Genomic DNA, 141,950 nt, shown 5'->3' on the forward strand with positions numbered 1-141,950 from the left:
GAGTCAATGATTTGGAACATGCCTTACAACAAAGAAAATTTGACTCAAGCAGTGGGGAAATCGCGCCTGGCCCGGCGAAGAGCTGTGTCCGCGGGACTCTCGAAGCCTTGGAGTTTTTGCAGATCTTACTGATGGGGAGGAAGGAGCCGCTGGAGATTTCCCGCTGTCATGCTTGGTGGCCCGGCTTCCCAGCATTCTTTGGGCGTGTGGCTGGGCCGGTTTGCGCGTGGCATCAATATGGCATGCGTGCAGGCTGGCTAAGTGTCTGGCCAGGCTGTTGCTGACGCTGCCCTGGCTGAAATGGTCCTTCAGCATTCAGCACCGCTTCTCTTTATTCAACGACAAGAAAGAAGAAACTTAGTGGCAGGGAAAAGGCCCTGGGGGCTGGAATCTCCTGACTGTGGACTGGACAGCAGCAGCCTGATGAGTTTCCTTGCACATGCCTCTTCATGGAATTCACAGCCTCATCTGGGCTGGAGCCTTCTCCCTGCCCCAAGCAATCCCTCAGCCTCTGGGCCCATCGGTGCTATCCTGAGAGAGGCCCAAGCTGCAAAACTCAGGTCTAGATCCCTGTGCTGACTCCAAACCCTCTAATGGTCATGGGGGGCAGTCTGGGGAGTTTCAAATTCAGTCTCTTCTGGCAACATTTAAAAAAACAAAATAAAAAGTCCTCAAATCAAGCTTGCTTTTCTCCCTGCTTCTTTTCTGGGGAGGGGTGGGACATGTCTCGTTTGTCTGAAGATTTTATTGGTCATTGATCGGATACCTCCCATTCCCTTCCTATTGTAAAAGGCCTGGATCCCTAGGGAAGGGAAAATGAAAATCAATTGAAGTCTCTCGTATTTGTGGCCATGGTTATGCAGGTGTTCGTGGCACAGCAGGTGGAATAGGGCCCTAGTAGACTTCCTTGTGGTGGCCCAAGGCACAGTGTGCTGTTTGCTGGGCTGCTTTTAGCACAGCCAAGTTTCAGCATGACAATTCCAGGGGATGGCGCACCCTGATGAACTCAGGGAGGTAGAAGCATTTGTGGGCTGGGACACACGAGAGGCACCTGTAGATTTGAGGCAAGGAGACTCTCTTTCTCTGTGAGAAGAGACGATGGATGGAGCGTGACTGGCTCAGCAGAGACTTCCTTGATCAAACCTGGATGGTTCAGCTGCAGGCCCCTTTCTCAGCTGTGCTCTGGCTTCTTCACCAGTTCAGATGTGTGTGTTAGTACTAGGAGAAGTGTATACTCCACGGTGCTTTGACGACTCAGTTGTATATTCATCTGTTCCAGGCGCATGGTTTGATGATCCTGTGAGTTTATAGCTGTTTTGCAACCCAACCATCAATGTGTGCAGAGCTCCATTAATAAACTACGAGGACTTCATTTTAGTGGCTGAAATTGTATGCAGCGTATTAAGCTTCATTGCCTGAACTGTGTGCTTCATGGCAGTTGCTGAGTTTTAATATACTCTGTTGGTCCAGCTGTTTGTCTCTCTTTTTTTTTTTTTAAACCCCAAACATTGTCCACACCAGAATGACCAACAAGGATTGGATAATCGACTACTTAATGGGCAAATGGTATAATCCTTACTCAGCCTAAACACCCATTGTAGTTTGCCTGAGGAAGGACCTCAGGATTTTGCCCTCAGTGAGTAATATGTGCACCCCAAATAGTGGAAACTGCAGCTTAACTTGCAACATACGCAGCTTCACACAGATGAGTGTGTAACTCCACTAAGCAGGAGTTAATGGGCTTCCAGCCCTTGTTTCCCTTGTTCTATGGCAATGGTAAAACCAAGAGAGTGAAGAAGCCAAATTAAAATTCATGTTGCAATGCCTGTCAATATAAAACCAACTCCCTTTGTGCAGAAAGGAAAAAATATGCATCAAATCCCAAGAGAGAGGCAGAGAGCCGTGCTTTTCAGGTGCAGTATGCTTCGGAAACCTTGTCCGCTCCAAATTCCAGGCAAGGATGTGGGTTGCTTGATTATGAAAGCACCTTTGTCAAAGTGGGGACTAGCAAAGAGTGCAGGTCAGTAAGTGAAATATGTCGCTTAATCAGCGAGTTATGGAAACAAGCACAAATCAGGTGCATGATGCAGCCCCCGCGCGTGGCGAAGAATGCAGCTTAGGGATAGCATATGAAAATTCAGCTACTGAAATACATTGCTCAGACTGATAACCATGCAAATACTCCACTGCTATGTTGTTCAGACAGCAAAACACGCCGCTTGGATGATAAAGCATGGAACTCGGCTAATGGGACTTGCTCCTTGCTGCAGAAATATCTTGCTTTCTCCAGGGTGAGTCCAAGCAAAGGCGAGGCTAACAGCCTCCAGTGACCAGCCTGTGATTTTAAATGGTTTATTTCTAAGCGGCTAGAAACAGACTTGGTTGGAATCAGGATGGACGGACTTGCCTGGAGAAAGGGTAATGGCTCAGCAGACCAGAATTGGGAGGGTACGTGTTACAAATATTTAGTGCTTCTCTAGCGCCTTTCACAGGATCTCAAGCACTTTAGATCTATGAATTAAGTCTTGCAATGCTCCTGTGAAAGAGGTAGTTATTTTTGTCCGGATTTTATAGGTGAGGAAACTGAGGCAGAGAGCGGTGACATGGCTCCCCCCCAAGGTATCATGGTAGATTCATGGCAGAACTAGGACTTGAAGCAAGATGTCTTGACTGTCAGTCCACGCCTTCGCCACAGGACCATCCTTCCCTCTTTTCCCACTAGGGAACGTAACATTCACCAAACTGAAACTGGCATTCCTGTTCAGATGGGCTGTGATGGGAGGTGCTGTTCCCTGGTGTTGTGGTGTCACTCCACTGTGTTTCAGGGTGGGTTGCTATAGCACCCAGTTCCGCTCCATGCATTTAGACCCTCATGCCAAAGGCAAGGGAGAGGGACCACCTTCAGAGATGGCCCTTTTCCAGGCTAGTTAAATGCTGGTTTCCTGTTTCTGAGTTCTGTGTGTGTGTGTGTGTTTTTTTTTTTTTTTTTTTTTTTTTAAAGAACCTGACAACTCAGCCTCACCCAAAGCATCTCTGCCATCTGGAAAACCTTGCAGTACGGACTGACCGAAACCACAGAACCTGTTCTCATGTTGGGACTGGTCACTACGGGTTAATGATGGACCTGAATGATAACATCTCTCCAAGCGGTGCGTCGGGCGCAGGGAGGAATTAGTGGCTGTCCCCGGGGTTGCTGTCTGGGGGCGCTGTCACAGAGGCACCCAGACAGCTTGGCCTGGAAATTGAGGACACGCAGAAAGTCTCCCAACAGTGCCAGGTATCCCTGGAGCTCTAGCGAAGCTCCACCATACTGACTACTCCAGAAAAGCCAAGTTGACACATTTTCCCCATTCAATCCCAGATTCCTAACAATACATTTCTGGAAGCAGGGTCTTGAAACCTTTGAAGTGCTGCCAAATTAGTTCAGAGAAACAGAAGACTCTCTACAGCTCTCTTCCTTCCCTCCCCATCTTTCTTTTTTCTTCTCTGCTTTTCTGGAAGGTTTGGGCCCAGTTATTTGACGCACAGAAGAGCATTCCCAGCAGCTGGGGTGTATTATGCTGCTGGACGCAATAATTGGACAACGCATAAGACTGACTAATTATTTCTGAAAGAAATGAATTTGATTCAGTTTGGCAACATGGGTGAAATCTGAAACCCAACGGCTTTCCTTTGAATTGCCCTGGGACCCAAGTATAGTACTGTAAAAATTCCAGCAGGGAGGGTCAAGGATTACAGGGCTCATATTTCCATCCTAGCAGTGCAATAAATGTCCTGGGTGCAATCTTCTCACAACCTAGATCCCCTCCAGGAGGCATGTTCGCTCCATTCCTTTGGGAAAAGAAAAGGGGAAATGAAATGAAGAAAGTGTGTTTATCACAAGCTTTTGAGGGGGTTATTTAAAAAATGCTGGGAAAAAGCTCAGAAATAAATACCAAGTCGATGAACTCATCGAAGGACAGTTAACATGTGTCCCAAACAATTTCGCTCATTGCATGGGACAACGAAAAAGTATGTCGTTCATTGTAATGTTATGGTCTTGTTTGGGAAAAAGTGTAGCGTTCTTAGGAACCTGCAATCACCCATTGTTAAAGCCCAAAGCAACCCGGGCAACGTCTTAGCCTTGCGCTATCATTGTCTCTTCTATTAGAGCTGAAACTTTGCTCAGGTTGTGCCTAGTATGTAAACACCCCAGGGTTTATTACTATTCTGGCTTTTCTATTCAGGGCTCTGTGACCTGAGCCTGAAGGCCTCTATGTGCCTCCATGACACAGCAGCCTGTTCAAAGCTAATAGGCGATCTGCCCAGATAAACTCCAGAACAGGAGTGAGGACACGCCAATTTCTAACAAATCCAGGGCTGCTTTCGTTGAGTCTGCAAAACGTGCAAGCACGTCAGTTTCACGTGCATGCGTGTGGGGCAGAACCACGTGGATTTTTAGCCCACTGATCCCAGCAATGAATACGGGAAACACCCAGCTTGGATGAGCTTAGCTGAGAAGGATGCCACAGATGGGCTGTGGGGAAAATACCCTTGGTCCGTATAAAAAGAGAGCATCACATGGGCCCTAATCTAGGCCAGTTTTGCCAGTGGGGAGAGAAATGCATCCTCCTTAGTGCAGGGCGCTTTCTGGCTCAAGCTTTTGGGAAATGGCCTCTTGGAGACAAGGAGTTCAGTGCCTGTTAAACTGTGTCCTACAAGAGTGACTTTTCCGGCAATGCTTCCATAAGAAATCCAGACACCCCTCCCCTTCATGAGTTTAACGGCGCACCCCTGGCCCTGCCTTGGGTTAAGACCAGGTAGGTCACTTTTTAACTCTTTATTTCTCCTTTGTGCCCCTTGCAAATCACTGGTTCTGAATGCAAGGCTGGCTCTGGAGAGCGATTCCCCTTCCCCCATGTTCTGTTCGGCTCTGTCTCCATTGGGAGCAGCCAGACCAGCGCTGGGTGGCCCGCAGGACATCATCGAGCTAACTGGGGATGCACTTTGCTGAACTCTGTCAGTGGCTCGATGCTAAACTTTTCTGCAAGTGATTGGCCAGTCCAACAGCCATGGGGAAACCAAAAGCAAGGGAAACGGACTGATGGAAGCAGCCCCAGGGTTAGCAGGTCAAAGGCTGACCTTTTGTTTCTGCAATTTTGGATCAAATCCAGCCTCAGTTCTCAAGCCAGATGTCTGACCTCCGTTCGGTCTCTGTTAAGCTGTGGTTTAATTAGCAAGGGACCAGCTCCTGAGAGGGGCTTCGCGGGGGCCGAATCCTGAAGGGCCTCCTGTTGGCAAACTTCTGTTGATTTCAGCAAGAGCTTGAGGGTGCACTTGGGCCTTTCCGGAGGCCTTGCAGAGGGCCCCAGAGGAGGCCAGAGCCACCCCTAGGGAGTGGGGAGCAGAGCAGCTGCTCGCAGAGCCAATGGCTGGTGCGGGAGGATGGTGGGAAGCATCTGGGAGAGGAGTGGGGTGTGTGTGGAAGGAGTCCCCTGGAGGGAGGAAGAGTGGAGGGGATGTAAAGAATCTGCTGCTCCCAGGTAACGCTATAGAAGTATGGATGCCTGGAGGTGGCTGAGGCTCTGAGCAGGCTGGCCAGGCCCAGATTTTGCCCAGTTGAGGGCTGCACTGGCAGCTTGCTGGGCAGCCCCAGGGATGGAGTGAACGTGCATCACAAGGAGCAGGTGGCAGCCGTCCTGCCCTGGATTGCAGAGTGTTGGCCTGCAGAGGTGACCGGTCCCAGAGGCGCTTCTACTGTGCGGAGCCACGTGTGCTTCGGGGGCTGGGGAGATAGACAGTAATGCTGCACCTGGTTTTTAAATCCATTGCTTCGCATGCAGGGGAACCAAGAGGGTGGATAAGAGGGCAGAGGGGGGGCATGTCCCCAGCATGCTGCCCTCCTTTCTCCGACCCCAGGTGCCCTGGCAGACATGGGCTCCGCTCCTCTAGGCCAGGCCTGGGAGGAGCGGAGGTAGGATGGGGGCTAGAGCATGTGTGGGTTACAATAGCTCTCCTGCATGCTGGAGGTGACCTGCCCTCAGCACTATCTTGGGGGAGGGGGTTCCCCTCTGTATGGGGAGCCCTGTCCTGATAGTGAGGGCTCAGAAATGTCCAGCTGCAAGGGACCACATGGTGGGCACGTTCCTGGCCGCCGAGCTGTCCTGGCAGCTAGGGGACCCATGGGCAGCTCTCCTGATGCACTTGGCTTTCTTAGGAGTAGGTCAGAAAATCCATAGCCTTCCGCTGCTTGTATCCTGGCCAATTAGCCCACGTGGACAAGGTGAAGAGCAGCTGTGAGGGATGGCCAGGAGTGCCAAGCCAAGGTTTTATTCCCCCCCCCCCCCCCCCCCCCTGCTTTCCATCCTAGGAAGTAATAAAGCCTTTGTTAGACCCCCCTAGCCCCCATCGTCACCCCTGGAGGCTCCTAGAGCAGTTCAATAGTGGGGCTGTGAAAGGGCGTTTGATTCCTGTTCTATCGTGGTGGTTAATGAAGGGGCACTACGGGCGAGAGAGATTTGCTGGAAGGAATGAAAGACAAAACTCTCCCCAGATTGCTTTTGTCTGGGGCTGCAGCTTTGATGGGGCTCGGGCTTCGCCTTTGCCAGATCTCCAGTAAAGAACAAGCTCCCTGCCTCTGCCTGCCCCCCACCCACCCCCCCTTTGCAGATGTGGGAGTGAAAGCTCAGGGCTTCCCAAGCTTGGAGGGAGCTGCCAGCAGGCGGGGGAGACACTGAGGGTCTCCCTGCCCCCTCTTCTCTCCCTCCCTTGCCTTGTCCCCACATGAAACCAGCCTTAATGAAAACAAGCTGCTCCGCAGCGATCCTAGCCAGTGAGCTCAAGGCTGCAGAGGAGGAGGGCTCCAGGCTGGGCTCAGATAGACACCGTCCCAAGGAGCCAGAAGAAACTGGGCAAGGAGTGCAGGACAAGCAAACTTTCCCCCTTTGCTTTTACATTCTTTCAAGCCCTGCAGACAGACCCCCCCGGCAGGAGGGTGCTGGGAGACGTTAGCCTCTGTCTAACCTGCAGCTGGTGAGTACATGCAACTCCCCCATCTTTCAGACCCTTCCCTTTGCTTTACAATATTTAATCTACAAACACAATTGCATCGGATCCCCCCTCCCCAGCAACCGTCTCCTTTCCTTTTTCAAACTCCTCACTGCAGCTTTCGCTGCAGCACGGTCCTGGACTGGTTTGAGTGTTTGTTTCTTTGCCATAGAGATGTGTGTATATTTTCCCCAGTGTGTTGATGTTAGGAGTTCATGCTCATTTGTGAACCAAGCTGACTGTGCTCAGCTAGACAGGCCGGCTGGCGGAGGTCTGTTTGGAATACGTGGTGCAAAGATTTCACCTTGGAGTTGCCTGCAGAAGACCAGTGAGAGACAAAGGGAGCCAGATGCTTAGCTCTGGACCCTTGCAAGAAGTTCTCAAGCGCCACTGAAGCGAGCAGACTGAGCTTGCCTGGGCAAAGCAGGGTGCGCGTGGGAGAGGCCTGATATGCATTTGCATCAAGGGAGCAGAACTCAGTGGGCTGGGGGTTGCCAAGCAGAGGAAAACTGCGTTCGATTTGCTTCCTTTGCTTTACAATTAAAAATCCCTGCTGTGGATCGAAGCAGGCGTTTGGGGGGAGAGGAATGTGCTGGGGGCTTCGGGGGAAATTTTGGGGGGGGGCACATTACAGTACTGGGGAGGAGTTTGGAAGTGGAGATGATGGGACTCGGGGCTATATAGGGTGTGACTGGACAGGAGTTTGGGGGCAGCGTGCTGGGGATTTGCACAGGAGGGCTAGGGGAGGGAATGCACTCTGGCGCTTGGCTGGGCAATGTGGTTGAGAAATGGGCTGCCCAGGCAGTGGGCGCTCAGCGGGCCATGTCTCCGTTCTTTCTTGTGGTCAAAGGAACATGGCCCAAGCAGCATGTGCTGAGGGGTGCGACGGCTGGGAAGGACGACCCCCTAACAGGGAGCAGTTTGGGTGCAGGCAGGTTTTTGGGGGGCAGGGGAAGAGAGTAAAAATTTGCAGCTTCCCCCTGTTCTCTTTTTGCCCAAGCTGCACGTTGCGAACCATTGAAGAGAGTCGGATGCCATTTTAAAGGCGGGAGAAGAGACGTGGGGCTCGGCCTTCTCTTTGCATTAAGCGTCAGTGGCTGAAACCTGCCGCTGCTCCCTTCATAGCTCAGGGCTACTAGATGGCTTCTTAATTTTGTTGCAGCCAGGATGTCCAGTAAACTCACGGTCTGCCGCTGCGCAGCCTTCTCGCTGCTATACCAATGCCCCTTTGGAGGGGAGGCCAGCACTGAACTAAATAACACTGGGGGAGGAAAACTTCACTCCAAACGGAGCTGACAATGGAATCGAAGTGGTATTGAAGCCATTCAGGGCTACTGGTCGGCTGCAGCAAAACTGGCTGTGAGACGAATGTGGCGCCCATGCTGCGCAGACTCCTGGTGAAGTCAGAGGGGTTTTGCCTGAATACCGACTGCAGGATGTTGGCCTGTGGGTCGTGGAGTATAATATCCCTTATCTTTGCGGAAGTGGGGCAAGCCATAAAGTTTAGCTCCGGGTGTGAAGCTCCCTCTGAATTTATGGTTTCATCATGTTGATCTGGGCCCACGTCGAGTTCCTTAATTCCGCTTTGCTCAGTGCTTTATAAAGCTGTGTGAACGAAGGCTAAGTGGGAATAATTATTAGAAACTCCTTGTTTTTCCTGTTGGTCCAGGCTTGTGGTTTTTTTGCTATGTAGTTGAGGGGCGCAGTGCAGCGCCTGGGACCAGGAGAAGGGGCTGGGGGATGAGGCGACCACATGGGAGTCACAAAACCAACAAGTGTTCACAAAATAAACAAATTTGATTTAAAAAAAAAAAATAAAAAGGCCAGTAATAGCAGGTAAGAAGGACCCTAGCGCCCCTTAGAGCAGCTGGTTGCCATGACTCTGCTTTCAAAACAAAACCCCGGCTCCCTGGCTGGCTTTGGAGAAGTTGGGATCTGGATTTCGGGTGACCAGATGTCCCAATTTTTGGGTCTTTTACTTATCTAGGCTCCTATTACCCCCCACCCCATCCTGATTTTTCACATTTGCTCTCTGGTCACCCGATCTGGATTCGAAGTTTGCAGCTTGAGCTGGTCTCCAGCACGCACCTGGGTGACCACAGCAGCACGTGCTCCTTTCCTCCTTGCTAGCTGCAAAGCCTCTTTGCAAAGATGGGAGAGGAGAGACGCTGGTCCTTTTTTCTGTGTTTGAAGGGGAACCGGATTTCGGGGAGAGGGGAGAGTTACTGTGGGTTTTTTTTTTAAAGAGAAGCGTCTGTTGTTTTCTTTTGTTTAAAATCAGCTTTTAAAAAAAAAAAAACGAAGGCTGTAGGGTGGGGTGGGGGGTATTGAAACTGGGGACGGGCACCCTGGGAATGGAGTGCAGCTGGGTCCTGGGGGCTCCCTGCAGGCTGACTGCTGGGGCAAGGAAGGCAGGAAATCTGCTGCTGCCCATCTACGGAACGTGGACATGCTCCAGGGTGGCCAGGCGACTGCTCTTTGTAGCCCATCGCACGCAGAGAAGAAAAAACAGAACCGCTAATGGCAAAACTAACCCAGAGCAAGGCTGTGGGTTCTTTAGCTACTTCTCTGGCACCTCAAGATCTTTATTCTCATAACACCCCTGTGAGAGAGGACACTAGCTTCATTTTACAGATGGGGAAACTGAGGCAGGGAGTGCCCTAAGATGGCACAAGAGAGCTGGGAAATGAACCCTCATCTCCTGAGCTCAGGCCAGCAGCCTAACCCCAGGGCCATCCCTCCTCTGAGCTCTTTTACTGAGCCGGCTAGTGATCAATGCAGGTGAGTTCAGCCATGTGATCGCTTCTCCTTTAGGAGCGGGTCAGTGGCGAGACCTGGGTGAGGTGTTGGCTGAGGGCTGACTCAGCCGTGAGGATGCTAGTTTGCACCCTGCCTGTCCACATGAGAGCTCTGCAGATCTGGGTGGTGGGGGGAGTGACAACACAGCAGAGCGGAGGTGTGGGTTGGAGTGTCTGCTTGCATAGCTCTGTCTAGATTACACTGATCCCAGGTTAAATCCATCCCCGCAAAGAGAATGGGGGAGGATAACACAGGAGCAGTAACAATGGAGGGGAAACCCCAGCTGAGTTGGTCTAGATACTCCTAGGGTGTGAGGAACTGTATGTGTCCGTCCTTGGGCCAATACAGGTGAGCATTTAGCTATCTGGGATCTGGATGGTCTCAGAATTCCCTCCTGACTAGGAGAGAGGTGAGATCGGGGCAGAGTGTGCTCCCCGTCTGGGAGAAATACCCCTTCCCTGTGTGGTTTGCCTGAGGGAAGCTGCAGGTGTCCATTCTGGTCTATCCGTGTCACTGATCATCCCTCGGTGGCTTGCGGCCCATGCTGGTTGGAGAGCAAGAAGCTGCTCACCGCAGCCGGGGTGTCTTTCCTGTCGAGGGTTAAAGCTGGTTGCCTGAGGGGCGTGGGGGCATTACACTGGTCCTGCCATCCCAGATCCTCCCATATGAACTGGCAGGGTGCAGTGACCCCCATGCAATTCGGGAGTGGGCAAAAGGGGAAATGCTGTTGGTTGCGATGACCTGCAGCAGAGTCAGGCCTTGGCAGAACAACATGGAGATCTGAGGTCACACCCCACACACCTCGAGAGCTGTTCCTGCCTCCTGCAGGGTAATGCACATGTAACCCCGCTCACTAAGCACCACTGCACATCACCTAGCGAGCCCAAATATCTGTCTCAGTGATTGCAGGGAAATCCGGGTTTGCTGGCAGGGCAGGAAACCCCCCAGGCTAACCTCGCCTCTAGCATGAAGGGGCTAAGCTCTCAACAGCGGCAGGTGACTGGGAGAACGGAATGGTGCTCCCAGAACAGCTCCCGCACTATTAGCCAGGGATCGGTGTGGTGCAGACAAGGTTCCAGCAGCTTGTGGTGGTGGTTTTTGCCTCCTGCACTGATTTACCAACGAAAAGGCCGTTTGTACTCGTCACTCTGGTCATGGAACCGAGACTCACAACTCACTTCACACAGGCTGGTCCAAGGGCCGGCAGATGCGGCGGCATTTGGTTACTATCTGTGCCCTGTTACCAATACCCTACGCCATCCCGTCCCTGTTGCACCACTTCTACTGATGTAATGCAGAGATCCTACAGGGCAGCAAGTCAGCAACGAAGCTGGGAAACGGTCTTTGTTATCGCTCTAATATACCCCCCGTGTAGGCTGACCAGATAGCAAGTGTGAAAAATCGGGACAGGAGGTGGGGGTAATAGGTGCCTATGTGAGAAAAAGACCCCAAAATCGGGACTGTCCCTATAAAATCGGGACATCCGGTCACCCTACCCCCGTGCCCACAGGGAAACATAACTTGAGCTCAGTGGTTTGAGCATTGGCCTGCTAAACTCAGGGTTGTGAGTTCAATCCTTGAGGGGGCCACTTAGGGATCTGGGGCAAAAATCTGTCTGGGGCTTGGTCCTGCTTTGAGCAGGGGGTTGGACTAGATGACCTCCTGAGGTCCCTTCCAACCCTGATATTCTATGATTAAAGAACTGCCCAAGGTCGTGTGTAATGTCCTTCTCTGCTGGGCACAGCCTCATTTCCTCTAGACAAATGGAAAAACGTAAGTGCATCTTGCATCTTATTTTACATCATTCCTGATGAAGAGTGTGGGGCACTGGCAGCCTTTGTTTGCTGAACATGCCAGATCTTCCTGTAATGCCTCTGGTCAAGGCACACAGGGTCAAGACAGCAAAAATCACTGTTCTGAGGCACCTGGCAAACATTACCCTCTTGTCCTCCACTGGATCAATAGATGTAATATATGTAAGTGGTCCTGCTGGCGGTTTGTTTCTCCGGGGCTGTCTGAAATGCTGTTTGTAGCGAGGACCGAGGCATTATAGGGGTGTCTGGGGCCATTCTCCCTGCCCAGTAGGTGCTAATCTGGAGTGTTGGTCATTGGGAAGATCTTGCTCATGGAGCTGGTAGCTGGGAGCCTGCAAACATCTCTCTGTCCCTCTTAGGTACCAATCTGGGTTGTGCTGACCACAGTGCTCTGGAGGTCTGGGTAATCCTAAATACATGAGAATCTCTCCTTCTAGCCCTGCAACGCCTGCTAACTTAGGAGAGGGATTGCGTGTGGGGAGGGGAAACCTTTGTGTAAATTGTCCCTGTCCTTTAATGTGGATCAACTCAAAGAATGGGTGACGCTTCCACTGGGTTTTTATTAAAGCAAACCAGCTCTCCCAGGAGCTGTGTGAGTGACCTTGCAAGGAGCTGCAGGCAGAATTGCTTCCACTAATTCCATCCCAGGTTTGAAGCCTGGCATGCTAAATCACCCCCCAGATTTCAGTAACCATCTAATAGGAAATCACAAGATTTGCAGTGCAGAAAACTTCGCCTTGGCTGGGGCAGCAGCGCTACCCCAAAGCAACCCATTTGAAAAGGGCCATCTGGACAGATTTTAGACTGGGAGGAGATGCCTGAAGTCCCATTTCTGCCCCTGATAGAACTGAGAGTTTCTTCTCCTCTCTTCTCGGGGCCTGGAGTTTTGGCAGAGGAGGGAGCTGTCTGTGATCTCTCTTCCAACAGTGAATTATCTGGAGCTGACCGTGCTCATATGTGCAGCTCACATCTTCCAGCACCCACGTTACACTCCACTTAAAATTACTGCTGTGGTTTTGTCCTCCGTTTCTTTTGTTGCTCCTCTCACGCTTTCCAAACTCACAGAAAGCCACACTTCAAACCCAGCACTATTCCGGACTGGGCTCTGCTCTCCATTGGCATGAAAGAGGTCGCTCAGACAGCAATTCAGCAAACGCTTCCAGAAATGTGAGCTTAGCCCCAAAAGCTCCTGACTCAGTTTCTCCCATACAGCTGAAATGTGTTTTTCACACCCATTTGTGTCAAGTGTAATAAATGATAGAATATGTGAAGTGAGCTGGTTAGCGCCTAGTGGCCCCATTCAGGAAAACATCCCTAGTCAGTGCAGCACAACTGAATTCAATGGGACTTAAGTGCATGTTAAAGTTAAGCAGGTGTTTAAGTGCTCTCCTGAATAGGATGAACCTTAGCACGTGGGTAAGTGCTGTCCTGACTCGTGGCCTTGCAAACTTGAATGAGCTCCAGCTGGCGCGGTCTCTCTAGCCAAGGGATGAGGGGCAGGGTAGCAGAAACTTGCAGTGGATGTTCCCCGAGTGGTACCGTCTTGGGACTAGTCACAGCAGTCATGTCCGAGGGGAGTTCAATCATTGTCTGAATCTGTTTCTAACCAGGCCTGAGGCTGCTGATCGTTGCACCATTGTTCCAGCTACACACGTGGCTCTAACAATTAGTAAACAAAGCGTGGGCTGGATCACGTTTGCTCTTCTGTAGTTCAGTCTGTTCAAAGTTTCCATTGTCAACCTCAGGTTTCAGGAATTTATTAATCAGCCAAACTAATGTTGCTTGCGCCAGGATCTTGGCGCGCAGCACGCCCACCCCAGCAGTGCATTTATAAATAACACGAAGGGGAAAAAATCATTTCATCTGTTTTTCATCTGTTTTTCAAGTACGTCAGCGTAAAACAGATGGAATGTTGCACTTTACGATGCTTCTTTGCAATCACAAAAATGAAATCAAAGTTCGGGCTGGTTTTTCTTTAGGAAATCAAACTTGGCAAGTAACTCGGGACCTAAAATAATCAACGTGCTTTCCTTATTTTGGAAAGAAATGGCAAAAGCAATACCATTAAACTTTTAAAAGGGGCTGCCCGGTAGCTACTGTGTCTGCTTTGAATATGATAATGTATGCCGCCTCCTTTTAATAGTCTTGCCAGCAAATTTGTTTCAGTAAATGCAATTTTGTCTCAGACATTAATTTAAAAAAAACACACCCTAATTTTCACTCCATTTGGGTTTATTGAATAAATAACATTTTTTTAAAAGTGTCTTTAATGGCTAGATCAGACACGTTTCTATGGAGATGGATCTGATCTTATTGGTTCAGTATCCCTATAACCCAGTGGGTCTCAAACTTTTGTACTGGTGACCCCTTTCACATAGCTAGCCTCTGAGTGCGACTCCCCCTTATAAATTAAAAACATGTTTTTATATATTTAACACCATTATAAATGCTGGAGGCAAAACGGGATTTGGGGTGCAGGCTGACAGCTCGTGATCCCCCATGTAATAGCTCGTGATCCCTTGAGGGATCCCGACCCCCAGTTTGAGAACCCCTGCTATAACTAATGCGATAGGTGAACAGATTGCAAAATTCTTGTATTGGTGATATGCAAATATTCAGGAATTCCTTTGTGAAATTCCCTCCCTATTTTTGCTACCTGTTGACTGTCTGATTTCAGGTGAGCTTCTCACAGAGTAAGGTGCTAGTCAGTGACAAGCAGGAGCAGCAGAATCTGATGCTGTCAGTGAAACACGCTTGAGCACAATGCCCCCTTTGCAGATTTTAAATGAGCTCTGGGCTCTGTGCCAGGCCAAAGCGAACAGCTCTCCAGCAGTGCACTGCAAATATTCAAAATGTGCAGCTTACTCCATGTTGGGTAACTGCGGACGTCACATGGTGGTCGTGTTCCCTGATTGAAAGGTTTCTGAGCCAGCCAGCCAGGGCTGTGTGAACGCTGGAGTTTATTATTAATACATTATTAGTCATTGGCATTTGCTTGTGGCCCCTGATTCGATGATTGATGTGACCAGCCAACGCTGTGCAAGCTGCATGGTGGGACTCTTGGATGTTGTTATTGAAAATTGTCCCAAGAAAGAGTGTCCTATGGCAGGGTGGGGTGTGTGTGTGTGTGTGTGTGTGTGTGTGTGTTGTGGGAGAGGAGAGGGGAATCCCTAAGGGGTTGCAGACGTGGCAATAAAAAGGGTGTTTTATATTGAGCTGGGTCGCTGTAGGGGGCACTGCTGCTCCCAGATTAAGATACTCCTCCACTTTTTCCGGACCACTTTAAGACCTCGAGGGTGGATGATAAATCCAGTCCTTCAGCGCCATCCACTGGTGTTATGACCAGCCACGTGTTCTGCCCAATTATATGGCAAGAGCAACCAGTCAAGCATACTTTTGCCTAGCAGCCTGGAGGTCAAGACACCGCTTTTCAAGGCCTGCCAGCAAGGGAAGGCATGGTCTGCTGCCCTGGGATTAGTTAAAGGGGTCCCTGACTAAACCCACGGATGGGCAGGTGTGCATTGGGGCCCCTCCCACCCAGACACACATGGCGCAGTGTGGCAGGCTCCCAACCTAGCCAGTGCCTGGCCACAGACAGCTCTCCCAGGGTTCCATCCTTTCAGAGCCCAGGGACCCCCCAGAGTCCCTCGAGCTGCAAACGCACCACACATGCTACTATTTAAAGAGCCTGGCCTCCTGGCTTCCCCCTCTGGCTTCTGCTTGGTAAAGGAGTTTACAGCGCATGGCTGGGAAGAGCTATAATCGACGGGGGAGCGCAGCATATGCTTCTTCCCCATAAAAATAAGCAAGCGGGAATTATTTGTCAGTTTCCTGGGCTGTGCTTGTGTGTTATCTTTTGCAAATGCACTTTCTGTTGTGAGACACGCCCAGGCCCCAGGGCGCTTAAAGTAATTTATTGCCAGGTCTGGTTTCCACCAGAAATATCTTTATAGCTGCTAGAATGCACCGAGCTTCCCAGGGTCTAGTGAGAGCTGCATAGCATCAGCCTCCCAGCCATTCCCCTCGTTAACGGTGGGTTTGAGAAATAGCCCGGCAGGTCACTGCAAGTTCCAGGGGGTCGTAACCTCCAGAACAGGGGCCTCGTCAAGGAAGCAGGATACAACATGCTTGGAGGTCTTGCGTCAAACCACTGCTTAAACTGTGCAACCTGTTTACTGGTGGGCTGGGAGGCTTCCTCCTAGCAGAAGGCCACATGGTTGGAAAACGCCAGGCACACGGGTCTGAGTTAACGATGCTGTGGTGGTCTCCATTGCGAGATTCCTTGGGCTTGGTGGTGGTGTTGCATCTTCTGACGGTCACGCATTTCCGCTGGCTGAATGTCGTTGCTAGTCAATGGGTGGCAGTAACATGGGCTGGGGAAGTTCCAGACAGCTTGGTCAATGGGCTGAAGGGTTGAAGCCCAGCCCCGCTTTCTTGGAGGCGCAAATCGGAGCGGCGCTCCTGAAAATTGGCCCCAGTCGTCGTCCATATGAAAAAAGGAGGCAAAACGGAGTAGAGGATTTGGAGCTTGTTGGGTAAGAGATTTTGGATGGATCTGAACTCGGCTCTGGCAAGGGGCAGGAGTCCCATTGCCACGACTCTGCTGTGGCGTCTGTCGTACGCAGTATTTGCTCTTTATCGTTGGCGGTTTCCTATGGGCAGTACATCTATGCAACATGAACAATAAAAAGCTTGTGATGTAGCTAGCGGTGTGGAGGTCATGGGCAGGGGGTGCACTGAAATATCAACAGCAGCCATGTGCGTTCTGCAAGATCATGAAAATGACACTCAGGATCAGCAGGTGCTGAGGGCTGGGGGCTGATCGCAAAGTCCAGCTAAGAAAGACAGCTCAGGAAAGTGCAGCTTCTTCCTCTGGCTTCTCTCTCTGCACCGTATCCTGAAGTTCTGGCTGATGTTTAAAGCAATCATGTCCTGAGAGCTCCGTTTCCCACCCTTTCTCTGTCGTTTATTCTAGAGGGACCTGATCGCCAGTTGACAGTGGAGCATAAATTCCTGTTTCTCTCCAAAAGCCTGAGGCTAATCCATGTGAAATTTCACTCTGGGTTTGAGTTTTTTGGGCAGGGTTTCGTTGGGTTTCTCTTCATACATTTTTAATAGAAAGTCTCTGAAATTGGGCTATGGCTGAAATTTCTCCTTGGAAGCCCTCTTATTTTACCGGTGACCACTATCTCTTAAAGACCCATGTCCCAAAATAAAACCCCACCATACTCTAGCTACATCAAACGTAGCGGAGAGATGGACCTACTGCGCCCCTCCCGCAAACTACCCACCCCCAATTAAAGCATTAAAATAAACCTAGGAAATGAATACACCTGAATGGTTGGTTGTTAAGCAGTCAGGGTTGCTACACAAGCAACGTACCTGACACAAACCACAAAATCAAGGGCATGAAAAGTGAAGCCACCTGCCAGGTCACACCCTTTGTTCGTTCCTTTACCCAGAAGCACACACCATATCACAACTCATTGTCATTGTCTATTGACCATTGTCACAACTCCCAGGCACCTCAGGCCAGATACTAACTTGTCCCTGTTTTCTTTCTGTTCGTGGCAGATTCCGGTCTGGGAAATGGCTGCTCCAGCTACGGTCTGTGTGCTCCTTATGCTCATGGCACCTCTGTGCATCACGCGATCGACACGCATCCATGCGACTGTCCTGGATGATAATAGTGGGAGTGGAGACAATCCGGGTGCCTCCATCCCCTCCTCTGCAAGTGTGAATTTGGGGGTGAATCCTACAGCCGGGACTACTGCTGTGAACTTTGTCAATGGCACCTTGACTTCGATCAACATCTTCGAGAGGATTGTGAACTTCTTTAAAGAGTACATGCTGCTAATCATTGTGGTAGGGTCCTTAGTTTTTGTGCTGCTCTTCATTGTATGTGCTGCCGTCATCGTGCGGCAGAAACACAAGGCCTCTGCCTATTACCCGTCGTCGTTTCCGAAGAAGAAGTACGTGGACCAGAGTGACCGGTCGGGAGGTGCCAAAGCTTTCAGTGAAGTTCCTGAAAAGGCTCCTGAGACACACCCGGAGGAGCCCGTGGACTCCTCCAAGCAGCTGCAAGCTGATATATTGGCTGCTGCCCAGAACTTGAAATCCCCAGCCAAGGTCTGCATGGCGAATGGCGATGGGACCAAAATAGAGGATAAGCCCCCAAAAGAAGAGGAGGAAGGGACCAAAGTGGAGGACGACAAACTAACAGCGGAGTGTGTTTCCAAAGAACAGGCCGCTCCCCAGGAGAAAGCTGAACCAGCCAAAGAGACGCCCGCTCCAAATTGCACAGCAGAAATGGAGGCCAAAGGAGAAGAACCTCCCTCCATTGAGGAAGTTCAGCCCATGGAGCAGGCCAATGAGTCCTCACCAGAAGAGCTCAAAGAATGCCCCGGGGCTGCCGATCCCGTCATGCAAACCCCTGAAGGTGAGAAGCAAGATGTGTCTGTTCCAGCGGCTCCGGGTGTCTAACGCAGGAGAGCGAGACAAACGGACCTTCGCTCCTGAACAACGCTAAAGCAATGGACAATCACCATTCATCAGCTGACCACGTTATTGATTTGGAAATTGATTCAACATGCCACGGGCTATTTTTCTATTAAGTGGGCACGATAGATACCCCTGTCGTTAAACCAGCCATGGTGCCCAGCTCTAATATCAAAACATATTCGATTTAGTACACTGTGTTTTACATTAACAGACCGTTCAGTTACTGTGTAATTGCTTAGTAGCTCTCACTTACAGTAAGTACATATGTAGTGGTTAGAGGTGGGCTTGATCAGAATCCATGACCTAGCTTTCAGGGTGAGTGACAGATCTGGAATGAAATGTTGGGGCTTAAGCCTGTCTCGAATAGTGGCCTTTAATTATATATGGTAGGACCAGTCATTTATATGGCGCAAATCTTGTGGGTCCTTACCCAGGTATCTAGGGGAAATCAATGGGAGTTTTTGCCTGAATAAAAACTGTGTGAGCATCTATGGATTTGAACTCTACTTGGTGGGAAATCTAGGGCTTTATCCATTAGGGTCAACATACAGTTCCAGAAGAATTTCCAGGCAATTCTTTGTTCTCTGTAAAATAAGCTGTTGCTGGCTTTCTTGCAAATGTTATTTTTCTAATTCATTTTTATACTATTTGATGGAGGACTTTGGCTGGAAAAGAAATTGTGTGTGTGGCGTGAGTGACTCTAGATGGGATTTTCGGACCTCGCCCTCTCGACTAGTCTGAAAAGAGGAGTGTGCTTCATGTAATGGGCAGCTGGACCATGTAACTCCATCTAGTGTGAAGAATCTTGTTTTCAAACATAACCTCAGACTTTTCGTCTGGCATCGGAAAAGCTTTACCGATATTTATGACCTTCTGTGATATTTTTTTCAAACATCCTAATCTTCAAAGGACCGTAAGAGGGAACCTGCAGCTCTTCGTAGACTTCCACAACTGATAGAGTTTTACAGTTGTTTTCTTTGGCCTCCATATTTTGTTGCAGTGTATAATAATTATTCTAGATTAAAAAGAGTAAGCTTCTTATATCCACTGATTAACTGTTCCATAAAGATGTTACTATGACTCACAGAAATATATTTTACTCAGGGTTTCCATTAAAAAAACACAACCATGACAACTTGACTAAAGATACTAGGTAATGGAGGAGGGAGAAAGAGAAATTTAATGCTCAGAAGTTAGTTTTTAAGTTTTATGCCAACATTCCACTCATTTCTTAAACAAGAAAATTCCTGTTTGCAATTTTATGTTTTTTTTTTCTTGCCTCCCTTTTCCACCATTATTAATAAAGAAATTTTCTATGCAGATTTGTTTTGTTTTGTTTCTGTGGCCTCGAAAATGAGGAGGGTGACTTGTTAGTTTGGTTATTGGATATTTGTTTTATGGGGTTGCTTAGAAGCCCCTGTCGCCCTCTCTGGAGTAGTTCACAACCATGAGTGCCTACCTCAGGGCAGAATGTCAAAAACAGGGCTGGCACCCCAAACTGGTGGCACGTTCTGTAATTAGATTTCACCAAGCCAGTAAAGTGCTCCAGGAGTTCACATAAGTCTTACCAGGGAGTCACAGACAGTCCCCTTAGACTCTCCAGTACAGCGTGCCACCCAGGTACGCTGGACTTAGCGACAAATGGTCACTTACAGCAAAAATCACTAAACATTCAGATTGCTTCCAGTCCCAGGTGCCCAGTCACTTACCCAGATCAACTGGTACCCTAGATCTTACACCAAAGACAACGCCTGTAGCCAATCCTGTAATAAAGGTTTACTAACTAGGAAAAAGAAATACGAGTTTTTTACAGGTTAAAGCTAGCAGACATATACACACAAATGAGTTATCATCTAAGGTTCCTAAAGATGACAGAGACATGGTAACCTGTCAATTCAAAATGTCTTTCAAGGCAGACCCACAGGTAACCCCTGGGGATCTCTGCCTTAGTTCAATATCTCTGGCCCTGTGAGAGTTCAAACAGCATAGAGAGGAAAAATCTTCATGTCAACTATTTTTATGTCCCTCTTCCGGCATTCAAATTAATAAGACAAGGCCTTCTGCACGTACTTCTCCGTGGATGGATGGGGGGCGGGAATTAACAAAGCTTTTGTTTTCTGATGGGGGAAAGGGAGCAATTCCCAAGCCTGGGTTCACAAGTGCAGAGCAAACGTTTTCAAAGTTATACATCAAAACTAACATATTTCCTTATAGCGTGGAATACAGACATTACAAGTGAGATTAATGCACGCAGCAATTTCACTCCTTTCATAAAGTCTAAATACTTTCTCAGAAGACTAACACCTCTTTTGAACAAAACTAACCTAAAGGTGACCAGGTTTGGTTTCCAGCTATGAGTGAGCCAGTTCTTAGCTAATGCCGATGGCCTTGGCCAGTGCAGGCACTTGATTTACTAGTGTCACAGTCCCAGCCAAGAGCAAGGCTCAAGATTTAGTGCATACATTGCATACACGCATATGCATGGCTACACCACATCAGGCAATCTGCTTACCAACTGCCACCCCACCCATCCCTTGTGATTCATTATCTGTCCAGCTCTCCTAGACGTCCTAAATAGTAGCAAACAATTTTAGTGGCGACTTCTGCTTAAACCTCAGAATGTCTCAGTGCCACGTCTGGAAAAAGCTGCCTGAAATGTATTTCTCCCTTGGGATTAAAACAGGAAATAGCCGGCATAGCTTTGCCCATAGGAAAGAGCTGAGTGGGAACAGCTGAGAGGCCTTAGTACTGATTTCCTTTGCTTTTAGCCTGGTTCTCTGCAGGCTAGTAACGCTGGAGGGCAAGGGGAGCGCGAATGGTTATTAGTCACTGCAGTAAGACAGGACTCTTTCCTGGAAGAGCGTTTCAAATGGATTTCTCTCGATTTCAGCCCTGGGGTTGCTGCAGCAGTTGTCAAATTAAAAAGTGAGCCAGCAAAGCTGAGAGAAATGGTACAAGCAAATCAGCACTTTTTCTGCTCTCCAGATTTTGGGCAATGTTCTGCTCTCCGTTTCACCTGTGTGAATCCCCCATCAGCCCACTGGCTTCACTGGTATGGGGGATTCACTGCAGTATAACAGCAGAGATTGGCCCTCGGCATGTGCACTGTGGTCAGGGCCCCCTCTCAGTCCCCATCTACAGCCTCCTCCACCTGCAGTTCTGCTGCAGCCACACCTGGAATGATGAACCAGTTCCCTGATCCTACAGTGAGATGTGAATGGGGAGAGGATTGCAGGACTGGACCTTAAGGGCTCAGTCCCAGATCCTCAGAGGTATTTAGGAGCCTCGCTTCCATAGCTCAGGGGATCCGGGTCTCAGCCTCCATCCCAGGGCCAAGCATTCCACCAGCAGATGACAAAACCCTGCAACTGTTGAGAGCTGGATCCAAACACCCCCCTTGTGGCTTGCAGGAGTCTCTGGAGCTGGGGCTTTCTTTGGCCTCACTGCAGAGATGGAAATCAACAAGGATGTCTGGAGCTGGATTCAAAACATACAGAGTTTGGAGTGTCTTGGACTACCCTGTCATCTGGAGTATGGGGTAAATCTCGGAGGAAGGGTAAGGAAAGGGGAAATGTATTGAGGGTTGTACCACTAGGAGTAGTGGGATGAAATTAATAAAACCTTGGATGGAAAGATCAGGATAAACTCCATGGACTGTGGGATCATCTCTCAAGTGAAGAAGATGAGGAGCCCCAATGCTTAGAATGTCTAAACTAGACTGCACTGAACCCTGGCACCTCAGGGACATCCCGAGTTCCCACCCTCTCTCCAGGAGGTGGGCTAGATGGGATGTAATAAGCCTCTTCCACCTCTAATTACGATAGTCTTCAAATGTGGACAATAATGAATGCAAATAAGACATCAACAGAGCTGGTCAAGGCCTTTGCCCTATGATGAAGACTAATGGGGGCAGGAACAAGAACATAAACCACACCTGAGCCCAGCAGTTTTTGGCTTCTGCTCTATCCAAAGTGTGTGTGTGTGTGTGTGTGTGTGTGTGTATATATGTATGTGTATATATATATATATATTAGAGAGAGAGAGAGCGAGAGAGCTGGAGGGCAATTGCAGTCTTTGTCACATGAAAAAGCACAAGAGAGGTAGGGGATATTCATGAGTCAACTAAGGTGTTATAAATATGGGGGAGATTTTTAAAGTCCTTTTATCTCTGCAAAGAAGAAGCTCCTTACTAGACCCTGGAGTCTTAACCAACCTGTTGCAAAACTCAAAAGCTCTCCTCTTTGGCCCCTTGTTAGGAGAGAGTGGGGTGGGGACAGTGTGTATGGGGGAACATATCTGTGAATGGGTGTATCTATGGGGGAAGTGCATACTGGCACGTGGGCCACATGTGTGTGCATGTAGAGGCACATGCAGGTGGCTAGGTATGTCTGCGGGGGCATGCACACACCTTTTCAATTGTTCCTCCTTGCTGGATTGAAATACCAAATCAGAACCTCTCTCCAAGCTGGGACGACAGGGCTTTTTGAAGCTTTCCCTTGGTTTTAAACACTCCCTCTCACACCTGTGTTTTAAATAGAGCCGATCTGAAGCAAACTGTGGTCACTTTAATAAATAGCTGCAACACAATTAAATGAATAGTCAAAATGCTCTTAATACACCTCCTTTGTGCCATGCCAATGGAAACGGAACAAGGCCACTTCCACACGCACCCTCCGCCAACCTACTTTCCCTGCCTCTTTACGTTCTCTCTCTTTTATTCCAAGGCTTTTGCTACAACTCAGAGTTCTCCCCAACCGTTCAACACTCAGTTCTGCCATAGGCCTTGCTCCTCACAGGACACTGCTGTTAGTAACTTACAGTAACTTCTCCTCTAATAGGGGAGCTCTCAGACTCTCCTCTTCAGTGACTCTAAACCTGGTCTCTGTTTAGTGACCTGATTATCCCCCTCCCACAACTCTTTGTGGTCAGATCCCACAACAATTTGCACCCATAACCTACAATCCTTTGCAGCTGTTTGGTTCTGAATGGGTGATGAGTGTGTGGGAGATGGATTTTGGGCGAGGCTGGGAGTTAGGATTGAGGGAGAGTTTGGTGTGGGTCTTGGGTGTTATTAGCTAAAAGCTGATCGTTTTGTTTTGTTTTTGTCCGGGGGGATTTGGGCAGTGACCCCCGCCCCCGCCCCCGACGCATGGTGACCTAGACAAGAGAGGGAAAAGGTAGCTTTAAGTAATTTGAACCCTTCACAATATAAAACGCACCCCAGCATCAAATGCTATGAGGCAGTACTTGAGAGCGAGGGAAGGAAAGGATTGGAACCTGTGCCTAGCAGAAATGATCAAAGGCTGATGACACATCAAGGGGGACCAGATAAACTGCAAAGAAACCCAGCAGCCTCGTTATTTTTTCTTTTTTTCTTTTTCTTCAATTAACCAGTTACCATGAGGCAATCTGGCAGTACAGAATGCAGTTCAGTTCCATATGTCAGCTCACGGCTTTGAGGACACAGAACGGAAGTGAAAGATGAAACGTTTGCTAATGGACACAGCAAATAAACAAGGTCTGGCAAAAGGCAACGGAGCTGCACTTAGCTTTTCGGTAAGTTTTATGTGCTCTGGGATACGGATTAACGGTCTTTGCTCGATATTTGTGTGCGTTTCCCCTGCCTTGGAACTGGAGCGCTTTGATAAATGCACGGCCTAGTTTCACTGTAACTCTGGCTAGTGCCTTTGCATCTTGCACCTCCCTGCAATTCATACAGCACCGGTCTTCGGTAAGGGCTGCTCCTTCTCCCACTGAAGTAAATGGCAAAACTCTAACCCAGTGGTTGGGGCACTGGGAGTGAGGGCATAATGGGTGTGTTAGCGGGTAAGACCACTTGTATCCTAGCTGTTTACACACCCAAAGCACAGCTGACTCTTCTGACCGGAGGCATCAAGGGGACTAATATAAAAAGCCATGCAAATTCCAGTGTCAGTGCAGGCACACAACATGTCAAACTAGCATCCGAACCCCTTCTTCAGAACCAGATTCCATATAACTCCCGTAGTGGAAGAATCCCAGGAGATTCAGAGCTTGGGTGATTATTCAAACCTACAGAGGCTCCACCAGGTCTCTCCCAGGGCTCTGTCCCCATAAAATACTTCTCCATTCCCACCTGGTGGTTTCCCTCTCCATCGACTTTGCTGGATGGAACTACTGTCCCTTTCAGTGGCTAGAGGGGGCCATAAGATGGGTTGGTGACCCCCAAATTCCTGGCCCTTGTAGGGTAAAGCGAGATAAACAGCCCTCTTCATGATGCACAGGGAGGTAGAAATGAACACAGAGCCCCCATCAATCACATACCCAGCCCCAGACCGTCATTCAGGCTTGATGCATCCAGCACCAGTCACTGGAGTTTATGCAGACCTGAATTCTGAGGAAGGGAAGTGTAGGGAGTGGTGAGTGACTGCCTCGGGCCAACGCTTAGAGGAGGGTTGGCCTGTCCCAGGACTTTGCAGGGCATTGGCAGGGGAGTGAACGGGAGAAGAAGGCACAGATGCAGGATCTCCAGACACGTATCATGCTTCCTTCACTAGGCCCATGTTCTTGAGGCTACAGAGACTTTTAGTTCAGAATCTCTTTGCTTTTGTGGGTTTATTTCTCAGAAGGGATTTATTATTATTATTGTCAGGAGGGTTTTATAGTACTGCAAACCCCAACCATTTAAATAGCGTGAGTCAGGCCCCCCAAAAGCACCCAATATTAACTGGGTTTTTAAAATTGCCTTCTGGTTTTCAAACCTTTATGGTGCACTTGCTTCATGATTATAAAGCTCTTCTCGGCAACCAAGCGGGCTAGAATCTTTATTTTGAAAAAAATGAAACTGAGACTCTCATGAGTCCAGCAACTGGGGATTTAAGCAAAACACCAATTATTACGTAGCCAGAGCTAAAACCGTGCGAGGTGGCAGTGCCGGATCCGCTTGCAATGGGAACTACGTTTTGACTTGCTGGTGATCCTGTGAAGCTGTCACTAGACCAGGGGTGGGCAAACTTTTTGGCCCGAGGGCCACATCAGGGAATAGAAATTGTATGGCGGGGTTGGGGTGCAGGAGGGGGTGCGGGCTCTGGGGTAGGGCTGGGGATGAGGAGTTTGGGGTGTAGGACGGTGCTCTGGGCTGGGACCGAGGGGTTTGGAGGGCGGGAGGGGGATCAGGGCTGGGGCAGGGGTGCAGGAAGCGATGCAGGTTCCGTCTGGCGGTGCAGGCTCTGGGGTGGGACTGGGGATGAGGATGAGAGGTTTGGGGTGCAGGAGGGGGCTCCGGGCTGGGATCAAGGGATTTGGAAGGCAGAAAGGGGATCAGGGCAGGGGGTTGGGGCATGGGGAGAGGCTCAGGGGTGTAAGCTCCGGGTGGCGCTTACCTCAAGTGGCTCCCAGAAGCAGTGGCATGTCCCTTCTCTGGCTCCTGTGCGGAGGCGCGGCCAGGCGGCTCTGCGCGCTGCCCCATCCACAGGCACTGCCCCTGCAGCTCCCATTGGAGCGCATAGGAGCCGGAGCGGGGCCATGCCATGGCTTCTGGAAGCCGTGTAGGGTGGCCAATTCCCTGCCTCCCCGGGAAGAGCAGCCAATCATAGCTGCTGCCAGTGGAGCTCTGCCCCGCCTGTGAGCAATGGAGACAGGATATTTCCTCTGGTCCTTCCCCTGCCTCCCTGCAACACCCAGCCTGGGAAGATGGGGAGGGGGGTAAAGAGCCCCCAGAGCTGGAAGAGGAGCAGAGGTGGAGGGAAAGGGGCAGACTTGATGGGAAATTGGGAGCAGAATGGGGCCTGGGCAGATGGGGCTGAGAGCGCCTGCAACAGGGGCCAGAATCCCCATGATACGTTTGGGAATGTTGTCACATACAAAGGGGAAGGGGCCAGAGACGGGGCCAGCTGGGCCTAGGGAGGGGACCTGTATCTACGATACTGGGCCTGAGCATGCTCCATCATCCCCATGCCCGCCCCCTTCCCCAAACCTGCACCGAACTGACCTGCTAAGGTCACAGGGACGGGGGGTAGGGCAAACACCTTTGGGCTGTCTGTACCGTGAATGCAGCATAGGGACGGGGGAGTTGCTGAACCTGCTTCAGAGTTTGGGACCCCACCAGGCAGCCTCGGTCGATAGCATGAAGGTGCCTGAAAATGGCCGTATGCCGGCTTCCAGCTGCCCTTGCACGGGTTCGAGGGTGCAGCCGGCATGTTGCTATTCCAGTCCCCTGCAGTGCGATCCCTGCAGGTGCTGCCCCGCTAAGCGAGTGACTCATGACCCACCTGCCAGAGCATCATGGCCAGCCAGTATAAATGAGATGGGCCCAGTTGTGCAGCCAATGGAGGGTGCCCCACAGAATTAATGGGAGTCAATTTGGGGATTATCCTCATGGGTCTGGCCTACCCCTGGGGGTGGGGTGAAGAAAGCTCTTCCCTCCCAGAGCATGGGTTGGGATCCTTGGGGTTCAAGCCTTGGCTATCAGCCCCATTCAGCTTTAAGGTGTTCCTCAACTGAGCTGAGGAAAGTGTTGCCCCCTGGGCCGCCTTAGGGCACTCACCAGGGTCGGTTGCACTTTGGAGACTGGGAGGAGAGGGCAGGACTAAGGTTGGGGGTTGGAGGGACAGGGAGATGGCAGATCTGGGGGAGAGGAGAATTGATGTGGGGCAGAATTAATCCTGGGGTATGGAAGACAGGCAGATGTGGGGGCAGAACTGATGTGAAGTCTGGGGGCAAATGTAAATGGTGGCTGGGGGGATGGTATTGATGTATGGGAGAAGACTTGATCTGTTGGGCTCTGTGCAGGGCAGGCAGAATTGATGTAGTGGGCTGTGTGTGTTGGAGGCAGGCTTGCCAACTCCGACTGAAGCTATTCCGGGAGATTTCCCCCCCGCCCCAACATGACATCATGTCATTTTCTTAAAATAGCCTATTAAAATCTCCTGGATTGCTTTCACTAGTTTGTTACCGGGAGATCGATGCTGATTCTGGGAGACTCCAGGCCAATCCTAGTGGGAGAACTGATGTGGGGGGCTGGGGACCAGAATTGATGTTGGGGTGAGAACTCATGTGGGCGAAGGAGGAGTTAGGGGGCAGAATTGATGTTGGGGGGGAGAAGTGATGAGTGGGGGCAGAATGATGTGGAGAACCGAGGCAGGGGAAGAACCGATATTAGGGGTGTGAGGGCAGCAGAATTATTTGCTGGGCTGGGGGGGTGTGTAGATGTGAGGGTAGGAGGCATATAATTAATTGGAATTTTGGGGATAAGCTGAATGCTCTGTGCCGTCAGATAGCAGCAGGAGCTCCTGAAGCAGGGGTCAAAATCCCCTTTCCCGTACATTTGGGAGAGGTGGCGAGGCAGCTTGTCAGTTACACACAAGGTGGGGGTGGGCAGGGGGAGTTAAATAATCAAAAGGGAGGCTGAAAAACTCAATAGAACATTTAAAAAATGGATTTTTTGGAGTCAATGTCATGAATTTGGGGATGACGCATGATTTTTGAACAGTTGGGGCTGCTAATACTGCACCCTCCCCCAAAACCTGCCAACTAATTCCCATGTGCTTATTTCATAGGGCGGTCAGGAAACGTGAATCAACAGAAGGGCTCAGGGAAGCCATGTGGCAGCGTTTGCTATGATACTCCATTGGTTACAGCTTTCTTCAGCCACGCGCTGCAAACCACTGCACCAAGCGGAAGCCAGGCTGTTTAAATAGTGTGTGCAGTGCATTTGCAGCCTGAGAGACTCTGGAGGTCCCTGCCCCCTGAAAGGAACAGGCCCTGGGAGAGCTGTCACAGACTGGGTGAGGGCAGGAGGGACCCCAATGCCCACCCTGCCAGCGCTAACCCAGCCCAGCCAGGGGCATAGCCAGTATAGGTGCTGAGGGTGGTACTGCACCCCCTGGCTTGAAACAGTAATAACCCAAATACATGGTTTCCACCCTTCAGCACCCGCACTATAAAAACGGTTCTAGCATCACTGATAGCCAGGTGAACAGAGGCAGGCCACACCCCTCCCACACATGCTTCCCTCGTGTGGGCAGGCAGGAGCAGTGGTGCAGGCTCTCACCTAGTCAACGCCAGCCTACCAGAGTAGGGGTGGGTTGGGTGGCTCTTGCCTCCCAGGGTCCTCCCCACCACCCTCCCTCGGAGCGGCTTTCTCTCCCGTTTTCCCCCATGAACAGCCTCAGCCCCTGCAGGACTAATGGGCTAGTACCCTCTTTTGCATTAGACTGGAGAAGGAACGGCCCAGTGCCTGCTCCCTTCATACGGAAAGGAGGGGGATGTTATTTGATACTAAAGCACACTTTTTTTCTTGATATAACACTGCCTATAGACAAACATATTGTTCCCACCCCCCAACACAGGCTTACAAAGCATCTGGAGTAATGCCAGCTTCCAGTACTCAAAACCCATTAGACAAGGCCCCACCAAACAAGGATTTATTAATAAAATGTGTTTTTAATTTGCCTTCTTAAGATAGGAGGGAACCAGAACTTCCTTGCTGGGAAAAATTTTGCATTTCTAAATCTAAATGAAAAGTTAGAAACTCAACATTTTCTGAGGGAAGGAAACTAAAAAAAAAAGCCAAACAAACCCAAAGGGCATTTCTGGAAAAATTCCAGGTGCCATGTGGCCAGCCTGCCTGGTGACTTAGTGTTCAAAGGTCCACCTCTCACATTTGGTACCCCTTGTTTAAACTACTGCATAGACTGATGGCGAAAGTGGTACTTGAACTAGAAAAATCAGTATACTGTGCCTGCCTATTCTTAACAGCTCATGAATGTACTGCCTTCTAGTGGTCATTACCTGCTCTTTCAATTCAGTTTTTGGTTGTTAAATGCCATAGGATGAAACAGGGGTGTTTTTTAAAGTAGCCTCTAAACAGATATTTCCTACGTTTTGAAATGCTAGGAACCGAACTGTAGGGTGGATGGATATGAATGCCCCAAAGAGTCCCAGTGAAATGGACTTTCAACACAACTGTACCCAACAGGAATTGCCATAGATTGTTTAATATATTATATACAGCATATGCAATAAAACTGATCTGCAATTTCCTGCCTAAACATTCAGATCAAGGCAAAACGCTTTCCAATATAACCCTTCTCTATACAAAACTTTAGGCAAAACTATACATTTAGTCTATGAATTTTAGCCCTTGCAACATTTGAAACCCCAGGATTTTCATTGCTGAAAACTCAACTGTCACACTCAGAGCTCTGTCTCCTTCACCCGTACACTTAATAGGAAGTCAAGACAGGACAGTAGCGTGTGCTGAAATAAGCTCAAAAAAAATTCCAGTCATTTGAGCACCACAAGGGTGGTTTAATACATGTGGACCAGTGAAACATTGTGCGTCTCTTACAGCTTCATTTAGTACTGCACCGGTTCTCCTCGCTAACATCTAAAGTAATTGCACTGCACATTTCAGTGGAATGAGAAAGCAAGCTTTAGTCTCACGCAGGTTTAGGCTTTGGCTGCTTTCTTCTCTGGCTCTTCTTTCTTAGGATCCTGTTTCAACTTGTAGTCTGCCAGAGCAGCCCTGATTGCATCTTCAGCTAGCACTGAAAAGCGAAAGAGAGAACGAGCACTTTGAAACTGGTTTGTAAGTAAAGGGGGAAAATGATCCACTTTCTAAAAATGGGTCAAAGACACTGAGACTATACAGCAGGGCCACCAGCAGAAACAGAGAAGGCTAGATTTTCTTGCAGGTCCCAACTGGGATACAGGAGAAGTGTTTCTACAGCAAAGCTTGCCCTGGCTCCAGCCTGCACTGTTCCTTAGTTGAGGAAATGCTTTTAATTGTCCGAGGAATTAACTGACGTTTTAGACAGACACCCCCGCCTTCCCCTTCTTCCATTTGCCAACCGACTGCACATCTCTCATTCAACATCCTTAATCTGGGTTATGTTCCTTTTCCTTTCAAGGGAGCTAACAAAGGAGTTTTTTTTAAAAAAACGGGGCCTATGCCATCTTTTCTGCTTTGCCATATCAGCATCAGAAACGTCAACTCTGGTCATCATTTGCTTCTGAACTTACACTTACGTTGAGGGGGAAGGGGTCCTGAATCTTTAAAGTTCATGACTAATATTTTGGAGAAAGGAAAATTGGTCAGACAAGACTCCTTCTGATTAAAAGCTCAGGTTTCCATTTTTGGCTCTTGGATGTCACTTTACTAGTTCTCTAGTCACCACAGACTCTTCCAGATGAAAGACCTGGTTTCTAATGTAAACATAAAAGCAGAATGTCTTCTAGGCTCTCATTGTACCTCCCAAAACAGTCAACCCCCGATTTGTTTCTTTTGCAGGTCACCTTTAGAAAGAGATCAGTAGAACTGGGCACTTGACTTGGAAGAACTTATGGCAGACTCAAAAGACAGGTAACACCAGGTACATCCTGATGCACCCATGTAAGTCCTCTGCAAATACCTAGAGACCTCAATAATAAGAGCTAGAGTCAAATTGCAGTAAGTTGTACCATGTTTCTGGGCTTCGTCTGACAACATAGATTTTAATTTTTAAAATAGTTCAGTGTTTAAACAATCGGTATTTAACTTGACTTACTAGAACAGTGTAGTTTAACTGGAGGAAGGCACAGCTCTTTAGCAATATCAGTATTTCTGATCTTCAAGGCTTCGTCAACCTGAAATTTATAAACCTGTTAATATACGATTGACTGCTTAGGTGGTGTACATGTGCCACAGATTTGTGAAAGGGGTGTTTGGAGGACTAGCCTTCAGGATGGGGGTTCAGAGAGAAACATAGGAAGAATTATTTTGTTATACTCAACGATCGTGCACAAGTAAAGGACTGTGTATAAACAAATTGACATAACCACCCCATCAACATCTTTCCCATTCTCCTTCCATCCCAAAATACCAGATTTAAGGAAAAGGTTTTCAAATGAACAGTTGCAGATGACCGAAGTCAAGGCACACACTAGTGTTCTAGGTTGTGACCTTACAAGGAACCTATATTGGCAGTTTGTGCATTTACAGCTGTATGGCACTATGTGCATAAGACTGACAACTTGATGTTTTAGACTGATGGGAAAAGGATAGGTAGAAACCTAAATAATCTCAGAAGAGCTTCTTATTTGTTGGAAGAAGTCATGGTGCTTGTGTGGAAGAGAATATACATACATTATTTCTGGCTATGTAAGCTATGGCCATTCTGAAAATCATCAAGCTACCCAAGTAAGAGCTGCCTTTCCAGAAATGGAAATTAAAACTACTGAACTAGAAGAGTCAAATTCCCATGATAGAGATGGAAGAGATTCTTAATCTCCCTCATTCTAGAAAAAAAATTCACGCTAGGTAAAATGTAAACGCCATACTATGCTTTTCAGACCACTATTCCACATCTGGTCTCTGATAATGGATGGTGTAGCATTAATAGCAATCGCTGGAGACTGCTGCCAGCTCCTGTGTAATATGCTCTTTCATAGGTGTGAAGTCAGTTTTACCGTTTTTCCTTTAATCCATTCTGTGGCCAATGAGCTTGAGGCAATTGCCGATCCACAGCCAAATGTTTTGAATCTTGCATCAATAATTTTTCCATTTTTATCCACTTCAACCTGCAAGAGTTTCAATGACATCAGTTCCGTTTATATCACATTCTTGTACTAATAACACTGAAGAGGACTCAACTGGATAATGGTTTAATTTGAGCCTAGTCATATAGAAGTCAGGGGCAAGATTCCCTTTTCACTGGTGTCCAGTGAAGCAGGATACGTAGGGCCTATGACTGAGGCAAGGAATGTTGTAAAACATTTACATTTTAGTTCTAGAAATAGTAAATAATTTTACTAATGGTTTAAGCCTGCAGTTACTGGTCAGAGGACATAATCCACTTACAATCTACTTAGTTGCAAAAGGTGAGTCAAAAGCAGTCTGCAGGTCTGACACCTGCCCCTGAATCCTCCTTTTATTTTTTGTGGTTTTACCAGAACATTTTCCTTTTTTAATTCCCCCACCCCCTTTATGTTGTGTGAAGAACCCACAAAAACAACAATGGGAAAAATGACAATACATAGGAAACAGTGAACGTTCACAAAGTGCTATCAGATGTATAAACAAGACAGAAACCTCACTCTAGCATAAGGTACCACTTGTAATACCATTAGATGAAAATTCTCTGACAGAAGTGTCATGATTAGGTGGCTCTCATTTAAGAGTAACAAACTCATATTCCATAGCTTCCATTTTGTAATGTTACTTTGTCTCATCATCAGCTGTTCTTTCTTGCAAACAACTTATGATTGTCAACATAATCAGTGTGGTCAATTCATAATATTAATTATACTAGAATTCTCTCTCAGTGACTAGAGCTTAACTTCAAGTCACTAGATAACAAAATTCAGCATTTTTTTAGCCACACAGAAATAAGCGGGGCATTGTTGTTATGTATTTGTAAGCTCACCTGTAGTTTCATAACATCGCCACAGGCAGGAGCACCCACTAATCCAGTGCCAACGTTCTTTGCACTCTTATCAAGGGAGCCCACATTTCTAGGATTCTCATAGTGATCCACTACCTACAAGAAGAAAGAAGAACAGGAGTACTTGTGGCACCTTAGAGACTAACAAATTCCTATAAGGGAATCTGATCTGCAATGACTATGGTGTCTACAGTCCCCAGCCAGGAAAGTGCTCATAAAGCCTGCACCGTTTAATACATGCATCAGACAACGCCCAGCGCATGGCAAGGCACACAGCTAATAACCCCCACAGCTGACCCATCCTCAAAGATAGGGGCTCTCAGCCAGTGCATGGGGGTTCATAAGCTCCCTTATCCCCCAACAGCCAGACCCCCTTCTCATCTCCCACTCTCAAGGTCCCCATACAACTTTCAGGATCCTGCCCCCAGCCTCTTCCTCACCCCCCCGATGCTGCTCACACTCCCCCAGACCCTTCCCCCTTCCACATCCTCCCAGCCCCCAATGCTGCTCCCTCTCCCCCAGTCCCGCCCCCAGCCCCAATGCTGCGCCCCCCCAGTCCCGCACCCGCCTCCCCCCCCCCACTCCTCCCCCCCCCCAGTCCCGCACCGACCTTCTTGTGATACCCCGCGGCGGGATCCGCCAGCCCCATGAGCCCGGGTCTCAGCAGCGCAGCAACAGCCCGACCCCCCGTTATCCGCAGCGCCGCCATCTTCCCCACATCCCCCCACCCCGCTGCGCACTGTTAGGAGAGCGTTACGTCACGCCCCGCCGCGCCCCACGTGACCCACACGTGCGCCGGCCCCGCCCCCTGGCGAGGCGGGCGCGAGGCCGTGATGCCGGGGTCGGAGGGCAGCCCGCAGGGCGCGTCCCCGCCCCGCCCCGCCCCCGCCCGTTCCATCCCTGCCGCTGCGGCGCCGCATTGTTGTGCTGCCCGGGGCCGGGGCCGCCCTTTGCTCGGAGCCTGGGAAACGGCCCCTCCCTCTGCGCACGTTGCAGGTTCACGGCGCTGCCCCCCCCCCCCGCCGCCGTCTTCAACCTCCCCCCTTCCACATGCGAGTGACAGGCCAGCCCCCGCCACCCCGGCGCCGGCAGACCTGGCCCGTTGCGCCGCGCACGTGTGCCCTCCGGGTTTGATTGTTGCGATTCACTCTAGCCTCGGTCCGGCGAAGAGTGAGGCATGTCGATTAAGGACGTGTTTGAGGGGGAGAGCGAGCACTCTGTTTAGGACTGAAGCCACAAACCCTGCAGAAGCTCCAGTTGGTACAAATGCTGACAGACCCTGTGCCTGTTTCTGGCACTGGCTCCCCAGTGACTTCAGATCTCAATTGCAAGTCTCTGTCCTGATGTTCAGAGCCCTCTACAGGACTCACCCTGACAGATGATTGCCTCGCATGCTGTTTATCCCAAGCCTGAATTTGTGTCGTCCCCCCGCCCCCAATTTGCTGTACTGTGCTGTAGTTTGACAGCTAGCTAGCGAGGATTCACTATCAGAAAGCTAAATGCAATAGCTCTCCTGTTGGTCTGTTTTGTTCCTTACTGGCTGTTTTATTTGGCTTCGGGGGAGTGAGTGCAAACCGCGGGATCAAGCTTTTTGATGAATTAATGTTCCCATTCCCAACATCTTTAAGACCTTGCTATCATATGATGCATTGCTTTTGTATCAGTTTTTAGACAGCATCCTGAACCCCGTGGTTGGACAGGATGGGGAGAGCTTTGCAAATAGTTATTATTTTAATTTCTTTGCAGTGGCCCCAGTAAGGGGCCAAGTGGGATGGGGGAGCTTTGCAAACACAGGACACATTACTATATTTAATTCCCATGCCGTATCTCCAGTGTTGCAGCCGAGGGAACTTCATAAATACAGTAATGAGTATTTAATTTCCTGTGCAGTGGACCCCGCCCCCGTGTTTACTGAATTTTCAGTTATTATGACGAATCCTGCAGTGGTGGGGGGAGGATGAGCGGGGACACGGCAGCAGGACCTGAGCTCATCAGAAAGCCCAACCAAGCTCTTAAGCCTGTTGCCACACACAATATGGCGGCCAAGCCTGGGTCCTCCCCCTATCGTCAAGCCATGGCTAGGGCGACCTTCCCTAAGGCCCCTACGTGCCCAGGGCCCGAGGAGACTATACAGGTGCCTGTAGGAATCCGTGCACGAGAAGGCCGTGAATCCCTACTCGGAAACGGCCGTTGCCGCGGAACTGTGTAGCGCGAGCTCCAGGCGGGCGTTCGCCCTTCTCTACGGGGCTGCGGCCAGCATCTGTGTGGGGGCGGTTCGCTCAGGCGCGCCAGGGGCAGCCCCACAGCTTGGCCGAGCTCGGCAGGCTGCGCAACCGAGGTAGCTGCACAAGATGGCGGCGGCCGGGGCCGAGGAAGAGGCAGCGGCGACGACGGTGGAGGAAGAGGGGCGGCGGGAGGGAACCCGCGAGTCGGAGGGGGAGTGCGGGGACGAGGGCGACTCGGACTCCTCGGCGGACGGCGAGGATGAGGAGAAGGAGAACGAGGCCGAGATCCAGCGGCTGGAGGAGCAGGTAGGGGGCGGGGCGGGGAGCAGCGTGAGTCCCTGGAGCCCCGCGTGGGGCCTGCCTCGGCGTGTCCCGTCCCGCGGCCCCGCGCACAGAGGCTTGCGCGGGCCGTCGGGATCGCGGGGGGTTCCGCGCGCGCGCGCTCTGTTCCGCGGCTGAGGCGCTAACGCGGCGGCGGGACCAGGCTCGGGGGGCGCGGGAGGGAGCCCCTCGTCCCCGGCCCGCCGCCCTGGGGGCCTCGCGCGTGCAGAGCATCGTGCCCGGGTTCGGGCCGGGGCACTGTGGCTCGGGGGGCTTTCGGGTTTCCACAGTGGATCCTCCCCCCCCCCCCCCCCCCCGCCGCGGGAGGGAGCTGCGGCCGCCATTCTGGCATCTGCTCCTGGCTCCCCCGGGAGAACATCTCCCCCCAATCCTGTCTCAGTGCCACGTGCTTCCTGAGCAGGAGATCCGGGGCTGCGCCTTTTCTGCCGGGCTTCCAATTCCTGTAGGACTCGTGAATGGGACCTGGCTCCTGAGGGCTGGGTTCCATCCGGCCGGGGCCCTGCGCCCCCATCACTGTGCTAGCGAGGCGGAGGGCTAGCCAGTGTTGTTAAGGAGAAAAACCACTTTCTATAATGTCCATACACTTATAGTATCATTCGCCACCCGTTCTGTGTTGCTCGTTGCCTTCATCTGTAAGGATCTTTAGGGCAGGGACTGTTCGTGTGTGTGTATAGCAGTGTCCTTGCATGTTGTGGGTGCTACTGGGCTACAAATGATGAATAAAGTATTGATATCTCTATGGAGCAAATGAATAAATACGTGAGGGAGTCTGTATTATAGTCCCCTCATTAAATATGGGAGCATAGTTAGCATGTGGGGAGAGGGAGAGATTTTTGTGAACCAATCGACTAGGAATGTGGTATTATTGATGGGTGAATTTGTGGAAGAAAGTGAGTATACTGGGTTAAACTTTTAGGCATGGGTAATTCTCCTTTCACGTATATCCATTTTGTAGTGTTAATCCAGGATTGTATAACTCTGCTGTCTCTTGCAAAGGATTAAGAACTCCTTTCAGTTTATGTATAGTCTCAATTTCTTCGATCACATCCTGGAACTGCTTTCAAGAAATCAAGTATCAAATTCCAAGTGTTATAATCATGTGAAATGTATGTAAATTACACTGTTCCTAAACTTGGTGTGTGTTGTCTATTAGTTTGAGAATTGAAAAGTGTACCTTCTCTGGCCATCTTGCTACAGAGCCCTTTCAGTTGGAGACACTCTCAGTATTTCTACAAAAGTGTGCTAAGTGCTCTCAGTTTCAGAGTGGTAATTATGAAAATGTTATATCTGTGTAAAGAAGAACTCCTATTGTGTAATCCTTCAGCAATTTAATTGCTATGGCAAACTATGGAGTAGCTGCTAACTTCAGAGGGGTTTCTTTGTGCACTGATGACTGAAATAATTGATGGTTGTGGCCAGAAGCAGCAATTTTTGAGGACTAATATAGTTTGAGAGCATGCAGTCCATTTCAGCACCAGACATTTAAGGTGGACCCTACAGTAACAAGTCTAGGGATTTTTCTGAGCTTGACAGACACTGAGAAAACAGCTCAGAACTACTGTATCTTGTAGATGAGAACTGCTTTTGTTGGCTATTTCCAGTTACGGTAGGGGAAGCTGAAACTCATTGGGGTTTTTATACTAGTTTACTAGAGCACATTCTCAGTTTTGTTAAACGATGTTATTGAAAAGTGGAGATTAACGCAGTTTGGATACATACCCTCATTTCTACCATTGAAATGATGACTTGGTCAATACGCACAACTGCTCAGTGAGGCTTGCAGGCACTCGCTTGTTATGCTTATCACCTGAGGATTCACATATTAAACAGTGGTTTCTTGCTCTGAGAGCCTAATTCAACCCTCTATGTCTTCTTTATAAACCTGACTTCTTTCATTTTGTGCCCTCATTGGGTTTTACAAACAATAACGAAACCTTGCACTACCCATGAGGGACGGTGGAAGGTGTATGTATTGTATTCATCTGACATGAACAGACTGAGGCTATGTCTACACTACCACTTAGGTCGGTATAACTTATGTTGCTCAGGGATGTGAATAAATCACCCCCTGAGCGACGACCAAAGCACCAGCTGCCACTGCTCGTTGAAGGTGGATTAATTAAATCGATGGAGAGCTCTCTCCCATTGACTGAATGTGGCTGCGCTGCTATAAGATCTCTAGTGTAGCCATAACCTGAGATGCTGAAGTTCATAGAGTCGATGGCACAGTCCAAAATAGAACTCCGGAGTTCTGTATCCTAGTTTCCTGCTCCAACTGCTAGATGTACTCTGTCTTACATTTCTTTAAATCTCATTTTTAAAGCTTTCCATCAATGCATTTGACTATAACTGTCACTTGGACCTGATAAAACTGCTCCGCCAGGAAGGAGAGCTGGTAAAGCTTAGAAGAGCCCGCCAGAAGATGAGTGAACTCTTTCCACTTACTGAAGGTACAGGATGATTTCAGCTCACCCTTGAGCGTTATCCTTGTGAACCCCCCACTCCCATCCCGTTTTTAGCAGCTGAACTGAACAGTTAGTAAAATATTTGTGTTGAATTTTAACATGAAGTCCATGAGACCAAATCAGACATCTTTGGGGATTACAGTCATGTGGATGATTCTGGCTATAATGTCCAGTGTTGAGCATACAAACTCCAGCCAAAAGGTTAATATTTTGTAATCTTCTGAATATGATGCTGTTGAAAGTTGCAGATAGCCCTGGAGCCAGAAATGTATTTGTTTATTGATGGTACAGACAGCAGCTGAGTAAGCTTCCCTACACTGCCTGGCTGATGTGTCTTGGCCCTGACATGGAAGGACCTGCCCCAGAAGAGAGGGGGAGAACAGCCTCTGTGGCTATTCAATGATTGGCATCTGCAGTGTATCCAGAAGGGTATCATTGGTGCTGGTGATCCCTTGTGCTGTGGACCATTGTTCACTGGGAATTGAACTGACACCAATGATGCTCTTTTCACATAGGAATCATGGTAACATTCTGCCTTTACAAATAGAAATTTACCTATATATTTGGTGTCATGGTGGTAAAATTGGCCAAAGCTTTAGTAAAATTAACCGTAGCTAACTGTAAAGGTTAAAAGAAGTGTTACCAAAAAAATCACATTTTCAAACAATTCTATTTAGTGATGCCAAGTTAAACTAATTTCTTGTCTTTTGGACTCTCTTGAATATTCTTGGTAATGTACCTCTAAAGTTCCTGTTGTCTTACAGAAATTTGGCTGGACTGGTTGAAGGATGAGATAAGAATGGCTTCTGAAAGCACCGATCGCGAGAAGGTTTATGAGCTGTTTGAGAGAGCTGTGAAAGACTATATCTGTAAGTTGCAAATACATCCTACAAAATAAACAGTTGTAGCTTTGCATTGAAATCATCACTTTCTTTTTTTCCGAAGAAGGTGTTTTCTTATGGTTAATACTGACACTGGATCAGAAGTATTAGTATGAAAGATACTCCCCCAAAGTTGTATTTATTTATTTATTTATTTGGATCTGTGAGGAAAAGCTGTTTAAAAGTAATAAATCACAATCTGTTGGTGACATAGTTTGAGATTTCAAGTTTGTGCAAATTGGAGAGAAGTCATTGAATGATTCAGATCTGTTGTATCCTTTCATTTATTTCAGCGGGCAGCAGATGGTTAACACTACATTTTCTGGTTTTGTATCATGCTGTTACCTGATGAGGAGTGCTTCCCTAAAGCTATTGAATTGTGTATCCCATAATGAATTCTTCCATTCTCGTGTTTAGAAAGTGTTTTTAAAAGGCTTATTTTCAGTGCCTTGCATTTTTTCTGTAGACCTTATTTGATTAGTTCCTGCTGTCTTTAATGTATTTCATTGTGCCCACTGTCCATGAAAGCTTTTTCAGAGTAGGTTGCCATTAATCCCACAAAGACACCGTCCTTTATTAACCAAGTACCTCAGCTAGCCTACGCTTTACAGTGCTGGACCACGGGGACTCTCATTAAAAGAGAGACAAATATCTGGTACTTGTCTGCACCTCTTCACCAGGCGATGGCTGCTGCTAAGTACCTCATTTATTGCGCTGAACAACCAGGTTTGCTTCATGTATTGTGGTGGAGCTAGCTGTGAATTGAATCGGCAGATATTATGGAGGTGTCAGTAGTGGCTTCATAGTTAATTCTTCAGATCTGCAGGCAAAGCCGCTCTTGAACATCTAAAAACCATGTGAAAAGGAATTATTCTCTGACCTGCCATAATTGAATTGATCTCCAAGAAAAGTGACAGAATTGCTCACCCAGCACTTCTTCTCTATTTCCAACAGACCATTACTTTTTTTTCTTGATTTTTTTTTTACACTATGTTTTATGATAGTTTGATTAGAGCAATAAAAATAAACACTCAAAACTAAAGGGAAAGATAGGGTGCTAGTTTTCTAATTTGGAATGACATGTGAGGGAGCGGGACCTATAGAACTTGGGAGATGAATGGCCCTTTGGGTTTTGTTGTGGAGCTGGGAACATAGTGGAGGGCTATGGAGTCACATGGGAGCTCGAGTGCTCCGCCCTGCTCTCTGGCTCTGCTTTGCAGCTCTTCTGCCAACTTCTTTGTCCTTTCTTGCTTGTCCGTGCTGTCCCTATCTATGTCCAGCTCATCTCCCCTCCCACTCTTCCCTGCAGGCATTAAGAGTTTGGAGTTTTCATAAACATTACAGAATAGAGCAAGTTGGAAAATGGATTTTCCATCCCATGAAAAATTTTTGAGATGTCTAAAGTGTTTTTGTCTTTATTAGGGACAAAAAGTCAAATTGTTGATATTGTCTATTGCTGCTCTGCTATCCACTAGGACAGTAACCCTGTCAAATTGTATTGGGGTAAGAGTGCAGCATGAAAGAATATTTTAGTTTCTCTTTTCCTTTGTGGAAGTGTAGGGTGCAAGGAAAGTATATTGTTAGTATGAAAGATTCTGTGTATATGCTATAAACACTTGATTTGGGAAGTAGAAGGGAGACTTTTTTCCTAGAAGAAGATTTTACTTCATTGTTTCTGATGACTTTTGTTTAGGTCCTGAAATCTGGCTCGAGTATGCTCAGTATTCGATCGGTGGCATCGGTGAGGAAGGCGGGATTGAGAAAGTTCGCTCAATTTTCGAAAGAGCGCTGACTGCAGTTGGCTTACATGTGACAAAAGGAACAGCAATCTGGGAAGCTTACCGTGAGTTTGAAAACGCCATCTTGGAAACAGTACAGGTAAAATCCAGATTTTTCTGTTATCTAAGGAGTGAGCAAATGGTGGTGTTAGTTCCAATAGGCCTCTCAACAATCAATGCATCTGTTCCATCGCTGTGGGCTGGTGTCATTTGTAATGCACGTAATGAGGAACCTCAGTCCAGATATTAGTTTCCTTCCTGCTTTTGCGTTGGCTTGACACTCAGAAAAATAGCTTTAAATTAAACCAAATAGGGCGTTATTAAACACTTGTTTTTTCTCAATAAATATTTATCAACAAAACTCACCCATGTTTGTTTTCTATCTTTGGAGATTTTCTACTTTTTCCTCAGATTTCATTCATTTTCTTCTTCTGTGTGCGTGCATATTGGATTCCAGATAAAATTTCCAGAGCATATTTTCTCTCTGAAATATGCAAGCACAAAGCCTAAAAAAATAGTCCCACAGTCTGGCTGATAACATTACCACTCCTGTTTCTTGGTAGTTTACAAAATAAGACATTGAAAGAGCCACTCTCCGAATGCTAATCACTATTTAAATAGGGGTAATTGGAGATCATAGTCTTAAGGAATCCAGTCTTTAGTCAGGGTTGTTAGGGTACCTGGAAGTCTTAGAGGATACATTTTGTGTATGAACTTCAGGGATTTATTAAATCAGGTTAGAAACTGTCTTGCAGTTACTGACATTGGGCTTGTGAATTGCCATTATCACATGTCACTGTCTACATCAAGTACTGTAATTGGCTTGTTGTGATTGTAAACATAATTTACAAATGTGTGTTCATCTCAGTTCTTGGTGAGAAATGCTACTTGCATGCCTTAGACCTCCAGGCTGAGCAGCTCTCCTGTTGTGCGCTTGTACAGTTCTGTCACATGAGACGCTTGTTTGTCGTGTCTGCTTTTTAAAGATCTGAGATCTCTGTTATGTAGACTTGCACTTGGGTTTATTGTTTATCAACCCAGGACCCAAGGGAGTTGGGTAATGCTCAGTATATCTTTGTTTGTAGCCAGCTGCTGGCAGTATTCCTTCCCCTGAACAGCAGCAGCCGCTCTGTGCACAGCTTGAGAAGATCCACACGCTGTTTAGGCGCCAGCTGGGGCTCCCGCTGCTAGGTAAGAGTCTATGAACTTGAGAAGACTGCATTAATAAGGCTGTAAGTCCTCCTTGAGTTGGGCAGTGATTGTGCCACTGGGTTCTCCTTTTTGGTCATGCCACAGAAAATGCTGCTGCAAGCGTTGTGTATTTTTGAAGTGATCAGTCATGGGTGTGTCATTCTGGGGGCTTCAAAGACTTTCTGTGCCTCTGCTTTGTTTGGAATATTTTGCTTACTAATTGATTGATTTTTGCAACGCTTAAGGAAATAGATATTGCCAAACAAATCTTTTAGTGCTTTACATACTTTGGTATAATGTGTCTTACAATTTAAACTAGGAACTTTTAAACAGAAGACAGGCATGAAGATGCCATGGCTATAGGCATGGTATAAGAGTAGATCTGGGTGGGAAACTGTTTTCTTGTCCCACTAAAGCTTTTGAGATTTCAGCCATTTTTTCCATTCCCCACCAGGATAAAACGGAGACCTCTTGAGGTTTTTCCAGGAGAGGGGGAAAAAAAAAGAGAGCCTGCACCCTAAACTAGCCAATAGCCTGCTGCTTAGGGCGCACACCTGGAATGTGGGAGACCTGGGTTCAGGTCCCTGCTCTGCCTAATGTGGAGCAGGTTAAAAAAAAATTTAGTTGAAAAATTCCCGACCAGCTTTATGTAAGAGCCTAGGTTGATAGTTGGGAATACATACTAGCTGCTGCTTTATCTTAGGTTTTGGTGTTCCCCCTAATGTCCATTAAGGTTGCCAGCTCCATCATGCTTTCACTTGGTACCCTCTGTGTCCTCTTCCTTTAAGAGTCTAGCCAAACCCAGATAAACACAGTTCTCTCACTTTTTTTGACTTGCACACGAAAACAATTTGGCTTGTTCTCTCTCTTCCCTAAAGCCTTAGAGTAATCCTGCTGTGTTTTTGTTCAAAACCATTGATGTTTTAAAAACAGTTCATCTTGAATTTGAATTAGATTGCACTATGTAGGAACTATTACCTCAGCCCTTTAACCAACTGGCCAAACTTTACAACTAAGTATACAAACATGACAGCATCAAAACTCATGGTGCTACCTTCAGATTACTTAGTAAAATAATTTTCAGTTGCTTTGGCTCTTTGTATATATTAATAGACATGGAAGCCACATATGCTGAATATGAAGAATGGTCAGAGGATCCGATACCCGAAGCAGTAATAAAGAACTACAAGAAAGCACTGCAGCAGATGGAAAAGAGTAAACCGTATGAAGAGGCACTGGTAACTATTTTAAGCATGTGTTGTGAGACTAAACAACCTGTTTAGAAACAACAACCACAGAAGTAAACCAAGTTTCAGAGTAACAGCCGTGTTAGTCTGTATCCGCAAAAAGAAGAACAGGAGTACTTGTGGCACCTTAGAGACTAACAAATTTATTAGAGCATAAGCTTTCGTGGACTACAGCCCACTTCTTCGGATGCATATAGAATGGAACATATATTGAGGAGATATATATACACACATACAGAGAGCATAAACAGGTGGGAGTTGTCTTACCAACTCTGAGAGGCCAATTAATTAAGAGAAAAAAAACTTTTGAAGTGATAATCAAGCTAGCCGAGTACAGACAGTGTGATAAGAAGTGTGAGAGTACTTACAAGGGGAGATAGAGTCAACGTTTGTAATGGCTCAGCCATTCCCAGTCCTTATTCAAACCGGAGTTGATTGTGTCTAGTTTGCATATCAATTCTAGCTCTGCAGTCTCTCTTTGGAGTCTGTTTTTGAAGTTTTTCTGTTGTAATATAGCCACCCGCAGGTCTGTCACTGAATGACCAGACAGGTTAAAGTGTTCTCCCACTGGTTTTTGAGTATTTTGATTCCTGATGTCAGATTTGTGTCCATTAATTCTTTTGCGTAGAGACTGTCCGGTTTGGCCAATGTACATGGCAGAGGGGCATTGCTGGCACATGATGGCATATATCACATTGGTAGATGTGCAGGTGAACGAGCCCCTGATGGTATGGCTGATGTGATTAGGTCCTATGATGATGTCACTTGAATAGATATGTGGACAGAGTTGGCATCGGGGTTTGTTACAAGGATAGGTTCCTGGGTTAGTGGTTTTGTTCAGTGATGTGTGGTTGCTGGTGAGTATTTGCTTTAGGTTGGGGGGTTGTCTGTAAGCGAGGACAGGTCTGTCTCCCAAGATCTGTGAGAGTAAAGGATCATCTTTCAGGATAGGTTGTAGATCTCTGATGATGCGCTGGAGAGGTTTTAGTTGGGGGCTGAAGGTGACAGCTAGTGGTGTTCTGTTATTTTCTTTGTTGGGCCTGTCTTGTAGGAGGTGACTTCTGGGTACTCGTCTGGCTCTGTCAATCTGTTTTTTCACTTCAGCAGGTGGGTATTGTAGTTTTAAGAATGCTTGATAGAGATCTTGTAGGTGCTTGTCTCTATCCGAGGGATTGGAGCAAATGCGGTTATATCTTAGAGCTTGGCTGTAGACAATGGATCGTGTGGTGTGTCCTGGATGGAAGCTGGAGGCATGTAGGTAAGTGTAGCGGTCAGTAGGTTTCCGGTATAGGGTGGTATTGATGTGACCATCGCTTATTAGCACAGTAGTGTCCAGGAAATGGACCGCTTGTGTGGATTGATCTAGGCTGAGGTTGATGGTGGGATGGAAATTATTGAAATCATGGTGAAATTCCTCAAGGGCTTCTTTTCCATGGGTCCAGATGATGAAGATGTCATCAATGTAGCGCAAGTAGAGTAGGGGCGTTAGGGGACGAGAGCTAAGGAAGCGTTGTTCTAAGTCAGCCATAAAAATGTTGGCATATTGTGGGGCCATGCGGGTACCCATAGCAGTGCCGCTGACTTGAAGGTATATATTGTCCCCAAATGTGAAATAGTTGTGGGTGAGGACAAAATCACCAGTAAAAGTAAACCAGTGACTTTGAAAACCCTTTTCAGCAGTAAGCAACGTAAGGGAAACTTTCCAGTTGTTTGTATTATTATAGACACTGTTGAGAATTTTATAGCAGCTTGAAATAGTACTGTCTATACCAGAGTGGGCAAACTCTGGCCTGCAGGACCCTCCTGCCTGGCCCCTGAGCTCCTGGCCCGGGAGGCTCTCCCCCGGCCCCTCCCTTCCTGTTACGCCTGCCCCCGCAGCCTCGGCTTGCCCCGCCACCGGCGCAGTGCTCTGGGTGGTGGGTCTGCAAGCTCCTGGGGCAGCGCCGCTGCAGAGCCTGGCCTGACCTGGTGCTTTGTGCTGCGCGGTGAGTGGCTTTAGCGCCACCGGTGCTCCAGACAGCACGGTAAGGGGGCAGGGAGCGGGGGGGGTCGGATAGAGGGCAGTTGGATAGAGGCCACACCCCCCTCCCCTAACCGTCCCTCCATACAATTTCCAAAACCCAATGCAGCCCTCAGGCCAAAAAGTTTCCCCGCCCCATACAGTGACACCTGCATCAAGATTCACTCTACAATATCCCTATGGTGCCCATCAGAATTCTTGTTAGTTTTCCAGACCTTGTGATCTCTTAGGGATAGAATTGTATAGTTGAACCCTCTCAGAGCCTGACATGTATTCAGAGGTCAGTGAAAATCAAAGGCCAGAATCCAGTTCCACTGCTTAGGATTCTCCCAGATCTGCTGATGTTTTTGAGGCTAAACACTTGTTCTTCAGAATATTGTTCTTGGCCTGTAAAATGCTGTTTTGATTTAAGGTTGATCTGCTTATTTTCCCGACTCTGTTTCCTTTTTGTACTCATGTTTGTGTTCTAGCTGGTTGCTGAAACACCAAAGCTAGCAGAATATCAAGCCTATATTGACTTTGAAATGAAAGCAGGGGATCCAGCTCGCATTCAGTTAATCTATGAGCGTGCCCTGGCTGAGAACTGCCTTGTGCCTGATCTGTGGGCGCGTTACAATCAGTATCTGGTAAGGAAAGCAGAAGAATATGATCTTTACCCTATTTTGTAGCCATAAGTGTCTACTTGGATTCTATGTTGGATTCTGCCTCAGTTTCCTCCTTTCATGTAAGCTGTCAGGCCAGCTAACCAGACAGGTGACCAGATGTCCTGATTTTTGTAGGGACAGCCCTGATATTTGGGGCTTTGCCTTACATAGGCACCTATTATCCCCCCACCCTGCCCGATTTTTCACACTTGCTATCTAGTCACCCTAAGCTGCATCAATGAAGTTTTCACCAGTATCTCTTTCCCTTTTCTCAGGGATGCATTTCTTGTTCAAACACAGATACGCTTTGACATTGATCAGAACAGGTAAACTGGGTCCTGCCCTCTGGTCCATCCCAATGTGTTTTGTGTGTGGATGGGAAGGCGGTTAGAGGCAACACCCAAGTAAGAGCCCAGGTTAACTCTGCAGCGAAGACATACCCATACTGAGCTGCTTCCTAGTCTCCATTCTTCCCTCCTGGAAGGTATTGAGTAAGGCACAGGTGCTATACCTAGTTCCCTTAAAGGGGGTGTCTTATGCTGTGAGGCTAAATTATTTTTTCTGTCTTGCCCTCTAAGTGACTAAGGGGTTATTGGGGATTCAGTCAATGCTTTTATTACATCTGTCTCATTCCGTCTGGTAGCATAGCAGAATGGGTTAATTGATTGGTTATGGTTTGTGTTCATTGAAAGTGGGACCAACGTTATACCCTGTTTCACTGTAGCATATCTCCTCTCCCTTTTGATGTGCTCAACTTGAAACTACAATTCTCAAACTTTTATGCGAAATCAAAACATGCTTTTTTTTTTTGAAGTCAGCAATTTTTTTTTTTTTAATATTGTATCTATCTGTGATGGTGGCTGTCTAATGAGAGGAACAGTGAGCTATTTTGCATCCTTTAATTAATTGTGTGGTTATTTTAGGACCGGCAGTTGAAAGTGAAAGAATTGGTACTCTCAGCACATGATCGAGCTGTTAGGAATTGTCCCTGGACTGTCGGGCTGTGGAATCGGTACCTTTTAGCAATGGAGAGGCACAGAGTTGATCATCAGATTGTTTCTGGTAAGGAAATACTGCTGGCATTAGTGTCCGGACCAGGATGTTTTCTTGTTGACGAATGGTGATGTGCACAGTATTCAACAAGGAATCTGAACCCATTCTGAAATATCTCTAAAACTAGGTTGGATTAATGGAAACACAGTGGAACCATTTTACAGTAAAGTCTCTTTCCTGGAACAATTTCACATTTAAACTGAGGTTTCGTTATAACCATAATTGCACATTACTGAATTGAAACAAATTTGCAATTTTCCTACTAATTTGCCAAATCAGAATTTATTATATACAGGTTCCACTGCATCATTCAGTTTTCTGAAGTGTAACTTTTGGTTCATAAAACCACAGAAATATCCCCCTCCCATCCCCCAATCTATTAACTCCAGTTATTGGCAAAGGGAACAAAAGCAAATACATGTTTGCTTTTATTTTTTCCCCTAGAAAACTTTGAAAAGGCTTTGAATGCTGGCTTTATTCAGGCTACGGATTATGTAGAAATCTGGCAGGCATATCTTGATTATCTAAGAAGAAGGGTGGATTTTACACAAGGTAACTATATATAAACTTATGAGAGTAACTCACCTTAGTTTAAATTCTCTGCTCTGTGTAGCCTTTAGAAATGGCAATATACTCTTCTTAAAGAGCCTCTAATAATTGTTTAAGATGTTATTAATTGTGGAGGAAATAGTCATTTGGCATTTATTAAAACACAACTTGTACAGTTCACTAAATCAGTTCCTAGTTGAATAGATTGTCCCAAAATTCTTTCTCTGTTTTCGATCTCCTGTGGCTCTATTTGTCCTTTTAAACTCCATATGCAATGACTTCTGCTGAAGTGAAAAATGCTTTTTGAAAAAACAATTTCTGTTGGTGAAAGTGGATTTCTTCTTTGTGCTGGACATTAGTGAAGAAACCATAGTAGGCTAAAGGAAATGGAAATCATTATTTTAAGGTGCAGATATATATTTCTCTATCTTTCTAAAGACTCAAGTAAAGAACTAGAAGAGCTGAGGTCTGCATTTGCACGTGCAGTGGAATATTTAAAACAAGAGGTGGAAGAACGTAAGTCAGAGCTTTGAAATATTCTCATTCTTTTCACTCCAAAATGGCTTATTTTCTATTCTGTGCGTGTTACGTTGAGACTGATAATGTTTTAACGGGGCGGCTCTACGTATTTTGCCACGCAAGCACAGCAGTCAGGCGGCTTTCGGCGGCGCGCCTGCGGGAAGTCCGGCTGGAAACGCAGATTCGGCGGCATGCTTGCGGGAGGTCCACTGGTCCTGTGGCTTCGGTGTACCCGCTGCTGAATTGTCGCAGAAGCCGTGGGACCGGCGGACCTCCCGCAGGCATGCCGCCAAAGGCTCCCTGACTGCCACCCCCACAGCGACCGACAGGCCACCTCCCGCGGCTTGCCGCCCCAGGGACGTACTTGGTGTGCTGGTGTCTGGAGCCGCCCCTGTGTTTTTAAGCTTGGACCACAAATATAGTGAATCTGTAATGCGAGTCTTTTACTGTAGTGTTACAGATACTTTGCTTGTGAATCATTGCTTTTAAACATGCGTCAAACAACTCTGCTTTTTTTTTTTATCTGAAGGTTTTAGTGAAAGTGGGGATCCATCCTGCACTATAATGCAGAACTGGGCGAGGATTGAGGTAATATTTTCATCAATCTGTTGTATTTAAATTGTGTTGCTAGTGGAAGTTACCTTTTTAGAAATCTGTGTTTATAGAGGTGTACATACTCCTTCCTCTGTACACCTATATAAACCTGGGCCCTTGTGTCAGCCTCCACTATACAGATCACTTTCTCCTTATTTCACCACAACCACTACAAACTGATCAGCCACCCACGGTGTACCTGAAAGCATGAGTTCAAAGACCCTGAGTAGGCAGCAGTCTGATTCAGATAGAAACAAGACTCATGGTTTCTGTTCCTTGCTTTGCCACAACTTTGTGCAACATTGGATAAGTCACCTCTCTCTCTTATTTCTTTCCACCTATAAAAGGGGATATATGCCTAACTTGCATGGATATTATAATCACAACGTGCTTTGGTTTCCTCAAATTAAAGGTGCTAATGAAGAGCATTTCAGTAGTACTGGCTTAGAAACTTTCCTATTCAAATAGAGCATCTATTGTATCGTATAAATATGAAGAAAGATGTTTTCATGTTTCATTATTTTTAAAGGTGTTCAGTCACTAATAACATTTGAAATTAAAGACATTCAGAAATATTTAAATAAGATCTTATATAATGTATAAACTGAAATATGCCTGGCAACCAGAGGCCAACATGGGGATGAGAAGAGCACTAAGTGGAGAAGTTAGCTTTCAATAGCAATAATTTATTTTGACATTTCTTATGTGGCACTTAAAAGGTTTGCAAAGTCTGATGAATGTTCCTTTCTGGTTTCCGCTGTGTGTGGATGATTCTGACCTATATTGAATTTTTTTAATGTTGCCTTTTTAGGCTCGCCTGTGTAACAATATGCAGAAGGCCAGAGAGCTCTGGGACAGCATTATGACTAAAGGGAATGCCAAATATGCCAATATGTGGTTAGAATACTATAACTTGGAACGGTAAGGACTTGACTTAATGAAGCAGTGATTAAATTTCTGCCTCAGTTTCTCCATTTGCAGTATGGATTCAATGTGGTCATGTTTTTTTAATGTTTAAGTGCTTTAGAGATCTTCTAGGGTGGGGATTCTGAAACTGGGGGTCGGGACCCCTCAGGGTCACAAGGTTATGGCCTGGGGGGTCACGAGCAGTCAGCCTCCACACCAAACCACACTTCACCTCCAGCATTTATAATACTGTTAAATATAAAAAAAGTGTTTTTAATTTGTAAGGGGGGTTCTCACTCAAAGGCTTGCTGTGTGAAAGGGGTCATCACTGCAAAAGTTTGAGAACCGCTGTTCTAGGGAAAGATGCTGTAGAATTGCTAAGTTTTATAATAATGGGTTATACGTGTTATCTGGGAGTGAAAGCAGCAAATATAAGTGCTCCTTAATTTCTCCAATTCAGGGCCCATGGAGATACCCAGCACTGTAGAAAGGCCTTGCATCGAGCTGTGCAGTGCACAAGTGACTATCCAGAGCATGTCTGCGAGGTGCTGCTATCTCTTGAGAGGATAGAAGGTAACTTCTATAGCTCACTATCGGGTCACTTTCTTGGTTTATTAAGTCCGAAGTTATTGCCCAGGGAACTCTTATGTAGTGAACTGTAAGCTAGTGGTGAAGTAGAACGGTAGTCCTGTATTGTTCTGGTACAGTGCATTTGCTTCAACCTTTTAAACTTTAGCAAGAAACCTCTATTTTCAGGGAAGTTCTGGGCAGGAAAAATTCTTCATGGTGGATCTGATCCAGATGGGATTCTTTCAATTGACTTCAGTGCACTTTGCATCACAGCCTATAAAAGGCTTCCATTGAATTTGATTTTATTCTAAGCTTTTTCAAGCCCACTAGATAGATTAGGACTTCGTTTTTGCGTTGTGTCTAATGATCTGTAATATTGAGGGATATTTTCAAGTGTTTCATTCTTACTTCAGTAAATGTATTTTTTCCCAAATTATGGGAAGAGTAAAAATCATTTTTTGTATCCTATAGGCACTTTAGAAGACTGGGATGCAGCTGTTCAAAAAACAGAAAATAGACTAGCTCGAGTTAATGAACAGAGAGTAAAGGTCAGAATTTCTTTGTGAACTATCCGAGAAATGAATAGGAAATAGTTATTCCAAGGTCATCTTTACAGGAGTGTTTTGACTTAAGCTTCTTCTGTCAAGCCCCACAAATGATCTTGAAATATCCTCAAGACTAAGGCCTTGTCTACACTGGCAAGTTACTGCGCAGTAAAGCAGCTTTCTGTGGTGTAATTCCTGAGGTGTACACACTGCCAAGCCACTAGTGCGCAGAAACTCCTCAGTTGCAGCGTTGCAAAAAAAACCAACCACTTCGAGGAGAGTCATAAGCCTTAAAGCGCAGAGGCTCCAGCGCTGTATTTGCGCTGTAATGTGTTTACACAGCCGAAAGCCATCAATTGGCCTCCAGAAGTGTCCCTTAATCCCTCAAGTGACTGCCCTGCTCATTGTTTTGAACTTGGCTGGCCTGGAGACGTGCCTTTCCCCTTTCAAAGCTCCCTTTCTGACAGCCATTGTGTGCTGATCTGCTCTGGGACACAAAGCAAACCATTAATGTGGAATGCTCCTGCCTTTGAACACAGAGGCGTGCCTGGGGAGGGAGACGGGCTGATGTTGGGGTTTCCCCCTGTCTCAGGACTGGTTGCTTCCTGCTGCTGTCTGAACTTACAAGACAGCATGCTGACACATTCTCTGTCCCCCAAAACACACTGTCTCTCCCTCCCCCAATTCCCCTTTCAGTTGAAAAGCAGCTGGCAATGTAGTAGGAGGCCCATGGAGCAATGGGTTTGGGAAACCTGCATCATGTGATGCTGTGCCTGCCCCATGAGGCATTGCAAACCCTTCCCAAAGCACTCTGCGGCCAGTTGCACAGTGGGACAGCTACCACAATGCACTGCTCTCGTTGCCATTGCAAGAGCTGCTAATGTGGCTGCGCTCCACTGTCACAAGGAACACAGTGTGGACACGCAACAGCGGTTTAATTCCAGCGCTTTAATAAAAGTGGTATAACTTCTTGTGCAGAAACTTGCTAGTATAGCCATACCCTAAAAACTGCTAACTTCTTAGTGTGTTGATATAATTAGTTTCTTCTGCACTGGATGTCTAGTTGATACTTGTGAAGAGGTAAAATTAACATGACAATTAAAACTATAGAAATGACCAGTTAAGATATAATTATTAAGTGATCCTCCCACTCGAGCTGTGTGTATAAAGCTTAGTGGAAGAATCTATTTCTCATTGCTATAGATACATGCAGCATACGTCTACAAAGCAGTGCTTTAGAAAAAATCTGCTTCAGTTTGTAGTGACTGACAAAACTCCCCAATGTTTCCAGGCTGCTGAGAAGGAAGCGGCTCTTGTGAAGCAGGAAGAAGAAAAAGCTGAACAACGAAAGCAGGCTCGGGCTGAGAAAAAAGCTTCCAAAAAGGCTAAAAAAATGAAACCTGGAGACAAACGCAAAGTCGAAGATGACGACGACGGAGAGTGGGGGCAAGAGGAGGAAGGTACAAACTGTAGCTTAAAATTTTTCACAACTTAAGACAGCAGGACTTTTAGTTGCCTCTCTGCAGTCAGCACAGGTCAAGGAAATCTGGCTGGGGTCTCCTTGGTTCCCTGTGTTCCAAAGGGATCTTAATTTATCTCCATGTGTCAATCACAAAACTGTCTCTTTGCATTGTTTGGTCGTCAGTGATCATAAAATGAAATAGGGAGTGAACACTTACATTACCTTAATAATTGAAATAAGTTTAAAAGAGCGCTCACTAGATGTGTTTCCTGGCTTATACAATTATTTCATTGCATGTAAACCCCAATTAGCTGAAATCTCCCTATTTTTTCCCTGAGTCTATGTATGTCCTCCAAGCTATTCAAACCATCTGCATTTTCCTGTATTTATAACAGCATCTCAGAAGGTTGAAACAAATGTCTCTTGTGGAAAGTCTCCCAGAGGGAGGAACATGCATATACAGCCTCACTCAGGGTGGTTTCAGAAGACTGCTCATTTTGAAAAGAATGCTATTACCCGCTTATTTGTGGAGAGGGAAAAACACATGATCATGCATATAGTTACAGTGTGTGTGATGAGATAGTAAGTGGAAAAATGTGACTGCTAACCTTGTGTCCCTTTAAAGCCTTCACTGTCCTAGGCATGCAGTCCATATCTCTTTAACTCCAAAAGGATTGCTCTTCTTTGTGTTAGGATCTTATTTTGCACCTGCAGTTCCTGGTGCTGAGCGCTTCCCTGGATCAGGCTGTTAGAGGAAGGCAGCCTTTCCCTTAATATCTATGTAAATAAAACCCTGCTGTTTGCTAGAACGTCTAAAAGCTTGAAATGGTTTGTTTCACTAAACAGCAGAGCAGCCCAGCAAGAGACACAAGGGGGATGGTGACAGTGCGCGTGCTGAAGAAGAGGTGGAAGATATGGAGGTAGAAACCGGCCTGTTTGGAAGAAGTACACCTGCGAGACCAGCTGCTTCCTCTAAACAAAAGGAAAAGGCAGCCGCAAGCCGAAAAGAAGCTCCCAGAGTTCTCCATGACAGTGCTAAAGATAACGTCACTGTTTTTGTCAGCAATCTTTCTTATAGCATGGCAGACCCTGAAGTGAAACTGAAAGAGCTCTTTGAGAGCTGTGGGGAAGTGGTGGAAATCCGCCCCATATTTTCTAACAGGGGGACTTTCCGGGGCTACTGCTATGTAGAATTTGTGGATGAAAAATCAGCTCTACAGGCCCTGGGATTGGATCGCAGGATTGTGGAGGGGAGGCCAATGTTTGTGTCTCCCTGTGTTGACAAGAACAAGAATCCAGATTTTAAGGTACAATACTTCTTAATCATTCAATAAATAACCTTATTGATGAGATTGCATAGGAAGACTAGCAGCATGTCTAGTCCCTTCAATAATCCTTCCTAATGATCAACCCTGCACTAACCTCTTCATACTGGCAGTCCAGAATTGACGTTGAGAAATGTCCGCACTAGATGCGCTCAGTGCATGTCGGTGACACCTTTTGATACAATAGATAATCAATAATTGGTCCTGCTTTGAGCCGGGGGTTGGACTAGATGACCTCAAGAGGTCCCTTCCAACTCTGATATTCTATGATTCTATGAAAGGTTTGCGCCAAATGCGGCAGAAGTAACCGTTTGCAGGTATTGTATATAGTGAACTTTGATCCACGCATGATCCCAAAGTGCAGTGTTTGTGAAGCACATCAACACTGCAGCTGACAGCCGTTGAAGTATATTCAGTATCCTTAAAATCTTGCTAATGTTTTTGTGTTAGATGCAATGCGTGTGTGCGCACACACAACTTGCTACACTAGCTGGATATCCTATATTATTTTAACACTCAAAATATAGCATGAAGACACAGGGAAACTCGTCCTGAACTTGGAGCAGACCTATAATATTGTAGAGACTCATTGGGGTGAAACCTTTGCTTGCTTAGAGCAGACTGAATTCTTAGAAGTGCGTACCTATTAGTTGTATTGTTGTAGTGCCTAAGAGCTCCAATCAAGACAGGCCCTATTGTGTTAAGTGCTGTTATAATCACATAAGACACAACCCCGATCTCATACTAATATTTAATGGTCTGAAATTATGGCGCAAGTTGGACATAGATTCTTTGAATGTCTGCAACTGGACAGGAATTAATGTCCCTTTTTTACCCCAGGTGTTCAGGTACAGCACTGCACTAGAGAAGCATAAACTATTTATTTCTGGTTTGCCATTCTCCTGCACCAAAGAAGAGCTGGAGGAGATGTGTAAAGCACATGGAAATGTGAAAGACATTAGGCTAGTCACTAATCGAGCTGGGAAACCTAAGGTAAGTGTCCAGCACTCATGTTAATCTAATGTTAACGTTAATCTAAATTTTAAAAGAAACTTCAAAGGGAAACTCTTGAATATTTTGGGTCCAAAAGATAGATTTTCTGTTTCAAACCAAACAAGGGAGTTGGAATGTTTTCACCAGCTATTCTTAATCCAAAACCAGGCTTGTTTAAATTTATACCTTTTTTTGCAGTATCTGTAACCCAAACATTTCATGCTAGTGCATGAGCCCCAGAAAATGAAACTGAGTCAGTCTGTCTTGCCCAAATTAAGTGAAATGGAAAAAGTATGAGTATAAATGGGCGAAAAAGATGTTCTGTAGAACTTTCAATTCTAGTACTAGGCGCTGGTAGTCTGAAGAATCTGTATTTTTTTTTTTTAAACTGATCTCACACAACAGTATCCTTCTGATGTAATTATATGGAAATACGGCTGTGATCATAACTAGTTTTAAAACGACTTCAGTTGTTTTTAATTCTTTGACTCTAGTGATCTCTCAATATGTCTTCTAGCAATGGATGTGGCAGTAAGGAATTAGCCACCTCATCTCATGACAGATTTTATTACATTTGCCTTTGTATCAAATTAAGGACATTCATTAAAGGAGAGATTTTAAATCAGCTGCTGTTCCCTCAAAATGTTACCCTCCCACACTTGTCTCAAATAGACATGATTAAGTGCTAGTCACTCTAACAGCTGTCGTCCTGCTAATCATGCGTATGTTGTGTGTACTACAAGCTTGAAAATCCATTTTAAAGCAACATAATCTTTCAAAAATGGCTCTCACTGCAGGTCTTGTAATTGATGCTCTTCACTTGCTTCACTTACTTTTTCAGGGTATGTGCAGAGCTTGGCTTGAGCTGGGATTCCTACTTAAATGCCATAGAATATATTTAATCATTCATAGCTTAAACAAGGTCACATTTAAAACTGGATGTATTTGTATGGTCCAGAATGATGTGTCCTCCCAAGATTATCCAGCCTTAAAAGTGCATATAAACTACAGGGCCTGAAGAGCAATGGTAACACAATTAGAAAGGCATAGTTTTGCACGTTGTGAAATCATTGCGAGTATCACTGGCCTACTATGCAGTGACAGCTGCTAGAAATCTCCTGCGTTGTGTGGGAGGAAGTGCCTCCATGCAGCCTCTCCTTACCCATGTTTAATTTGAAATGAGTGGGGAAACTCTCACCCATGGGGACCATCAGCAGCGTGGTTAGCAGCTGCTATACAGTGAAACCTGCACAGAGAACCATTGCCTATGGGGAATGCTTTGTTGCTGACGACTTAAAAGTATCCCCATGTGGTTTGTGGGACAAATTTCTCCAACCCTTCAGAGACCACTTCTACCATTCAGTGTTGATGGTGTTGCCTAAAATAGATTGGCTGCTCTTGAAACTAAAGTAACTATAGGGTATATGGTAATGGACCTGATTTCCTAAGTGGAAGTTTTAACCCAGTAAAGAATTGCAGCAGATTCCATGTAGATCTTGCCTTTGTAGCTGCTAGCTAGAGATGCCTAGACTCTCACTAACTTTCACTGGGCTAACCCGTAACTCTGATGATTCTTTCCAACCCTATGGTCTCAGCCTGGTTGCAGATCCTAGAGTGCTGCAGTGAGGTCTCACTACTAAGACAGCATTCTTTGGTGTAGCGCTCGAATGACTGTTACGTACTTGCTAATGTACAAAATACATTGTCAATTAAAAGGGGTCTCATGAGTAGCAGTTAGCAAGACTCTGCTCTCTAGACAGCCATATAGCTTTGAATTCTTCACACCTGCAGTTTCACCATGAAGAGTGGGACTTCATCTCAGCCATATGTCATGTCTATAACCTACTATTGTCACTTCAGTCCTCTCAGTTGACTACGATCTGTGCAGAAGCTGTCATGCAGAACATATACACTGACACTTACCTTATTTGTCTCTGGGTTTTCCTTGTTCAGGGCCTGGCCTATGTAGAGTACGAAAATGAAGCGCAGGCCTCGCAGGCTGTATTGAAAATGGATGGGCTGACAATTAAGGAAAATGTCATCAAGGTGGCAATCAGTAATCCACCTCTCCGAAAATTCCCTGACAAACCTGAGGCAGGGAGAGCCTCACAGTCCATGGTACCACGACAGATTTATGGAGCGTAAGTATTCATGGCACGCATTGCTTGGGGGTGTTTAGAAAACATCAGGTGTGTAACACAGGGATACTTAGGAACCACACCCAGGACAGGTGAGGATAATGTTTGAAAGGTGCTAGAGAAGTGCCTTATTGTTATGGTTTAGGGTGTGGCGGATTCACAGGGTTGGTAATAGGATGTAGACACTTCCCACTTCCAGATTGCTAGTTCAAATCCAACCCAGTGCAGCAGTGACTGAAAGGTACCATGGTGTTGATGGCTGTTCTGGTGATAATCTCTGATGTGAACATCTGAGCACAAAACTGGCCTGAATTATCTGCTATTGGCAGTCTTGGCAAATTGGCCAGGAAGGCTGTGCTCTCCTTTCATCTCGGAAAGGTGCTCCCACAGATAAGGGTTTAAGGCACGCTAGTAGACCAGGGGTGTGCTGCTGCTGTGTACTTGTTCAATGGATAAATAGGAGACTTCAGTCTCCTGGGCTGTCCGGCTTGGTGCCTTTTGCCAGCACTAAAATACACTCTTTCAACGGGCAACAAAATGAAAGCAACGTAAACACTGCATTGCCTGGTAATAAAACAACTGAGAAAGGAACAATAGTTAAATGGGTGTTCCTTGTGGTGAACAAACCTTTTCTTTCCTCTTGATTCAAATGTAATGTACCAACCCTCCCCTCCCCCCCCCAAAAAAACCTCCTTGATGTTCTCAAACATGCCTTTTGGTTTTTTAGACGGGGGAAGGGCAGAACTCAGCTCTCCATGGTGCCTCGTGCATTACAACGCCAGAGCAATCTTGTGACAAAGGCTGAGAATGGGATGGTTCAGAATTCACCAGCAACTTCATCTGTAGCCACTGAGGAGCCTAAAAAGATGTCCAATGCTGATTTTGCCAGGATGCTACTGGAAAAGTGAGCAAGAGTAAAATGAGAAATGCCTTTTTGGAAGCCATGTTGTGTCCTTATTTATGCTAGCAAGAGAAACAGCCAATCACACTCATGTGTAAATACTTCTCTGCACTGTTGCATTCACCGAGATCCAGAATGGGGCTGTACAAATCCAGTTGTTTGTTTTTTCTCTGAGAGCAAAGAGGTATGTTTCTTGTTCCGGTAAAATGGCTTTAAATGATCCCTCATATTGAGGGTAATGGGGGGGAATCTTCACTTTACAGATTGGGTACAATATGAAGTTTTATGGAGTATTCTTTTTTACTTTTTTAAAGAATGAGACAGTTGAATGAAAGCTTAATGGTGTGATTGTAGAGCCCCACTGGTCACCAGGATTTGGTTGGTGATGGTAGACAGCCTCTGTGGCAACATACAACCCATCTTAAACACACACTGACTTATTTCAGAAGTCATGGGCCCGTACACCTCCTTCCATTTAAAAAGTTCGTATGGCAGATGCTAGTAACTTCACCACAATGGCCTATTTTAGTATTGAGAGGGGAGGGAATTCTATAAAAATGTAATCGATGTTCCGCTCAAGTTGGTCTGTTTTTATATTGTGTATTTGTAAATGACATTCAAACTATTATTTTTAAGCTTCATAAACAACATTAGAGCTGGTAACTTTGTTTCATGTAAAAGCTGTATATGCTACTGCGGACCATTTTACCTTTTGTTTGCTAAATGACTATTCCATGTCTTGACAGTTGGTTTCTGTATGGTTTGCTTCTTGAATTTTGTTTTGTACACAATGTGAAGTGCGAGTTATTGCTTTATTAAACTAAAGTTCTCAAAGGTTTTTTTAAATACTGTCGCTTTTGTTTAGATATGGTGTCTGATTTGCACTTACCGTAAGGTAGCAGTATGATATTGATACCTAGCTTTTCTCACAAGATCCCTTCATTTAATGTACATGTTAGTAAAGCGTTTGATACTGTCCCACATGACCTTCTCATAAATAAACTAGGGAAATACAACCTAGACGGAGCTACTATAAGGTCAGTGCAAAACTGGTTGGATAACCGTTCCCGAGAGTAGTTATCAGTGGTTCACAGTCATGCTAGAAGGGCATAACGGGTGGGGTCCCGCAGGGATCAGTTCTGGGTCCGGTTCTGTTCAATATCTTCATCAGTGATTTAGATAATGGCATAGAGAGTACACTTATAAAGTTTGCGGATGGATAGGATTAAAATTCAAAATGATCTGGACAAATGATCTGAAGTAAATAGGATGAAATTCATTAAGGACAAATGCAAAGTACTCCACTTAGGAAGGAACAATCAGTTGCACACATACAAAATGGGAAATGACTGCCTAGGAAAGAGTACGGCGGAAAGGGATCTGGGGGTCATAGTGGATCACAAGCTAAATATGAATCAACAGTGTAACGCTATTGCAAAAAAAGCCACCATCATTCTGGGATGTATTAGCAGGAGTGTTGTAAGCAAGACGAGAAGTAATTCTTCTGCTCTGATTAGGCCTCAACAGGAGTATTGTGTCCAGTTCTGGGCATCACATTTCAGGAAGGATGTGGACAAATTGGAAAGAGTCCAGAGAAGAGCAACAAAAATGATTAAAGGTCTAGAAAACATGACCTATGAGGGAAGATTGAAAAAATTGGGTTTGTTTAATCTGGAAAAGAGAAGACTGCGAGGGGACATACCTTTTCAAGTACATAAAAGGTTGTTACAAGGAGGAGGGAGAAAAATTGTTGTTCTTAACCTCTGAGGATAGGACAAAAAGCAATGGGCTTAAAAGCAAGGGAGGTTTAGGTTGGACATTAGGAAAAAGTTCCTAACTCTCAGGGTGGTTAAGCACTGTAATAAATTGCCTAGGGAGGTTGTGGAATCGCCATCATTTGGAGATTTGTAAGAGCAGGTTAGAGAAACACCTGTCAGGAATGGTCTAGATGACTTCTTGAGGTCCCTTCCAGTTCTATGATTCCCTAAACTACTTAATTGATCAACATGGTGAAATGCTTTACCGAAACTGAGTTATAGTAACTTAATACATTAAACTGCATGTAAGAGAAAATGACTAATACTATTATCCAACTGAAATGAGGGAATTTCAGATGCCAGAACATACATGAGTATGGGGAGAAGATGCTGAGGTCAGTTCTACAACACTGGCACTGGTGTGAACAAACAGTATTTTCAGTACTTTTCTAGTTGTGTGCTTTTTTTTTTTTTAAATTGAAACTAATTATTCACCTCAGTAGCCTGGAACCAACCAACTGAAACTGTCACATCATAACTTGTGGGTGACACTGCTGGGAAATGAGAGGGAACAAGGTACACTTGTTTCCCCATAATCCCATGAGTTCTGTTCAGTGCTTTAGAACAGTGTTTCTCAACAACCGATCAGTGGACTGACGCTGGTCCCTGATCTCCCTAGTTTAGGAAGGCAGCAAGCCAGTCCCTGGTATCAAAAAGGTCCAGAAACAGTGCTCTAGAAGAAAACATTCATGTACCCCCGCTTGAAACAATAAATAATTTTTCATCATGTGACCTCTGAATCTAGAAGCAAATTAGAAATGTTGGTTGGAATGCAGTAAATTATAGCTACACTTAAAGTTGTTTTTTTCAAAGCCAGGGCTAGCCAGGAATTCTTGCTGTAACTAACCACAGTAATCCACATCTGTCTGAGTGGGAAAAAAAAGTAACAATAACTAGTAATGACGTCTAGCACACAGATTTCAGGGAACCAGGCTCGTCTATGTAAAATTAAAATTTAGTGTATTAAACTTGTGCTAAGTGATATTATCCCCAAACAAAGATTTACATAGTAAAATACTTTATTAATCTGTTACTAAAATAACATTTTCCACAAATAGCTAAAGTGCAGGATCTGTATACACATCTTGTACTACAAAAATAAGCATGCTTTTAAAAACAATTCCCATTGTTTATTATCCCAGTCAGTGACGTCTAGTACACTGAGTCATGATACATGACATGAACATGAGCCAGCACATACTAACAGGCAACATCGTATCTTGATACTTTATTGGTCTCCTGGTTTTATTATGAAACTTGCTATTAAATAGGATTCATGTCAGGCCTTTAAGTGAGAAATGATATTTGTCAGAGGGTGGGGGAAATTATTGTGTATAGTAAACAACTAGGCAGCATAACAATTACAAGCTGCTACTTGTGATTTCAGAAATGGAGTGGCTGTATGATACCCATCAATTAGTGAGCTACGGAAAGATCTTATTGCATTCTCAGATTCAGGATGCTGTTGTAGGTAATCCAACTAGGATGCATTGGGCTGTTATATTTTCAGTTTGCTACAGTTTTTTGTCATACTATCACCTAACTAGCAAGCAAGGGGTCTGAGGGGCTACTGTTTATAATAAGCTTCAAATGCTTTTTTATCAAAGCAAGAGCAGGAATGAGAACATGGCCATATACTGACATTGTTTCATTAGATATTGCCAACTTACACAAACAGTAACTGGACTCTAGTATTAGAATTTACTGGAGCCTACATGCAAGAAATTGTGTGTGATGTGCTTCTGAGTACTTGCAAAATTATAGCATCAGAAAGTGGCCTTCTCCATACTGTTGAGATGACATATAGCTCAACCACATTAGCAGTCAGGAAATCTAGAAATTGTTAAAGCCATCAGTTGGGGCTAGTAGCCTCTTGTACCATTTGAAGATGAAAATGCATTAACTGGGCTGTAGAGTATCTAGTATACAAATTTGCTATCTCTACTGACATGGTGGGGTTGGATCTTGAATCCTATTATGTATAGGAACACCTACTTCCCATGGTTTTGCAGAAGCTACCTATTTTCAAACATGTAACTGGAGTGTTCATTGCAAGAGGCACTTTCTATGGCATGACAACTTCTGCTTACCGAATTAGGTAAGCTATTATCCTTACTAAGCTACAGGAGGCAGTATAGGACCCTTATACACAATAGAAGAAATCAATTTGCAATCCAGTTGAATTAAATTTGGAAGGATGGGTTGTTCAGTTGCTCCTGAATCCCCTGGACAGTGGTCTCAAACCAACTTTAAAAAATCCCCACCCCAGTTGCTGCATAAAACTCACCCAACTAGAGGGAACGGACACCATACAAAGTATGGCAGCACATACAAAGTTTAAAAAAAAAAACAACAACCCTAGTTTTAGATGTTACCTTTAACAAAAGTAGATTAGCTACCAAGAGAGCAGTATGGCACATTACAGTGGGGTGAGGGAGGAAAGGAGATCTTGAGCCTTTGGACAATTGTAAAATAATTCCGCTAAAGAGCTTTTAAATAAAGTGCTACAACACTGGCTGAAGGGGTTTTGTTGGAAAGCGAAATAAGACAATGGTAGCAATACAATAAAATACTAGCCCCCACCTTGTTACTTTTAGAAAGGGTGCTCGTGCCTTCCCTGTACGATACACATTAAGATAGACTTGGCCTTGAGGCAATTACAAGGTGTTGGCTTTAAGAAGCCATCTCATACAGGATTGTAGAAAGTAATTCAATCAGTTTTACTACAGCCTGGATCACACTTGCAAATTGGCCTCACTTTGGATTTCTCTCTCCTTTCCCCTCCAGTAACACAAGCTGGACCTAGTGCACGTTCAACACTAACGCTTCACAGTTTAGCTTGGCATAAGGATAATGGAGATAAAAAAGTATATTAATTTACTATTCTTTAAATAAATGAAATGCTAAGAGTGATTTTCTCCTCTGGTGGAGTTGTTTCTCAACAGGAATGTTGAGAAGCTTTATTACTCCACACATTCAGTTAGTCGTTGGATCGTCAGAACAGTCACGTTTTGACTGGAATCGTTTGCTTGTATCTAGCAGTGCTGCCGTCAGCCTCAGGTAAACCCACTGAATATTCAGTTGTGGCAATAAGCAGCATATCTAACGTGGTCTCAGTACATTTTGCAATGAAGCGTATGAAAGGTCTCACATCTCCTTCATTGGCTGCTTCTAAGACATGATAATACTCTGCCCGTTGCTCCTTACGGATTGTGATGGGTGGGTAGCCTGCCTGCATGAGTATGAGATTCATTAACAGGCGCGAGGTCCTTCCATTGCCATCTACAAATGGGTGTATATATACCAGTTTATAATGGGCTAAGGCAGCAAATTCCACAGGGTGTAAGCTCATGGCATCTTCGGAGTTGATCCACTGTACAAACTCCTGCATCTGTTTTTCAACATCTTGAGGATGGGGTGGGATATGATGTCCTACAAACACCTGGGTAGTCCTAAACCTCCCAGCTTCCACTGGGTCTACATAGCCCAGCACTCTCCTGTGTATCTCCAAAATGTCGCTGATGGTTACAGTGCCTATTCGGGATACCAGTGTGGTATTTACGTATTTCATAGCAGCATGCATACCGATGACTTCATTCTGCTCCACAAGACTTTTCCCAGGAACGGCATATCTGGTCTCGATGATGTGCCGTATTTCAGAGAGGGTTAATGTGTTCCCTTCAATGGCAACTGTGTGATAAATATGGTGGTAATAGGACTCTTCCATCACTCGCCGCAGGGCTGAATTGCCTTTGGGGATTGACATCACTTTTTTAACTTTGCTGTCAATAATGCTAAAGTATCTCTGGTCTATCTCTTCAACCAGGGGCAGAGTTCGGTCCCGATTGATCAGAGCTTTTTCATGACAAGGAGAAATGGTCAGTGCTTTGGAGTACAAGTAGTCTGCTTGAATGATGTCTTTCTCCTCTTCAGAAAAGATGCCAAACTCATTCAGAGCATCCACATAATCTGGATCCATCTTGAGGGCGTACATGAAGAGTTTATGGGCTTTCTCCCGCTTCCCCTGCCGTTTCATTTCAAGGGCTTGATTCAAAGCGGCTTTGGCTTCTAATTTGACTTCTGAAATGCACAACAACAGTACTTAGACACTACAGTGATGGGTACTAAGAGTGTTCCTTTAATACATATTACAATGAAATTAATCAAGCCAAGAGTGATATAAAGAATTCATGTTCTAGACTTTACTGTGGGTTGCAAATACCAGAAACTCAGGCCAGGCCCACCCTACAAACTTTTGCTGGCACAGCTATGTTGGTCAGGGCGTGATTTGTAACCAATGCAGCTGGGCCAGCAAAGCCTCCAGTGTAGATGCAGTTATACTAGCAAAAGTGTCCTGGAGCAGGAATAGCTTCTTTCACTTGGGAAGGTGAGTGGGCTGGAATACTGACAGAGAGCGTTTTGCTGACAGAAACTCCATTCACCCTTGGAGCACTTTGCCAGTATGGTATACTGCTACAGCTGTACCTGCAAAGCCTTCCAAGGGTACACCTGACCTTAGTCTAAAGAGAAAGGTATGTAGATTGGGACCAGCCCTGCCCGCACAGCTTGCTGCTGGAGAAGGCCTCTTGCTCAAACCACAATTAGCATAGGTGTTGCTATTACAATTAGATGACTGGTCCATCTTGCCTAGTATCCAGTTTTCAGACATGGCTGATGCTTCGGACCAGGGATCGGCCCCCTTTGGCATGCGGCCTGACAGGGAAAGCCCCTGGCGGGCAGGGGAAGGTTTGTTTACCTGCAGCATCCGCAGGTTCAGCCAATCGCAGCTCCCACTGGCTGCGGTTCACTGCTCCAGGCCAATGGGGGCTGCGGGAAGCGGCGGCCAGCACATCCCTCGTCCTGCGTCGCTTCCCGCCGCCCCCATTGGCCTGGAGCGACGAACCGCAGCCAGTGGGAGCCGCGATTGGCCGAACCTGCGGAGGCTGCAGGTAAACAAACAGTCCCGGCCCGCCAGTGGCTTTCCCTGATGGGCCGCGTGCCAAAGGGTGCCGATCTCCACTTCACATGATGCATGTAGCCAATTATGCAAGGTCCGTAATGGGATCAGTATGAAGCAGCATTTCTGCTGGTTTTTTATTAAAGTATTTAATACCTTTCTAGTGCATGTGAAGTAGCTAAGAATATAGTGCTAGAAATGCAATCGTTCCTCTGAATTCTGCCCAAAGAAGTCAAGAGTAGAATTAGGCGCATTCAAGAAAGAAGTTAGCACAACAGGTTATACAATGTCAGAATTTTGGAAGAAATGCTCCAAAATCCAGGCTGCTCTGCACCAGTCCAATATACTGTGTTCAAGATCCTGAAATTATTTTAATGTAGCTTCACCGCAACAGAGAAAACACGGAAAGAACCTCAAAGGACCAACAGGGCTAGTAAAATACCAGCACGCACTCCTTTCATGGTTCAAATCAATGAGTGGTAGCACAGTTAGGGACTAGGCGTCAGGAGTCTTAGCTTTTATTTTCAGCTTTTTGTGTGGCCTTAGTTTAATTCTTCGGTAAAATGGGGACAACTTCTCCAACTTGCAGGGGTGTTGTGGGGGTTTATTAATGTTTATAGAGTGCATGGAGATCCTTGGATAAGGACTCTATACAAATGCAGAGTATTATACAGTCAGTCACACAGTAACCGGTGTCTGCAGCCCACACTCCCCCAACATTTCCCTAGTCTCTCAAGCACAGAAAGCCCATTTCTTACCTGGGGAGGGTTTAGATTTCAGCACCAGCAGCTCTAATTTACCTGAAGTCACGCTGAGTCCAGTTGTCTGCCCTGTGTACCTGGTAATCCCTACATAGCCTACTCCCAATTTATTTTTCAGGAAGGAGAGTCCTTTGAGCACTGCCTGACACTGCTCTTCTACGGCAGCCAGTGGGAGCAACAGCACCAACAGAGAGCCCACCAGGACCATTAGCACTGCCGCCCATCTGACACGGAGCCACAGACTCATCCATTTCAGCTCCGGATCCGCCACCACAGCCATCGACAAGAGATTCATCTGGGCCCAGGGGTGGACACAAGGAGCATCTCCTTTCTCATGGGTCAGACCTGGGAACAGAAATGGCTTTAGCACAGAGGTTTGTAGCTGGAGTGTATGATGCGGCAGATAAGGCAGCGGTCTGGGACTCGTGAGACCTGGGCTCTAACACCAGCCTGATGGGTGACCGGGGGCAAGTCACTAGCTCTCTATGGTGTTGCAGTTTCCTATCCTACCCTGGGTCTGTCTTGTCTATTTTGACTGTGAGCTCTTGGGGGCAGGGCCCAGGGCAATGCCCCCCAACCAGACCCTCAACGCAAATATCAAGAGGACAGCTCGGGGGTAGGGATGGTCCATCTATGGAGCACCACCCGTCCCCCAGCACCAATGGGGCAGCAAGATCCCCAGGGGGTGGCTTGACTGGGGACCTGGGGCAGCAAAGCACCCAGCGACTCTGGGGTGCCCCTGGCCCCAGCAGCCTGCTCCCCCCAGGGCTCCCGTCCAGGCAGCTGGGTAGTGTCCGGCCTTGGGACACCCCCGCCCGGGGCCCACCCCCGGGCCTCGGGACACCTTCCGCCCCCCACCCCCCCGCCTCGGGACACCCCCTCCTAGCCTCCCGGGGCCCACTCACCCTCCCTCTGTCCCCAGAGCTCAGCCCGCGCCCTCCCGGGCTTCCCGAGGCCTCACCTGGCGCCCCCCCCCGCGCAGACACCGGCTGCCGGCTACTGTCCCCCCTCGGCCCGGTCTCCACTCTCCGCCCGGCCCCGACCCCGCTCACCACCATTGGCTACTCCGCCCCCGGCCTCCCCTTCTCATTGGCCTCCCGGCCTATCCGTCTCCCCTCGCCCCGCCCCCTCTTCCGGCTGTGTTTCTCGTCCCGCTCCACGTCTCCGGCGCCGGAGAGGCTCGTGGAGAGCAGCGATAGGCGGGACTCTCACGCCAGTCTCAGCGCTAGCAGCCAATGAGAAGGCCGCTCGATCAGGAAGGGCGGGAGCTGCTATTTAAAAGCCAGGGGGCCAACAAGCTGCCTAGGGGCTGGGTGCTGCGGCGGTAGCACATTAGTGTTGGGTGGGCAGCTGCTAGGGGCCTGTTTCCCAGCTGCTGTCTGCATCCACTGGGGCTGGGAACCTGTGGGGACACGGACACCCCAGTTCCTCCCTTGTCCTAGTGCTCCAGGAGCTGGGGATTCAGAGAAACCCTCTCTGGGGTGCTGGGGGCCGATGGGGTGGGCTGTAAGTGCTGCATGCTGGGGCCGCTTGGACCTGCTGTGGCAGGGTCTCCCGAGCTTTTCTCCTGCTCTGGGGCTGACCGAAGGGCCTGGGGTGCCTTGGTGACAGTTTAGAAGTGGCTGCTGAGGGAATGAACATTTGAGGAAGGGTTCTGCACGCTAGCAGGAAGAAATACAAGGGGATTCCAGGGCTGCAGACTGAAGCTAGACAAACTCAGATTTTACATAGGGTGTAAAGTTTTAGCAGGGAGGGATAATTTACCAAGAGTTGTGGTGGATTTTTCATCACTGGCAAGTTTTAAATCCTCAAGACTGGATTTTTTAAAAATTTATTATTATTAAAAGATCTGCTCTAGGAATCCTTGTGGGGCAGGGCTCTGGCCTGGGTTATCAAGGGTCTTTTTTGGCCTTGGAATCTGTAAATCCAGTGCAGCAGTGTCTGGCGGTGACTCTCTTCAGAGCAGCCATCAGCACCTGCAATGCACAGCCCGCTGCCACTAAACAAACTCCAGCCGAGAAGTGTGATACAACGCAGGTGAGGGAGCTAGGAAGTGCTGTGCTCGCACACTGTTACTGCCTCTGCCACAGAAAGGTTGTGACACAACAAAACTCTGCTGGAGTCTCCTGAGCTGTAAAATGGGGTTAATTATGTGCACCTGCCTCACATTTGTTTTTCTCATCGGGTGTTCTGTGATACTTAAGAGCTAAGTATCCTAGCAAAGCTGAAGAAAAGCCTTGGACTGCTGGCAATGCGCAGGCTGCAATTCTCCTTTGAAAAACTTCCCTAGACCCTAGTTGTCTCGTTTGCCTTTTTCCTTGCTGCCCCTTCTGTCTGGAACTCCCTTCTCCCAGCAGTGCCTCACAAGCGTTAAAGCATTTGCCTTCAAAACAAACCCGGTGTGGTAGGGAAGGATTGTTTCCCCTTGTTACGGAGGGGGAACTGAGGCACAGAGAGTGTGACTTCCCTCCAGGGTCACCCAGGGGTGCTGTGGCAGAATCAGGAAGATAATTTAGATCTGAGGTTTCTGTCAGTGCCTGAAGCACAAGCCCGGCTTTCCTCCATTATTGTACTTGGAGCTCATCCTCTCTGCTGTCAGATCTCTCTTCGGAGCTTGCTTTTCCCATGAATGGCTGCCACCCACTAAAATAATGGGAATGGGACTCCCTTCCCCAGTAACGGTCCAAGACACTGTCTTTTTCAGGGACATTGTGCTGTGTTTTCTCTTTGGGTGATAAGCTGGCGGGGGGGAAGGGGAAGATAGTCCTGCCTTCTGTGTTCTGAACGTTACCAAACAAACAATAGACACTTAAGTAAAAGCATTATTAACAGGGAAGGCAACTCTTAGCAGGAGATCATGATTTACACACACGACCTGGATTCTGGGTTACTTTTCACCTGTTTTCCACTGCTCCAGGACTGCGCTGACTCTGCTCAGCGCTAGGTCACTGCTGTCATCCTAAGGATCCCAGGGAAGGCAGCGCTCTCTGGTGTTGCCATTATACTGGAGAGGGTGCTCAGAGAAAGTCTTCCCACTTCTTTCTGGTTTGTTTTAGATCAGCAATACGAAATGCAGTAACCACATTCTCAGTCCTGGGACTTCTCCATGTGTTGTTTGACTTATTGGGATTGACAAAAGCAGCTTGAGCAGCTCAATTAGACCTGCATCCCTAAAGGTAGCCTGACAGCATCTCAGCTAGGAGACCGCTCAGCATCAAACTGAGCCCAAGGCAATCCCTACAGCAAGAATTACCATGTAGTCTATTCATTTTGAACATGCCAATGTCCTTTATGACAAAATGTGGAGGAACAAGTTTTGGAACAATCGAATAGCCTTTGAGAGATCAGCAAAACATTTCTTCAAAGAAGCTGTAATACAAACACCAAATGCGTTGTTCTTAACGCCATGGCACTCCAACCTAATTGGGGAATTAATTATTGAGGATTAGAAAACAACTGCACCTCTGTACATGCTGTATTTTTTTTTTAAAATTCAGACAGTCCCAAGCTACATTCTAAGAAGCACATTTATAATCTGTCATTGGTGATCCGGTTAGATTTGATCTAATGGTATGAGCACACCACCAGTAGCCAGGAATGCTTGGGATCTATTCTTGGCTTTGATATCAACTTCTTTGAAAAGTGCTCTTTTGTGACTCAGTTGCCATATGTATAATACAGGGATGAAAATAGCAACCCATCCCTCAGGAGTGTGGGGAGGGTTGATTAGTTAATGTTTCTAAAGTGCTGTATAAATGCCAAATATAATGACAAATCCGTGGCAGCTTAAGCACTGCAGTTGTTGGTAGGTTGCACACCGTCATTATTCACAGCTTCACAAGGGGTAGCAGGGAAAGAATTTCAGACGCCCAGGCCACTATGACATGAGCTAAAGGAGGCTCACCATTAGCAGTATAGGGCCTAAGATGCTTTTGAACTGTTCTGATTCAGAAGGCCATGAGATACGCATGCACGCTCTCCAGTTCATTGAAAATAACATTACACTTCATTGTCTAGGGCTGTATGTTTGTACATTTATGTAGCCCAGAGGTTACTTTCCTTGCAGGGCCTTTACTCAGGTTCTATAGACAGGAAGTAGCCAAAAGCGGGTGCGGACGTTCAGAATGTTTGAATTTTACCATTGACTCCCATGATGACTCTGCACTAGAAATCATGCTCTGTTGCTCGTGTCAGACAGTCATATCATTACAGATGCATAGACTAGAAACATTAAGACCATATCCCATTAACAGAATTGTAAAGGCTTGATCATTATTCTCATAGTCAGCAATGGAGTTTTACATGGTGGAGCGTTTTGTTCTTTCTACCCTGTCTCAGTACCATGTTCATCCAAAGGAGGAAATGTCCTTTGCAGCCACTAGATGGCAGTAATTCATTCTGCTTTTTTTCTTCCTGTAAGAAATATTGCCATTTTTTCCCCTTTGGACTTGGTCTGCATTTCTGCATTTAGATGCTGTGAGCATGAAAAACAGAGTTTAAGTCTGAAGGAAGGACACCAGAATAGCCTGGGGGACTGTTAGCATTGGTTGAAAGTTGCTTTGATGCTGTTTGCAATGAGCATATTTGAAACCTCTTCCTGATGAGCTGTCATTACTGTTATATTGTAAGTGTATCTGTTAGGTAAAAGCTTGTGCGGTTTTGCCACTAGAATCAATTTTGTGATGGTGTTAATCTTTCATAACCCTAGCCTGTATCAGGAACTAAAGCAGCTATCTCTTATAGGCTCCCCTGGGTTTCCTTCAACACCACTTTTATTACGTGGTGTTGAAGGAAATTAAATCTTTGCAAAAATGGAGGATGTTATGCCCCTTGACTTTCTCAGGGTTGCAGAGGGTGAAATCCAGGCCTGGAGGCTTTGGAGGGCTACGATGCAGCCCAGTGCTAGGGTGAAGGGAATTGCAAATGAGCAGGCAAAGTCATTCAGAACTGTCCAGGATACTATGATGTCAGAATAAAACTTGGGAAAAGCACATTTTCTTGGCAAGAATCCAGCTGCCAGAGACACCATTGACTGCAGTTAGAGATCTACATACCAAAGCTAAGTCATGTGATTTTGAACAGGTAGAAGATGGTCTAAGGAGAGACCAAATTATCTGCAGTATGTAGCTGATGACCAGGTCAGAGGAAGGTTATTGTGAGAAATGGCGTTGACATCACAAAGTATAGTGAATATTTGGCAGGCTAGTGAAAACGGCGCTTCCCAGATAAAAGCATTGGTAAGCAAGACAGGACAAAGGTAAATAAAAGGCAGAGGCCAGATTTGTTGGCTGTACATGGAGACAATTACAGCACAATGCAAAGACACCCAGTACCAAGAGTGCTGTGCCTTGCATGCAATGAAAACAACGATTTTGACAAAGTGTGTTGCTCTCAGTACAAATGCCAAAGAAATACAAAAGCAAAACACATCCATGCATATGTGGCTAGGGAGCAAAGCTCTGATGAGGATGAGACAGAAACAGAGGTCTTTGTTGGCTCTCTTAATAAATGCCCAAAGCAAGGTTTTGTAGCAGATTGGTTTGTAACACTGGGAATAAATGAACAAAAAGGGAACTTCAAAAGCCGGGCTGGAGCTGCATGCTGTGTAATCACAGCACACATGTACAGAACATTCAGTGACTTCCAATTTTAACATCAGGAAGCTGGGCTTGTTTCATGTAGCAGATCCCAAGTGACAAAGCCACACTGGAACATCTGTCTAAGGATAGATCCCCTTCAGCAGAGCTTGAGAGAATGGAACAGGAAGTCCCAAGTGGGGTGGACGAGACTCCCTTTATTTCTTGCGCTTGCTGTCAGCCCGGTTTGCCGGTTGGCTGCAGGCTGCTGCTGGTTTGGCAAGTGCTCAAAAGCCAATAAGCCTCAAAGGGTATGTCTACACTGCACACTAACCCCAGGTTCTGACTCCGGTTGGAACCCAAGTTCCTCTTCCATCCACCCACAAATCAATCGGACTCAGGTCAACAAGCATTTGGAACCTGGGTTTTAGGATACTGATAGGGGGGTGGGTCAGAGCCCAAGTCCTGCTGTGACTTAGGCCCATGCCCTGGCATTCTGCAGTGTTGGCATGGCACAGCTCAGGTTGCAGACCTGCGTCGCAGGGTCTGCCTAGTGCGGTGTGGAGGCGTTAGTATGGTCATGAGAGCTGGATCCTGCAACTGTAAACCCAGGCTTACAAGGCAGTGTGGACACTCAAGTTCAGGCTTGGAATCACTGAGTCCACAACCCTGGGTCCCACCGACTTGGGTTTACACTGCAGTGTAGACGTACCCAAAGGGGCATGAAAAGTCTAATCTGATTCAAAACCTTGACAGATGGAACTTCGCAGCTTTCAAGCTGCAGGTTGTGGGGAGAAGCACCACTGAGATGTCAGTGTTTTGCCTGACAGCCGGCCCTTGTGTTTGAACGAGAGACCCTGTTCGCACTCGGGAATTTGTTTTGAAGTGAAAAATGTTAAAATTTCAAAACTCACTTTGCCCAGGAAGCTCCCCAATTCTGCTAGCTTCCCAGGGTCAGAAAGTGGGTGTTTCTCAGACATTGTACGCGCCTCCCCCAAAATGTCTGGGTTTGACAAATGCTTTTGCCCAGCATTTCGCTACGGCGTTTGTCGTCACTTTCGTGCGGCTCAGAAAACTAGGTCACTGGGGACTCTGCCTCAAACGGGCCTTAACCGAATGAACGCCCAAGTGACTTTCCCTGAGCATTTGGTTCTGGGCTGCCCTTGAAACTAGCACAGAATTGCTGACGGTATAATAACTAGACATTTTGGACTGACTGCCACATATACTTGACTAATGTGACTCCATGCCAGGCAATTTGGAAATATATTAATCCTGCGAGCTGCCTTTAGTGCTGATGATTTGCATGTCAATAAAGGTCGGGAAATTGCCTTCACCGATCTCCTCTCTAAGGGCTCTGATCCTGCGAAGTGCTGAACAGCCACAGCGCCTATTAACTTAATCAGCTCCAAGAGGTGATCAGCACTGTGTGGGATGAGCAGGTTCGTAGAGATAGAGACGCAGGTTCTTACTCACTTTCCCCCCATTGCTGACTGTGGTAGTTGGACGGAGCGAGGAGGAGGGTTTGGCTGTTAATGCAGAGAGCTGATGCTCATTCACAATGATTCGGCATCAGACCCACTGAAGCCCATGGGTCAGGGACAGTCTGTGACAGAAGTAATGTGGCAGAAAGAGGTTTGGGTGCTGCTGGTGAAAGAGACGAGCAGACTGTCACCCAAAGGAGCTTCAGACTCTGGCACTGGTGGCTGCATGGATTTGCCAGCCTGTCTTGGCAGAGAACAATCTCCTCTGGGTACCTGCAAACGGTTTGCCGTGTGCTCAGGGTGTTTACACAATGGGTATTACAGTAGCAGCTAAACGCGCCCACTGAGGGGTGGAGATTCGTTGTGCGTGGTGCTGTGCCAACCGATCAAAGAGTCCCCGCCCTAGCGTGCATGCCGTCTGGGCTCATGACGAGAGGGTGAAGAAAGAAGCAACTGGGCAGAGAGGACGAGATCGGAGTAAAACCAGCGCTGTTTGCATACGAAGCGTTTGTCTCAGCTGAGGCACTGACAGCGGTCAGTGCTTTGCAGGCCTCACAGCAGTGGAGAGTCCCAGGAGAACACGGTGGTGGCTTCACAGATTTTGACAGTCAGTTTTCCCCACTCATACAATACAGTGGGCTTGACTTACTCCAGGGTTGAAGTTAGTCCCTTTACACAGACACAGTTGCAGCCAGAGGGAGGGGGACAAATGCTGCATTTGTACAGCAGGGAGCAGCTCTCACTCTCACGCCATGTGAACCAGTAGAGCTTCCCGCAGTTCCAGGGACATGCTCCCAATTTTAGCCCAGTATGCGCTCAGAATCGGGCCCATGAGCTTCATCCCGTGCTGGCCGAGCTCCAGGTGACAAGCACAGGAGCTGAGAGCTCCTTCTACATCTGAGCTGAAGGAGGCGGCTCTAATCCGGATTCAATCTGCCTCCTACCCTGATCCCTCCTCAGGGTGGATTATTCCCAGCTCTGATTAATATCAGAGGCTGTGGATTGTATTTTATTAATTTGTGTGAGGGTTTTGGCGTCTGGAGAATGGAGCCCTCCTTGTTTCAAAGGGGGCTGTTTCTCTGATTCAGCAGGGACCGTCCCTCTCCTTCCCATCTGGGAAGTTTGTGTCAATTTCAAAGGGTTTTTTCCTCCCACACTGGAAATTCTGACTTTCTTGTTGTAGATTTCCGCTCAGAGCCTGGAGCGCCGGGGTCTGGATCACGGCCGCTCCGGCAGGCTGGGGAGCCCAGCAACAGAGAGGGATGGAGCTGAAATGATTGAAACTTTTAGGCCTGGCAGCGCGGAGGCAGCTGCATAATGAGGTGGGGTCTACAGGTGCCGGCTGGATCGGAAAGGCTTTTGGCGCACCAAAAAAAAGAAAAACAAACGGTGTCTGTTGAAGGTAATATCCTTGGTCCCCATAGCAACCGGGAGAAATGGAAATGAGCAAGGACGCGGTGGAGGAAAGCAGATTCCCCCACCCTTGTTCTCTCCCTGTTATTCTAATGGGGGGAAATAAGCAAACGCACAGTCCAATGTCAGCCCAAGCGGGCAAGTTCATAGGCTCAGCACATTGGGACTCTGTAAAGAAAAATATGGTGGAGATCAAAGGCTTTGGGTGTTGCTCCCCGCACCCCTGTACTCTTAGAAGGCAGCTTAGGTTGACAGCCGGGGACACAAGGGCCTCTCTCCAGTGAGCACGCTCAGTAGCACTGCAGGCTTCCCCCCCGCCGTCCCCTGGCCTGTTTTCCCCAGCCTAGCTCTGGAGGCCCCCCCGAAGGGTTGGTCAGCCTGCGTGCCCATTCTGTCCTCGGCCTCTCTGCTGAGACGGCTGAAAAGTGGCCACTGAACGGCAGCTTGCTGCAGTGAGGGCCATACGCCCCGTATCATTTCACTCTGAGCCCCAGAGCAGCCCTCCGGCAACGGCTGCTGGTCACCGTTCTGGCTGGGCCGCGTCCCAGGTCGCGGGAGTTCTGTGATCAAAGACCCCCAAGGCTTCCTGGTGAAATGGGAAACTGCTGGCTTCATGGCTCCTGTCTGCCCTGCACAGGGATAAACACAGCACTCGTCTGGCCCGGCACTAGCAGGAATTCGCTACAGCTCCAAGCACCCCGTACGCTCCAACCAGATAATAAATGGGAACAATCCTTGCCCTCTACGCTCCACTCGTCTTCCTATCTCCTGTCCTCACTCACCTCAGTGTCTCATGTGCCTTCCTCCGTCATGCCTATTAACACCCTGGCTTCTCTTCTCACCCCATGACCTGTTTAATGTGTGCATGTGGAGGAACACACAGGCCCATGCTAGAAAACCTCACCATGATTATTTGTATCACCGTAGCATCTAGGAACCCCGACCCTGGGACAGGACCCCATTGTGCTAGGTGCGGTACAAATACAGAACGCAAAAGCAACCCCCGACCCAAGGGGTTTGCAACCTACGTCTAAGACAAGAGATGCCAGCTGGAAACCGGCAGACGGGGGAGTGCAAAGAAACAATGACACGAAAAAGGAAAGATGGTGGAACTAACATGGTATTTGCCAACCCTCCCCCGATTGCTCTGCTTGTGTCTTGCACCCCTTCTCCCCTTCCTTTGTCCAGCCCTGTCCTGGCTAAGCTCTCCAGGGCAGGGCCATGTCTTAGTGTGCTGGGGTTCCAGGTGCTAGCAGGGTAACTGTAGCAGTCAGGAATATGCCAGGCAGGTATCTTCAGGGCATTCCAGGCTGTGAGGTGAAAGGCTGAATCGGGGAGTGCCATACCAAATTGCAACCAGCTGATCCCCCCGGGGCCTGAATTCCCACGTGTTGCTCCCATTTTACACCGATATCTCTCCACCCCAGGGTGCATGTCCCAGTTTACATTGGCGCAATGAGTGGTTTGCATCAGCTCAGTTACACTGGTGCTTGGACCCCCAATGTAGACAAGGCCTCAAGCCCTTAGACTGCGGGTGCCAGTGTAACCAACTGGTCTGTGTGTTGTGTTCTCGGCCTGATCCACAGGGCGGGCCAGTCTGGGACATGCCTGGGACGCCTGGTTCTTTAGCTCCCGTTGTAGATACTCCCCGTTTCAGTCCCTGCCATTGGCCACGTGGTCATCCTTGCTCCAAGGTGTTGCTAAGGCCCAAGAGTCCCCAAAGCCCCACGCTTTCATCTGGACAGCACAGATATCCAGAGCTACCGTGGTTCATGGTCCCCCACACTTGGGCGGCTCGATGAAAGCCCAAGCCTCAGGGTTTAAGGCAATCTCTGGCTACTAGGAATTAGCAGGAGACCTAAAGTGGATCTGCCCAATGCCAGGTGGCTCCTACCTTCTGGTGAAGCATCTGCCGGTGGTTCCTGCCCAAGATAAGATACTGGGTGAGCTGGAGCACAGGTCCGTTGGTATGGCAACGCCCATGTTTTCTGTGTCATGCCAGCATGCTCGGGGCAGATCAGGATTGTATCTGAGTACTCGCCACTTTGTTCCCCTCTTTCTAAACCTGGGGATCTGGGGGGACACACAGTGCAAACAAGGCCTTTTTCAGCCCTGCTGGGTGTATATCTCCACCATACTGTCATGCACATGCCATCAGAGAGCCGTATCCCACCCCAAACGCTATCAGTCGCTCTGCAGCCCCTTCCCTTTAATCAGCAGCTTCCGGGGCCTCAATTATTGTTGATTTGAGTTGGATGCACTGGGACTTATTCAGTAGGTTGTTTTTTTTTTTTTTTTAAGTTCTGACATTTCGGAATCCTGACTCCTCAATCTTTTGATCACCTTGGGCTGCTTGCCAATGCTCTTGTTAATCCGGCCCCCCTGCCCCACGAGCGCTGCTTGATAATGGGAAGCTTTCATAAACACGGTGTTTAAAAGCCATTTAAACATCAAAATCCCAGTGAAGTGAAACTGACACTTTGGAGCTTAAAACCTAATCAAGTGCCACTCACTCTGCCGTGGGCGGAGGAAGCCTTGATGAAGATGGGCCCTGGTGTTTGGGAAAAGGATCCCATTATACCTAGATGTACTGGAGTCCAGAAGCCCATGGAGGCGCTGCAGAGTGAATGGAGCGATGCTGATTTGCACCCAGTGAGAATCCAGCCCTCGCTGCCCTGCTGCCATGACCCCAAACCTTGAGGAAGTCGGTCGCAGTCCTGGGAATGCAGGTTCTGGGTTGGAGTTAGTAAAGTGAGTTGGGGCCCTTTTCTGATGAAAGTCTCACTCGAATGGCAAAGCATGATTAGAGCTGCGTTTGTAGGGTAACAGCCGAGCAGCTGTCGTTTTACTCCCAGTCCATTCAGTCCAGTTTTACTCTTCTGTCCATTTCAGTGTCAAAAGGTAAAAGCGGTCCTGGTAGGTGCTCAGGTTTGGGAAGCTGGAATATTCACCCGGTTTTTATCTTCCCTGCTAAACAGTTTTAAAAACTGTTTACATTGACCCCATAAGCCGCAAAGCAGCTCAGCAGCTGGTCCCATTTAAATGGAGATCTGACCTCATGCCAATGAGAGCAGGTACCCCGGAGGCTCTCCCACTGTTTCCTCAGCAGCCACATCTGGACATAAATAAGTTTGAATTTGGCTTCCACCTCGGATGTGGTAATTTCTACTTCTGTTAGCCCCCATCCCACTGTCCCCAAACTCCTCATTACCCTTACTAAAAAGCAAAGCAAAGTATTCATTTAGGTGTTGGGCCACGCCTAGATTATCTTTAATCTCCATCCCCTCCTCAGTGTTTAGGGATCTCACTTCTTCTTTCCTTGTTTTCTTTTTATTTATATGGATAAATAACCTTTTACTACTGGATTTATTTTCCATTGCAAGGTCCAACTCTGCTTGGCTTTTGGCAGTTCTCACTTTAGCCCCATACTTTCTGACCTCCAAGAGGTAGCTTTCCTTGCTGATCCAGCCCTTTTTCCATTCCTTGGAGGCTTTCTGCTTTCGCTTAATAACCTGTCGGCGATACCTATTCATCCAGCTTGGCCTGCAACACTTCCCTATGAGTTTTTCCCCTTGCTTGGGAGGCAGACAAGTTTCTGCAACTTTGACGTAAAGTAAATCCAAGCCTCCTCCACATTCACATTCTGTCCACATTTTACCCCGGGATTTAAAGCAAACACCACAGAGATACAGGCAGTTACGCAGCAGAGCAGAGGGATGCACCTGTGCTCAGAAACACACGTCAAGCCCGTAAGCCAAAGGGATTGCGAACGCCTGCTTTGATCTCTTAGCTCTAAGGAAGCGACTCTGATGGAGTGTTGTTATTATCACCTGTTCCTTCCTAGCAAACTTGTTCCGTGCATCTTCTCACCACGCTGTTTGTGTCTCTCTCTGTGAGTCTCTTCAGTTGTGAAGTGGCTGGCAGCCTGTGGCAGGTGGAGTGCTGCTGCTGTCTGCTCCTTCCCATGCGGTAGCTGTTTACCACGCTCTCGCTGATAGGCTAAAAACACAGTTTGTATCTGTACCGTTCCTGGCTAACGATCCGCTCAACCGCGTGAACCTTCACCCTGTTCTACGCGGTGCTGACTGCTTAGCCCTGCACCTGGCTTGGTTCCTGGAACCAGTTGGGCCCATATGGCATTTTGCTGTGTGGACGAGCATCCTAGCCGTGCTGCAGCTTGAGGGAACGCTGTCCTCAAACAGGGATTTTGTTTTCCTCGGAGGACGGCCTGCCGTGGAAACGCTGGAAGGTGCTAAGTGCTAGTCCCCGGGCTGCAAATGATTGCAGGTGGGAGTTACAGATTTTTACTCCGCACTACATTTATAGAGTCATTCTGGTAAAACGGAGGCATGTCCAATGAGTTCATAAGCAGCCAGCGTTGCCGCGTAATTCCCACTTCAGCACAGCTCTGCTGCTTACCTCAGGGATTAGGGCCTCATATAGCTGTAACACGCCACCAGCCGCAGCCTGGTTACCGATAGCAATGAAAAGCGGAAGGATTCTTGGTCTCGGTCAGGTCTAGTGTTCCTTCTCCGTGAGTTTTACTCGGGAATGAAGCCATTGAGTGTGTCGCTCCATGGTGTGCATCGCAGAGGTTGGGGTGAAGATGGGAAAGGAAGCGGATGGGTTATGGATGGAGGCAGCGGTTTGGTGTAGTGTTGGAAACATCAGCTAGTGGTCCAAGAGGGTCCATCGTGACCACCAATCTCATGCTCTGTTCTGGGGAAATGGGACTTCCTTGAGACCCACTCGGCCAGTTGGGAGATTAAGGAAGGTGGGGCCATACAGAAACCCAGTAACTGGCTAAACTAGGATTCCTTGAATGTCAGGAATAAATGATGGCCTAGTCCTGTATTTCCTTTGTTGCAGATGTTGCATTGAAAAGGTTTTTGCTGGCATTGGATGTCTGTGGTAAAGGCTAGGCATGCTTGCTACAGTCCCAGAACAATAAACTCCTAATAAATGGACTTGCTGCATTTCTGCTCTTGTGTAGTTATTGCAGCTAGTCTCCAGCGATTGCAGAGCTGACAGCTGGCAAAGATTTGCATGGGGCATGAAATTAAGTGAGTTCATTTTAATGGCTAATCTGCACAAAGCTCAAGTTTGGTTTCTAAAAGCCTCGTTTTGCCTCAGCGTTGCTGGCACATCTGCTTCTCGCTTTAGCCTCTCATTTCTAAAAGTTGATTTTCCCTGTTTTTCTCTGGCATGAGCAATCACTGCAGGAGATCTTTGCCGTGTCTCCTAAGTGGTTTAACACCAGCACTTGGGAATCTGTGGCGTTTGTAGGAAGAGCTTTGCCTACAGGACGTTGTTGGCTGGTTCTCAGTGCTTGTCTCTCTTTGTGCTGGGCCCGTCGGAGTAGCGTTCTGCCATGAAACCCTCTTTAGGCCTTGTCATGACGGCACGTTTGGCGTTGCATGCTGGGATTATACAACACCAGCGGCAAACCGGCTCCTTTCAGAGAACTCCTCTTTGATCCGCGTCCCTCGAGTGTGCGCCAGGTATTTCTAAGCCTGCCTTTGCCCTCAAAGGAGAAAGCTGGCTTCAGAAGTGGGTTACGTTATTTTGATTTACTTCCTCCTCCCGTTTGCTGCTTGTGAACAGCGCCGGGGACAGCAATCACCTATTTTATCCGCAGAAGGGGGACAGACTAGACCGTGGCAGGGGGGCAGACATGCCTAATGGTGAAGTACGGGGAACCCTAGCGTGGTAAGGTTCCTGCAGCTTCCAGCATATTTACCACTGTCTTAATCCAACTACAGGATACTTTATGGAATTATGATTTTGTCTGTTGTGATGTGTAGCGGCCCCAGGCCGGGCTCTAGGCTCTGCTCTGGTAGGTGCTGTGCTGCCAGACAATAAAACTACTGCCTCTGCCCAGACAGCTTTCAGGCTCAGGAAAGTTTGCAAGCTGCAGGATGCTCTGTCGTTCCCGTGCAGAACATGTCTCACACCTTAAGCACACCCTGGTGCCTCCCTGGCTAACAAGTAGCAGAATCCACGTGGATGAGCGTCAGACGCGGCAGTTCCCAGGTCACACGTCGGGTTATTTGACATCAGGGAAGAAGCGCTCAGGGCTTCCAGTCTGCATGCTGTTTTCAAAGGGCCCTCAATGGCACGGGCATGGTTTTGAGTGTGCAATCTCTTCTAGGCAGCTTTCCTGTGCTTCCTCCCTGTGAGTACAAATGGTAGGTCTGATGTGTGCAAATCCAGTTCTTCACCCAAGAGGAGTTTGAGTGTGCCAGTTTGCTCACACTTGCTGTGTAGCATATGCACCACTGGAGGTCACACATTGCAGCTTTTACCTTTGGTCTCCAGAAGACCAAACAAGTCCCATTCCAGGGAGAAGATGATGGGAGCTGAAGTATAAAGAATGGGGCAGCCAGTCAGAACCTTCACCCAAATCTTGAATCTTCTTCAAGTGTCTAAAAAGCTCTGACATTTTGTGGTTTCTCCCATTTTCACAGACGTTTCCACTTCCTCACTCCATCAAGGAGTGCAAATACCAAAAGAGCACAAGAAAGGAGGTTCTTGCAATATTTCTGTCACAATGGAACCAAGAAACACCCCAAATCTCACCAGGAAGCCCGTGCTCCTGGGGTATACAACTCTGTCTTCAGACCAAAGAGCTCCTGTGAGTATCTAAACTTACCCAGCCAAATGCCTGAACACATTGAAGTTCCTCCATCAGAAACATGGGCATGGCCTTGTATGGACCTGTAGAGAAGTGCAGGTCTGGAGTCCCCTTTCCACACTTACAGGTCCATGAAGATGAAAGGGTGGAATCAACCAGAAATGACCAGTGCCCTCATTACACACAAAATCCACCAGTATTTTGAAGCTGCGTGCCAGGGCAGATCTGAAAACCGAGGGACCTAAGCAGAGGACACTTCAGTACTGCTGGAGTGAGAGGGGTTAGATGGGACCCAGCAGATTCTTTCCAGCAACATGACTATTTAATGGCATGATTGTAATAAATACTAAATACTAAGGAGTTGCCCTTTTCTGGCATCTTTCACCAAGGATCTTAAAGGGCTGTACAGACCTTGATTAGCAAAGCCCCACAAACCCACCTCCCAGTGAGGTAAGTACAGATTTTGCCTATTTTACAGATGGGGAAACTGAGGCATAGAGTGGTGCTGTGACTTGCCCAAGGTCTCCCAGCAAAGCCAGTGGCAGAGCCAGGGATAGAATCCAGCTGTCTTGATCACCCTGCTCTAACCACTGTATGACTCTACCGCCCTGCTTTTGCAGAATGGAAGTGAGCCTAAACACGTAAAGATTGCCCGTGTCTGATCTGTGTCTGATTGTAGCAAAAAACCAGAACTGGGGAGTGCTGATTTGAGGGGCAAGAGGGTGGAAATGAGACACGTCTCAGCACAAAGACTGTTATTCTTGACACAAACCCCACCACAGTCTTGCCTCTATCTAAGGCTTTGGCATCCTGAGCCGTGCACATCTCCGCTGTCAGTCCAGCAGAGAGAAAAGCCGAGAACACACTGCTGCTTTCTCTAAACCGAGCCTGACCTCTCTGCGTTTAAAACTCAGTGCTGGGAAAGCAAAATCCATGATTAGCTGCCACACGACGGGGCTTTCAGACCATCTGGAATACAGGGTGATTTTCTGCTTTAAGCCCACTGTCTTCTATCCATGTAGCAGAAAGGACATTTAGAGACTAGACTAGGAATCCGGTGGCTCCCCGGCTGACAAGCAGAAGAAAGCTTTGCAGTGGATTCTAAGCTTTCAGAAGCTGCGCTGGTTTACATCTGCTGGGGATCTGGCCTTTTGCATGGTGCTCCCCAGGCGGGTCAGTTTTGCTCCTGCCTGCACTGGGAGTCGGGGCAGGAGCTGAGCTTGGGCTCCGTCTGTGTGGTGCTGAGATCCTCAGCTGCAACTGAAATCGAAGGCAGAGGAAAGAGCTCTGCACTCCCAGGGGTTCCTCTCAGCACGCTGCAGGACAGGGCCTGGAAGGACCAGAGGGCTGTGCCCTCTGGTTGCTGGGTGCTGGCCTGGGTGAAATGAATTGCTGATCTCAGCCCAGGGGCCTGCGTTGCACAAACACCATGGCCCGTCCCTGGCTGCCCGTCCCAGCAGAGAGGCCAAGGACTCGGAGACTGAACTCGCAGCCCCAGGGATGATGCACAGTGGGGAGCAGAGCAGGGGACACTTGTCCAGGCTGTGCCTTTCCTGGGGATACAAAGAACTCTGCTCTCTAACGCTCAAATTCTATCTGACTCCCGTCTCCAGCACAAAATTCATTTCGCTTCACCATGGCGATGTAGCTCCTCAGGCCCCAGAGCTGGGCAAGGACCAAAGCTTGTCGTGCCAGACACTTAAAGCTGGGCAGGGCTCAGTTGTGTACCAGACAGAAGCATCTGGGCTTGCAGCAAATCATCAGTGCACAATGATGCCAGGGAGCGTGGGCTGGTGCTAGCAATGGCGGCTGGATATGACTGGGGGTGTTTCAGAGGGAGATAAATTCCGGGCATGGAAGGTGAGCAAGTGGTGTCAGTTCCAACCCAAACTGGGCCGTTCTTTCCCTGCACCAAGCGCCGTCTAGATCACGTCCGTGTTCTCTTCGCTGGCTTTTATTAGTGCAGCTGTTTGAAATACTCTGCTGTAAATAAACTCTCTGCTTGGCTGCATCTTCTTCCAAGAAATCAATTCAATTAAATTTAATTGAATTGAGGTGCAATATGGGAGCAAAAAGCAAAAGCATTTGCACGGCACCGTAAATCTCGGTGTCTAAATAGTCGTAACGTGTCCCGCATTTCTCTCCCTGCCCTCCCGCTCCTCTGCTGAGAAGGGAAGCATCCAAACCCAGTTGCAGCCTTTCTCTTCCTTTCCCTTTGCTTCTGCTCATCCCCCTCTTCTACCCCGTCTCCGATCCGCCCCCTCTTGCTGAAAAAGAGAGTGCCAAGGCAAATCTCACATGGCAACAAATCTGTGACCTCCTGGGAACCTCCTTCCTGTCACCGTGCTTCATGCCACGGTGACACTAGAGATAGGAGTCAGGTCCTCCTGCTCCAAAACTCCTAGGCCCCTGTCACTGGAACTGAAGGAGAATCTTCCTAAATGCCTAGCAGTGCAGCACCTATGACACACACTTGAGATGTTCTCATTCCACCTAGCAGAGAGGGAAGCAGTTACGTACACTCTTGCCAGTTGATTGCAATGTCTTTTCCTCATTGCTGCTTCTAACAATTCCTTGGCATGAGAAATGATCGGAGAGGTGCTCACTTATCTTTGCACCATTTCTGCTGGGTGCTCATTTACTTCCTGTCATTTTCTGCCCCTTGGAGAATGATACTTTTCTTTGCAGTCAGTTTCACTTCCTGGTTCCCATGTATAATGGCTGGTGTGTTTGGGTTCCCAAGGCTGCGAGGGAATGATTGAATTAAACAAACACACTGTGGTTTAATTGGATTTGATACATTCAAGGAACCATTTCTATTAATCCAGAGTGAAATTCGCACCCTGTGCAGAGGGACAGATCTTGGGGTGGCGGAAGCTTCCTAACAGTGGGGGAGTCCCTGGAGCCCGAACCGTGGCCCCACACTCCACATCGCCCTTTGCCTCCGAGCCCCCAGCCTCTCACCGCCCCTTCTCCCTGATCCACTGCCCCTTCCCCCGAGGCCCTGTTCCCACCCCCTCGCTCATCCTTAGGGTGGATAAAAAGTGGAAGGACATAACCCTCTCTCTTCTAAAAGTGTGGGGAGACATGGACCCCCCCTTCCAGTGCCCCGACAGACTTAGGTATCATTGAAGTCCCGCAGGGATGAATTTTACTCATTCGAATCTGTAAATCCACCTCCTTTTGAATAAAAAAAATCCCTAAATTTTGGCCCTATCTGAGGCTGGTGTCCCCCTTTAAAGTCCAATCCAATCTTTTCCTTACACTGAGCCTGTACTGCAGTCAGGCTGCTGGGAGTTATAATTCTTCCATCAAAACCTGAGCTTACTCCCTTTAGCACCAGCACAGACATGGAAACAGATGGTTTCTTCTGTACAGCCCGGGGTGGTGGGTGTGTTGAGGAACTCAAAATTTTCCTCCCTTCTTCAGCACGTTGGAAAAATCCATGATCTAAAGCAAACCAACTGCCCTCATTTTGGTTTTTGAATTTCTGAGGCCCAAGCAGCAAACCACCAATGATTTCCCGTGACTCTGCTGAGCAGATCTATATTTCGCGAGTGACAGGGGACTGCCGCTCTGAAAGTGAGCTGCTCTCTGATGGATAACTGGGTCAGTGAAGGGTGCAATGATCTGTTGGCACGGAGCACTTCCACTGCCTGACAAACAGTAAATCAGAGCTGCTGGCATAGACCTCCCAGATGGCTCTGTGGAATCTGTGCTCATTTGTGTCCCGGCAGTTCAAATTCAAGTGCTGCCTTTCCTGATTGCTTTGGAAAGTGCTTCCTTCTGGGCTACGGCCCCGGTGTTACGGTGTCAAACAAGCGCTGAGCTTCCTTATTGCTTTCAAATGGGGTGTCTGGAGGGAATATGGCTTTTCAAAGGGGGAACGTCTGGATCTTACACCTGTTTTCTTGTATTGGCGCCTGGGAGTGTGAAATAGGCAGGCATGCACCCCAGCGCAAAACGGAGTGGCCAAATGCAAGATTTGGACATCCTGTTAAGGTGACTACCTGAGCTGGAATGTTCCACCTCCAGCTCCCCCAAGGAAGGCGCATTTGGATCCATTTCCAGTGCAAACCCAGACCCTGGCGATGGAACGAGAGTGTATCTAATCACAGGCGTGTACAGAGCACAGCCTAAACAGGCCATTTGATGTAACAGTCTGATCCGCCGGCACGTTGCGGGAGCACCATTCCCGTGCTGGTTCTCGTGACTGCTCAGGCGAATGCATTCTGGAACCTCTGCCACCTCCCCGGGGAGTCTAGATTTTCTGGGTAAAATTCCCCCTGTGTGAAGGTCTATGCACCACTCAGATCCTCAAAATAGGCACCCGTGTGGTGCATCAGCCTTGTGCTTGGGAGAGGGGTGGCTTTCTCCCCCGATGTCTAACACACGGCCTCGAGTTGCAATGGGAAGACTCCCCTTGACTTCAAAGGAAGTTGGATTTGGCCCCAAATCTTTTCCTTCCTTTTGCTTCAGGCTCCTGCACTCTGCTGAGGCTGTGCAGAGTTCCCTTCCTTCCTTTCCATTGTCCCCCAGAGACATGGATTCTGACCATGCTCCCTGGAATCCTTCTCGCTAGACCACATAAATGCTGCTCCTGCATTCTGTCCTCTGAGCCCCCGCCCTATTTTATTTCCTGCCCCTTGCACTTTGTCTAGCTTTCCCGTCTCATCGGCGGACAAGACCTGGTAGGTCACCTAATGGATGGGTGCCTAGGGCACATTTCCAAGCATCTCGTCCAGAATTGTTTTAAACGTCCTAAGCAATGAGGTTTCCTTTGGGAGACCCCAATCTAATACCGCTCAGTGGTGGGAAGCTTTTCCTAGTATTCAGCCTAAATTTCCCTTTATCACTAGGGCTGTAAAGCAATAAAAAAAATTAATTGCGATTAATCGTGCTGTTAAACAACAATAGAATACCATTTATTTTAAATATTTTTGGATGTTTACTACATTTTCAAATATATTAATTTCAATTACAACACAGAATACAAAGTGTACAGTGCTCACTTTATGTTTATTTTTTATTACAAATATTTGCACTGTAAAAAACAAAAAAATAGTATTTTTCAATTCACCTCATACAAGTACTGTAGTGCAATCTCTTTCTCATGAAAGTTGAACTTACAAACGTCAAATTATGTAAAAAAAATGCATTCAAAAATAAAACAATGTAAAACTTTAGAGCCTATAAGTCCATTCAGTCTTACTTCTTGGTCAGCCAATCACTCAGACAAACAAGGTGGGTTACAGTTTTTAGGAGATAATGCTGCCTGCTTCTTGTTTACATTGTCACCTGAAAGTGAGAACAGGCATTTGCATGGCACTATTGTAGCTGGCGTTGCAAGATATTTACATGCCAGATGCGCTAAAGATTCATATGTCCCTTCATGCTTCAACCACCATTCCAGAGGACATGCGTCTACGCTGATGACGGGTTCTGCTTGATAACAATCCAAAGCAGTGCGGACTGACACATGTTCATTTTCATCATCTGAGTCAGATGCCACCAGAAGAAGGTTGATTTTCTTTTTTGGTGGTTCGGGTTCTGTAATTTCTGCATCAGAGTGTTGCTCTTTTAAGACTTCTAAAAGCATGCTTCACACCTTGTCCCTCTCAAATTTTGGAAGGCACTTCAGATTCTTAAACCTTGGGTTGAGTGCTGTAGCTATTTTTAGAAATCTCACATCGGTACCTTCTTTGTGTTTTGTCAAATCTGCTGTGAAAGTGTTCTTAAAATGAACATGTGCTGGGTCACCATCTGAGACTGCTATAAAATGAAAGATATGCAGAATGCGGGTAAAACAGAGCAGGAGACCTAATTCTCCCCCCAAGGAGTACAGTCGCAAATTTAATTGACGCATTATTTTTTTAACGAGCATCATCAGCATGGAAGCATGTCTTCTGGAATGGTGGCCGAAGCATGGAAGGAGCATACGAATATTTAGCATATCTGGCATGTAAATATCTTGCAGCGCTGGCTACAAAAGTGCCATGCGAACGCCTGTTCTCACTTTCAGGTGACATTGTAAATAAGAAGCAGGCGGCAGTATCTCCTGTCAATGTAAACAAACTTGCTTGTCTTAGCGATTGACAGAATACAGAAGAACAAGACTGAGTGGACTTGGAGGCTCTAAAGTTTTACACTGTTTTGTTTTTGAGTGCAGTTATGTAACCAAAAAAAAATCTGCATTTGTCAGTTCAACTTTCATGATAAAGAGATTGCACTACAGTACTTGTATGAGGTGAATTGAAAAATATTATTTCTTTTGTTTATCATTGTTACAGTGCAAATATTTGTAATCAGAAATAATAATATAAAGTGAGCACTGTATACTTACTATTCTGTGTTGCAACTGAAATCAATATTGAAAATTTAGAGAAACATCCAAAAATATTTCATACATTTCAATTGGTATTCTATTGTTATAAATGCGATTAATCGCGATACATTTTTAAAATTGCGATTAATTGTTTTGAGTTAATCGCATGAGTTAACTGCGATTAATTGACAGCCCTACTTATAACATTTCATCCCATTACTTCTAGTTATTCTCCCTCCGGCTCCCCTGAACAACTCCTTTCCTTCCTTGGGGTTTGCATCTTGGGAATATTTGCAAAGTCTGATCATGTCTCTCACTCCTCACCCCAGTCATCTCTTAGCCAAGTGATCCTGTACTTGACTTTTCACCAAGTTATAGCTTTCCTGAAAGGCGGGGCCCAGAACCGGACACAGAATTCCAGGCAATATCCCCCCAGGGATGGAGGCAGAAATTGACTATCTCCCTAAGCACGGTTCTAGCACAATGAGCTAAAACCTGCTTGGTGTCCACTCAGAAATCCTCTGACGGTGAGGCTAAAAATAGTGCCATCCTGCAGTAATTTATGGAAGGCGCGAGCGATTTCTCGTTGTAGGTTTGTATTAGGTGCATAGAGTTTTACGTACTGTAAAATTTGATGTATTATTGTAAATTACAGTTTGGCTGAGACTGGTACAAAGGGTACTGTTAAATATAAATAAAGTGCAATGATTATTTTTCAAGCATGGTTTTCATTTCTCTCTAATTCCCTAGCAAAGAAATTCTTTTTGGGGCAAAAGAAGAGCTCTTCTCAACAATAATTCCATAGACTTATGAATAAACTCGGCGGTTTGAGCGCCATAACGCAAAGTGAACAACCTTTTGCCACCCAAAGTCTCTATTATGGCAGTTTCATTTGGATATGCTCTTCTTGGCTTCCTGTTGTATAGTGCTGCTGTGTCCATCCCAGAGGTGGCTGCATTTCAGTGGTGGATGGAAATTATTCCATCCAACCATTATTCTGAAAAGTTCTTCACTACCTTCCAGAATGAAGGGCTATAGAAATGTCAGGTAGGCCACAGAAAATGGAGTGTGTGTGTGTGAGTGCCGCAGAGAATGTAGTGTGTGTGTGTGTGTGTGTGTGTGTGTGTGTGTGTGTGAGAGAGAGAGAGAGAGAGAGTGTGTGAGTGTGAGAAAGGGGGCACTGAACAGCCCAGAGAGATGCATACCATAAAAATCTAAAACATGAGTGGTTGAGTCTGTCCCTTGGGGATTTTACTCTGTGGTTCTAGGGCAGGTGAATATCTCAACGCTGATGCCACAGAGGGGCTCCATTTGCCTAGTGGAGGGAGTGAGAAGACCCAAGCAGCTGAGTAGAAACGCTTGTTTTCTTTTCCAAGCAGGTGGTGTTAGTGGAATTTACCAAAGTAGCTTGACCGAGCAAAGTGACATCTGCCTACTTTCTGGCTATGCCAAGTTTCAGATAGACACTGAAATTAACCGGACATGAAAGTGGCAGGGTCCGTGGTGTCCTTGGCACTGAGATGCAGGCTGAAGAGACCCCATCTCTGTGCCGTGCAAAATAAATGGGTTTTGGTGTGGGTTGGGGGGGTCACTGCGCCCTCCAGGCAGGCGACACCTACATTAAAATTCTCCCCGTTCTAACTCAGCACTAATTATGCCGGCTGCCTGTATTTACGAGACCGTAATGTCTTGAGAACACAATCTGCTGAAGCCAGTGATTGATTTATGCCTTGTTGTGCCCTTGAAAAGAGCTCTCCAGCTGAGCTGAGCAAACTGTGCTTCTCTCCGTGCTAATGGGCTGCCCCTTTCTATGGAGACAGTTCTGCTTCCTCCAGAGACTCCAGGTTGAGCACAGAGCTGCTGCGGGGGGGGGGGGGGGGGCGGGGGGGGGGGACAGGGATGGGGACAGGCACAGGCCTTAAAGCACCATCCCTGGTTCTGCAGGAGGGGGCGGTGTGTTACACTCCCCAGGGAGTTTGGGGAAGTGGCTTTGTTGGAGACATTTAAATCTAGGCTCATGATTCAGAAAGGCAGCTCAAGCCCTGGGCATCTAGAGCAGGGGAGACATGAGAAGCCCCTTCAGGCACCATGCTGCCATGGGCTGGGGCCCCCTGAGGCTGTGGAGGGGCCCCTGAATGAGTCGGTGCAGCTCCCAGCTCCTTGATTTCCACTGTGGCATGAGGTTCTGCAAGCCGTGCTCCCTGAATGCTTGTGGCGCCCGAGGAGAAGGGCTGAGGGAGAGGGCAGGTTTTGGGGGGAGGGCTCCTTCCAGCACAGACCCGCAAGGGACAATCCTACCTGGGCTTTTGTCCCTTTAAATATAGAGCATCCCCTGACATCCATCCCCTTATAAGGCAGTGGGCTTGGAGTTTCAGACTCCCCCCCCAGGGGAGGGGGCAGGACTCAGCACCCGCTTAGCAGCGACAATGGCACTACTGCAGGTGGGAAGTCCCTGTTCAGGATTTCAGTCTTCCTTTGGGACCATGAAGTCCAGCCACAGCCCTTGGGTAGCTTTGGACCAGGATAACACCCCTGGAACAGCAGCACACTGAGGTCCCCTCAAGCCAGAATGCCAAGGGGACAGGAGGGCTTGTGTCCCCAGTGAATGGTTGGGCCGTACATTTTAGACTGGAGGCTAATCAGAGTTGGGACATCTCAGTGCAAAGTGCGGTGTAAATTTATGGCCACGTAGATGAATGTGTGTTCATGTAAGCAGCTATCCGTCCATACATTTGTGGCCATAACCCAGGAGTTTTAAAAACACAACAATCACCAAACAGAAGTGGGCGACTGGTGATTTTTAAAGCACTGACATGTTCTATCTGATTAGCCACCCAGGGCAAATCTCATGCAGCCTTCTTACACCAGCGCATGAATCTTCAATCCTCACTTGTGCAAGGACTGTGGAATCAACCCCATTGCCTTTTGTGGGGTGGAAAGTCTAATGGAAGATGCAAGTCTATATCTACCCAATGCCCTGTCACCGGGTATATATCCTAGCTGTAAGGCACTGGAAGTATTAACTTGTATACACATTGTAATCTGCTATGAATTTCAAAGACATCTCCAAGGTAATAGCATGACTAGATGAATGGGAGAAATAGGCCAGTGTTATTTGCTAATATTATTTTTGACTCTAACAAGCTTTTAATCTAGATAGGGCCAAATAATCCACAGAAATCCCTATATTCCCCTTCAAGTCCAAAAGAAGCAAAATTATTTGCTGTTCCTTAATGATAACTTCTTTCTAATCCTCCCCAACTTTTCTGCAGCATGAAGAGCTGTGGTTATTGAACTGGGGAGATGAAGCCGAGTTGCGTTGCAATATTTATGGATGTCCGTGAATTTTATCAAGCCAGCAAGAAGGTCTTTTACCCTGGGGCCTTTGTATGCAGCAACTCCATTTTCATCCTTGCTTTTGTATAAAAGATGCATGATGACAGGGGTTTAAACATGGTGCTCAGAGAGGGTCAACACTTTATTGATTTGGGAGTATTGTTTCTCATTTGTAGGCCTGCATTTCGAGCAGCTTCTCTGACATGGGCCTCGAGAGAGAGAGAGACACGTTTCTCTGTGACCTTCCAGAACCTGTAGGTAATATGTCTTTACCTCTGGCCTAGATGCAGGAATTTTCATGTGTGAAATCTATGGCCTGTGATACGCAAGGTGAGAGACTAGATGATCATAATGGTGCCTTCAGGCCTTAAAATCTATTGTTATTGTTTATTGTACCTCAGCTGAAACATTGCCCTATGCCATGTTCAAGACACATGTTCTGTCCCTATCCCTTCGTTTCTCCATGGCAACATGGTCTGGCTCGGTCTGGCTGAAGCAAGGTTTGGGACATGGTTCGGTCCCCGCTATGCTACGTCCAGATTGAACGGTCGTGCCTGGGGCCCCTGATGTGGTATTTCCTGTGAGGAACACAACTGGGCTGCAACCATGTTTTAACATGGGGGGCTGAAGGGCTTGTGGTTACAGCTTCTCAGTGTTGGAATATGTCCCCCGAGGGGCATCCACCATGGGAAAATTCATAAGCGCCATTGCAACTCCACCGGAGATAGTAGCAGATAGTGTGGGCAAGGGTACAGGTGATTTTACCTATGTGGCACCTGCCCCTAATGGCTGCTTGGTGTCTCTGGAGATGCGTCCTAGTGGGCGGGTTCCCACGCCGCCCAAACCTCAGCCGGGAGTGGCCTGGTTGTTGGCAGATTCAGCAGGGACAGGGGTGGTCTAAGCACAGGCCTGGGAGCCAGGAATGGGTTGTTTTAACCCTAGCCCCGACCCTGCTTCTTTGTGCTTCTTTGTGCAGCTTTAAACCAGTGACTTAACCTTTCTGCCTCCATTTGCTGGTCTGTTTCTAAGCCTGTTGCTCGCCCGTTGTTGTGGCCTCTCGCAATGCCCTGCTCCTTTATAGTGTCCATGCCTCGGATGGTTGCTGACAGCAAATGGGCTGGGGAAAGTCAGAAGGCTGGCTCCTCTGCTGGGGTATATCAACATGCCCGCTGACACCAGCTGACAATCTTGCAATCAGAAGAGAGGGTGACCTTTGCTGAGTGACTTGTTCACCTGGCCCTACTCCGGGGAAAAGCGTGCAGTGTTTCGAAGGCCCACAGGGGGTCACTGCTGCTCACAGAAATCCAATGCACAGCGCAGCCGGATCCTGTGATCCACCGCCCTCAGCTTGGCGAGGCTGATTAGCATCCTTCTTAGGAGATATCAGTGTACTCTGAGCTAAATCCACCTGGAGACAGAGGGCCTTGTTAACCTGTGATACGGTGATTGCTGAGTTAGCAGGAAGCACGGTCACATTGTTATTATATTGAAATGGCCAGTGACTCTGTATCTTTGAATAATTGAGTTAAAATAATATTTACTATTCAGCTGAGAATTTGAGGTGGGGGGGAAGGACCATATTCATTTGGCAGTTCTGATTGGGTAGAAATGAAACCAATGGAGCCAGTCAGATTGCAGAGCTTTACATAACATATGGGTTTTGACACCATCACATGTTTAACTCCTCTGGCTTTTTACATTTCCACCTCCCCAGCAGGGAGGGTGTGTCCGGAACGCCACGCTATCCAGTGGAATTCCCTCGGCAGGACAGGGCATCCTGATCCCCTCCTTGTGATTGGCTGAGATCTTTCCAGCATAAAATACAATATGGTACCATTTCCCTCTAGCGTGTGGAAATGAACGAGTCTAGCTAATGAGACCTGGTGCACATGAACTAGAAATCCGGATCCAGCCTGTGACTGGCATAGGATTGTCTGAGAACAAGCAAGGTAGTGTGTGCAGAGAGACTCAGCTTTGCTTCACTAGTCTGCCTAATGGTAAACTATCGGAAGCCCATTTTCTGAAGAGTGAGAGCAGGCGAGCTAGATAATCTGTCCCCATTCATAGCTGAATTTCCAATTGCTTTATTTCTATATTAAAATCAACAAGAAGTTCCAAACAAATCCACGTTTTCCGTAATTCTAATAATAATTTCCAAGTCAGCTCTCAGACTAATTAGCTTTTAAGTATCACTGCAATTTGTCTCCCCTTTGTGCCGAGCACAGTATCATTAGCTGCGAAGCGGAAGGAGAAATGCGCTCTGCAGACAGTGAGGGGAAAGCACAAGCGTTTCCCACCACCCCCACACATCCCAGCACAACCAGCCTAAATACCTTGGAGAGGAAATGGAAAATAGGCGCTTCTGAGAGTCTAACACCGCCCCATGTTCCCTCCTCTCCAATCAGGGAAGAAACAGCAACGTTTAGGGTGTTGAGATCAAAGCATTTCCTAAGGACTTTGCATAACCCATATGCAACATGTAGGTAGAACCGAAGAACGTTAATGCCAGGCCATGGCCCTTCTGTGTGGCTGGGGTCTGGGTCCAGCCGCACTGCAATAAAACGCCCGCGGCGGGCCCGGATCAGCTGATTCAGCCATGTGGGGCTATAGAATTGCAGTGTAGACGTCCGGGTTGGGGTCTGAACATCCAACCTGCACCCGAGTCAGCGGCCTGGGCCAGCCGCGGTGCATTACTGCAGTGGTAGCCCTCCCCTCTGAGAGTAAACGCACCATGGGAAGAGAAAATAACCTACGGGATTTTTCTAGAGCCACTGTGCATTTAACCCTCTCGTTGCTGGCTTCCGAGTGTCCACATGTACCAGGAAGTATCAGCCTTTTACTCTCCGTGCCGTTGCTTTTCTCAAGCCCTGGTGATGCCCAATGCCCTTCACCGCCCTTACCCCAGTGGGGAAAGGCACAAGCTCTCTACTAGGTAGTAAAGTTACCTGCTGCTGCCCCTTGGCTCTGACTTTGCTCTCTGTGTGACCCTTCCTGCAATGGCTGATCTTTCCCTTTGTCAGCATGAACCTTCCTTGTACCGAGCGCAGTACTGTGGGCTGGAGCTGGCCTTGCTACTGTTTCCTTTCCAGCCCTGGGAGTAAGTAAGCATGAGCATAACAACTCTTGGTTAGTGAGAGCTTTTATCCAAAGATCTTAAAGCGCTTTATAAAGTAGGGTAAATATTATTCTCATTTCCCAGGTGGGAAAACTGAAATGCAGAGTAGGAAAGTGACGTGCCCGAGGAGACAGAGCAAGACTCTGCCAGAGCTGAGAATAGCGCCCAGGTGTCCTGGTCCCGCCTGGACCCAGAGCATCTCAGAGACATGTCTGAGAGGTCAGGTGACTGTGTGCAGAATGACATAATAACTGCTCCCAGGTGAACGGCATTGGGATGGTTTGCTCTCGAGGATTTTCACCTTGCAATATTGACTGCGCTGACTGGTGAAGGCTTTGTTCAGCGGCGCCGCTCCCTGCTGAGTGCATCCTGCGCATTGTTCAGAAAGGCGAGAGGGAATTCATCCAGCAGCAAAGAGGGACTCGTGCCACCTCTTCCCATTTCAAGGACCTGCTGTTTGTGGCGTTCCAGTGTCTCCATCATCAATATCATTCTAATGCAAAAGTGTTTGACAGCTGCGTTCGCAGCAGGCATTAGGGAAATGTCTCTGCGTCGATTAGATTACCTGCTTTCCCCCACAGTGCTGGAAAAATGGAGCTCAGTCCTCATGGGGACCATTCCTCCTCTCGTCCTTTGCATAGCGTAAGTCATTGCTGGATCAGAATATGAGTTTTCAGTGCGGCTGCTGCTAAAATGTGTTAGCCAGGGAGAATCTCATTAGAGCCTGGACTGTCAGGAGACAGACAATAGAGAAATGCAATTTAGCACTGTAGCTTCTCATTAAAAAGGCTCTGGCTTTGGAAGGGGCATTGGTCCCTACACAGATGGCACAGACAGAAAAGGGGGGAGGGTGGTAGAGCCCCAGCACTCACTGCCACTGGTGGGGGCAAACCTGGACCTATGTGTGCCTGGTTACCCCACTTCCTGCTTATGAGAGCCAGACAAGGCGGGCGAGATAATATCTTTTATTGGACCAACTCCTGCTGGTGGAAGGGACAAGCTTTCTTGCTTAAAGGAGCCTCTGGTCTTCCTCAGATCTTCCTGAAGAAGAGCTTGGGGAAGTCGAAAGCTTTTCTCTCTCCGCAACAGAAGTTGGTCCAATAAAAGATATTAGCTCCCCGGACTCGTCTTTAATGGCCTGGGACTGAAATGGCTACAACAGCGCTGCAAACAGAGTATAAGAGCCAGACTCATTCCCTCGCGAAGACACATCAGGGCCAAGACAGGAGCTTTCCAGAGACTTGAGAGATGTACACCCCACCCTCCTTGGTGCCACAGATGATGGGTGTACGTGTCACCCTCCTTAATGCTGTGGTGTGATTGGGCATATGTGTCACCCTCCTGGCACCGCTGTGTGATGGGAGCATATGTCGCCTTCTCCGGTGCCGTGGGGCGACGGGCGCATGCGGCGCCTTCTCTGGTGCCGTGGCGCGACGGGCGCACGCGGCGCCTTCTCCGGTGCCGTGGCGCGACGGGCGCACGCGGCGCCTTCTCCGGTGCCGTGGCGCAACGGGCGCACGCGTCGCCTACTCCGGTGCCGTGGCGCGACGGGCGCACGCGTCTCCCGTCCTGGCATTGTGCTTTCCTGGGGCCTGTAGATCCAAATCTATTGGGCAGCTGATCTCATCTCTGGCTAGCTGCATAAACAGAAAACTGAAGCAGGAGGAAAAATTCCAGTGGATCTAGTGGGTTAGGGCCCAGGACTCCTGGGTCCTTCTTCCATGCTCTGTCACCTTGGAAGTCCTTTTGGGCTCGGTGTTTTCCCTTCTGTGAAATCGGTAGAATGGTACTTCCCTCCCAGGAGGGCTGTGGGGCTCAGTCAACGTATGCAAAGCACTGGGAGGTCTTTGGCTGAACGGGGCCATAGAATTGTGAAGAATGAGGCTGATTTTATTATGGGGGGTCTGAAAGCAGATGCCGAGGTTTTCCTTCCCCTTTAGTTCTTATGAAAACTGTAACAAAGGGCAAAACTTTGGGCCTGAACTAGTGGCCATTTGGTTTCAGGTGATATTGCGTTTCCAGGACAGAACACTGCTTGGCTTTTGGGCGCTTGCGCTGAGATTTCCTGTGCAGTCCTGCAGCTCATTCCATTAGAGTTTTGGGATTTCTGAAAACACAGGCAGGAGTTCATTGGAACCAGGGCGGCTCTGGCTTTTTTGCCGCCCCAGGCAAAAAAGCCTCCCGCTGCCCCCGGCCCCCCGGCGGGGAGCGCGGCCGCGGCCCCGCTTTCCCTGGCCGGCCGGAGCGCCGCAGGGAGGGCGGCAAGCCCGGCCGCGGCCTGCTCTCCCCGACCGGCCGGAGTGCTGGGGGGAGGGCGGCCCCGCTCTCCCCGACCGGCCGGAGCGCCGGGGGGAGGGTGGAGAGCCCGGCTGGGGCCCCGCTCTCCCCGACCGGCCGGAGCGCCGGGGGGAGGGTGGAGAGCCCGGCTGGGGCCCCGCTCTCCCCGACTGGCCGGAGCGCCGGGAGGAGGGTGGACAGTCCGGCCGCGGCCCCGCTCTCCCAGCCGGCCGGAGCGCCGGGAGGAGGGTGGAGAGCCCGGCCGTGGCCCCGCTCTCCCCAGCCGGCCGGAGCGCCGCCCCACTCCAGGTGCCGCCCCAACCACCTGCTTGGTCGGCTGGTGCCTGGAGCCAGCCCTGATTGGATCAACAACCTCGAAGCCCTGCATGCATCAGCGTTTCTAGAGAACGGGTCTCCAAACAGATGAAGCTGCGTAATCCAGAATTAATTGTGCAGCGGGGCCGGGGAGGGCTCTTTAGGAACAGGGCCCCTGAAGGGTTTTGACCAAACTAATACCTGTCCTTTGTAGGGGGATAAAAAGCTATCCGTTGCCCACAGAGCTGTGGGAAAGGCAGGGTCCAGGCCTGAGCCCTCTGCTCTGGGCCCCTTGTTTCCAAACTGCCGCAGAATCTCTCTCCGCCTCTCTTTCCTCTGGCGAGATAAAGAAAGTTGCGTTGATCCCACACAAAGTTCCCGACGTCCCGGTTTCCATGACAGCAGAGATGATGCGTCAGCACTTCACACGCTGTTCTGGAAAATAACCCCCCTCCGAAGGGAGCCCGGGGAGCCTGCTGACGTGCTGCTTCATGGAGCCCCATGGCGCAAAGCCGGAGGGGGCCTGTCACCAAGAGCTGCAGCGAGGGCAGGGTCTGGCATTGCCGGGATGCGCTCTACACATAGCGCTGTTAAGTGAATTTAGTGCTGGATCAACATGTTCATGAAGAGAACTAGGGCACCGCAGCCAGCATCACTGCAAACGTCCTCTGCTCGGGTCCTGTAGCCTGGCAGTGGCACCTCACCCCGGGCCCCAGGGCCCACTTGGTCTTGCTGCGACTGCCCCGGGCCTGCAGTGGGCCTGTGGAGATAGTGACCCAGCGAAAGGCACGTCAGGCTGTAGGGAGGCTCAGTAAAGGTGTTTTTCACTGCCGGGGGTTTCTGGTGCACAGCTCATACTGGGCAGGACTCAGAAGGGTGCTTTGGGGGAGGTGGACACCAGTGGCACCGGGCCCCTCCCTTGCTTGTTCCCCACAGCTGAGAGGGGTTGATAACCTTTTGTCTCGGCCAAGCTGGGTTGGATTCTCCCCCGGGAGCTCGAGGAGTAGGGCCGGATAGCTCATTCCCCATCCTCCCATCTCCCCAGTTTTAACACTGTCCTTGAACTGGGTCAGTAGGGCCCCTGTCCAATTCCTTCTCGGATCTTCGCCTTTAGTGTTTGTTACTCTATGTTACCGGGACCTCTTAGGATCCTTCCCAGGACCTGTCTGCTCAGCGCTTGCCACGCAGCCACCACTGAGAGCGGGAGACACGTGTTACTAAAAACTCAGGCAGGGCAGGTGTCTGCTGGAGCTGTGCCTAGGTGTACTGAATCTCCCCTTTCTGTCACCTGACCGGGCCATTCGCCGGCCCAGCCGCCTGTCTAAATCCAACGTTCAGAAGGCACTGAAGGGATGGTGACCTTAAATGAACACCCTGCAGCCCTAGTGCTCTGTGCCAGGATTCCAGAGCCAGCCGCAAGCTCCGGACAGCCCCTGCCCGGTGCACAGCGCCTGCCTGCCAAGCTCGGGGGCTTTGCGGAAGCTTATTGGAAGTCAATAGCAAAATGATAAGGGCGAGAGTGAGTCTGGCTGGCGAGAGCCTTCCTCCTCCCTGCTGTGACTCTTCTGCGTGCTCTGGGTGTTTCTGGTCCTGTCTTCCTCCCTGCCCCTGACACGTGCAGCAAAGCACTGGGCATGTGCCATGCTCTGCAGATGGAGGATGGGTTTTGCAAGCATGGCAAATTCATAGGGCATCTGGGCATATTTGGCACACAGTTACCTGCTAACTAGCCTGCTAGTGTAGGGGCTGGCCTGCATTTCCTGCCCTCGGAGAGATTCTGTGTGCATGAGAGGTCTATTAGCCCTCGTCTACATGATGCCCTTAAAATCCCTCGCTCTTCTTCCCCCAGCCACTGCCAGATTTCCCTGCCCTTCTCCCTGACCAGGGATGGGAAACCTTCTCCATGCTTGTCTGGGGCTGTCTAAGCTGGATCTCTCTCCAGCTCTGCACCAGCTGAGATGTGCCTCTGGCTCTCCCAGAGCTGGTAGTAAATTGTTTGGCTGCTACGCAGAGGTGGCGCAGGCGGGATGACTGTCTGTGAGTTCTTTAGCGCTGGCCTGTGCTCTACCAGCTTTAGTCCGTTCACAGTTTACTCCGCATGGGAGGAGAGAATGGAAAGGAGAGCAGGGCCTTGGTGACACTGGTCAGTACCCGTGGAGTGATCCCTCCAGGCAGTAGAGGAGGATCTGGTGCTGCGTTTTAATGGTTCTTGGCAGTATGTGGATTCATGAAACAAAAGCGACCCGCCCAGGTTCCCTGGATAGTCCCAGTCCCACCGAAATGCAGAATGTAACAGAGCAAATGGTGGGAAACAAATCAGATTCAGAAACGTCTTTCACTCCTTGCACAGTGTTACTTACTGTGCATGCTGAAACAGCTGCTGTGTTCCTTCCCGGGGATAGTGGAACTGAGCCTATGTAAAATAAAACCCCAAACAATGTATTCATCAATGATTACATCTGTAGAGTTGGTAATACCATTGGGAGTCACCAGGTGGCACAATTACAGAGAGTCTTACGAATTCTGTTCAACTGTCTGTATAGTCAGGTAGATCTTCGAGAAATGCTTACTGTCATTGCAGTGCAGTCCTGTTAAAGAGATGAGCATAAAGACTGTGAATCTCTCTGGCTGAAATAATCTATTAGGTACAGAGCGGCTGCCCATAGGTTCTATCTATGGAAGCCAACAGAACATTATATGGGGCCAAGACATTGCAGTCTGAAACAGCAGCAAATTAAATAATGCACAAGTCAGGATTCCAATACCAACGTTCCACTAGACGGGCTACATTTCTGGTGAGGTTTGGTGGTTGGCCAGGGAGGTGCCTTCTTGTGCTGCCTGCAGGAGCAGTCGTGATTAGAGCTGGCTGGGAATTTCTGACATCATGTTTGTTCAGCAGGAAATGCTGGTTCATTGAATGTCAATTTTGACAAATTTCCCATTTGAATTTTTTTTTTCAAAATTGTGGAAGCTAACTGGTTTTGAAATGAAAACGTTCTGTTTTTCAGGTTCAAATGACTGTTTGGAAATGTAAGTTAACTGATAGTGGGGGAAAGAAAAGGTGAGTGTGTCAAAATCAAAACGAAACGTTCTGAAATTATCGAAATGAACCATATCAATTGACCCGATCCGAACTATTTTTGGATTTTCAATTTGCAAAAATGTTCCTGACTGACTTTTCATCCTGACTTGGGTTGGGAAAAATTTCCCCAAATCTCAAATATTCTCATGGGACGAGAAAAGAGTTCCCTGCCCATCATCATAGGACCAGTGTTGATTGCAGGGACCAGAGTAGGTTAGCACTGACCTCAGTACTAGAGACCCCAAAGGAGGCGGAGCAGGGCCATGGCCCCACCCCTTTTCACACCAGTTAGCAAACTTCAGCTGCTAATGGGTGAGGAGCGATAAGGAGGACCCCTGCTCTTCAGAATGCTGGCCTAGCACCTCAGAGGCATGTTCCTTAGCTGGGTGTTCCTCATCCGCAAGGCCCCGTGTCTCTGCCGCCACTTCTGCTGCACCCGCTAAAGGCTCGATAAAGCCCTGTATTAAGCTACCCATTTAACCCAAAGATCAGCCATCTGCGCTGCACTGATCCTTACTCAGGAAAGAGCCATGGTTTACAATCCAGGTCTTGGTGTTTCACCGACAGATTTTTGCAGTTTGTATCATCATATTTAATAACAGCTTTCCAAGAAAGTGAAAGGAAGAGGAGCAATCTGGAATGACTTGGTTTGTAGCTTTTATGAACTCCAGATTTGATAAGCTAAAAACATTATTGTCCCATGTTCCCTGGGTGCAAAATCCTGCCATGCAATGCCTAGCCGCAACTCACAAGCTTTGGTGTCCTCATCTGATTAAGCCGCTTTTAACTATTTGTTGCAACTCTTAAACTTTCCCAGACCTGAGCAGAAATTGCAAGGAGACAGTTTGCCAATGCCTAAAGCCCTAGATTGAAATCAGTTGGTATTTTAGGAGTCTACTGCAGCTAATACAGAAATTGGTCGCTGGATAAGTATGATTTTGGATCACAATAAAAGCCACATCACATCAAGGCTTTTAGTAAGCTTCATTTTATAGTGGTTAGTAAAGACAGGAGTGAGTTGCAAAGGGATGGGCTCCAGAGTGAACTGGTAAATATAGAACCCAAGACATCAATTAAAATGAAATATGTTTTGGGTCTCTGAAAACCATCTTTTAAAAGAGCCTGACATTATTATTTTCAGTCTGATGTTTTCTGCCTAAGTAACGTTGGAGAAATGTTCTGAATAGCTTCCTAATTCACAACAGTCCCAAAGGCATAACGTTCAGGAGGAATTAGATTAACACTTATGAAAAATAAATTACAGGCTGAGTGTTTGTTAGATAATTTTGAATTAATTTATTGATCTGAGGCTGGAGTGTTAGAAAATGGGGGGCGGGGGAATAACGGATGGCATTTCGAAATACCCAACATTCTTTTACTGAATAAACAAGGAAATCAAGTAGCAATTTCCGGGAGACCTGTTTGATTTGAGCAGCTTGTAATGATAAATGGAAGGGTAAAGTCATTAGCTCAACGCTGAATGAATGGAGGGAGATAACAACATCAAGGAACATGAGCATTATGCATAATGGACCAAGCCCTGAGGTGAGGCCTGAGATTTTCACATGGTGTGAACAACCGAACCCCTCTCACTTTAACTTAGCATGGTGATGACACAGAGGCTTTTTTTAGTAGCAAAAGAGGTAATTAAAAAACCAAAGGGATGATGCTGGTAATAACACAACTTGTCATTTAATGTTAATGATCAAGAAAATATATCAGACATTTTAATACTAGGTACTGATAACATTTAAATACAAGTGAAACTTTAAAGGTGCACTTACCGTGGTCAGTCCTGGAAGAGAAGCTGTGTTCTTTGCATTCCTCTTGCATCAAAGTCTTGCAACCCTTTCAATGGCCACATCATGGTGGATGCTCCTCAGTGCCACCCCTGGTAGGCGCGTCTCCATCATGGTGCGGCACAGGTAGCATTTCAAACACCTCAAACAGCTGCCAGTGAACAAAGCTGAAGCAGTGAACGCTGGCGTGGCAGGCAGCACTCTTCAGACATTGTGGATGTTGGGCAGAGCGTAACAGTGTCCTCTGATACATCCCTCACATCACTACTGCTTTCGGCAGACCTGGAATGCCCCCAGAGCCCTGCATCAGCCATTTCTAGACATAGAAGCATGGCCTCATTCTTTGTCTCGTTCCACATAGCTGGGGTCAGCATGGCTAGCTTGTTGGGCAGGAGATACTGGGCTTTCAGTCAAAGAACTACACACTCGATCATTCAGCTGGGCAGTTAAGCGATCCGAAAGTGGGACAATTAGTGCCAGCATTCCTGAAGTATTGAAGCTGGGGCATTTGATCGCAGGGTTTGCAGTCTAGCTATACAAAGCATTAAGCCAGTTATTTCCACTCTCACAGGCACATCTCTCCTGTAGATAGTTATAAGTGCAGCCTACTCTTTTGTCCCCAAGTGGTGACATCAAACTGCTGGCTTGTTGGCTGGCGTTCACAAGATGACGAGATGGGTTCTGAAGAGCATTGCTCAGTGGAGTAACATATTGCTGTATTGGCAAACAATACTACAGACCAGAACGTTAAATAACTCCATGGCTCTGCTATGCATGCAGCTGTGTCACACCTGTGGTCTGTGCAGGTCTGTAGATGATCCACAGTGGGAAACAAATGTTCGTAATTGGCGATGACAATGGAGAGGCGTGCCTCCTGCTGAGACCAGTGGGTGTAAGAAAACTCCTGTAGATGCTGCTTGGTGTCACTTTCATCCAAGAAACACTGCATCTGTTTTGGAGATGCACTCACAAAAGACCCAATGTCCTGAACAGCGTTCAGTGTGTTGTGAACCAAAGTGATGCTTGGTTTCAGAGAAGCAGCCGTGTTAGTCTGTATCCGAAAAAGAACAGGAGTACTTGGGGCACCTTAGAGACTAACAAATTGATTACAGCATAAGCTTGTGGAGTATGTAATTGTGAGGTTCAGCACCTGGTTCAGCAAGTTTGTTTGAGTTTCTTATGTGGTGTTTGTATTGTTTGTTTGTGGTTCCCGGGCAGCCTTGTGTCCCAAGTCTCTGTGTAGTCTGCAGTTTTACCTGCTGTATATTTCAGTGTATTTGTTTGTAAGCTGCCTGTCATGTTTTGAGCAAAAGCCATTGAGAAACAGGAGCTGAATTAGACAAAAAACTAACCGCTGACTTCAAGAGGAAGAGATGGCTTCCACTGAGTTTAATTGAAACAAATCAGAGCGAATTCCAGTCCTCTCTGCTTCCACATAGCTTCGCCCAGCAGGGCCCCTTGGCAGGATCTTAGGGGACATGTACTGCGTGGTTAGTTAATGTCTCTGCAGCACTGTCAAGATGCTAAAGGCTGAGTCCAAAGTGGTGTTATTTAATCTGCACTTCTTAGACAAAGCTTCCACTGGGAGTTTGCTTGAACAAGGAGAAGAGGGATCAGATCTGTTTTGTCATCACCAGAATACACTCTCATTGGTGGTCCACAGCCCTGTTTTTAGCTGCTGAGGAAGCAACAACCTTATACAAACGATCCCTTTCCTTTATAAGCTTGGATACCATAGCAGAGAACAGCAATTGGAATGATATTGTGGCATTAAGTCTAAATTAATTATTCATGGGACAAATCACATGGTTCTTATTCACTTTACTCACTAACTCCCATTGGCTGCAGTATTTTCTTGATGAAAATTGAATTTAAAAACTATAGTGAGCAAAAAACTCATAGCAAGCCCTTTTATCTGAATCCTTTCATTTCTGGTCAAGAATCGCCTCTGAGCAGCCTTTAATTTTCTCAGTCTTGTTCCATATAAGAAATTACTGACGGGATAATTTCTGTGAGCATTTCTTGGCCCATAGATAGTTTCTGATCTCTGTTTGTATTCTGAAACCTCGTGTTCTCCACCCCACCTGAGCAGAGAAAAGGGGAGGGGACCTGGTCCTGCACTGGTAGGTGAGCATTGCAAAGTGGGCCAGAGAAGTCAGCCCCTAGAATCAGGTTTCCAGAAAAATAGTCGAGCTTATGAGGTCAGAATTCACTTTCCATGAATACTCTCTAATAATTGCTTAAAATTCACTGTTTCATTCCTGCCAGGGGACAGGTTCAATAAAGTATTCAAGACAAGTGCATGGCATGATATATGGAATCACAGACCTTAAAGAGGAAGTGTTTATTAAAGAAAACAGCTCCATCCACAAATAAACAAAAAGATTTCCACACTGCTTGAGTTCCAGCTTTGTCTCCTTTGTTTACCATGGACCACACCCTGTCCTTTTACAGAAAAAGGGTGCAAACATAGGCAATGAAAATTGAAATTTGTAAAAATGAGCCAAATGGCAAGTTCCTTTCACAGTTTCCACAAGTATTTGGTGAAATACAATCATCTCCTATTCCAACTGCAAGTTTTGAGTTCCTTCTTGGAGTGCTTATGCATTATCTTGGACTATTGCTAGGATATAAGTTTGCTGAGAGAGCCAGAAACTTGGTAAACTTCTGCAGTGTAACATGAAGCTTCTGTTTCTTTTTTTTTCAGGGCTGAAAGCAAATATATCCCAGGAACAGACAGTCCATTTAAAACAAAGATAACAGAGGCTCTCAGTGTCTCTCTGCTGGCAGCAGCCTGGCTTTCTGTATTTACTTGATAACGTGATGGCTAGTGCAGTAGGCACAAATACCTAAAAATAAGTGAGGGCGCTATTGACTTGGACTCTGGGTTGATCTGTTTTGCAGGAAAAAATGGTGCACGGCCCATTCGGAGTAAATTAGCCTTTTTTTTTTAATGTAATGTACAATTTACAGTAGTGGGCCTGTATAAATAAAGTGCAGCAGTAAGAAGAAATTGATCACTTAGCACATCACCCAGTGGTTTATTTTCCATATATTCTGCCAAGCGTGAGCAATTTCTCACCACAGCTGCAGCCCCAAGTCTGATCATTCCCTGTGCTGATTAAATTTAGGTTCTAGTGTGTGTGTGTGGGGGTGGGGCGGGGGAGGTTCTGTCTCTCTCACTGCAGTCAATACCTTCTTCCCATATCTCCAGGTGCTGCTGTCCATCCATCCTTGGTGGCAACATGACGTCCCGAGTGCCTGCAGAATGGCTGCAGATTCGTCACTGTGCACAACATTGGACTTTGGGAACCTGCTGAGATATTCCACAGTGGCACGTCTCTCAAGCAATTTCACACCGTCACTCTGCATTCAGCTCCGACTCAGACACAACCCAGAATCCTTAGCTGCAGAGGCACTGTGACAGAAGTAGAACTGATATGTAATAATGTTATGAATAGGGTAGGAACTGCTATGCAAGAATCTAAGAACATTGAAACGTCACCTAGTTATTGAGAAAGACTGTTAACTTATACTGGGGTAGCAGAATGTTTATTCCATAGCCAGAATGCTTGAATTCAACAGGGGCTGTATGAAGAGCAGAGAGACAACACAATAGCTTCCCAGATAAGACCATCTAGGTACATACTTGAAAGACAGTGGGCCAAGCTACTGGCTTCAAAAATCCTGTCTCCAACCTAATTTGGCCAGAACTGGAGTTACCAGATCAAAGGGCTACAGACAGTTAAAAAGTGTCTTGGTTCCTGTGAAGTGTTTGTCACTTGTCAGCAGCTGCCTAGGCAGCAAGCGCCGTGGAAGGAGTCTGAAGGCCTTGGCCCTTTCCAGACACAGGGGATGGTAAGCCTGAGGGAAAAGCAGGCATGTGTATCAGCTGGTGTATTGTTTTTAAGATTTATTTTCTCTGAAATGTGTTTGTTCTGAATAAATGATACTTTGCTTTCAGGAGGCTGTTTGGTCCCTGGTTACCATTGTCATTGCTTTGGAGGGAACAGAATTGCGGGGTCTGGACATAAGTCAGAAGTGATGAGGTGGTCATGGCTGATACATGGGGTCTGCGTGATTCCATCCCACGTGAGCGATGACAGCCCGAGGCCGAGAGGGGTGGTCTCAAAGAGACCAGGATGGATCAGAGATGCAGTTCACCTGGTAACTGTGCCAGGTACCAGGGCAACGAGCATGGTATAAATAGCTAGCTAGATCCTTTGCCCTGATTCCAGGAGCTTGACAGGAGGCTCTAAGGCAGGGGTAGGCAACCTATGGCACGGGTGCTGAAGGTGGCACACAAGCTGATTTTCAGTGGCACTCACACTGCCCGGGTCCTGCCCACCAGTCTGGGGGGCTCTGCATTTTAATTTAATTTTAAATGAAGCTTCTTAAACATTTTTAAAAACCTTATTCACTTTACATACAACAATAGTTTATAGAAAGAGACCTTCTAAAAACGTTAAAATGTATGACTGGCACGCGAAACCTTAAATTAGAGGGAATAAATGAAGACTCGGCACAGCACTTCTGAAAGGTTGCCGACCCCTGCTCAAGGCACCACAGGGCTTGTAAAGAGGCAGCAAAGGATCGGCTCCAGGGCCGGTTTGAAAGCTCTGAGCACAAATGGCAGAGTGACTCCGTTTCAGCAGCAGATGGAAAAGAGGGAATCGGAGCAGGCTGCTGGTTTCTGGCTTGGGGATTATGACTAGAGGTGAATGGCACATTCTCAATGAAATGCAAAGCTAGTTGATACCCAGGTGTTTTCCCTCAGTTAACACATTATGTGTTGGCGCACATACCAGTGGAGCTCAGAAGGGGTCATTTTCCAAAAACACTTGCTGAAAGTCACCAATTGTTCAGTGGAAAATGGGCATCATCTCCAAATGGAGAGAGAGAGAGGGAAGCTATTCCTGACCGGAACCCAGTGGGGCAGGGGCCGTTCCTGACTGGAATTTGGGGGTGTAGCACCTGTTCCTGACTGGAATTTGGGGGTGGAGAGCCCGTTCCTGATGGAATTTGGTGTGGAGAGCCAGTTCCTGACTGGAATTTGGGGGTGGAGAGCCTGTTCCTGACTGGAATCCCAAGCTCGCCTTTCAGTGCTGTCTCTCAAAACCTGTGCTGATCTCAGTGACCTGTTCAACCCAACTGCACACATCCCAGCCTGACTAGCATTTTTGGATCTCTTATAAACTCCACTGACTTGGGGTTTCCTGGTGATATTTTCACACTATGAAGTCAATTTCTCCACAGAGCTCCACTGACTTCAGCATAGCTGCAACAATTGCCACCTGCCTGCAGAAAATTTGCCCCATGGTCTGATTTTACCTGACTGGGTGTAATGCTCCCCCTAGTGGGCACAGGGGGAAATTGGCCTAGATCACACGTGCATGACAAGTTTGGTGATTGTGGGGTGGAGACCCCCTCCCTGGCTGCCTCCCTGACTATAACCCCTACCCCCTTCCTCCTGGATTCATCCCAGACAGTTGGGTTGGTGTCCCGTGAAGGTTGGAGCAGTATCAATTGCTTGGGTTCTTCGGTCCCAATACTAAAGGTCTTACACTTCTCTCGCGCCCCTCTTTCTGCCAATGTTGTGTCTTTGGGAGTGGGTAGCATTAGTCAGGTAGGCAGCAGCCCTGAACATGAGTCGCAGTGCCATTTTACAGAATATAAATTAGGATCACAAAGCAGTGGCTAAGCTGAAATGTGCTGTGTAGTCTAAAGAGCGTGAAATAGCGCGATGTAGTATAGGCAGCGTCAGTGTAGGACGGAACAAAGGTTACCAGAGTGACTATCCGCTAGCACTTAAGGAGATTAGGATGTACAAGAGAAGGGGCGGGGGCTGCTTTCTGAGATGACGTCCTGAACCCAGTTGCAATTGACAAGAAAATAAAATAAAAATGGGTTCATCTTTTTATGTTGCAGAGGCTGCTACATAACGCAGGCTGGGAAAACCCTGCTTGTAGGCACGGCAGTCGCAGATCAGAGCTACTGGCAGCAGGGGGCACTGCATGGTTTAGGGTTGTGTGGGAATGAGAGACAAAGCCTTTTATTTCTGGTCATGGGGTAGAAACAGGCAGAACGGTTTGACAAAGGCTTTTTCCTCTAGCTCCCCACTTTCATTCTGCCCCTAAGGTGTGTGTGTGTTTGTGTGTGTGTGTGTGTGTGGTGGGGGGGGGGCTGGATTGCGAAGGTCGCTGGGACAGGATCCAAATCTTTTCATCTCCATCACTATTTTGCCCATATTAACATCAATGTTTTTTTCCCCTAAGACATTTGGAGATCTCTGATTCTGCAAAGCACTTAAACACATGCTGAATGGGGACCCTGCTCCCCGAGTCCCAGTTATACACACTGTTCAATGCACCCATTCCTTTTACAAGCCATTGCCTCAAAACATGAACTAATCCCTTTTTCCCCCGAACTCTCCCCCGAACAGCTGCACTAGCTTTGTCCATTTGCTAGAATTTTATTAATTTACAAGAATGAGCTCAATTAACACAACCCATTGATTAAAGCAAATTAGCTCACTGAGCTCCTCCATGTACAATGAGCTCCTCCATCGTTTTAAAAAATGGCCTAAAGTTTCTCTCTGAACTGTCAACAGATTTTTTCTCCCCTCTTCCCCGGAAGAAAGGCTGGAATGTTGTTCTGCGAAAGACAGAACTGGTGCTAAGAATTCATGCTCTTCCTAGGCAGCAGAAATAAATTTTTGTGAAGGAAAAGGGTAGAGAAATATTTCCATGCCAAGCCACTGGCTATAAATTCCGGGGGCTGGCAAACAGAGCAGCATGTTTGTAGTCTTCAGATGCGATGGCAAGGGCATAATTCTGTTGGCAGCTCTGCCAAAATACTAGATGCAGGAAGAAAGGCTGGGAAGGCCCTGAAACAATGTCTGGATCAGAACAGCCTTGGGCTTTGGGAAAACTATCCCTGGAGAGAGAAGAAACAACGCTCTGCATCTCATGTAATGAACAATCTAGAGAGACAGGTGAAGATTTTCAAAGCTACGTTTGGCAGACTGTTGACTTTCAATGGGAGTTAGCAGCCTAACCGCTCTTTGAAAAGCTCCCCCTAGAATTTTTTTGGTCAAAAAATGTTCCTAATGAAATCTGGGGTCTCATCAAAATCAAACTTTTTCGGGGGGAAATGTCAATTTTGACCAAGCTTTCCAGTTTTTTTCCCCAATGGGACAATTCTCAGTGGAACATTTTGCTGTGATTGGAAAATGTCAAAAATGTTCCTTTTGACATTTCTGAATTGCAATGTTTTTGGGAACATTTTTGTTCTGTGAACATTTTTGATATTTTGAATTTTTGTCCCTCTTGGGGAGAAAAACAAATATTGGAATTTCCCTTTGGCTGGAAATCCCATTTTTCAAACAGCTCTACTAAAAACCAAATGTTATTCACTGGGAAACGTAGAAACAATTTCGATTAAAGAATACACCTGGGAGTTTCCCAGTTTGATTATGGACAGTTTGAAAAGAGGGAAAGAGATTAAAATTTACGGAATAAACTATGCATGAAGAATTTTTTGCCCTGTGCCGTCTTGGAGAGGGAGCCTTTGAAGACACCATAGATATATTCCTTAAGGCTGAAATTCACTCCAGGTTGAGGGCCAGTGCAGGATCTACGCAGCATGTAAGCCCTCAGGTTGGTTCATTTGTCTATAATTTATAGTGCTCCCATGACCTGGGTGCCTCACAAACTGGAATGAATTTATAGTGAGGCATGGATGGACTGTTATCCCCATTTTACAGATTCAGGTTGGGGGAAACTGAGACTCACTGGAAGTGACGCACCCAAAGAGTACGCAGCAGGGCTGGGAAATGAACCTAGGTCTCATGAGTTCCAATCTAGTGCTTCGGCTTCTAGACCTTCTTTCCTCCCTGCTGCTTTTCCTGTTCCAGTTTCTTTGGAAACCACAACCCACTATGTTTTCTGTCAAATGGGCGTCAGTGACAACTGATCCTGGTGGTTTGCTGGTGTCTTAAAATTACGTAGACCCTGCAGTTGGCAGCTCTCCAGACCGGCGCATGCAGACCAGCATGTGGCTGGGATGGCTTTGCCAGCCAAATGAACCCTTATAGCTGTGTTAAATTGTGATTGAAGGTGCATTTAAAGCAACCACCTTGAATGTCACATCAAGTATTTTAAGATCTTTCCCTCAGGGTACAGCTACCCTGCAACATAAGCCCAGAGTTAGCCGAACTCGAGTTAGCAGACCCTGAGCCTGAGGGTCTACACTGATTTGTAACCTCAGGTTAGGAATTGTTGAATCCTGGGTCCCAACCTGGGGCTCCAGTGTCTACACTGCACTATGCGGGCCTGAATCCAACCACCCATATCCCAGACTTCTGAGCGCCCTCCCAAAATGTGGCCACTCTAGCCCTTTGGTCATGCTGCAGCATGTGGAAAACTTGACTGTCCAGAGGACAAAGCAAGTCAGCCCTTGGGATTGTAGGATACTTTGGCTGACTCCCAGAGAACGAGTCCAGTGGGGCTGCGTCTACACTGGAAAGCAACAGGGCTTGAACCCTGGGTCCCGGCTTGACTCAGGCTTTGACCCTCTGCCTGCATGGGATCCTAGGACCCTGGGTCCAAGCTCTGGGTTAGCATGATTTGTGTATAGACAGAAGGGGGATTAGGCTCGAGCCTGAGTTCAAACCCGGGGCTTACACTGCAGTTCAGACATGCGCTACGGGTCCCAGAGCCTGGGCTCCAGTCTGAGCCTGGACATCTACACTGCAATTTTATAGCCCTGCAGCCCTAGCCCCGCGAGCCCAAGTCAGCGGACATGGGCCAGCCAGGGGTGTTTCATTGCAGTGTAGACATACCCTGAGAAACCCAGCCTAGAATTACATCTTGACGAATCCCTCCACTGCCCATCAAATGTGTAGCAAAATTACAATCCTGCAGGTGTTGGCTGTGATGGGGATCTCTGCCAGAATTCTGAGCTCTGTGCTCATTAGCGTGTGGTTCATCCCAACAGCCAGCCATACACTCAGCAGCTGCATGGGATCTTTGAAAACGTCATCTTCTCTCTGAGCTTCTCTTCCAGGGTCAGGAGGCCAAGTTATCTTCTCTGCTTGCCACTGAAGATTGGATGTCAGAGTTCAGAAAACTTTTTTTTGGCGTTATCCTATTTGGGAGTCTAGTGGCAAGTCAGAAAAACAACTTGTTTAATTTGACAGGAACTAATTTAAATACACACGCATGCCCCCAGCTAATTCCACTGGTGCAGAGAAAACCACTGTTAATAGAAATCGACCCAAACAAATCCCTGGCAGGTATCGTGGGGTAGCCATGTTAGTCTGTATCCACAAAAACAATGAGGAGTCCTGTGACACCTTAAAGACTAACAGATTTATTTGGGCATAAGCTTTCATGGGTAAAAAACTCACTTCTTCAGATGCATGGAGTGAAAATTACAGATGCAAGCATTATCCCTGGCAGGATATTAATTGACAGCACACTTGACCAATGGAACAAAAGTTGGGAGTATTACATCATCAGAATATATTGCTATTGGCTGATCAATGATCCGGAGGGCAGGAGGCTGCCATCCACTGAGGCTTGATATCTGATTAACCCTTTCATGGGTGTCACATACACCGTATAACTCAGTCCATCGATTATTAGACCATCTAGGTGTCCTCGCCCTTGTATGCAAGGACAAGCACAACCTGCCACTGTGCATAAGATTTATCAGATAGGAAAAGATTTCTGACCATGGAGGAGATGATGTCTGCCCTATGGTGGCCAGGCACTATAATTGGCGTAGACAATTTACGGAGGCTGGACTTACTGCACATCATTTTAGCCAAGAGTCAAATGCAGGGCAGTAGAATTGCAGCAAGAAAACCCAGGGACTAGTGTGACTAGAAACCCGGCCAAGAAGAAAGTGCTGAGTAAGCTTGCAAAACACTCACAAGAAAAAGTGAAGTGACTGGAGTTCATTTGCCCAGTGTTAGAAACTCAAAAATCGCTGATGACACCAAAGACCACTCAGTTGGTACCTTTCCCAGTTAAAACGGGCCAATTTCAGAGCGAAAGCTGGACCATTTTTAGCAGTTTTTCGCCTTCCTCTGCAGCATGGGGCACGGGTCACTTGCTGGAGGATTCTCTGCACCTTGAGGTCTTTAAACCACGATTTGAGGACTTCAATAACTCAGACATAGGTTAGGGGTTTGTTACAGGAGTGGGTGGGTGAGATTCTGTGGCCTGCATTGTGCAGGAAGTCAGACTAGACGATCATAATGGTCCCTTCTGACCTTAAAGTCTATGAGTCTATGAGATGGCGTTTCACAGTTTAAACTTTAACATTTGAATTTGTGCACATTTTTGATGCAAAAATAGCCATTTTTTTGTTGCATTTGGCGGAAAAGCAAAAATTGAGGGGTGCATGAGCAGCAGGAATGAAACAGCAATAGTTCAGTGGTGAACTTCATGGAATAACTTTCACCAGGTCAGCACAGCTCTCGTGTGACAAACGAGCACGCCGAAGCAACAAATGTTGGTGCCTAGATGCTGTGGCAATGGGGGATTTGGCAACAGAGACCGATCTCAGTGGAGGCAGCATCACTGAATGAAGAGGATGACTTCATACAGCTCGGGCAGTGACTGAACACCAGGGCAGTGGAGTTAATGAAAACATTCACTAGGAGAAACCAAAGCACGCTGAAGGTCTGTAAAAAGCTTAGAAATGAGAATAGGTCATGGAGACTGAATGACCCACACCCCTAGAGAGGGGGATACCTTTGGGACAGATGTGCGAGAATCATTAGCAGCTAGTATAATGGGGAAACTTGTCCTCCTATTTCCTGTACTAACAGGGTCCTGTGAGTAAACATGGGACTTAACTCTCCAGTGGCTGATAATCTGGCACTTTTCACCAGCACTAAATTCACTTGCCAGATCCAGCCATGTGGCCTCAGACTTCCAGGTGGCCATGGATTGTGCTTGCTTATTGTGAGCGTGGGGAAAAACACTTCCAAGAATGGAGCAGGCTTCTTCAAGCCACCTGACTCCGCTGCAGCTTTGTGTTGCCTTTGCGATACTTGGCTGCCCTGGGGGAGTGAAGCAACTTTGGGAACTGATCCCCCTGCTTTGCACCGAGTGTCACCCCTTACCTCTCTGCAAAGTGAGGGTCAAGTGGATGTAAAACGTTGCCATAAGTGTGCGCAAATGGAGAGGTCATGGTTTGCTGGTTTCTAGCACTGACTCTGCCTTGGTGGCAGTGGCTCCATGAGGTGCATTAGAGGCATAAATCAGCCCAGCAAATTTGCAAAATGCTAGTGTTTCTACAGGAGAAATTCCACGTTTAGATTAAAGAATTTGTCAAAGTTTAATAAAACAAGAGCCCCAAGGCTTCCATTAATTAACAAATTAGCTCATCAACAGTATCCCTAATTTATCTAATATTAAGCAGTCCTATTAATTAAACAAGAACATGGGTTTTAATTTGCCTTGCAAAATCGCACATTTAATTGATAAATGAGTCATTTAAACCGTTATTACGAAAGTTTCCAAAACAAGTAGAAACCAGAGAATCGCAGGGAATTAATATTAGAGTCCGCTCATCGAGTGACACTTATACAAGGAAATCAAGCTGCCATTCTTATGTCCTTGTTCCTCTCTCTCTCTCTTCTTATCAGCCTGGTTGAGACAGAATTAGAGACTAGTAGGATGGATATTTTGTTTGTAGCAAAGCTACTGCATATTGTAAGTCATTTGGAAACATATTTTCCATGCCGGTCAATGATCCTCAGCCAGCCCAGATGCTGCCTTGTGTTAATTGTTTCCTCTGAATCTGCCCATGCTGTATTTTAAAGTTCTTGCCTGGAATTTATTTAATACATTGATTAGTTGTGGGCTGGTTTTGCCCCACCTCTTAGAAGCTGTTATTTATTTTCACCCACCTGGCGTGGTTTGCATTTCAGGGCAGTTAAAAAATGAATGAACACAGGGTTCATTTTATTTGTTTTCCGGTGGCTGCACTCAGGTCGGATTTTCTAGCTTTTTTTCTACAACCATCGGGGCTTGAAAGGTCCTTGTTTTAAAATGAAAGCAGAGAGACTCACCCAGGCACATGAAAAGGGGCTTTAAGAAAAACACCAAACGTTGCAAAACTTGGTGATTAAAATTGTGGGAGCCGGCGCCCCTGATTTTGGATTTTCCCTTAATTTGGTTTTGCTTTGTATGGCTGTGGAGAATGAGTGTGCCCCTTGTGTGCATCAGCGTTTGAGTTATGTGGGGTTCTGTTGTGTAGACAAGGTTAAGTTTTCATCTCCTCTCCTTTCGACACTGTTCTCTTGGGGACATGTACAGGCTGCCTTCACTGCAAGGGGGCCAGCGAAGGTTCAACTCAGTACTTCTGTAAAAGCTGCTCCGTCATGGCACATTTCTCAGCCAACCACATGTCGGTTCAGGTCCCCTGTTCAGCTCAGAAGGAAATCTTCAGTGCCCGTGTGATGCTGTTCCCCAGTGGGAGGGCTGTGCTTGTTGACTTATCCTGAGACCCTGACTCAGTTGCTAATCAGCCATTACTCAGACTGAATAAAGATCCCATTGGAGCCAGGGGGACAAATCTTAAGAGCTTGAGTCACTTCATACCCCAATTTTGCATGCACAAACTCCTCTTAAAGTCACTCAAGGCCCAAGTGATGGCGCAGGGGGGAGGTTTGCATGAGGATGGACTGAGTAAAGATATCAGGATTTGAAAGATCTCAGGAATTAGGCTCCTAAATACTTTGGAGGATCTGAAATTTAGTTCATTGGGGACAATATCGCAGTCACAACCTCGGACAATGTTTTGCCAGGCTGCGGCATGTGGTGCTGGGAGGCACACGGCTGGGTAGAAAGGGCAGCACCCTGTCGAACCCCTCAGGCTTGCCTGGCCAACGGGTCCCTGGGCATTTTGTTCCACTAATGAATGCTCTTTCACCTAGCACAGCAGTGTGAGAGCAAAGAGCAAAAGCACCACTGGCATGACAGAGATGGCAGCTGGAGGACTGTGATCAAACCAGGCTTCCCAGAAGTTTCCTCTGCAAGTGGGTGGGCGGGTGCCAGCAGCCCTGAGATAGATAACTACAGAGCCGGGAGTGAGCGTGGCGGCCATGCCTTTCATGTCCCAGTGCAACGCTGGATGCAGATCAGTAGCAGAATAACATAACCTCTGGTGTGAGCCGCAGAGCATCTGCATTGGCTTGCTCAAGGGCTATGGCCAAATTTGCTAGGCTAGCTCAGCGCATGGGGGCTCCCAGAGTTCAGCAGCGCCTGCAAAACACGGTCACTTGTATCTGGCTCGGGGCTTCTCTTGCTAGGCCCGCTCCGCTCTGACGGCTTTTTCTCCCCTAATGTGTTGGGCCCCCTTGGGGAGCGCAGTGTGGTATGACTAAAATCCCTTGTCGAGCTCTCACCTCTGCCGAACACCATAAAGCGCTGAGGTTGCTTTCTGCCCTGGCCCCCGACAGCGTTATTAAGGGCACCTATGGGTACACTCGCTGAAAGACTGAGTGGAGATGGGCCCAACTTGCAAAGTTTGGGTTCGGAATCTGGATCCAAACTTCCCCAGGGTTTTCGCAGCGGTGGCCGGAGCAGAGGTGGTCGGGAGCAATGAAGTGGATCTGTTGCCCCAGTTGAACGCACTGTAAGAAACAGAGCTGAGTTGCAAATTCGAATCTAGACGCAGAGCTAAATTTCCCTAAAACTCAGGAGGTTGGACTGAACATCCCCGTTCAGGTCTTTCTCTAGCGGTGATGACGGCTGCATGGCACTGCAATGTGTCATCACAATGGCACCACTCGGGCAGCCTTTCAGAGGAGAGAGAATGAGTTTCCCTGGAATGCATTAAAATGATGAGCAGATTTCAGGGGTCATGTGAGAACCAGGACTCCTGGGACCTATTACTGGCTCTGTCATTCACTTGCACTGTGACCTTGGCTAGGCCATTTAACCTCTCATGCCTCAGTTTCCTCATCTCTAAATTATAGCGACCTGCCACACAGAGGCGTGGTGGTGCTTAATTAACTAATGTTTTTAAAGTGTCTTGGATGGAATGCACTATAGAAGCACAAAATGTTATTTATGAATGATCATAGAATCTCAGGGTTGGAAGGGACCTCAGGAGGTCATCTAGTCCAACCCCCTGCTCAAAGCAGGACCAATCCCCAGACAGATTTTTGCCCTAGATGGCCCTCTCGAGGATTGAGCTCACAACCCTGGGTTTAGCAGGCCAATGCTCAAACCACTGAGCTATCGGAAAAGTCAGTATCAGGAGCAAGGGAATTCCAAGGGGAGTGGTGGATTGTCCATCTCTCGAAGTCTTCAGATCCCAATGCCATTCTGGAAGAGCTGCTTTCGCCCAGCACACATCTTTGGGCTCAGTGCAGGGATGACGGGGTGACATTCTACAGCCTGTGATATACAAGGTTCAGATTCGATGGCCTTAAATTCTGTGGCTATTTCCTTCCAGTCTGAAAGGCTCTAATCCAATCTGGAAAGGATTAAAAAAAAAAAAATGAAAGAAAGAAACTGAACTTCCTTGATGGATTTAAAGGCTTCCAAACTGTGCTGTAAGAGGGTCAAACCTAATAGATGCTGGGGACAGCATTAATAGACAGGCAACCCTTTGTGGAGCAGCTGCAAAGCGCTCAAGGAATAAGGTGTAACCCCCAACAAAGCATTACTTTGCTCTAAGGTATTATAGCTCTGTCATTTCTCCTTCAAGGCGGCTTCAAAAGACCTGCTACAGTTTGTGTTCACTGCAGGCAATAAAAGCTCTTTGTGCAGCACCCCGTGGCCAGTCTGCCCATTCGGCTGTCGTTTCTTCTTCCACTTTAAGGGCAAAATAAATAAAAAGGTCACTTAACATTCAAATGATCTCTGCGTGGAATTAATTGTTCGTGCAGATCCTGCTCACGAATAAGTGCCAGGAAGATAAGGTCAGGCCAGGAGTTAGGTGGGAATTAGATACGTTGGGCATTATTCAGATCTTTTGGAAGGGGGTAGAAGTCCTCTGAAATCAGTGGAGTTGGATCTGTTTTCTCCAGATCTGAGTTTGAATGTAAGGCACTCGGGTATCATGGTTGAAGGGACTATAAAGGTCCAGAGAGAGAGACACTGTGGGTATGAGGCTAGCTAGATCTGTCCCTTCATGGCCAACAGGAGAAGGGCAGTCACAGAACAGTATAACGTTGCCCTCTACTAACAGATACAATATTACTGTATTATCAAAGCGTACAGAGTGAGGTCTTTTCTGAATGCTCATAACACACTGGTGATTAATATCATCGTGAAATGTCTGTACAAACACTACACGAGGACTAGTACCTATTTTGAGCAAAACTAACATCCAGGTGATCTGGTCTCCAGCTATGAGGTTTTCGGTTCTTAGCTAACGCCTGCAGTCCGGGCAAGAGCCGGCGTCTGGCCTGCCAGCGTCACCGACACGAATCACTGGCTCTCAGGTAAACTGTGTCTAGAGCGTTCATGTGCTGAAACAACAGGGGCTAATGTAGACGCTTGTGATGCTAACATCATCTCAGTCCTGGAACGTTATACAGTCTCCAGCCTTTTCTGCCTCCAGGGTATGATTAGCTCAACCTAATCACATGTCTTGAGGCTATTATCACATTTCTTTCGGTTTTATGTAGAGATAAATTAAGGAAATTACTTTGATCACTCGAGCGGTTTAAACTCTGCCGTCCCCCAGGGATTAACCTGCACTTCAGGAGGCTGAGCGGAATGCACCTGCAGTCAGAGCGCCGTCGAGAAATCAGGACTGAACTGGTTCGATGGTGCGGACTAGCTGGGCTAAGACCAGCAGTTGCTTTCTCCTGGAGCCTGCAGACCAGAGGTCAGATGGTACCAGGGATCAGTCCTTGCTGACGTGGGTGGATTGCATATCAGCCAGCTGGAAGCTTTAGTAATTATTCTTGTAGGGTGAAACTCACCCTGGTGGAGATAGCCAGCTCAGGGCTTTGTGCGCCACTTCAGTCCACTTCTGCCCCATTTTGTAGAGTTAAATGCTGCATAAGCCTCATGCTAGCCCTCTGCACAGGGGTGAATGCCACCCAAAGGCATTTTTTTTTAGAGCACGTAGAGCAAAATGAATCCCTGATATAATTCACTGGGTCTGTGGCGTTGCATCTGGGATGGATGTGGCCTATAAACTACTAGATGGTGAACTCTGAGGGGCAGAGACCATGGCGCCGGTGCGTTTGTGCAGTACTTAGCACACTGGGCCTGACTGGGGTCTCTAGGCACGGCAAGAACAATAATCTGCCCATACCATGGCTACCACCACTGCATACATAACAAATAAAGGGTGGGGGGGAACCATTGCCCAGGTGCTGAATCAAATCCAAATGCTTTGCATCACTTCTTGAAGGCCCCGCATATGGGCTCTGGGATTCCCCAGGGTGACAACGGGCAAAGGCAGCGGAGTCTCCATTGAGAAAAACCAGCTGCTGGTCCTGCCAGTAGAATCCATTGCAACTCCCCGGAACCACCCCCCGTTGGCAGTCTCAGCAGGGCGACCAAGCATGACTGGGCTGTGGGGAATGAACTTCTCCCTCAGCGCTGCAGAGTCCTCCCAGTGGTTTCAGTAGGCTTTGGAGCCGATCCTAGAAGAGGTCCCTTCAGAAGCGGGTGGAGACACGTTGGTGGGGATGGTTGCGCTGTCGCTGCCCGTGTTTTGTGGCTCAACAAAATACTTCCCTCTCCTGCTCAGGACTCTTCTTGGGCAGTAAATCAAAGCTATGAAAAAGCATTTTAACTTACAGTAAAATAATCATAAGAATAAGACATTCTTCTACAAGTACGAAGACTTGCTGACCACGTCAGGCTGGGCTCCATTTGCAGGATGAGGGAGAAGCTTGCTCAGTCACTGTTCATGCTATACATGGTCTGTAGATGAACAGGGGCTAAATTTTCTACCTCTGCCAACCCATTATTATGATGATTTATTATTTGTATCACTCAAGCACCTAGGAGCCCTAGTTATGGGTCAGCCCCCCCCTTGTGCTGGGCTCTGTAAAGGCACAGAACGAGACAATCCTTGTCCCACTGAGTTTACAATCTGACACCTTTCCTCAGACTTCAGAAGCAGCATGAAATTGAAAAATCCCAAACCAAACTTCTGTTGTGCAACCTCTCAGAAAGGTGCAGGTTGGGCTCATGGGAGAGGGGCCAGATTCTCCTTTTAGCCAAGCCAATATGCTCACCCTTTGTTAGGATGCGCCCAGGAAATGAAAAACGACCAGATTCCTGGGGCCAGGTTAATTCCAAACGCTAGTCAACGGCATACTGAAACAACCGAGAAAAGACAAACCGAGCTACAATGGAACTGATCTACTTTTTGTTTAAGTAAAAAGAGAAAGATAATCAGTGAAGCTTTTAAAAAAAGAATCAGAACATATAAGACAGATAATTAGAGATGCTGATACTGGATGGCCCCTAGGCATCTACAGAATGATTGGGATAAAGCACAACGTTCAATTTTTCTTCCAAGCTGGGCCAATATTTTTTCTAAAAGTACAGAAAAGTGTTAACAAGAGAGTGGGTGAATGATGTGAAGTTCTGTCTGAGTTTTCAATTTAGCTCTATTGATTTATAAGGTCTTTTCAATTACTGAATTCTTCTTGGTGGCAGCATGTGGAGTATTTATACGTGAGCTTCATACGCTATTGATCCCAGGTACTTAGGAAGGGGCATTTTGTGTCTCTCGTTTAGATTGATGAAGACACAAATAATGAGGATTTCCTATGCAACATTTATTAAATGAAAATCTAGAATTCATTAACACGAGAACTTGTCTTGTATAAAAAAGGGACTGGTGGAAAATAGGAACTACAGTAGTTATCATGAACATAATATATGAAGCAATTTGAATTCAGGAGAAGGCAATTTGGAATCTTATTACCTTTTCTTCTCTCCTTTTTATTGTGTGGGCATGGTTGGGTGGTTTCTGGGGGAGTTGTAGATAAAAACATGGAAAAAGAATGATCAGATTCTAAACTATCTCATTATTCAAGTTCTACTGTCATGCCCTTGTGAACCTCGGATAGGAATTGGGTCAGCCCAGGGTCCTTTAGTCCATTATCCTGTCACCAACAGGGTTCAGTGCCAGATGTTTCAGAGGAAGATACGGGACTGAGGTATTGTTTGGACAGAGGATAGACCAGGCGGTTTGCCCACCTGCCTATTAATGAGTGAATATCAAGAAGTCCAGAGGTTTCATTGGAATAAGCCATCAAAAATTCAGTTGCTCAAGTCCATGGAGCTATACGCATAAGTAAGATGGGCAGGATTTGCTCCTGGTATTTCTTTCCCTGTGTTACCAATAACCTTTGGTTATTAAAGTTATAAAAGGGCAGTTTCTCTGCACGGTGTTTTCTTTGACCATTTTTTTGCAGCCCCAGCTGTGAGAATCAATGGGGTCAGTTCAGCTTTGCTCCATTGTTGCTTTTGCTTTCTGAGACTTGGGGAATGCAGTGTTTTGAGCTGTTTCATTTCCCAGTGAATTTCAAAACAAAATGAAACTCGGAGGGAAGCATTTCTGTGGGCCCCTGGCTGGGCAGCACACTTGGTATTTTTTGTTTGTTAGTTTTTTACAAGTCTGCATTCCCAAGCCGAATGTAAATCACTAAGGGCTAGATCCTGTGAAAGGCTCCATCTAGGGACAAGGATGCATCTCTTCTAGAAAATGGAGCATTCATCTCCCAGAACATAAGAACATAAGAATGGCATACTGGGTCAGACCAAGGGTCCATCCAGCCCAGTATCCTGTCTGCTGACAGTGGCCAATGCCAGGTGCCCCAGAGGGAGTGAACCTAACAGGTAATGATCAAGTGATCTCTCTCCTGCCATCCATCTCCACCCTCTGACAAAGAGAGGCTAGGGACACCATTCCTTACTCATCCTGGCTAATAGCCATTAATGGACTTAACCTCCATGAATTTATCTAGTTCTCTTTTAAAACCTGTGGAACTCCTTGCCTGAGGAGGTTGTGAAGGCTAGGACTATCACAGGGTTTAAAAGAGAACTAGATAAATTCATGGANCCCAGTATCCTGTCTGCTGACAGTGGCCAATGCCAGGTGCCCCAGAGGGAGTGAACCTAACAGGTAATGATCAAGTGATCTCTCTCCTGCCATCCATCTCCACCCTCTGACAAAGAGAGGCTAGGGACACCATTCCTTACTCATCCTGGCTAATAGCCATTAATGGACTTAACCTCCATGAATTTATCTAGTTCTCTTTTAAACCCTGTGATAGTCCTAGCCTTCACAACCTCCTCAGGCAAGGAGTTCCACAGGTTGACTGAGGAAGAACTTCCTTTTATTTGTTTTAAACCTGCTGCCCATTAATTTCTTTTGGTGGCCCCCAGCAACAGGGGCTTAATTCAATGCCCACTCATATCAATGTAAGTCTTTCCATTCACTTCAATGGGCTTTGGATCAGGCCCCAGCGTACCTGCGTCAGCGCTAGGCATGGTGAAATCACAAGTGGAGAGAGAGCTCAGGTGTGGGTACCCCTGGCAGAGAGGCTTTCATGACATGACGGTTAAAAATATTTGAGCCGTGTCTCCAGGAGTGCTTTTACCATGGCTGGTGCCACTGCAAATAAAGGTAGAACATTTTCTAGGCTAGACATAGCTTGCGGGGCCTGATCCAGTTTCCATTAATGTACATGGAAAGACTCCCATTGACTTCAGCAAGACTTGGATTCGGCCCTTAGGGTGACCGAGCTTTACCTGAATCCCACCCCTTGGTCTTTGATGGGCAACCTAGAGGTGCAGTCTGCTCCCGATGTTGTCACCATGATGTCTAGACCCTCGCAGGAAGGGAGAATATGGGCTGAAGATGCAATTGATGTTGCAGATCAGCGTGTCCCACCAAGAAATCTAAGGGATTGCAAAAGTTACTTTGGCCTTTTTTTCACAAATCAAATGTGAAATGTTAAACAAAGTTATTATGTTTGGAGGTAACACCACCCAAAAAGAGCAGTTATAAATGTGAAATGTTTCAATTTGAAAGAGCAATAAGCTTGACTTTTCACCTGGTCAGGCAAAATTGATTTTGCATTGTTTTGTCTGATTACTTTAGCCCAAATTTAAAACAAGCAAGCAGGAAACTTTCCCCTCCCCCCAAACGAGTTGTCCCCAAATATAAGGCCACAACTGATTCAGAAAGACCATTTCTACCTGGACATGGAGATAGGTCTCCTTGATCTAGCTAAACCAAGTTAGTTCCTAATCTTGCCCTATAACCTAAAATGCATATCGAGTGTGCATCCTCTTCTGTATTGAGATGCACAAGGCAGAATTGTCAAGCAAAGTATTTGAATCAGGCCCACAGATAACTAATCAATCAGAAAAATGATCCTTCTGCTTCCAGGACAGTAGATATGTGTCAACAAGGGCAAGGCAATTCAGCCCAAATTAAATCTACCACAGCAAACAGTTGATGAAGCACTAGTCATATAGCCTTAGCCGAAATCCATGCACTGGCCACTACCCTTCTCTGTCAGAGCCACCCAGTTATAACAGCAAGAGTAGACGTCTGATACTAAAAGTTGCTCCTTAAAAGCAAGAAGCTTGGAAAGAGGATTCCAATGTGCCGTGGAGCTGGTCTGCATTCAAAGCCAGTTGACTGCACATTTTTCTGAGTTCTCCTTTCCCACCCTTTCTTCTTTTGCAGTGGAAGTCATGGTGGTTGTGAAGCCTGCAATTAAAATTTTTTCAGGGCAGAGTTGTCATTAATTTACCAGAGGACCAGAGTATTTCCTCCCTACCCTAATGAACTGTGTTATGTGAATTTTCTTTGGGGAGAAATAAGATGTTATAATCCATGGCCTATCCAGAGATTTATCCCTAATGGTGTATTTAGGTCACGATGTCCTCATTTCCAGGTGCCTTTAAGTCATGGTGTCCTCAAGTCATGATGCTTTTAGGTCATAAGAACATAAGAGCATCCATACTGGTTCAGACCATAGTCCATCTTGCCCAGTATACAATCTCTGACCGTGGTCCTTACCAGAGCTTCATGGGGAGTGTACAGAGTAGGGCAATTATAGAATGATCCACCTTGACTCCCAGTCACAGCTTCTGGCAGTTGGAGGTTTAGGGACATCCAGAGCATGGGGTTGCGTTCTTGATCATCTTGTCTAATAGCCATTGATGGACCTATATTACATGAACTTATCCAGTTCTTTTGTGAACCCAATTATACTATTGGCCTCCACAACATCTCATGGCAATGAGTTCTACAGGTTGTGTGAAAACACATGCTTCCTTTTGTTTGAATTAAACCTGATGCCTATTAATTTAATCAGGTGACCCCAGGTTTTTATATTATGGGAATTCTCTTGTCACTTTTTCAACTCCATTCATGATTTTATAGAGCTCTATCATATCCCTCTTCAGTCATCTCTTTTCTAATCTGAACAGCCCTATATTTTTTAGTCTGTCCTCATATGGAAGCCACTCCATAGCCTTCATCATCTTTGTTGCCCTTCTCTGAACCTTTTCCAGTTCCACTATATCCTTTTTGAGATGGGGACTACCCGAACTGGCAACAGTATTCAAACTATGCGTGCACCGTGGATTTATATAGTCGTATTAGGATATTTTCTCTCTTATTTTCTACCCCTTTCCTACTAGTTCCTAACATACTGTTAGCTTTTTTGACCACTTCTGCACATTGAGCAGAAGTTTTCAGAGAACTAGCCACAGTGATTCCAAGATCTCTTTCTTGGGTGATCACGGTGTCCTCAGTGATGTCCACATGATGCCTTCAGCTGTTCCCATCACAAATGGGGTGCAACCTCTGGAAAAAAGGTTTTGAATCCATTAAGATGCTATCCTTGACACTAACTGATTCCATTACCCGACAAGTAGTTGTGCTCTAGCATTCTAAATACAAGTTTCAGCTAGCCCAGGAGCAGGACATACAATATCAGATCTACTACTGAAGAGAAAGCATCTCCCCAAAAATCCAACCTAATGATCATAATAACTCCTCGAAGAATCATATAAATCTCCGACATACACCAAAATACAGTGCAGACACATCCTGATCATTTTACATTCTGTTGCTAGCAACGGTGTTGCTGTATGAATAATCCTTTGGTGTAAAATTACTGCATTTTAAAATTTCATGATGTCTTTATGTCCTGGGACATAAAGCAGAGAAAGCCTAATTAAATTACATACAAATAGTGTTCTTGCTTCTCTACAGAGGAGATGGGAAAACACAATCAAGACATGGGCTGGGAGAGGGAAGGAGAGAGAAGTCAGTTTATGACAAAACCCGCCACAATTTTATTTTAGAACCAAGTTGCAATATGTTGTATTGTAGTAAACTAGCTTTATTTCACCCTAAAGCAAGTACGGTCCTTGTAGGATTTGATTCTGATCTTCCTTTTGTGACTTGGCCCATTCCATCCCCCGTTCTTCCACTGACTCGCTGTATGTGGCCTTTGGAAAGTCATTTATCCTGGTGTGTCATTGCCCCCCTCCAGAAAGAGGAGATAATGGGCATTATCTGAACTGAGCCAATAACTCTGGCCACTTCCAAACTTTGGGGAGCTGGAGCTGACCCCCATCTCCATAATGGATGGAGCCAAAACCCCAGAGTCCCTGTCCTTCGGGGAAATTTGGGGCAGATGTGACTTCCTGGCTGGGGCTTTTGCTTACCTACTTGGTAGGTACGTTTACACACCGAATGGGTTAAAGGTTGTGAAGCACTGAAAGATCCTTCGGTGAAAGACACTAGAGAAGTGCTGAGTATTCCTAGGGAACCGGTGCTCAGCTCTGGTGAGCTCATTGCAGCATCAGGAGCTACGTGACTTGTGGCGTCCTTATTAGTGGCCATCACAGTCTCAGGATTTGGCCTTTTCCCAGCAGGGCACATTTCTGATAAGAATCAAAAACTCCCTTGAATCGCATTTAAAACCTTGTATTACTCAGCAACTCTGCCCTGTAGCTGCCTCCGTGGCCAGCTCAGCCGCTACTGTGAAGAGTCCTGGTCGAGGTGTCCAGCACCCAGGGTAACTTATCGGAGCTGGCGAGCTCGCTGCAGTTCTTCCACTAGAGTTGCTCTTCGTTTCTAAGCTTATAAATGTATAAGGAAGCTGGTGATGAATCAATGTAACCTATCCGCCTACTGACTTGGACCCCAGTTCCCAACTATTAAAATAAATAAATACGTACAACAATCTCTCCCTCTTTCTTCCTTTAGGAGCAAGAGCTTGATTATTAGTTTGCAGTTGGTGTCTGTCTCTTTGTTATGAAATTATTGAGGGAAAGCTACACGGCAGAGATGAGTGTTGCATTTAGGGCTGAATGTCCTGAAGTGCCTAGTCATTTTTAATTCTCATGGGAGCGAGTTGCACCATCTTGACCCACTTCCAGCTCCCATCAAAGCTCTGCCCTCTGCCCCCACAGATCTCCCTCAGCTTGTTGAACATAGCATTGTTTCCAGAGACGTAACTTTCATGGGAAGTCATGATAAGGCTTTTGACAGTCCCACACGACTTTTTCATAAGCAAACTAGGGAAATGTGGTCTAGATGAAATTACTATAAGGTGGGTGCACAAATTGTTGAAAGACCGTTCTCAAAGAGTAGTCATCAATGGTTTGCTATCAAACTGGGAGGGCATCTCTAGCAGGGTCCCAAAGGGGTCAGTCCTGGGTCTGATACCATTCAATATTTTCATTAATGAGTTGGCTAATGTAGTGCAGTGGCTGCTTATAAAATTTGCAGAGGACACCAAGCTGGGAGGGTTGTAAGCATTTTGGAGGACAGGATTAGAATTCAAAACAATCCTGGCAAATTGGAGAATTGATTTGAAATCAAATAAGATGAAATTCAATGAAGATAAGTGCAAAGTACTTCACTTAGGAAGGAAAAATCAAAGGCACAACTACAAAATGGGGAATAACTGGTTAGGCAGTAGTATTGTTGAAAAGGATGTGCGGGGTTATAATGGATCACAGATTGAACAAGAGTCAACAGTGCAATACAGTTGCAAAAAAGGCTAATATCAGGCGGTGGTATATTAGCAGCAGTGTTGTATGAGAGACACGGGAGGTAATTGTCCTGTTTTACTTGGCATTGGTGAGGTCTCAGCTGGAGTTCTGTGGCCTATATGAGCAGCACACATTAGGGAAGATGTGGAAAAATAGGAGAAGAGTCCAGAGAAGAGCAATAAAAATGATAGAAGGTTTAGAAAACCAGGCCTATGCGGAAAGGTTAAACAAACTGGGCATGTTCAGTCTTGAGAAAAGAAGACTGAGGGGCGACTTGAGAACAGTCTCCAAATACGTTAAGGGCTGTTATAAAGATGAATGTGATCAGTTGTTCTCTATGTCCACTGAAGGTAGGACAAGAAGTGATGGGCTTAATCTGCAGCAAGGGAGATTTAGGTTAGATATTAGGGAAAACTTTCTAACTCTCAGGGGAGTTAAACTCTGGAACAGCTTCCAAGGGACGTTGTGGAATCCCCATCACTGGAAGTTTTTAAGAACAGGCTGGACAAACAACAGTGATGGTCTTGGTCTTGCCTCAGCGCAGGGGATTGGACGTGCTGGCCTCTTGATGTCCCTTCCAGCCCGACATTTCTATGATTTCAGTGGTTGTGGTGGGAGCAGTGATCTCTCAAGTCAATAGGACCCAGCCAATGAAGAGTTTTGAGTGCCAGAATTGGACTGTGCCTTCCTGGGATGCCAGTGCAGAATACGCAGGTGGGATAGTCATGGTGACCTGCGCTGCTGAATAGACAGGCCTTAACCAAGTCACCCAAACCACTTTCTGAAACCCCCTGGCTTTTTCCTGGAGGTTTCCCGCCCAGGCCCCTCAGATCAGAACACAAGGCTGCAGATCACAAGCCAGCTAAACTCAGGGATATTTGCTAGACTGTCCAATCCAGGAAGCTGTTTACCAGTCTTCAGGGACACAACAAGGCCCTTGTAGGAAACTGGAAAATGAGGCTGTCTAATGATTTAGAAAAAGTTCACAGGGTTAGACGGTGCAGAGGAATAGGCAAGAACAAGCCCTGTGACTGCTTTAATTGGGGATCTCTCATTACAGTCCAGCCAGCGCAGCGCACTGATGCTCCCAAAGACTCCCCTGGGAAATCGTTAATTAGAGGTGCTCCAGGAACAGCTGTGCTGTAGACACTCTGCATGTCAAACACACTGAAAGCCGCATCAACCCCAATAAAATGAATTTCAGCCGCTTGCCACGCAGCACTTCAGACTTGGTGTGTGCGGACATTTGTGCGTGTATTATGGGAACAGCCCTCCTTTGCACCCTCCGTGCGGGATTGCTTAGTGCACCGCTGGCAGAGATGTCACCAGAGAACCGTGCGCTAACGAAAATGACCCTCTCTTACGATCGCTGTGGAAGTCCTGGTACGGCGGTCAAAGCAGCCATCCCTCTCCAGGTGGGGCCAGAACTTTTGTAACACCATCTGTGTTGAGCCAAATGAAAATGAGCAGCTGCTGGAGTCTCTGGCATGAATGGTGCACCATATACTGTCTACTAGCTGTGATCATGCTTAATCCCCTGCCTCCCCCACCTACCCTGTTAATATCCAAGGACACAAAAGGAGGAGGCTGTTCTGCTACCATAATGTGGTGAACAGTGGTACTCCTTTAATAGCCTTCCTGTTTCTGCCTTTGAGCACGGGCTGTCTCCTTTTCCATAGCTGCAGGAGATGGTTTTTCTTGCAGCTATTCGGATGAGCCAGGTGAAATGACTGACATTTTCTGGCTTTGGTGAAATCGTGTTGACGGTGGCCTCGATTGTCGCGGTGCATCCTGGCTGGTTTGCTTTTCGAACATCCCATCACGGGTGGGGCAATGACACACGTGGGTTATCCCTGGTCATTGCTGACTGTGTGGAAAGTTGCGTAGAATGGCTGCGAGGCTGGATTCCAAAGTGGTCGTTATTGAGGACACGGGGATCCGGGTTGTAGTCGGGGTTCCAGTGAGCAGACTGAAAAGTGCCTGTCGTTCATACCAAAGAGAAGGTATGTGTCTCGGCCAGTGTGGGGACACTACAGTTTTAACCAGCTGTGCGTTACTGCCCCTCTCCTGCATCCTGCAATGGGTTAAAAAGGAAGGGAATTCAAACGGGTCTTTTAGGATTTTTGTTTGCTATTGCTTGTCCTTGACAGCTCCTTTTAATTAGCTTGTACTTAGCCTCACATTTGTCTCCAGTCCTAGTTTTAACTCCAGCTGGTCCTTCTAAGTCCATGTGAGTTTCAGGGGTTTGCTGCAAGTGTCTTCTGCCTAAGGCACCTGTGTCTAGTTGGGCTAACACAGCCTGACTGAAATGATCGTTTTATACAAACGTGTCTTGTTCCCTTGCAAACCCATTGCTCCTCTGTCTGTATTGCTATCAACAAACATTTCATTGCACAGAAATTGTCATACCTCATCAGGCAATGGGTCCGTTTATTCTGTTATCCTACGTCCAGCAGCAGCCAATACAGAATGCTGCACCCCTCCATTGTGGCCCATCAATTATCTAACCATTTGTGCAATGTTATGTGCGGCAGGGTCAATTCCTTCCTGACCCCTGCAGGCAATCAGCTCATACCCTGAAACATTAGCCTTGATTACCCTTGTCACTGTCTTCGCTTGCATAGCCACAAATGTTCCTCAGTCATAAAATTGCCCAGGCCTTTGTAATATATAACCACAGCATTTGTTTCAATGACCTTCTGCAGCTATGCCTTCCATCTGGTGTGTTGTTGACTGCCTGCTGCATAAATATAACCAGGCATTTCTTTTTTATTGGTTCTGATTCCATTTCCCTTGATTTCAAAGTGTTGTCCTGTTCTTTTATTACACAGAAAAATGGGGGAGGCACACGACAGCATGCGTAATTTGGACTGCCTCTAAAACAAGTTCCTTCAACCCTTTCTCCTGTACAGATTAAACAAGCTAAGGTTTCTTGTCACCCAGGAGCCTGATCATCCATCACAGTGCCTCTTATCCTCTGGACCTTTCCAGCCTCCACAATACATCGTCTGGGGAGGCGGGACCAAAACATGGACTGTTAGGGATAGGCCCACATCAGAACTCCAGATCCAAACACCGTGGAACTCTGTGGAAGTTCAGATTTAGATCAGAACTTTGTGACCTGTCTGGATCTCAATAATGGGCCTGACCCAGCATGTGAACACCCCCAAATTTTGGGGAAGCACAAAGCGGGATCCAGAGTGGGGGGCTAAATGTTAGTGCTGCTAAATAGTTACCCTCTGTTTCAAGGATGCAGAATTTATAATGTCAGCACTTGCATGAGGCTACTGCATCAAGCTTGACTCTCAAGTCCCAGCTGGAGTTTGCTGAGCCGGCACTGAGAAAAGTCACCTTACCATTTGGAAATTTATGCAGTTTGCTCTGGGAGACAGTGAGACTCCACACAGAGCCTCATGCCATTGTGTTGCAACAAACCCTGCTCTAGGTTGTCATCGGCAGGCACTCAACCAAGGATCTAGAGCACCGAAAGCCTGACAGACCTTTGCCACTTGAGTTAAAGAGTCATTATTCTGTTATCTGGTAGAAGTGGTTGGCCTGTTATCCTCCAGGTGGCCCAGCCACTTCTGGGCGGACATGACACATTTAGCTAGTGTGTCACTTTTCTTTTATTCTTTGTGTCTTTGAGTGATGTTATCAACATTCATACGCTTCCTATCCACGATGTCTTGCTTGCTGTGTGACTCGCCCATGCTGTTGCCGAAGCAACAACGCCCGCCATGGCCAGGCAGCCAAGGGCCATCCCGGCCCCTCTCCTTTATTCCTCCTCACTTGTTCCTTGCAACCGATTCCACAAAGTCTCCGCCTCATCTTTAAGGCGCGGGGTTTATCAGCGTTCTCCAGATTCCGCGGGAAAGTTTGTGTGTGGGCCATGAGACAGGCTCTGTGTGTTCTCTGCCTCTGAGTGCGTCGCCCTGTGAGCTGTCACAGTAAATCATTCAAGTCTTTGAAACAGATTGTGGTTTTGGTTGAGCCATAATCGAGTTAACGGAGCCTTGGATAAAGATGAGACGGGAGGCAGAGGCTTGGGGTCAGAAGGTTTCTGGGTCAGCCTGGTGTAGAGAGATTTGTGTGTGTTTCATCACAGGCACAATCCCTCCAGCAGAGCTGTCTGCGTTGGATGGGCAGAAATGCAGGTGCATTCAAACCAGCCCTGGGTGAACCTTAGACAGGGACTGAATGGTTTCTCCAGCTGTGGTTATCGGAGAACTTTTCACCTTTCCTCTCTGTTAGGGTCTGGTCAGACATCTCTAGGCATCTTCTCTAGGTTGCAGTGTGTTGCAGCTAGCCCCAGCAACACACAGCCACCTGCTTTGTGGCAGGCTGCCTGTGGTGGGACACCAGATCAGAGCCCCCTCCGACTTCGGGGAAGTTCGGATTGGAATCCGATCCTGGCATAAACCCAGTTCCTGGTGGTACTTTTCATATGGACCATATGCACATGCTCTCCAAAGTTGGCATAGGCTCCTGGGTCTGAATTTTACATCTGGCCCTGAGCTCTACATAATGGCTGAACCAAACTCCAAGGGACCTGAACACCCTCAAATTTCCAGCAGCTTAAAATCTGGATCCCAATTGTTCTGCTTGGGGTCAGTACAGTTTGCCACCACTCCTCCCTTCCTTTTGCCCTTTGTGAGGAAATCACTGGTCAAGCCCACGGCTCTTTCCATACACAATGCCAGCGTTTATCAGATGCAGCCCCCTGCAGAGTTTTTTGCGGCCACGACAGCCTCCAAAGCATGGGCAGAATTTGGGGGGGGGGGCAAAGCAGCGGCTTCTCCCTGCAGCACCCAGCTGTTGCTTCTGAATAGCTATTACCAAGGGCAGCGAGATGTGCCGCCTTGGTGTTTGTGCTGGCGCTGCCAGCAGGGATCGGTGCCCTGTACCCAGAATCCTCGTGGGCTCCAGGAGGCACCTCTGGAGACACGTGGGGTTGATGTGTGCAGTGCCAGAGGCAGCTATAGTGTTTGGTTGCTGGGGTACTTCCCTGGGCAGCTCACCTGTTCCTGCCTCGCCTGGGCATTTGAAAATGGGGGTATTGCAAAGGTGGGGGAATACTTTTCACCTACACAGCCCCTCCAGCCCTTTGCGTGCATTTGTTAATTAAGTCCTCCCCTGGGCTGGATAAGAATCATTACCCACATTTTACAGGTGGGGAAACCGAGGCACGGAACGGCAGCGTGATTTGCCCAAGGTCACACAATGAATCAGTGTCAGAGCCAAGAGGGGAACCCAGGACTCCTGACACCCCTTCGCCTGATCTAACCACTGGATTCCTTTCCTCTCCGCTTTTTAATACTGAGATGCAACCTGTGGCACAAGAAGCAGTAAGAAAGTATAGTTGATATACAGCACAAAGTAAGTATCCAATCTAGGCTATCTGAACCTTGACCAGTTCTCCCCTGTCTTAAGGGAATGCTGCTCCATGCACAAATGTACTGTGGGTGCATCTTAGTTAAAGCTAGTATAATGCTTAGAATGATACTTCATTTTTACCCCAAAGCATCCAGAACATTTAACTTTATTGCTGATGGGAAGCTTGCAGTCATCTCAGCTCCATTCCACCTTAAAAGCATAGATCACTGCCTACGACATGGAGCAAGAGAGAAGAAGGCTCAGCGAGGAAAATATGGAGAGAAATAATGATTATGCTGGCAGACAGTAGAACAACTAAATGGAAAGAGACTTGTCATCATGCAAATAAAACTTAAATGGGTCCTTGGTTTGTAGAAGAGAAGAGTTTTCAATAGCCCGGAGGAGATGTTTAAAATGCATTCAATACAGCAGGCAATAACGTTGGGCCTGTGCTTCAGATAAACAAGCTATTCTGGTGAATTGCAACATGATAGCGACTGAAACAGCTTTGAAAGCAATTACGCCTTTGAGACTGTGGGCAAAGAGGGGAAGCGTTTTGCAATCATCTTGTCGAACAAAATGTAAATGGAGTGAGCTGTGACAGCAGCGGAGTTTTAGGTGACACCATAAATGCTCAGCGACTGCCTTCCAAAGGGAGGAGATAGGGCTACTTCTGAGGGTCTCCTTTAAGTAAACAGGTAGGCACGTTTGAGATGCTGTTGCCCATCTGAGGCTCGTGAAAGGGTCAACCGACAGTTCTCAGAAGTGGCACTGTCCTGCCCTCAGGATAGATAATCAGTCCGTGCGGTTTTGGTCTGATGAGGTCAGGTGTCAGCCTTGTGTTTTGTTGGTTGTGTTGTCAGTCAGTAGCCAGAACTCTTCTGCGCAGGTAGTTGAATCAAGCTCCTTAATAAAGGCCCACTTTGTACGTAAGAGGGTATAAGGTGCCCCCCGAGCGCCCACATGTGTTGGCAGGAGTGGGTGGAGAATGGGTGGCAAGCTTTAGCTCCCCATTGAGCTGGCTAATACAGCGGTGCTGGCACATGTACCCTGCGGCGGGTACAGGGCTAGCGTGGGGCATGAAGCCTGGAACAAAGCAGAAGCAAGGGGTGAACTGACTCTGCTTTCTGGGATGCTCCTGGGCAGTGTGCGAATGCCCTGCCCTAGACCAGGGGGGTGGGCACAAGGCAAAGCCCCAATTGAGCCCCATATTCATTGCTTTTCTTATTCTGCTTCTGACCTCTTGTTACCCCACACAACAAGCACCTGCTTAACATAGGCGCCAACTTCTGCTCCCGCCGGTGGGTGCTCAACCCCCCTCTGCCCCTGGCCCCGCCTGACTCCACCCCTTCCATGAGGCCCCGCCCTGTCCCTATTCCAACCCCTTCCCTAAAGTGCCCGCCCCAACTCCGCCCCCTCCCTGCCCCTATTCCGACTCCTTCTCCAATTCCCCGCCCCGGCCCCACCTCTTCCCCTCCTGCTCTCCTGAGAGCACAACGTTCCTGCTTCTCCCCCTCCCTCCCGGAGCTTGCTACGCTGCCAAACAGCTGTTTGGCGGTGGCCAGGCAGGAAGCGCTGGGAGGTAGGCAAAGGAGCGGGAACGCGGCACGCTCAGTGGGGGAGGTGGGGTGGGGGAGAGGGGAGCTTGGCTGCCAGTGGGTGCAGAGCACCCACTAATTTTTCCCCGTGAGTGCTCCAGCCCCGGAACACCCATGGAGTCAGTGCCTATGCCACCTAATAGCATGGCTTTTGCCAGCATACAAACAATGCCTGGTGTTGACCTGGGAGCTGCTGGATATCACCATCGCCGGAAATGGCAGCGCAGCCCAGCCACATTGCGGATCTGATGCAAGACGCTAGGTCGTTCCCCAGGGAAACACCATCTTTAGAGGTGACACTTCAGGCGGACACTGACACTGAACAACTCTCCCTCCCATCCTTGCCATCAGGAGGGATGTGTTGGGTTGGAAACATTTCCCCCCAGCCCTGGGGTTCTCCACAGGGAGCAGCATCATGAGCCTCTCTTCTGTTTGCTTCGGATGCCAGCGTAAGGTGAAGGCAGTGTTAGGTGTAGAGTACACCACATTAACAGGTATGATGCACATGGTATTAATGTAACATACATGACATAGATGGGTGCTGGGAAGGTACATTAACTAAATCTATTATGCTCTTCCCACAATCCTGTTCACCCATGTCAAGTATTTCACAATACTTTGCAAAGCTGAGGTCAGTTTTGGCATTAGAAAATCGGAAATTTGTCAAAGCAAAGATGCTTTGTACCAAGTACACGTAGGGCGTGCTTTCATGGCTAACCGATGTTTGGAATGCAGGGTTCAAAACAAGCTATGGGAAAGTATAGGGAGGGGCCAAGGGCAAAGCCGGCCTACATCAGTGGGTTAAACTTAACCTTTAAGTGAGTGCTTTTAACTGGTAAACAACCAGAGTATAAATAGAAGTGGGACTGAGGGTGTAACTCTGAGATAAGGCTTACTTCCTGGAAGGAGGGCGTGCATGTCTCCTTTTTGTATCGTACTGGTTTGTCTTTACACAGCACATTTGGCTAAGTTCCGTTATTTAGTCTCCTGAACATTTTTAAGAACCAACCCCCAGTGCAGTGAAAAGGCTGTATCTTTTAGTCCACAGTAGGCTCTAATGACGGTGGCATCACAACCTGAGTTTCTCCTTCTACAGCTTAGTCAGTGAATGGAAATTTTCCCCAAGCCAGAGTGACAGCTCCATCTTGCTGCACGGTCGGATGACATGAGACACGTCTGGCTCTGGCAATGACTGCGCTGCGAAGCCAAGGCTTCCAGTTTTGTCCTTGAATTACCAGGCTGAAATAGTAAGAAAGAAACAACATTTTGGAAACTGATGAAAGGGGGGAAAAAAACCCTCCCAAACCTCCCCTCCTCCATGGAAGAGAAGAGATGAGAAGAGAATTACTATAAAAAGCAATTGACCTTAGGAATCCTCCATCCCCAATTTCCCTTGTGTTATTAACTAAGCCCTTTGACTTCTCCTATATCAGAGACCTTGGAGATTCCATTTAAATTTCAATGCTTCCTAAAGAGCACTTCATTTACAAATATCTCATATAGAAGGCAACTCGGTTTAACTTAATGCAGCCTCTGAGTGCACTGCCTGAACTGAAGTGACATTAAAACACAAGATAGTGCTCTTGCTACTTTGTCCATGAAATTGCCTTGACAGAAGAGAGGAAACAAATTCACTCATGATACATTTTTAAGGTCCATAATTAATAGTGAAGACATCTGCTAGAGAAGAAAGGGAAATTGTCACCTGCTTGGGTAGCGTGGGGGGCATTTTGTTCTGTTCTGTGCTATTTAAAGCAAGAGATAAAAATGCACCAACTCGGAAATATGTAGGTTCATGTGAGTCCAGCAAAAATAGTTCCAAATGAGTCATTCCGCATGCATGAGTGGTATAGCGTATGCCTCGCATGGGGCTGTTCGGTCTTACGTGGAACGACTAGAAAGAGGAGGATTGCATCACTCACTTCTTGAACGGTCTTATGCAAATGTAGTAAGATTTCTGTTGCCATTCCTGAGAAAGGGAAGAATAGAGCCTTTGGTTTCACGACAGAAATGTAATCCAGAGAAAACGAAGTGGCGTTATGTTATAGTTACAGCTGGAGTCTGAGTGTGTGTCCCTGCCACTGACTCATTGCGTGCCCTTGGAGGAGACGGTATCTGCCTCAGTTTCCCCAGCTGTAAAGTGGGAGTGATATTTGCGTCCATCTAGGTATTTCCCATGCCCCCACATCATGGTATTTGGCTTCCCCATAGTTGATTATGAGCCTATTTTATACCCTGAAGTGTCAAACATGTGGCACATATTGCATATGCTAGCAAAGAATTCAGGAGGGGTAGGAAGAAATAATTATATATAAAAAGGCTTTGAGATGCAAGGGGCTGTAGGAGTTTAGGACTGATTGACTGCAGCCTATCACAACTCCTGAATTCAAAAGCCTACAGAGTGCTTTACCAACTGCTCATGATCATAGAGTGAGGAGACGGCAACACCTGCTCTCGATGACGGAGTTAGAAATTCTTGCCCTCCTTTCTCTCCCATGCCCACTTCCTCCTTCCCTCCCTCCCTCCTGTTGTTTAAAACTCTTGAGTATAGATAAAGCCAAGTGCGTGCTTTGGTCAAGAACTCCCATCCCCAGGGATCATGCTGCCCAAGGTGCCCCGGTGCCCTAGAGAAAGACAGGAAGAGGCACCAGGATCAGGCGAAAGAGCCTCTCTTACAAGGAGTGTTAGGGGAGTTGCTTTGTGGGTTAACAGCCGCTCAGCTCCTCCTGTCTCTAGGCCTGGCTCACATTGACATTAGCCTGGCCTGTGTGATGGTGCAACGGTGAGGAAACCATAGAAATGCTCAGGTTCACTGACATCCCGCAAGAGCTGGATGTTAGTAACATTCCCATGAGCACATCCTCGCTCCTCAACAAAGGGTTCTGGCCTACAAGAATTCCCTCAGGAGGCTGCTCTCTTCAATGGCTGTTCCCCTCTGACTGTTGTTATCGGTAGTACGGCAACACCTAGGTATGTCAACATGGCAATTAAACACCCATGGCTGGCCCGTGTCAGCTGACTTGGGCAGCTGGGCTATGAAACTGCAGTGTAGACCTCTAGGCTGAGGCTAGAGCCTGGGCTGTTGGACCCTCCCCACTCAGGGGATCTCAGAACCCATGCTCCTGGCCTAGCCCGGACATCTACACGGCAGTGTTATAACCCTGCAGCCCGAGTCAGCTGACCCGGGCCAGCCACAGGTGTTTAACTGCCTGTAGACATACCGTTAGAAGCCTCAGCCAAGATCAGGGTCCTCCTTGTGATAGGCTCTGTATAGACACATAGTGCTTCAAAGAGCTTAACGTCAGAATAGACAGGACAAAGGCTGGGTACTGAGGTACTGAGACCGGTGACTTGCCCAGGGTGACCCAGAAAGCCTGTGGCGGAATGAGAAACTGAACATCTTGCGCCCCAGTCCAAAGCTTTAACCGTAAGACCGTCCAGAAGCCATTGATACTCGAGAGAAACAAACTCATGATGTGTGGGAGAAACCTCAGCAGGGTCAGGGTTTGATTTTTCAAACCAAACCCACAGGTGGTTAAGATCTGCACCCTAATTTATCCAAATTCTCAGCATTTAGGGGACTTGAAGAAATAGTTCCCTCTACCAGCTGGTCAGCACTTTGTCAATAAGAGAAACCCCATCAACCTCTTTGGGTCAGTTCGATAAGTCAGGGACATTAGAGGAATGCTGTCACCTGGGTAACAGAATCTGCCTCCCTTGAAATGTGAGAGCAGCTGCAGCGGGTACTTTGAACATGTTGACAGCTGAAAGAGATTGGGAATTTCAATGAGAATGTGGCACTTACCTCCTTGCTATTAGTCAGCTTGGAATATTGATCCCATTAGCAATTCCGGGCTTGTCTGGGGAAGTGACACATGGGATTATTTGCGTGCTTATAAATAGGAATTTTTCTTCCATCTGACAAAAGAAGTTTTACCGTGGTAAGGAAAACAGTGTGATGGAATCTTGTTACCCCTTCCCCACACCGCCACAGGCCAGCAACAGCTGTTGCTATTCGTGTTCACCAAAATGTTTGCAGCCTCTCGGCCTGTCATGGGAAAGTCGGGATGGATTAGAAGCATACACAGGGCATCTATGGTGATTTGGGGAGCGTCTTGAAAATACAACCGTGAATAAAGCTGGTGAACATCAGGAACCCAATAGGGAAAGACTGATTTTTATTGGGTATTTGGTTATTGATGTAAAGGTATGGGGGGCGGGGAACAACCCAAAAAAGCCCTTGTCCTCAGGGCACCTTTGCCAAAAATATTAAGAAAATCAAATTCAGAGTAAAGCCAGGAGCTGCTCCACATCCCCAACCTGAAAATAACCAACTCCAACTTCACACAGCCATCCGTCCTGTCCTTAGCCCAGTAATGGACAGACTTTGCAGTGTGCCCAATATTCAACAGACTCGGGCTATTTCAGATCATGGGGGAGCAGATACCAAAGTCAGGGTGTCCTCATGGGGAACGTGCTCTGTTGTTCGGAGGGGGCTCCAGCTGGAGTGAACATGCCGTCTGCATTTTCTGCATCTTCCAAGAAGGCCTTTTAGAGCTTCCTAGGCCAAAACCAACATGGTAAACTACTTCTCTAGGACCCCCACAGGCAGCCAGTGCAGCCCCCAGAGCACTGGTATCGTGTGCTCCTAGGGAGGGACTCTGCTGAAGAAGCCGGCTGCCCCAGGCTGCCCCAGCTTGAGTTTGTGGGTCTCTTTAGCATGCAACCAGGGTAGCCCGGGCCACATCAGAAAGAAACAGTCAGCACCTGCTGGCCAGATGACACGGGGGTCACTGCTGCTGGGAATCACGGTCCCCCACAGGGTGTGAACTCAGGTGATGACTGGTGCCTGGCTACACTGGGCATAGAGGAGGCAGCACGTCTCACCGCCCAGCGTACTCTCCCTGCGCTCCTGGAGGCATCCTGCTATACAGACACCAGGGGCTAAAATCTGTGATGCTCCAAATCAGCCACCGTTTTGCTCCCTCTAGGACGGCAGGATTTGGCCGAATGCCTCCCAGTCCCACCGCTCAGGGCAGGCCCAGCGTCGCTGAGCTCCACAGATGCGCAGCTGAGGCATAAAAGTGCCAGCCAGGGTGGGTGGCTTAAAATCGGTCTCTCTTGACATTCTTCTGTGAGCGGCAGAGAGAGAAAATTGATTTGATCCTTAGATCTTCCATCAGAGCATGGACAGAGCTTCCCACACACATCTGCACACGTGTGCACATCTGTGTGTGCGCGCATGCACACTCTCTCTCTCTCTCTCTCTTTCTCTCTCCCTGAACATTAAAGTGCTGGCAGTGAGATTACCAATGTCCTTCGCAGGCAGCCCCGATCCCATGACCGGTCACATTTGGAAGGTGAAGTGCGTGCGAGCTGATGTGCGGTAAAGAGAATGTTCTAATAATCTGGCTGGGGTGAATGTGAGCATAGGACAGGGCTGCGATTTGAAGGGCAATAGGTGATGGACTGAGAAACACAAACCTTAGATTTAAATAATGTAGGTAATTAACTAGGGCGAAGGACCTGGCCTCTGGTGCAGGCTGTTTCAGACAGTGGAACAGGCTGCCAAAAGATACAGTGAACCGCCATGTTTTGGCATACCAGACATTGGACGTCATTAAGCTAACTTGTCTGCCAGCTCCTCATGGCAGTGTTAGAGGTAGGTCGTCAGTTGCATTATTCACCGGCAAAGGGGATGCTGCTCCCGGATCAGCTGAATGAATGAGGCTTCCATCTGCTGGACTGATTGTTACAGGCGTGCTGGACCTCTCACTCTATGTCAATAGCTAAGGTGCCCGTAGATGGCGCTCCAGAACAGGGAGCACAGTGTCTGGCTTTTGTAGGACCAAGAAAACATATACCCTGCAATGGCTCCCTCTAGCAGCTCTTTCCATCGGCTCTTGGCCTGGATCGAGTCTGCATTATGCAGCCTGGACTAGCTCCTACAAGTTCTGCCCCCGGGGTGGCTCAGAATCCAATTTCGGATGATTGTCAGGGGCCAGGAGGGGGGGCATTGGTCTCTGATCATTCCAAAGGCCTGGTTAGGAATCCTGAAGTGATGTACCCAGGATATTGCAAAGTGCTGAAAAGGGGACAGGAGGAAGGAGTTAAAGGGAAAATAAAGAGGCAATCCTAGATCAATAGTGACGCTCCTGTATTAGCCTCCCCCTTTGCATAGCAGGAATTCCTTGGGGCTGGAGTGTGGGGTGATATCAGGAAAAGGGGCCAGAACAACTCAGGAGAGGAATTTAACCAGATCCCGCGCTCAGGGTTTAATCAGCTGGGTCAAATGCTCAGGATCTGAAGCACTGAACAGCGTCTCTATAATCAAAGCCCTAAAGCCCCCAGGAAGGCTGTGAAAGCTCATTCTGACTAGGAGACTCTGCCTTACTTGCTAATCTACAAGCACCGTCGTGCACTTCTGGGGGCCGTTACACTCTGAAGTGCTCTGTGAAAGCAGCATGATGGGGCTCTCTGTCTAGTCTCCCTGTCACTGCCAGACAGACCCATCTGGCTCACGACTCGGTGAGTTCCAGGACGCTTCCTCTAACTGCTGCATCACCAGCTCCACCTGGAGTGGGAAAAGCAAGTGATGTCTCAGCAGGCAGAGCGATTTGCCCGTCTGAATCCTGGTGATGATGGGTGAGGCAGGGTTGAATTCTGCTTGCTCTCCTAGAGCCAGTTTATAGATTAAAGCCAGAAGGGACAGTTAGATCCATCTAGTCTGACCTCCTGCCTAACCCAGATGATTAAATCTCACCCATTTATGCCGGGGTGGAGCCTGATAACCTGTGGTGGGCGTGCCTTCCAGAGAGGCAGCCAGCCTTGATCTGAAAGCTTTGGCCCCGGGACTGGTTGTTACGTGACCACTTCTTTTGTGGCAGTGCCTTGTACTGCATGTGCCACATGCCACAAATCCCAGCAGTAATTTGTAAGGCCTTGACCCTCCCCCCAAACTCCAGGTGGACGCAAGAGTCCCTGCAGAGAGCTCATTGCAGGATCAGGGCCAAAGTCTATTCCATTAAGAATTTGGACTCGTAACCAGTTTTCTCCGCTTGTTTAGTAAGCAGGAGTGCTGTGGGTTAACCTTGAAGCCCCTCGCGTGTCTGCTCCGTCTCCGGCCTCCGACCAGTTTTCCAGCACTAGCTCCGTTATTTATGTTGTTCTTCATTTCTGGTGAGAGGCCACAACAGGGAGAGCTGTTATTGCTGGTAGAGAGCAGGCTTTGAACAGCTGCCACTGAGCAATGCAAAGCCCTTTGCTAGCAGAATCGCTCACAGTTTCTGTCCTGCCTCTGGAACACACAGGCTGCTCTGTTGCTTTTGAAGCTATTGCCTGGAGTGGCACAATGATGGGTGGATGGCAAGCTTACCTTACCGTGGAGACATCAGCAGGAGCTAAATATGCAGTGGCTTCTGAAACAGGACCTATGGCGAGCCCACTCTTTAATCTATTAGCTTGCTCCTTGCCAGGGGGAAAAGGGGAAACTGCATTATCCTGTGTACACTGGGAACGGAAGTAAGAAGGTACAGCGTACTGCAGACACACAAATATCTCCTCTTCAGAGCCCTGGTCCAGTCAACAGAACCTCTATGGTCCCAAAGACAATTTCAGATCCTTCCCCAAACTATCTGCATCTCTTGAGTCAGGACACCTGGCCCTTCCAGGACAGGATTTCGCATGAGATTCTTGCTGCGATTTGGGATTGGGAATGCGATGGGACAGCCTGGCTCCTGGCATTCTGGAACACCCACTTCTGGAACACCTACTGCTGGAACACCCACTTCTGGTCCTGTTCCTGTTGGAACCAGGAGGTGCAGAAGGAGAAGGGTGAATGGAAAAAAATAAAATAATATATATATATATATAATATGTATGTATATGTATATATATAAAAGCTCACTAATAAAGGCAGAGAAGAGCCCAAGTCAAAGGCTCATCTCCAATCAATCCCCTGCAGTTTGGATCCAGACAAAGCCGGAATGCGAGCTGTGTGGCAGGCTATTTGTTTGGCCTGTAGTTGTCGCTGTTTTCTTTAATAAACTCCCGCTGAAGAAGGGCTGTGATTCCACACAGGACGGGCCAATTCCTAATGTCAGTTAGGATGTAAATGTACCGTGATGTAAATTCAGAGTAACTCCTCTCAAATAATTTTGCCTTGAGTGGAATCTCTCCAGATTGACATCTAGCTTATTAATTAATTAATTAAATTTTGTTTTACACGGGTTCCTTCAAAAGATCTGCCTCTGGAGACTCTCAACCGTGCACATCTGCAGTTCACATTCTATTTAAATCAAGCTGCCACACTGACCCCCATTATCTGCCCCAAACCTCATTTATCAGGATAAATGTGAAGATCCTCCATTCTTGCTGGGTAAATGATTCTAGTGTGTTACCAACCGTATATAAAAGAGATGAGAAAAGAAATAAGCCATGAAGAGATAACAGGAGACCTAGGAAAGAAACATTACTTGGGAAAAGAAGTAATAGACCCTTAGCCATGTCTCTGTTCCTTTCCAATCTTTATATCATCTTCTCTCTAGCAACTGCTTCTGTTAGAGGTACAGTCCACAGTAGATAAACAGCTACTCAGGAAAGAACAAAGAGTTCCAGGGATAATGACAATTAGTGGATTTCTAGCTGGAGAGGCCAAGTGCTACTGAGTAATGCTATTACCCATGGTACTTGCCACATGGCCTGTGTAACAATACATGTACATTTACTGCTGGTTCTCAATGCATTGCCTCTAGCCAGCCTGTGCTGCAGACAATTAGATGAGATACGTTCATAATCATTTCTGATTAATGCTGTTGTGAGGAGCTGGTTCTATTAACTGAAGCTGAACTCCTAGCTATAAACTTAATTGATATTTTTGCCTAGACTCTACTTATCCACTCGTGTTACAGCTCAGCATACAAGACCCCAGTAAAGGTTTATGGAGATTGGAGGCAATGGCACCTTTGGATCTGGCTTCGGTGTTTAGGTTTACAAATAGTGTTTTTTATGTAGAGAACAATCGGTGTGGGACCTGGAGTGTGCTTTTATGCTATGTGAGAGCCCCCAAATATGAATGGTTCCTTGTCTAGGGTACATTAACGATTTCAAACTAACTTCCAGGCATTTTCTTATTAAAAATAAATTTAAAAAGGAAAAATCTTTGCTGATGATTTCACTAAGCGGAGAGCCACATGGAAGGGCTGCACATTTCTCCATAGTATTTTGACAGGGTGAAGAGTGTTAATCTTGTCACAAGGGAGAGTCGTTTAGAGGTCAGGGCTGCAGACGGAGTCGCGTCTCCTGAGTGCTGTTCCTGGCTCTGACACTGACCTTGGCCTAGTCACATGCCTGTTTTCATGTGTGTTGTGAGACTGGTTTGTAAAGCACTTGTAAAGAGCTATCGAAATGCAAAGTATTATCATTATTCTAGTGCCTCACTGTTGGTATAATAAAAAATGCCACCACCCCTCCTCTAATGCGGTCTTGGGAGGCATCAGGCGAGGTATTTCCAGTAGAGATAAGGAGGTGTTAGTACCATTATACGAGGCACTGGTGAGACCTCATCTGGAATACTGTGTGTACTTCTGGTCTCCCATGTTTAAGAAGGATGAATTCGAACTGGAACAGGTACAGAGAAGGGCTACTAGGATGATCCAAGGAAAGGAAAACCTGTCTTATGAAAGGAGACTCAAAGAGCTTGGCTTGTTTAACCTAACCAAAAGAAGGCTGAGGGGAGATATGATTGCTCTCTATAAATATATCAGAGGGATAAATACCAGGGAGGGAGAGGAATTATTTAAGATCAGTACCAATGTGGACACAAGAACAAATGGATATAAACTGGCCATCAGGAAGTTTAGACTTGAAATTAGAATAATAGAATCATAGAATATCAGGGTTGGAAGGGACCTCAGGAGGTCATCTAGTCCAACCCCCTGTTCAAAGCAGGACCAATCCCCAACTCAATCATCCCAGGCAATCATCCCAATTAGATGAAGGTTTCTAACCATCAGAGGAGTGAAGTTCTGGAACAGCCTTCCAAGGGGAGCAGTGGGGGCAAAAGACATATCTGTCTTCAAGACTAAGCTTGATAAGTTTATGGAGGGGATGGTATGATGGGATAGCCTAATTTTGGCAATTCATTGATCTTTGACTATTAGCGGTAAATATGCCCAATGGCCTTTGATGGGATGTTAGATGGGGTGGGATCTGAGTTACTATAGAGAATTCTTTTCTGGGTATCTGGCTGGTGAGTCTTGCCCACATGCTCAGGGTTTAGCTGATCGCCATATTTGGGGTCAGGAAGGAATTTTCCTCCAGGGCAGATTGGCAAAGGCCCTGGGTTTTTTTTGCCTTCCTCTGCAGCATGGGGGACGGGTCACTTGCTGGAGGATTCTCTGCACCTTGAAGTCTTTAAACCACGATTTGAGCACTTCAATAGCTCTGACATAGGTTAGGGGTTTGATACAGGAGTGGGTGGGTGAGATTCTGTGGCCTGCTTTGTGCAGGAGGTCAGACTAGATGATCATGGTGGGCCGTTCTAACCTTAAAGTACATGATTCTATTATTCTTGCATGGCAAACGGAGAGAAGTACGCACACGCAGAAGCATTGTCTATATAGTGGGAAATGTATCGATGTGAAAACAAATGTAAACAGCCAAACAAATTAGAAGCTTTAATACGAAAGTGTTAAATTAATGGTACAACCACACTCAGAACCTGGCTTTTCGAAACTATAAAGCAGGACTCATTTGCGCGTGCAGTTGCGCGGTGATTGTACGTTCAAATCAGATATTTGTGCGTGCAAGGGGATGGCTATTTGCGCGTGGAAATATGATGTTGACACGTTTGGTGGCTGGGTTTGGTGTTCAAATGAGATGCATGCTTCTTTGCCTGCTTCCCGTTTGGGAAACCTGGCCTCAATAGCCGTCCATTTCCTCACAAGCTGAGAGTTTGCTTGAAGAGGGGGGTAATTTATTTCCTCGGCACCGCAGGTGCTTGTGGTGATTTTCAGGGAGCTAGGACAACGGGGTCCCTGCCCTGAGGAACTCGCTCACTGGAATGAGAAAGGGCGAGGAGCTATAAATGAGGAGCTATAAATGAGGTACAGTGAGGGCCAGTGTCTGCCTGAGGTCACCCAGGGAGTTAGTGGCAGA

General features: G+C 47.3%; 4 protein-coding genes across 8 annotated transcripts; 2 read left to right on the forward strand and 2 right to left on the reverse strand.

Annotated features, from left to right (window-relative positions):
- Positions 1–6,717: 6,717 nt before the first annotated feature.
- On the forward strand, positions 6,718–19,460 carry TMEM119 (transmembrane protein 119). Its single transcript, XM_034791541.1, has 2 exons — positions 6,718–7,011; positions 17,214–19,460. The coding sequence occupies exon 2, from the start codon at positions 17,229–17,231 to the stop codon at positions 18,120–18,122; it is 894 nt and encodes a 297-aa protein (XP_034647432.1). The 5' UTR covers positions 6,718–7,011; positions 17,214–17,228; the 3' UTR covers positions 18,123–19,460.
- A 9,638-nt stretch (positions 19,461–29,098) lies between these two features.
- Positions 29,099–33,300, reverse strand: ISCU (iron-sulfur cluster assembly enzyme). Its single transcript, XM_034790947.1, has 5 exons — positions 33,153–33,300; positions 32,525–32,638; positions 31,569–31,679; positions 30,668–30,746; positions 29,099–29,668 (listed from the first exon to the last, which is right to left on the reverse strand). Exons 1-5 carry the CDS (start codon positions 33,249–33,251, stop codon positions 29,571–29,573), a joined length of 501 nt encoding a protein of 166 aa, XP_034646838.1. The 5' UTR covers positions 33,252–33,300; the 3' UTR covers positions 29,099–29,570.
- Positions 33,301–34,878: 1,578 nt separating this feature from the next.
- SART3 (spliceosome associated factor 3, U4/U6 recycling protein) lies at positions 34,879–57,729 on the forward strand. Of its 2 annotated transcripts, none has more exons than XM_034790948.1 (19): positions 34,879–35,073; positions 37,433–37,559; positions 38,339–38,443; positions 40,149–40,333; positions 41,319–41,424; positions 42,538–42,662; positions 45,162–45,317; positions 46,259–46,397; positions 46,833–46,940; positions 47,376–47,453; positions 47,986–48,044; positions 48,862–48,971; positions 49,417–49,529; positions 49,998–50,074; positions 51,363–51,531; positions 52,380–52,840; positions 53,699–53,851; positions 55,805–55,992; positions 56,717–57,729. In XM_034790948.1, exons 1-19 carry the CDS (start codon positions 34,894–34,896, stop codon positions 56,895–56,897), a joined length of 2,820 nt encoding a protein of 939 aa, XP_034646839.1. In that variant the 5' UTR covers positions 34,879–34,893; the 3' UTR covers positions 56,898–57,729. The 2 variants fall into 2 exon arrangements, with proteins under 2 accessions (XP_034646839.1, XP_034646840.1); XM_034790949.1 differs by having other exon boundaries at positions 52,383–52,840.
- A 1,979-nt stretch (positions 57,730–59,708) lies between these two features.
- Positions 59,709–73,193, reverse strand: FICD (FIC domain protein adenylyltransferase). Of its 4 annotated transcripts, none has more exons than XM_034791383.1 (3): positions 67,324–73,193; positions 64,423–64,770; positions 59,709–62,787 (listed from the first exon to the last, which is right to left on the reverse strand). In XM_034791383.1, exons 2-3 carry the CDS (start codon positions 64,718–64,720, stop codon positions 61,712–61,714), a joined length of 1,374 nt encoding a protein of 457 aa, XP_034647274.1. In that variant the 5' UTR covers positions 64,721–64,770; positions 67,324–73,193; the 3' UTR covers positions 59,709–61,711. The 4 variants fall into 4 exon arrangements, with proteins under 4 accessions (XP_034647274.1, XP_034647275.1, XP_034647272.1 ...); XM_034791384.1 differs by lacking the exon at positions 67,324–73,193 and adding an exon at positions 65,387–65,451 and having other exon boundaries at positions 64,465–64,770; XM_034791381.1 differs by lacking the exon at positions 67,324–73,193 and adding an exon at positions 65,387–65,451.
- Positions 73,194–141,950: the final 68,757 nt, after the last annotated feature.

The sequence above is a fragment of the Trachemys scripta genome, chromosome 15, assembly GCF_013100865.1.
Source record: "Trachemys scripta elegans isolate TJP31775 chromosome 15, CAS_Tse_1.0, whole genome shotgun sequence".
Taxonomy (NCBI): domain Eukaryota; kingdom Metazoa; phylum Chordata; order Testudines; family Emydidae; genus Trachemys; species Trachemys scripta.

Bases quoted from the DNA above. Each gene is read 5' to 3' on its own strand.
- TMEM119 (XM_034791541.1), top strand. From the start codon at position 17,229: ATGGCTGCTCCAGCTACGGTCTGTGTGCTCCTTATGCTCATGGCACCT.
- ISCU (XM_034790947.1), bottom strand. From the start codon at position 33,251: ATGGCGGCGCTGCGGATAACGGGGGGTCGGGCTGTTGCTGCGCTGCTG. The intron at 32,639-33,152 runs GTCGGTGCGGGA...TTCTTCTTGTAG, and splicing joins CCGCGGGGTATCACAAGAAG to GTAGTGGATCACTATGAGAA. The intron at 29,669-30,667 runs GTAAGTCAAGTT...TTCGCTTTTCAG, and splicing joins AGTTAAACTACACTGTTCTA to TGCTAGCTGAAGATGCAATC.
- SART3 (XM_034790948.1), top strand. From the start codon at position 34,894: ATGGCGGCGGCCGGGGCCGAGGAAGAGGCAGCGGCGACGACGGTGGAG. The intron at 48,972-49,416 runs GTAAGGACTTGA...TCTCCAATTCAG, and splicing joins GAATACTATAACTTGGAACG to GGCCCATGGAGATACCCAGC. The intron at 53,852-55,804 runs GTAAGTGTCCAG...TTCCTTGTTCAG, and splicing joins ATCGAGCTGGGAAACCTAAG to GGCCTGGCCTATGTAGAGTA.
- FICD (XM_034791383.1), bottom strand. From the start codon at position 64,720: ATGAATCTCTTGTCGATGGCTGTGGTGGCGGATCCGGAGCTGAAATGG. The intron at 62,788-64,422 runs GTAAGAAATGGG...TGTGCATTTCAG, and splicing joins GAAATCTAAACCCTCCCCAG to AAGTCAAATTAGAAGCCAAA.